This window comes from Toxotes jaculatrix, chromosome 16 (assembly GCF_017976425.1).
Source record: "Toxotes jaculatrix isolate fToxJac2 chromosome 16, fToxJac2.pri, whole genome shotgun sequence".
Taxonomy (NCBI): domain Eukaryota; kingdom Metazoa; phylum Chordata; class Actinopteri; family Toxotidae; genus Toxotes; species Toxotes jaculatrix.
The window spans coordinates 20,927,808-21,045,988 of record NC_054409.1 but is presented as its reverse complement, the minus strand read 5'-3'; the positions used below and the strand labels follow the sequence as shown (position 1 = coordinate 21,045,988).

General features: G+C 40.4%; 1 protein-coding gene across 4 annotated transcripts; it reads right to left on the bottom strand.

Annotated features, from left to right (window-relative positions):
- Positions 1 to 32,108: 32,108 nt before the first annotated feature.
- fibcd1b (fibrinogen C domain containing 1b) lies at positions 32,109 to 117,600 on the bottom strand. 4 transcript variants are annotated; one of them, XM_041059127.1, is made up of 8 exons: positions 117,502 to 117,600; positions 94,556 to 94,678; positions 89,846 to 90,325; positions 82,001 to 82,160; positions 75,588 to 75,724; positions 63,003 to 63,099; positions 35,028 to 35,207; positions 32,109 to 32,374 (listed from the first exon to the last, which is right to left on the bottom strand). In XM_041059127.1, the coding sequence occupies exons 1-8, from the start codon at positions 117,571 to 117,573 to the stop codon at positions 32,109 to 32,111; spliced, it is 1,515 nt and encodes a 504-aa protein (XP_040915061.1). In that variant the 5' UTR covers positions 117,574 to 117,600. The 4 variants fall into 4 exon arrangements, with proteins under 4 accessions (XP_040915061.1, XP_040915063.1, XP_040915062.1 ...); XM_041059129.1 differs by having other exon boundaries at positions 94,589 to 94,678; XM_041059128.1 differs by having other exon boundaries at positions 94,595 to 94,678.
- Between the last annotated feature and the right edge of the window lie 581 nt (positions 117,601 to 118,181).

Here is a 118,181-nt window from a genome sequence, read left to right as displayed (position 1 = left end):
ACATTTGCATTTTTCTGAGAGCAGAGAGGTAATGCTGCAAGAAAAAAAAAACAACTTATGTCACACATCAGCCAAAGACATAAATGAAAAAAAAAACAAAAAACAGGAGATACAAAAATATAATGAGAGAAAAATGATCTCAGTATGACAGGAGTCAACATGCACCGTTGAAGCATGAGGTGCACACTGACACACATTTGACCACTTTTATTCTTGCTCACATTTAAAATGTCCTCCAGGACAGAAACAATGGCAGATACAAATTCAGTTCGCTCTACAGGTATGCTGGGTCAAGTGCTGTTTTTATGATATGTTACAGTTGCTGTGTGGAGCCAAAAGGCACGGAAAATCAGTACAGGCTCCTGACATTGATACAGAGATACACTTGTAGAGTGTAATTCTTCTCTGCTCCCAACTGTGATATCCAGATCATAGAATTTCATTTAATAAATAAAAAGATATTAAGGTTAATGGTTAATTGAAACCAGAAATCCAAACTTTTGAACACTATCAGCAATCACTTGTTTCCTGTTTGCTATCAACCATGACATTTGGATTAAAGGATCGATCCAGCAATTTAGTGTTGAACCTCCATAAAGTTGAAGGATTTGTGAGACTGATTAAAAAACAGAGCAGCCACAATCTGTACAAAAGAGGCTGGGACAGCCTGACTTTTAGTTAAAGTGTCTACAATCAGTATTTTTATAATAACAATTTATCAAATGGCAATGTGAAAACAATGTGACAATGTGAGAGAAGTGACTCATAGTGAACCAACAGAAAATTATCACCCCTGATGCTGCAGCTTCCCTCAGCTTTATGGATCTGTGCAGTGATTTTCACTTCACTGTTTAGCTGTCTGCCCCGCAACTTGGCTGTTTTCAGTCACTCACTGCTCTCATTGCGTTGATTTCAGCTGTCACAGGCAGCTGTTTTCAGTGATGAAACTCTAAAAACCCACTGTACACTATATGTGCTCAGCAACAAACAGCAGAAATAGAGAAGTTATCAACTAGCTGGTGAACATAGTGGAGCATTTCCTAGCTAAAGAGCCAAATATTTCCCTCATTCCAGGTGCAAGAAATAGGGAAAAAAAAGCTACAAAGGGAGTGAACAGCGGAGTTCTGTTCATCTCGGGAACATGACTCCAAATACATTCAACTATTATGTAAATAAGCAACTCTTTACCAACAAGTTTACGGTATTAACTATCAACTTGTTTCTATTGCTTCCAAATGGCAAAAGAAAAAAATAAGTGGATCCTACATTTCACATAATACAATGGTATCTTTCAGTAGATCCTGTCCAGTGCCTGTCAGCTTAAAAACAAAAGAATGCAGGAGAAATCTCTGCGCAATTACATGAAACAAATCCAAACATTGTTGAGTGATACATTATTGCACCAGCCCCATGGTTCTTGTCTGCCATGGTTCTTGTCTGCCATCAGCGCTGATATTTGGATTAATACCATGGAACAATTTAGTTGTGTAAACTGGACAGATGAGACTGTGTTCACAATCTTTTTCAGCGTGGGTGAGCAAAACACTATTGATTTCTCCTCTGCAGGTGGATTAAGTATGCCTCTCTCTCTCGAGAGTGGTCCTGGGATGACTTCAGTGTAAATATGAAATACCTGTGTGTATGTGTGTGTGAGAGAGAGAGAGAGAGAGAGAGACAGAGACAGAGAGAGAGACAGACAGAGAGATAGATTGCTAGCTGGGAGTCTGGCAGTGACATTTGGCTGTTTTCTGTCTGACATTTCTTCAGTCAAACAAACAAGGCCCAATCTGTCAGAAGCTACAGTGCAGCATTTTCTGCTGATTTCTTTCTAACTTCCCCAATTCCTTTGTTTCTTTCTCCGCTGTCTTTCATCGTCTGATCTTGTACGTTTTCTACTTAACTGCATTCAAATTCCTTTCCATTCAAATTTCCATACACTTCTGAGTATTATAATTATATTCTGTAAATCCAAGGTTGGCATGTCATGTCATAGTTTGACAAAATCTAAGAACGTTGTGCAATGGGTCCGATTGATAGAGGATGGATAGGAGTTTATAATCTATACAGTACTGGTTCTGTGGCTTTGGCAACAGAAATATAGATCTGTTACAAAACATCTTTTCTTTCTTTTATGCCATACAGTTTGCATAGTGAGTAGTGGCAGTGCAGATAAGTTCTAGTTGTCGGCCTGTATTTTCCTGCCTCTCTAATGCTGTCTTATTACCAGCTCCCCATCCCAGAGGAAAAGACCCTTTTCTACCTGTGATCTCCCAGCGCTGACACTATCTGCACAGTGTCTCTGCTGATGCCATGCAAAATGACAGCCCCAAGTCCTCTGTTCCACTGCTAGATAACAGTGTAGGGGGCCCATAAAGCAGAAAATACCAAATCACATTCTGCTAATACCCTTAGTGGTGACAGCCTCCGTCTTAGTTCACTTGAAATCTGCTGCAGCAGAAATACCAAGGGTTGTCCTATTCTAGTGGCTCTGCAAGTTTGCTAGAAAAAACTCTTTTATGGAGTTTGCATAGAGATGAACAAAAAAAAAGAGAACAGCATCAAAGCCGAAACAAGATGCAAGAGGGTTGTATAGAAGGTGACAGTCATATCAAAGCAGTGGTTTTTGAATTTTGAGTTTTGAGTTTTTCTTTTTTTTACTAACTGAAGAAGTTTTGCTGTGAATGTATGGGTGAGTACGATCCAGATGCTCAGAAGAACTACAACTACACTGCCTGTTACAGTAGTTTGGGCATTTGATCGAGATGTCTACCAAATTCCTCCCCATGGCAGTACTCTGGGAACTTTCAACCTGGAGGAGACTCTTGGAGCAGACCCAACACATGTTGGAGTGATTGCAGATCCTTTTTTGGCCTTGGATCTTACAGGAAAAGGTGGGAAATGTAGATGGAGAGAAGGACGTCTGGTATCATTTGCTGCCACTGTGACCCAGAAAGAGTAAGCAGTGGAAAATGGATGGATGGCCATGGGGACACCATAGGCTTAAGCAATCCTCTCCAATCTTCCGCACATATCTGTGAGCTGATAATTTCCTATCTGCTTACTGAGCCAATCAGGATAATCTTGTGCTCTTCCTGCCCAAGCCTGGTCATTAAGGTTGACCCACAGTGGCAGTGTTTGATTTCAGTCATCAACAACAACACCAGCCGTCTGGCAGTGGCAAGATGCCAGCAGTGGTGGGATGACTTCCAGGAATCTCATGTGGTGTGCTGTACTCTGATGACAGTGAGGCCATGTGGTGGCAGCTCCACCAAGCGCTGCCCCTCTGCCCTTGTGAAAGTCCCATCAGTCCTCCTTTGCTGTCTGGAGGACAACAAGGATGCTCCTTTGGGTGGCCCTGTCTTCTTGGCTGACCTCAACTACTCTCCCTCCCATGAGGAAAGCCATCAACACTAGTAGGTGGACTGGATGAGCTATTACTTTTTCTAAACACGTGTTCCACTTCAGGACTTATAATAAAAAGAAGAATGAAACACTGTCAAACACAGTGATGGGTCCGGGCCTGGCCATTTTCAAGTGCACACCCCCATCTCTGGCTTTCTTGGCTGTTCCTTGCCATGCTAAGCCCTCAGTCTAAACATAGGATTGCCCGCTGTCGTTGCGATGGCAAAGCTTACATTTTGGCAGGCATGGACCATCCCCGTTGGCATCAACAGGCTAGATCAGTGGAATGTGAGCAGGACATATGTGCAGCATTGAATAGACTTGCCTTTGTTGGCTCACTGTCCTCCCACATTCTGCTTTGCAGGAAGGCTGGGTGGGGAGAGGAAATTTATTCCTGACTGTCTGGTGTTATGCTCAGGTCTCTCACCAGGTTCATGTTTAGGACTCAGAAGAGACCAGTGGGTGTGAGATTTATTGTGCAGGAGGCGCACAGAGCTGATGCTTTGAGATCTGCATGTGTTGGCTGTGCTGTCTCTCACCTTCTGCATTTTAGGTGGATTGGTTAGATGTGCCAACTCCATCCCAGGTGACCTGCTGTACAGTGATTACAGTCAGTGTAACACAGCACTGACTGCCAATGCATTCATCTTAAACAGATTGGACGGGGTAGGAAGTAACAGCTTATATGTCTTGATGGATACGATTTTTTCAAGTCAATCTCAATATTTACATGACATATTTATGCTGAAAGAGTTCATGGTCGCTGTAGTCACTCTAAGAAGAAGATGTTGGCCCTATTTCTCACAGCGTGGTGATGCTAGGTAGATTGGTACAAGGAAACTAATACAGTTCCCCTCAGCATCTGCTTTACTTTGTATTTGGTGATGACTGACAAATGCTTGCATACTAAAACACTAAACTGAGACAGTATACATAGTTTACAACATTTTAGCTGCTAAACATCAGCATGTTAGCACTGTCCCCATGAGCAGGTTAGCATTCTGTCTCACTCAAAGCACCACTCTGCAGAAGTACAGGGTCACACAGACACTAGCATGTTATCAAATTTACCAATCTTCTCCTGTTGTTTATGAAAAATAAACAATTGTTTTATGTATAAATATACACAAATTGCAGGAATGTTTTTAATGTTTTCTACTGAATTAACTGAATATCGTCTGACATACGGCAATTATCTGACTCTTCACAGCTGAGTTAATACATAGTTTAGTCAGAGTTTTTTCGTGCTGTTTAATGTGAGAATATCACGTTGTGTGACATTACCATGCTTTTCATGGACTTTCCTTTTTATCACTATTTCATTGGTGACACACCATTGAATATGTATGAATAGCTGCCCTGAAAAGAATGACTCACCGACAATAGACTGTAGATTACAGTCAGTCCCTCAACTGAGTGTGTGCGATGTGGATGTCAAAAAACACAAAGGGATGAAAAGGGAAAAAAAAAAACACATGTCAAAACCAACTACATGAACAAACAAACAAACAAGTGCGCACACAGACACAAACAACACCGCAAATGCTGTCATCTTCACACAAAGACACATTCTGCAGGCTGTTTGGTAGTCTGGTGCAAACCTCTCAAGACATTAATGAGTAAAATGTTAGCTCATGTTGGGTGGATGGATTTTCACACTAGGCATATTCTGCTAGAAAGGTTTCACACAGAGCCATTGTTTTATGATTCACACATATCAAAGGAATAGACACACATATACACGCACAGAAATAAACAGATTTAGGGAACACTTAACATCGTTGGAAGTCGCGTACTGCAGGCATGGGACTCTGTGTGTCTGCTGCTCTGTATTCAGCGGCTGCCTATGGTTTGGATATAACTCATTTCTGAAAGCAAAAGCCTGATACCCCACTGCGTCTCCTATTGGCTTACTTTTGTTTTTGTTTTTCAGCTGCTCTAATATTACCTTCCCCAGCTCACTCACTTGAGAACAATCTAGCTGAATTTACTGCAGCTGTAATGCCATTTTCCCCAGGAAAGGTGACCTCCACCCCAGGTGTGGTGAATCTGTCGCATCTCCCTGCCACCTCCATTCCTACTGCTAATGACAACAATACTTTGTTGTGCATCTTCATGCTTGTTGATGGCTTTCTGCAACCAAAGGTATATTTCAAGCTGAAACGTGTTAATGAGGGATATAAATATCTGGTTGTATGCTGTGGGTTTTGTGTGCATGCACACATGTGACGTCATATTTACTTTGCTTATACAAAGCTCAGCAAACACACATCCTACTTCCTTTCTACCAGTTAGCTTGTTCATATCAAGAGGGTGATAGTGCGTTAACAGAAGTGAGAAGCATTCTGCAAACACTGTCTGTTTATCTGGTGAATGGGGAAACTGTTGACGGTACAATCACAAAGCACGTGTAAAATTCACATTTTTTTTATGGGAAATAATACTTTCCATGTGAAATGTCCGGAACCCACATACATTTCATGTGTTTTTCACATGTGATATTACATGTGAAACTGACAAATATAGTGTCTTATTCATTGTGAAGACTATGCACAGGAACAGTTGTGTATATAATGCATAGACAGCAGAACCTGTGCCTTTAATACAACTTATACATAACACAACTAATATATATATACATATATGTGTGTGTGTGTAATGTGTTTTTATGTCTACCCCTTAGCAATCCACATCATAGTGAAAATACACTGTGCATTTTTAACGCCACTCACCTCGGTTAGATGAAGACCCAGTTTTTGTAGTAGTCACAGCAGCCATGCTGTTGTGCTCTGTCAGTTGCTAAATTAAACAGAGAGAGACAGAGATCATGAACATGAGCTTGAATGAGATGGAACGTGATTCTTAGGATGTGCGACTTGTCTGACCTCTGTCTTATGCTTTCGAACAAGATGTTTTCAACTGTGAGTTCAGCACGAGAGAATCTCTACATTTGGATCATGAAAAAAGCATACACCAATTGTGAGGAAGAGCGAACACCATCTGTGGTAAGATGACACTCTGGTCGGGTGTGTTTTAAGAAAACATGAACTTTTTGTGCTTTTTACCACAGCTCACAATGTCATACTGTTAGTGGACTAATGTGTATTGCCTTGCATACTGCCTTGCATTGGCTGTGGAAAACCTGAGCTCCAAGACACATAGTAAGATTTTTTTTTAAATTACAGGCACAGATTGGTTATACACACTACTTTTAGATACACTTTACATCTTGAAACACAGGGTCAGCATTAACATAGTGAATTCAGGATGAGAATACTGAACAGTAACTCCAACATTGTTGCAGACAACCAGTAATGTGCTGACTAAGGTAGAGAATACCAATGGAAATGCTCATGACTTGGAGCCTAGAGATCTATAATGACCCATGGTTACCATACATCTGATGTGAAAATGGCTGCAGGGCCATGCAATGTAAAACGGTCCACTCCATTAATATAACAGGAGCTGTAAAGCTGTCACTGCCACTCCATGCTCTTCCCACATAAAGCTGATTTGTGATGGCTCCAATCCGCCAGCCCTCAGTCTCCCTAATGATGGCGAGATCCATCACACTCATTTAATCAGAGCTGAAAGGAAAGCAAAGAAGATGGATGAGGCCATTGTGAGCCTCAAGAGGTACTTTATAAAGTCACTCTCGTACCCCATCCCACACTGCCCAAAATCTAGATGATAATATAATCAACAATTTAGTGCAGTTGAAGTTGTTCCCTTTTTTTTTTTTGTTAATCATCCGCTTGAACTGTTGACACTAATGAGAATGTAGCACAAACAACGTACGCTCCTGAATTGATGGTTCAATTTGATAGAATGTCCATTTGTCCAAGAGCAGTAAAGGCCATGGAAAAGACAATGGACAAAACCAAGGAGACAGAGGATGTGGCTGATGAACTAAGATCCAAACTTGACAAAATAAAGCCGTTCATCACCATCCTCCAAAATAAACCAACTGATCATTACAAAAACAATTCATATGAGTGTTTTCTGATCTGGCTCAGCTCATTGTCCTGGGAGCACCGTTTGTCAGTGCCTTCCAAAACCCATACGGACCTATGATGCTTACTGGCGGGATTCCTTAGTATTTCATGATTTGCCACCATTATGATTAAGGTTTGGTTCAGTTTTTGCAACTAAAATGTCTTGGTTATGGTTATGGAAATAAGGTGTAGTCAAAGTCAGATGTTATCTATTGCCCAGTATCCTTTCTCCTCCCTTTCAATGCTACAACAGTATGAGTCTACTTCTACCTTTGCCTCTCAGAGAGGCGACATTACTCACACAGCCACAAGTGGTTTTTATCCAGGAAAACTTTGAGAAATAGGCAATCTCAAGGTTTTCAACAAAAGATCAACTGAAAAGGACAGTTTTGATGGACAGACAAAGACACAAACAGACAAACAAAGAGAGGAGGAAGAAATCAAATAAAAAATCACCATCACCAGCAATCAGTCACTCACAGCTGATGCATAATGCATGTGTAGTGAGTAGTAGCTTCTTTCTGTGTGTACATTACCAAGAAAGTTGCTGTAATCAACATCTGTGTTCCTTCTTCACATCAAGTATGATAGCAGTATATGGCAATTGTGCAGGGCAGCTGAGTGCCAGCTCCATCTGTAGGAAAGCCTGTTCGTGACTGGACATGAATAATCTGTCCTGGGACCTGTCCTTGTATTCAGACACCCTGTGGTGAGGCAGAAGTGGAAGGAGGAGTGGAAGTAAAAAAGAAAATCAATCCCACAAAAACAACTGATAAAAGAAAAGGTGGATGAAATAAACTCTAAAATTAAAGGGTACATAGTGCAAGGTTTTGTGAGTCTTTCAGCGGCCCGTTTCTTTCCTCTCTTTCATGCACAGTCATGACTGTTTCAGAGGCTTTGAGGCAATTGGCCTTTTACCTGTTCATGAGTGCAGCCAATTCCACACCATCAGTGAAGCTTTGCTGTGTATGGACATTAAGTCTGCAATTCAGCATAAAGTTGACAATGTTATTCTTTTGCCTAAAGCTATTGAACCATATCCGTCTGTGCACAGCAAGCCACTAAACCATGTGCAGCTGTGTATGTGTGTATGTATACTTGGAGGTGAGTGGTGGGCCGTGGTTTGATATATTTGGAAAACAAACGAGTGGACAGAGGTGGGGGTGGACAGTGGGAAAACGCAGAGGTTTATATGGGTGTTGGAAGTGTGCAGGCAGCCAAACAAATAGCTGACTCTGTATTCCTACAGCCAAAATGAGGTTACTTCTCTGGTGAAGCTGCCCAATAAACTCTGCAATGAGGTTAGGGTCATAGCAAGACAGTTCTCACAGCTTATCACTTTATGTATGTGTAACCGCGTGTGTGTGCGCAAGCGAGTGCTTACAGAGTGTGTATAGGCCTGATGTAAGGATAAGAAGTGAGAAAAACAGAGAGCAAGGGGGGAGAGGAGAGGCAGAATATGAAAGAGGGGAAAAAAAGAGGAGACACACACACACAGTGAGAAGCCTACCTTCACTGTTTGAGAGAGCTTAGCCCAGTGGGACACCCCATGCCACCATATTAGATTTTCTGCCTTATTGCCTCAGCCAAACTCTCTCGCCTCAGGTCACTTTCCTGTATAAGGGGACGCACACTATTCCAATCCCCTCGAAACCTCCCAGATATGTTGATTCAAGGCCAGGGCTTTAATATCAGCCCCCTAACCTCTTAAGATCCACCCCAAGTTAATTCAATTCAAACAACATTAACAGTGAACATGTCAATATTGAAAATATTAACTTTGGTAATACATGTGGGTATATCCTATTTCAAGAGGCAGGGGTCCTGAGAGACAAGGAGGATTCATCTTAATAGGAAGCCGCATCAGCAGCTGCATCAGTACTCATTTAGTTAATAAATGATGAGGGGTGTGTTGTTGGAGAAGCTTACTTCACCCCTTTTTTATTCAGTCACGGGTGGATGAAGGCTATGCAAATGATGAGGGAGGGAAGCTGTAATCTGCAGCTGAGACTGATGAGATCGCACTGATTAAAAAAAAAAAACAAGTAGGCAAGTACTAAAAAAAAAATCAATATGAATACACAGAAAGAGCAACATTTTCTCTCAAACATCACTTTATCTCCATCTCACCTTTTTCTACTTCTCTGTCGGCCTAACCTCACATGATTAATGAAATGTAATTCATCTGCAGACACACACCCGCCTACAAATATAAACATGACACACCCAAACACTGCAACACCAACACTGGCACCCCTCATAGCTTTGCTATAGATTAGTAATGCGGATAAAAATGACAAATTGTGCTGCATCTAAATCTTTGAAGAAAACATCCCTTCACAGAAACACAATAAACTCAGAGGGATAAAGCATGCTCGTCATATACTCAAACTCCTTATGCAGCTAGCCTTCAACACCACTTTAACGGTCATTCAACAAACATGGTACACAGGAAATGATACACATGAACTCCTGACATTCAGCAGCATACTACAGATGGAAAGAGGGCTCTGCAGGTGATTGCTGAAGCTTTGAAATAAATGAGGGAATTATGTATACATACCATGTGAGTCATCCCTCATACGTATCCATGACATGGCTCAGCATGTGTTGGTGTGTAAGAGTCTTTGTAATCTCCCTCATGCAAATTCATATATTGAGCTGTGCCGACTAGTTTTTATTTTTCATGTCACATGGAGCTGATCCATGAATCAAGATTTGCAGAAGCCTCAGCCTCTTTACTGGGCCAACACGATTTGTCAGATTTGCTGCACTATACCATTCTCAAAAGAGGAATCATCTGCACCGCGTTTTATGTCTGTGTTTGAAGTCCATATGCCAAATGTGTACCTGAATGAACTCAAAAGAAGAAAAGGAGGGGTGTACTTAAAAATCCATTATTGTTCTGTCAAGTGCATTTTCTTTAAACATACAACTACAACAAGCTTTTCTAACAGCAGCACAGACAGTAAAGAACTAGCTGAACTCTGCATGGCATGATATGCAGAGAGGCTGAGAGGACAAAGGAGAAGTATGAAAGAGCGAAAGATGTTTCTGTGGCAAATTAAATAGAGATAAGTGCTCTCTCAAAAGAGAAAAAAGAGGTATTTGCCAGAAACTGTGAAGTCATTCCTGGGTCATGCAGAGAGAAGAAAAACAAGATGAGAGTGCTGTTGAAGCTGGTCAGCTCTATTATTATCAGCCCAGGGACCAGTGACAAGCTTTTCCCTCATAAATGGACAAACGGCGATCTCATCAGAATTCATAGAAGGAGTTTCCAGAAGAATGGCAGCTTTAATGACTTGAGATTCTTGTTTTAATGGAAAAAGACTAAATTATGTAATTTAATTCTCTCTGCTACATTTAGAGTCTACTGGCCTTAATCTTGGTGCAGCACAGAGAGCTGTCCAAGCTCTGTGGCACCAGTCAAGTCCCATCAGTCTTATGGTAGTTGTGATGTAGAAAAGTGCAATAAAATTTCTCTGCATCATCTGCAAAGGCAATAATATCTTTTAACATCCAAGGATTGTTTAATCGACCCTTGTCTCACATGCTGTAATGTTGCGCTATGAGTTTCCGTAGTCAAGTATTTAAACCAGGACGTTCAGAACCTCCTTTTTACAGGACAGACTTCCTTAAGATTTCTTCCAAAATAAGATGTGTCCTGACAACTCACTGTTACTCAAACACAAGCACCATACCAATACAAGATATAGCAATCTTTCAAAAATCAAATGGATATTGCTGTGTCTTCAATTACACACCATACATGTTGTTGTTCATTGATCAAACAGTAATTGACATATTTATTAGTTATCATGACATCATGAGACTTACTACACATCTAATAATTTTAAATAAAGACTAAACCAACAAAGAAGGAAGAAAAAAAAAATTATATCACACACTTGACTGTGCACCTATCTCCCTTGTGCCGTTTAACAAAACTGCAGCATGTGGGGATGTAGTTTCAAGAACAGCTCACTTTTCATCAGTCAGTTGGAGGATCTAAAATATTTTCAAAGAAAGGACCTCCCTACTGGATGCTCATGTGCAGCGTTGCTCCAAGCTCCTCTGGAAGCCTCATCGCTCCTCTGAACAAGAGTAAGCAAATTGAGATGTTCTTAATGATGGCAGACCTTGATCGAAGTCTGGGTCATTTACGGTGAAGATGTTGAGGATGTGAAAAACGCAAAATATGATGCAGCTACACGTCCATCGTGTCGATGTTCAGTCCTCCTTATGAAGTTCAAGAGCTGTCTTTATGAATATTTCTGGATCCATATTGCCAGTTCATGGGTTGAAAGTGAAGCAGAAATCAATAAGTCATCAAGCATATCCTCAACTCATAGAAGGCTAGTAATCTTATTTAGCATATTTTGCCCCCAAGCTAAAGAGGAAAATAACCATAGTGGACATTATCACCAAAAGGCCTCACATGGAGTGAACACAAGTAGGCATCAATGGATGGTCACATTTTCTCTGAACTCTGCGAGGTTAACAGCGACAACAGAGTCAGCATGATTCTGAATTTCATGGACATTAAATGCTGCGTCAGGCTGGAAAAACATTTCCGACGATAAAATGTTCAAAACATGGTTAAAGATAATGCTAAGAAGATTTATTGTACCCTGCAGAAAATGTGTATGCACTAAAACATCTATGGGACTTTAATTTCTAAGAACTCTTTTTTGTCTTCAGGTTTTTGTCATTTATGAGATTAAAAGTGTGTAATGCTGTATAAAGGAGATATATGAGTGTCACTATCCTCTTGTTTAGATTCTGCTGACTCCAGATATATGCAACACTTATGGGGGTATAGACTCAAGTGAAAAATGGGTCCATTGTGAGTTTTATAATGAGAAGGCCAATAAATACCTCTGGGCCCAAGAAAGCAGACCAGTAAAAAGGGGGAAGTTTCAATATCTTGTCAGCAATAGTTAGTAGGTAGCTAGTTAGTTGACCAAGAGAGACAACATCTTCTCAAATGTGTTACACGTTAGACTTCATGTGTAGTTAAGGGGAACTTCTTGGCTTGATGGCATTGTCTTAAGGATTTAAGCAAAAGAACGGCCAAAAATATTTGAATATAGTAAGACATTGCTAAAAGAGAAGAAATAAGAAATAGAATTACTACACATTCTGATTTTTTATGATGTTTAAACAGACTGTAAAACAACAGTTTTACAGTGGGACAAGCTCCAGTAAGTGCACTGCATTCATGAAACACAGAGCATCTTCATGCAATAAGATCTACAGCAACGTTTGGTCTGAATAATAATCACACTGCCGTATATGCACAAAACCTCCGCCTTGGCCTTTATGCTTTCCTTCCCAGACATGTCTAAACGCTCAGTTGTCTTTGTGAAGTTGACCATGCTATATGTGTAGAGTCAGGTGGAACTTGAAAAGTCAGGCCATGCATGCTGCTGTATTCACAAGGGAAGCTCACTATGCATGACTTTTGATAGGATATGACAGAACCTGGATGGCACAAAGATGAAAGTTTGTGCAGATACCTGCCTGAAAACACAAGCTGGAGGAATTAGACATTTTTCCTCCCCATCTCAGGGTACTTTATGTTCACCTTTTGCCTCACTGAATTTTTCTTACAAATCTTCCACTGCAACTACTGCAAGATGCTTAAAATCTAAACTACCAAGAGGTTTCCTGTCACCAAAAAGAGCCAGTGTCGCAAATATACATGATTGTCAGACTTATGCAGAATGTGCACTTCTTTGAATCAAGAGTCCTTAAACAGTTAAAGTCCATGTCCCACTTTACAGTTTTGAATGGTTATGTTCTGTTACCAGCTCATCAGCAGACACGGTCACATATTGCACATTGGAAGCTTCCTATTCAAAACGGCAATGACCAATTTTATCCTTATGCAACAGTCTCTTTGTCTACGCATACATGCACAGAGACATACACACAGAGCACTGACAGTACAAAGAGCAGCCATAGCTCTGACTAGAGTAAACGCTCTATAACTGCTTCTATCAAGGAGGCTGTTTTTTTCTTTTTGACTGTTAGCACGAAATTTAAAAAATCTACTTAACAGATGGTTATAGAAATTGTAATAGAGTGGAATTCTGCATAAACAAGTTGCATAATATTGAAGACAATAAAAACACAGTGATATAATTTCAAAAATGACTGCTGCAGAATCACTCAGTTATCACTTATTAGTTCATTTTGTATAATGCAATGACTGCAGTAGAGTAGATGTAATACTGTAATAGGTCTTGTGACAAAATGACCAAGATGTTGCAGCCAGGTTTTCCATCAAACAGTTGCCCTTTACTAAGTCTCTTACATGGTATAACTAGCAATCCTGCAGATGTTCATGGAATTTCAAATGGAAATGCCAACAACCTCTCACTTGTCTTTGGGCAGAGCTCGTTTTCCAGGATTTAGTTATTCTCCAGAAATTAGCATGATTATATATCATGCAGGTCCAGATGCAGATATAACCTTCTAAATATTTTATATTATTAATAACAGATTTCAAGGATTTTACAGCCTCAGCAGAACTACGTGCTCGTTTTTTTTGTTAGTAGTTAAATTAAATAAATGTTCTACTTTATTCCATTGTAATGGAATCTGTGGCAATATAAATTTTTTAACATTTTAGCCACTAAAAAAAGATTTGTCTCCGTACCTCTCCATTCCCTTGTCAGGGTCCTTGCTCCAGTGGCAGCAAACTAATGAAAACAGCTCAGGCATCCTTTCCCCAAGCCGTGTACTCCAAGTTTCTTCTAGGGGATCCTGAGGCATTCCCAGACCAGATGGAATACATAATCCCTCCTGAGTCTTCTGGGCTTCTTCCCAGTCAGACGTGCCCAGAATACCTCTGCAGGGAAGCTTCAGTGAGACATCTTAATCAGATGCCCCCACCACCTCAGCAGGCTCCATTCAACATAAAAGATCAACTGTTGCAAGAATAGGTTAGGAGCTTAGATAGGGTATCAGAGAATCTGAGCTCCCCAGCCTATCCCTGCAAAGAAAACTAATTTCAACTGCTTGTATCTGCAGTTTCATACTTGTGGTCACGACTCAACGCCTGTGACTGAAGGTGAGAGTTGCAGCGTAGATCAGCTGGTAAATCCTAAGCTTCACCTTCAGGCTCCAAGCAAGGCCTAAAGGTGAAGCCGGTACAGAAAAGGGAACTGAACACAGAGAGAAACAGGCAGAGAATTACTGAGGCAGATAAATGCATTCTGTACAAACAGAAAAAACAGAGGAAAAGTAAACATGTGCAGTAGCATGAAGGAGATGGCATTAATGTCCAATTTGCTACGAGCTGCAACACAGTTAAATATTACTCATAATCAATTAGGCATGAGGCTAATCTGCAGCACTAAATCTCAAATTCATTGTTTTATATAGAAGTGAACTTATAATGGTTGTGAGCATTAATGTGACCAGCCATGCTGAGCGGAGAGACATTTTACTTACCAAGCTGTGAATTAATTGAAGTGTTCGGAGAGCTGCCAAAGTCTCACATCTGAAAAACTTGAAGTCACATTGGCAACAAGGGGCAAAGAATAAAATGAACTTCTACATCTGTCATTAGCTGTGGCAACTGCCAGCAAAAAGGGTGTTTTTTCTTTTTACTTATGGCTTGCATGGTTTTAACAATATGTTAGATGATTCTTTAGCTAAGAAACAACAAATAGCACATCAAAAGCTGCGTAAATAAACAAAGGACAATTGTGTACATATCCTGAGTTATATCTGGTTTAAGTTGCAAAAATAGCTGCAAAGCTGACGTCCTACTGTCATAATTCTGTGTAGAAATAGCAGTATCAACCCCATGAAAATAGCACCTCAAAGTAAAAACTTTGTTACTGCAGTGTGACTTTTGGCTGCAGCGGAAATGATGGGTTCACAGCCACCGTGCCAGCGTTGCTGTTTTTGTTGGTGTCAGAGTGTGTTTACAAACGTGTGAAGGAGAAAAGGCTGTGAACAAGACACACAAAACACCACAACCACCAGCAGGGAGGACACCAGAAACCAACACAGAAACACTGTGGTACCCTATGTGGCTGGAGTGTCAGAGAAGCTCAGGAGGATTTTCTGGTACACCCCAAAGACAAAACTCCCAAAAACAAGCTATGTGATGTCGTCTATGCAGTCAAATGCAACAAGGAGTGTTCCGACCTATACATAGGGGAGACTAAACAGCCGCTCCACAAACACATGGCCTAGCATAGACGAGCTAACTTCTCCTGTCAAAACTCAGCCGTTCACCTGCATCTCAAGGAGAAAGGACATTTCTTTGAAGACAGTGATGTCCACATTTTGGACCGTGAACATAGATGGTTTGAAATAGGAGTTAAGGAACCCATCTATGTCAAAATAGAACATCCATCACTGAACAGAGGGGGTGGTCTAAGACACCTGCTGCCACCCACCTTTAACGCCTCTTTGTTCCTACGATCAGCTGAGGCACCCTCAGGTGCTAACGGTTCCATGTGAGCCTGCCCAGCAGACGCCACCCAAGGTGTGAACGTTCCACCAAAGTGGTTTCAATTGCTCCCAGAGGTACCACCCACAAGGTGGGATAGGGATGAGTTTAAATGCTTGGACTCTCTTACCAGTCTCCAGAACTGAAGGAGCTTCTCGGAGGAGAGGTGAAACGTCTCCAAGCTTCAAACAAGAAGTCCAGTTGCCTTCAGTCAACCCTTAGGAGAAGACACACAAAGTGAAATAACAGTACACAGAGGACCATTGTTCACAGGATATTACGAGGTTGGAGTGCACAGTAGGAAACGATTCTAAATATAACGAAAGGATACGCACATGATTTTTCACTTGAAAAACACAGACCATACCATGCATTCCATACATTCAACATGTATGGATGAAGTGAGGAAAGAATATTGTTTTGATGGCAAACCATTTGAGAGAGAGTTGAGGGTTACAGTGCGCTGTGTTTGTGAGGCTTGTAAAGCTGCATAGAGTTACAGTTTACTGTATGTCTGTGGTGTTTTCCCAGTACAGCTTCTTCCTTCTTTAAATCTGTCAAGAGTAAAACTGTGCCAGTATTTTGTTGAAAATATGACTTTCTGGAGCAAGCTGAGCATACAGATGGACAGATGGCAGAGAAGTGGATTATGATGTATTATACTTTGTGATTTTGATGCTTTTTTTCACTGTAAAAATGGTCACAATAGGAATCTGTGGTAATCGACATAAATTCGCAATACCTGCTGTGCTGCTTCAAAAAGAAAACTTCCAGATACAGTATGCTTTTTGATATGCCCCAGTGGACTGAATAATAACAGAGAGTCAATTGGGTCAACAGTGCTGCAAAGCTCAGTCCCCCAGCATGAAGATTTCAGTATTTCTTGCCTGAGCTCTCCCTGCATCTGCAGCTGAAAACAGAGGACATGGAGGCTTCGAATGTTTACATTAGCTTCTCACTTTTGTACGATAATGACTGCCAGCAAATGACTGCGCACACAAAAACAGTGGGTTTCAATCACGCTCGTGAAAATGTCTGCTTCAGAGATGCAGTTGTGTTTAGTAAATGAGATGATTAGCTCATCAGATCTACAGGGTTTGTCACATTTAGCAATTTCGGGAGTTTTATTTCAGTTGTTTATCAGCATGACAAGTTTCACAACATCAGAAATTGATTAAATGCCCTGTGTTTGAACATGAAAATTAGAAACTGGATCTGTTTTTCACCAGAACTTGCTTTACTTTCTACACAAGCTCTATCCTTGAGACTAGTTTAAAGCTACATTTACAGACATTGGTTGCTTTTGTGCTCTGTCATCCTTTCATCTGTGAAGAAACTTTTTTGAGATGATCTCAGTCTTTACATGTTTTCCAAAGTCAGTTCCACAGACATACTCTTTTAACCTCAGAGACATTTCCTGTTAGTTTGAGTTGCATTTATTTTGTCCTGATGTTGAAATTATCTGTACGTCTGACATGAAATTAAGCCTTATTTTATCTTTTGACTCATGTTTGTGTGTCTTTGCTTTTATCAGTGTTATTTTTGAGTTTACTGTTTATATTGCTTACAGTATAACATTTCCATCTTAGTGTCACACTGTTAGCACGGCTAAAATACATACTTTGGTGGACCAATCCATATTTTCAACCATATTAAATCTAAATTACAAATGGAAAATTAACCATAGCTCTTTTTAGAATAATTACTGATGCAAATGACCCTTATTAGTATCAAAATACATTGCAATAAGGTCACTCCATGCTAACACAACCAAACGAAGCATTTGCGATAGCATCTTCCATTTCAAGTGTGTCAATCCCCACAGACACCCAGAGGTGCTCTCATGATGCTCATGTGACTCATGTCAATATGTACACTCTGTCCTGTGCACAGTGCAAACAGAGACACACAGACTTGGCAATATAGAACTAGTTCATCCGTGTATCCCAAAGCGTAAGCGAGAACCCTTTGTGTAATTTCAATAAAAGCCTGTTAGCTGAAACCCCACTTTCCTCCGCCAACATCCTTCCATCAAAGGCTCTCATGGGGTCTGCTTAGTTACTAGCCGCTGCTCCATATTTGTGAGGTGTCACCAGTAATAAGCAGGTTCCAGGTTACCTCTGCCTGTGTCTGTCAGGCAGAATATTGGATCCACAGCTCCCACAAGGCCCCACTGGGACCTTCTACCTGCCAGCACCATCAATTAGCCTACCCTGCAATAACGTCACATGCCACAGGAACATGGGGACTTCTGGGTAGGAGCTTGGAGACACGACTCTCGGGCATTTGATATTTTCTCACATACTGTACCTCCTTAACAGAAGAAGGGGAGCTGCATTTCATTCTACAGAGGGGCGCATATGCTGGAGTATGGATGGATGGATTCAAGCATATAGGGACAATATATATATATATATTATTTTTTTACTTTGATTATTATTAATTATTAAGTCATGAGTATTTAATTATGTAGATAAGTTTTCAGGAGCTTTAACATCAGGGAGAAAATTAACTGTTCCTCAATAAAAGAGATTTACAGCTGCACTAATAACCACAAATGTCTGTAATTAATGACAGGATTTCTGACATTACACAGCAGCCTACTGATGATGTATTTTTCTGTTTAGTTGTAGCAGCTCAGCAGCTTTTGTTGCTGTGCCAAATTTCGCGTCACCTGCATCAACTTGAACTCTGCGTAACTCTCAGCTGTTTTAAGAAATGCTGAGATCTCTCCTCCAGCATTGCTCTGCTCTTCTCTGTCACTCTTCATGTCTGAGCACTCATTTGAAATGAATGACTATGGCTCAGTTTGTCTCTCCATGCCACTGCTGGGCTGAATGTTTAGTTATAGGGGTTGTCACTGTTGCTGCCAGCGCTGGACCCTCGAAAAGGTTCCCAGTTGGGCTTGCATGTCTGATGTCTGTTGTAAGCAGCAAGTGTCAGACACAGGCTGTCTCAGACTCTGTTGTTTGGAAGGTTCAGTTGGATGTTCAGCAACTAGGTCAAGACAGCTAGTTTTTTTTCAGCTGCAGGGACATCGAATAGACGCAGGTAAAATGCACTGATTTTAGAGAAAGCTCTCTCGTAACACAGCCATAAAGTACCTTATTTTTATTTGCTGCTTTTAGAAATTCTACAAAGATGCCATTTACACTGCTGTTAATGTGAAATGTGAGGCTTGAAACTTGAAGTAGGAAAAGCAGTTAAAAAGTTTGTAAGAATTCAAGAAGAGTTGAACTGAGGGCAACTGGACTTGGTTGTAGATATTAAAAAACTCGTTCAAGAGGTTTTCGTAGTTCTGCATCAAGACCACATGCATGAGCATCAAATATGTTAAACGCCTTTTATGCTGAAAGCCTGCTTAACTGATTAAAAACATAATGCTTTCCAAGAATCAAGGTCCATCTTTTTCTAAAATATTATGTGCCTTAGTTAATTCAAAATTAAATTACAAGTGTTTGATTTTTTTAAGAATTCCAATTAGCGCACAAAAAATTGTCAGTGCTGCTTTAACTCTCTCACAAGATGAAATACAGCGAGTCAGTAGAAAAATTCAGGGGTCACGCTTTCATGGTTCTGACTTATAAAGAAAGATGTCTGTCAGCGAGGCAGAATAAAACAGCCAGACTCACTGTTGCCTCAGTATTTCCTCACCCATTCCCGTTCTCACCTTAGATTATTATTCTAATCAAGGTACATGTCAAGAGCTGGCACCAGTCACGGTAAAGTACAATACAAAGTGTAATAAAATGTGTGTGGTTTCTCCCTGACATTACCAGTTTGATATGACACCCCCACAGAGATTGAGAAGAAAAGAGCTATTTTTTTTCTAAGAACCAAATTCATGGAAGTATCAGCACTGAAACTCTTCATGAGATAATAAGCTCAAAGGAACCAGCTGTGGTATAATGAAACATCTCTGCTGCAGCTCTCACTAAGAAACTTAATTTACTTCTTGTTTATAATATGTGAGAACTTAGAAATAGTTTGTGAAACATGTCGAGTAATTTTTTAACATTATGATTCATGAATATAAGTGGATGACAGGGCAAACATAAAGCAAAAAATCCCCATGTGTTGATAATGGAAAGAAGGTGGCAAAGAAGACTGAAGAGAGGTCCCTTTACAGATGTAATATTAAAAGAGCAAAGATACTCATATGGAAAAGTTTGAGTGTAGTGGACACATAGATTTGTAAAAGCAATGATGTTTTTCCTGTGACATGTGAGTCATGTGAATGTGAAGTGTTTGGCCAAGAGGTTAAATTTAACAAAGAGACACCCAAATTACTGATTAATAAAATCATATGGTATCAATGTGGACAATACAATTAAAAAAAAAAACCTAATTGCACCATGTACAATAATGCCATATTAATGCACATGAATGGAAACAACTTGTGGGAACTGTGGATATGATGTAAATACTTTAGATGCAATATAAGATGTAAAAAGCTTGTGTTGTGTGTTTGGGTGTTCTCTGAGGGATGGAGCAAACCTATGCTCATAGACTCAGAATAGTGTGTAGAAGGAAAAGAAAAGTACAGAAGGTGTTGTGCATGGATCGATGCACCAAGGACAGAGAAAGAGAAGATTAGAAATCGGTACATTTGCGGTGCTTATGCTATCGCAGATAAAGTCACAGTTGAAGCCCTTGTCATTATATGGAGGATTGAAAGCAACAGCGTACAACTACCAGTACAGTGTGGTGCAATGCATACAGTAATTAAAGTCACACTCCTCCCAGTCATCCAGTGGATGATTGCATACACTGTGTGCCTGAGAGATGGTTGTAAAAGTGTTATACTTTACTCTAGGGCTGAGACTTATTTTCATTATTGATTAAACTCCCAGTTATTTTATGGATGAATACATTACTGTTTGGTCTATCAAATATAGGAAAGATCACAGATGTAGAGAATAAGCTGATTTTGTCTGAAACATGTTGCAGATTAGTTTGCGGTTACCTTCAGTTCATGGTGGTTAAAATGAATTCCAATAGTGATGACGTTTTACAGCAGGTAAGAAAATTCTTAAACCACTCATACAGCACGATCTAGTACTCTGCCTTCCACCTGTCTGCTCAGTACATCCCACATTTATCCAAAAATATGGTTAAATAAACATTCTCCATTTGTAGCTCGTGTGTCAGACTGCCTATAGTGATGGTTTTGAAGGTATTGTTAGAGCGAAACAACCAAGCACCCATGACAATGGTGCTTAAATAAAAAGTCACAGAGAAAATGCTTTTTTGCAAACTTGCAGATTTTTTTTCCCTCGCCCGGAAACACAACAGTCACACCTCCTCAAGTTCATCATTACCTGTTCTACAAGTCACAAATTAAGAAACTCATACTCTCACATTTTTGCTACAGTTGCTGCTGTGAATCTGGTGCAAAACACATTCACACACTTTTATCAAAGAATGTGAAGTCAAAGACGAAATTTGCACATCTGCAAACCAGTATGTGAATTCCTGCAATGAGAGCTGCAGACCCGTAGAATAATTTCTCGCATTTTTTAAATCTAAAAATATCACAACCAGTAATCAGATGTGGGTGGACTGCTGAAGATCTGTACTCAAGTAAAAGTTAATTACTCCCTTAGAAATGCTTAAGGATTTGAGCTGTTGTGCACTGACATACTAGTTCAGTGCATTAATATTGGCCAAACACTGGCCAAATATGGCCAGGAGTTTAGACTATGTCCTCCATCACAGACTGACTGCTCTCCCATGGAGCTGTGGAGTCTGGGATGTGGTTGTGCAGCCACACCTCGGTGCAGCACGTTGCATTACAGAAAACTCCCTCTGACTCCTTGTCAACAGCAGTAGCTCATCCATCTTGTTGGATGGTGCTCTCACATTCCCCATGATGATAGAAGTGATAGCAGGTTTATATTTCCTTTTCCTTTTATGCCGTTTTATGCCTGCTCTGCACCCTGTCTCCAGCTCCGAAGCTCTCTCGGTACTTCTAGCCTCTAGCCCGTGTTTAAATAATGCTGCTTCTACCGGGGGCCGGTGTAAGTGTAATAAGGATCTAATTAAAACATACATATTCTTGATACCCCATGACACCACCGCATAATGTTACCGTCATTATTATAACAGAATGTTAGGGGGTTTTCAAGGTGGACGCTGCAGAGTTATATGAATGACTGGGGTTTGTATGTGAGAGATCTGTAGAGTGACTTAACTGATGATGAACGTGATATCCTGGTGTCAGCCATTCACTCCAGCAACCCACATGCTGGGCACTGAATGATGTTGGGACTGCTTTGGACACAGGGGCATCAAATGCAGCGAAGTTACTGTCATGACAACAGAGACGGAAGTAAAGTCAAAGTCCCACTCAACCTCAGATTATTCAAAGTTTAAAGGGTGCATGTCCAAAACATGAAAATATTTCCAGTTAGACAAGAGATGTACTTTAACATGCAACTGACCAAATCCCTTATGGACAGAGTGTTGGAAATTTGGAGCCAATTCATTTACAGCTGCCTTCTGATCTTCCGTGAGTGAAGTGTTTAATGCAGCATATTGGATTTGTCAGAAATGCTTAATGAATTGTGCAGGAATAAAACACACTGAACCCCTTTTATGTGATTCAGAAAAATAACATGAAAATTTGAAGCAGCTAAGACCAGCAAGACAAATGTGAAATGTCCTGGATCAAATTTAAAAACAGTGTGCAGAGATCATACAATGGAAACTCTGTCACTGATGGACTGCATTGCACTTCTCTGTACTTACCCATCTCATGGTCTCCCTGATGTCTGTGTCTGCCACGTCTTAAAGGGTGATGGTGGCTGTCTGGGGTGTATCGCCTAACAGCACACGAAGAACTGCTGGGCTAACACCTGTCAGACGAGGGCCACCATGAAGGATAGAATGGTCTGCCGTTCTCCCTAACATGATAAGCATCTCATTCTGTGCTCACACTTGGGAGGTGGAAAGGATTAGGTGGTCAGGTTGGCTCTCAAACTACACAGTGCTGCATGCATTTCCTAATAATCAAACCAGAGAGAAAGCACAAAGCAACTGTTAATGTTTTGAGGGCTTTTTTGGTTTTATTAGACAGTCAGTAAGGAATAAAAAACCACACACTTACCACATTATGGAAAACTCTGACAAATATGTGCAATAAGAAAAGTTTGCTTCTGTTTTTTTGTGACTATTGTTTTAGTGGTATACAATCCGGGATGAGTAAAGCAACAAATATCTTACAAAGACTAGTATTTAAAGTCTTGTCTTAATTCAACCTATAATGTGCTTCTGTAGAACTTTATTTACCTCAAATATTCCTTTATCTTTTGGACTATTCACATGGAAGACTTGTCGAGAGGACAACATCAGCTGTGAAGCTATGATGCAGCTTGTGCATTACCATACCTGCAAAGTGTTGATTCACAACATCTCCAACGGCCACATCTCCTGAAAGCACAAGTAATTACAGACGCACAAAGTCGAAAGAGTACATTAATATTCAGCACAGAAATGCACTGATTATTTTCTTCCATATTAATATAGGAGTAATAAGCTTCTCAAATCTTAAGAAGAGGGAAAAAGCAATGAATAAGTGACAAACACCTGGATGTGTACAGCTTATTTGTCTGTCAAGTTGCAGTACCCTGTAGTTTGGCTCAGAATGGTCTGGCCCGATCAATGTTGGGAGCCTGGGGAAATGAAAGGTGTACAAGGCTTTTTTTAAATGATTATTAAAAGTTATTATCATTTAATCTTACGTTAAGTGCACACATGATATGGTACTCACCTGCGAAGACCCACTCAGGACTGTCATTTTTCTGGAAGGCAACACAGAAGATAATATGATGAATCAATAATTTAGTATGAGGGTATTGCTGACTAGAAGGAGCTGACTGGATAACAAACTGAAACCTAACTAAGAAACGAACCAGCTGACCAGAACCTGCACATTTAAACTATAAAGATCTGTATAATGGTGGGTAATATCAGATGACTGTTCCTCTGCTGAGTCAGGAAGACGAAGATGGAACTTTTTTTTTTTTTTTTTGGGTAGTTCTCTTGTTCGGTCGCCAAAGGACGGGCGCCTAAAGGAGCTGCTTTGATTGGCCAAAAGCTCTCTGATCTCTGAAAAACGCTCGCCCCTGGCTCTGCAGGTTCACACATCAGTTTTGCTCCATATTTCACTGATATGTGGTGCAAAAGTGAGAGCGCAAGGAACTTGTTAGAGTGGTAGTGGCAGATTCAAGCAGTTGTAGTTACGGACTTGAGCTTGTGGTACAAAAATAATTAACATAGTGGTTTGCAGAAGTGCACATTTTGTCCATGACTTCACATTATTTAATACGGTTGTGTGAATGTGTTTTGCACCAGATTCACTGCAGCAACCGTGTGTAGAAAAATGTGGGAGTACGAGTTTCTTAATTTGTGATTTGTAGAATAGTATTTGTGCAGCTGCAGTGAGGAATCTGACAAGGTGTGACTATTGCGTTGTGTTTGTGGGAGAGAAAAAAAATCTACAAGTTTGCAACTCGTAAAGCAGTTTTCTCTGACTTCAAATTTACAAAGTTACATTAAAGAACAAAAAAAAGCTTTAATTGAGATTGTCATGCAAACTTATTCCATGGCTCAGGCTGCAGAAAACGCAGAAGCCTTTCAGGTTCTCACAAAAATACACGCAAACACACACAGAGCTTGCTCGGAAATTTGAAGTGCTCCATACGCTTTTAATTGTCGTTTGTCAAAAAAAATCAGCATGTTCCCTTTGCAAGGTCTTCTAAAAGCGCCAAGGCAGCCGTTGAATGGTCATTACTCATTGTGGCGGCAATTAGGTTACTGATCACACATGAAGGAAATAAGAAGAGTTGGCATAATTATCTGTCTACACAACATTGTGTTGAAAGCGTTCTGCAGCAAAACTGTAATTGCACCATACTGTGAGAAAAATAAAAGACCATTAGTTTAAAAGACAGCGTAACAGCAACAACATTTCTGATTTTAATACCTAAAACAGTCAAACTCTGAAGACAAAATAACCTTTCCATTTTTCTTAAACGTGTGTGTACATCTAGGATCCTCTTTCATGCGTATAGCCCTCCATATGGCTCCAGGTCAGCTACATCAAGGAATTTGAGAATCGTATGAAGAGAAGCCATGACTAAAGAAAGGACATACACAAGGAAAAAAAACATACTACAAGGAGCATAATAATTCTCTGCAAGTAAACCGAAAACATGTAAGCTGCAACCAACCACATGACATTATTGGCCACTTGCAGGCAAGGATTTGGAAGCAGCGAACAAGGCTGTGTAAAAATGAAGACAAGCGAGAGAGACCAGACTGCACATACTGCAGCAATCCAAAGTAAAGCCTTGTTTGGTCCTCACTACTTTCCCCTGTATAAGCACAGCAAATTTAATTTTGCTTGGAGGATACTGCCAGCCCCATTGTGTGAGATTCTGTTGGTCTGCACATGACATGACCCAAGGCGCGGACTCCGCTGTCCCACCATCCTATTGTTAAGTTCTGATGACCTGACAGGTTTATGTATTTCATGTAATTGAATCTGTAATAACTGTAAAGTATCTTGAGTATCACCTTCCTGTGTACACACGAGCACCAGATACAAAGGACCTTATATGTTTGGGGTTTTTTCCACTCTTCTCTTTTCTTACTTTCTAACATGCATGCTAATCGCTGCACCATTTGCAAACTGCAGGATCTTCTGTTTTGAGGGTGAACAAATCAAATGTATTTGCATTATTATACATAGATATACATGGATTATACACAGATATACATATACAGACTGTGATTAGGTTCAACGCAAAGCACCGTGTATTTAATGCAGTCAGAAACACACCAGTCAAAAGATAAAAACCTTTTACAGCAACAAATGGCCTCACAGTTCCATCCAACATTCATGCCTCTGCAGTAAGCTGCCCCCTGCATTCCCAGCAAGCATGCTGAAGCTATAGCCACACTGTAATGCAAATCCCTCCATGGGTGTTCACAGAGTGAAGCCAGGGCAACAACAGTACTATGTTATCGGTGTCAGAGCCACTAGATATACTATTTCAGATAAAGGGTGGGGGAGTTGGAAGTAAAGCTTTACCTTGCAGCAAAATGGGTACAGCAGTTCGTATAGCAACAATCAGTGTACGGCAAGTCATTTAAAAAGACTTTACTTTGTTGTGACAATGGATGGAGATTGTTGTGTGTAGCAATTTGCTGATAGATTAGCAAAGCATGGCATTTGTGCTCTGCCTTAACTAATACAATGCCCTGTTGCAGTCAGGTGTTCATGTGTTTAGTTTGTTTTCATGGCTCTGCAGTAATCTGTATGCTTACCCCTCTGCCATGCTGAAAAGAGAAGCAGGGAAGGAATGTTAATATCCCCAAACCAAGAACTGCGCGGTAAAGGTAGAGCAGGTGAGTCTATGGTATGAGGTGATGTTGCTAGCTTACTAGATTTAGATTAAACCATTGTTAGATGAAGATGTGACTGGACGTCAGTCAGGAGGCAGAAGCGAACTTGAACTGTACAGAAAGCAGTAGCCTCCTACTGGAGGAGGTCGGGAAACTGCAAAAGATAATATATTGCACTAAACAGTAACCTGATGTTGTATCATCCTTTCTCAATGGATTTCTGTATGAGCACTTAGAGTGGTATTTAAAACAACTTGACACTGCTCCACAAATATGCAAACGACATTTTTGCTGCCAGTTCTGCACTTTGAAGGGACTGAGTAGATGACACAGCCAGCACACACAGTGTCAAGACCAGACTTGAATGCCTTGTGCATCTAGTGGCTCTAAAGAGATAGGAACTCCGTCACAGACATCACTTGCTGCCTTTTGAACTGAAATGAAGCTAGATCACACGGCTGGCATCCCTCCTCTGCATTAGTCCTTCAGCACGCAACCTTCCTATCATGACTCACACTCTTTCAAGGCAATTAGCAGATGCACCATATTGGCCTAGCTTTTGGCCATGTGCAGCCACTTAACATTTGATCAGTGACAGGTTGCATTGTGTTGCAGGATTTCAAAACACCTGGGGATTGTAGGAAGGATGTTCAACATCAGGAATTATTTGAGTAACCCTGTTACGTTAGTGGTGCAGGGTAGTCTCTGTCATTCAGCTTATTATCAGCATGCTCTGAGAGGCTCAGCTCATGGCTGGGTTTTCTAACAGACAGACAGAACTGTATTTTATATGAAAGAAGATGAAACTGTTGATTCGTGCAGGTTGTTGGAGTTGCAACAAGTGATCTGTTTCAGCAGAGGAGGATACAGGATCTAATAACACAAGCAAAATATATAAAGCCATAGAAATATTGAAGTAAGATTAAACAGCTGTGGAATAAATAAAATTTCATACAGGTCAGCACGTAGCCAGGATTTCAGTGTTCTAGACATGAGGGTGGGAGAGAAATGGACTAACACTGCAGAATAAACTAATGGATACACATCACAGTGTACCATATTATAACAGTTAAAAGTAATGTTGTCAACGTGAATATTTGCTCTTATCACTATTTCTGTGGCATAGTAGGTATAGAATAGTATTTATTTACACAATATCATGATGTTTTATTGAGTCTGTCAAATGTTCTTTTCTACATTCTTCTTCCCAGCACTGCAGTAATAGTGTACAAATGCATTTGGCTTTATTGAACCAATCACTGCAGGGAATCCTGAAAAGACGGTCCATGCAATTAATACCCAACAGTTTATTTAATAATAACAAATTTATGAGCCAGCTGAGGCCCTGAAAGACAGATTTCAGCCCCAAGTTATCTGGCTTACCCGTTAATCTTGGAACTGGTACAGCCATTCATTTTATTGACAGCTTATTTGGATAGATCAATAATCAAATGACAAAAAATGTAGCTTTCACAAGTAGCACTTGCTGCCAACAAATCATCCCAAGCTACTCCTTCCCATGACCCGGTTTTTAAGCATAGATCCCCTTAGATTTGTGGAGGGCCAAAACCACGTATCCATGAAAATTTAGACGGTGCATGACTTTAGAGAAGGCTAATTAAAAGCTAATCAATTACCTCTATCTCCAGTTTTCTTGTTATTATCATTATTCAAATGTTTTAGCAATTTTAACGCATCAACTATGCAGTGTAACCTTGCTCTTGGTGATGACAGTTTCACACAGGAAGATAATACAAAATGATTTATCATTTAGCTTTCATTGGAATTTTGGGAGTTTTTTTTTTTTTTTTTGGCATAAACTGGAGAAAACTTTTTACAGTTCTGTGTATTACCCAGAGTTAAGGGGCACTGCATGTGGAAAGACATTTCAAAATGCAATGTTTTTAAATCTTTGGGTTCCACAAACACAATTCAGTTTATCTCTCTTGCATTGGGCTGGCAGCAGAAAAGTTAGAGATGTTATCTCACAATGTCAGCAAATAAAACTATCAGCACGGCCCCTAAAGACCTAAAGCATTTTTACATTCTGCCTGTGCTTAGGCTACTTTTCACACCAAGCGGTGTGTTTTATTGTTACTTCATTGTGCTCTATGTTCCAAAACATTAATAGGGTTTTCTTTTGACAGGTAAAATACTACTAAATGTCCATTGTTTGTTCAGCTTGATCAAATCAGCATTTTCAGATTAAAAACAAACTCACAAATACCAACTGCAGTGCCATAAACATGTGTGGATGAACTGGGAGGGGGAAAAAACTGGTACCTCAGGTTGTTCCCCATTTATAAAATGTGAATGTTTATTAAATGTTGACAATAACATTAAAACACATTATCAAGATTCAGCAAAACAATCTATAGTACTTCACCAAAAAGAAAAGAAAAAGAAAACAGTTAGTTCTGCGCTTGGACTGAAGGAATGGGAGGACTGAGGGCTGGGGAGCAGAGAGCGGGGACAGGAGTCGGGGAAAAAAGCAGACCAATAAAGAGACTGGAGCTGGAGAGAGAAGAGAGGAGAATTTAGGAGGGATGGAATGTGGGGGAATTGGCAGCAGAGGCTAAGGCAATTAAGGAGGTACACAGTAAGAAAGATAGAAGGTATCGGGAGCTAGGGGATCGATCAGGAGGGTGCTGATGCACTGTAATGAGCGGGATAACTGGGAATGATTTGGGCCTCTGATTTCACTCTTTTATCGTCTCTTCCGTTGGAAACTTAGCAAGCTGCAGCAGAGAGCGTGACTATCAAGGCATTCACTCAACAAAAACACAGAAAGGGGTGTGGCAAAATAATACTTCTTTCTACATTTAAATAACAAAGGGCAACATAGCATTAACATATACAATGAGCACAACGTTGTGTCAAGGTGAATAAAGATTTAGGGGGTGGGTTACTGGGGTTTTAGGGTACGAGCGCAGTTCAACACAGTACCAGAAGTTGGTGTCCACTCTAATGGGTTTCACAATCACAATAAGTAATAGTTCATTATAATTATGTAAATCTCTCTGTTATCAACACAAATAGCAGGGGAGGCAAGTTGTATTTAAGCATCACATTACTTCAAAATTCCACAGAGAGACACACTTGACCTCTTGCTCTCTTGTCTGGTTCATGCACACGGGCATGTTCAAACCAAAGCATGTGCATATATGTGTACACACAGAGACACTGTAGATGCACACGTGCACACGCATTCACATATACACACACATACGCAACCTCTCTGTGTACTACAGAGACACACGCACACACACATTTGCATACGTTCTCACACGCAGTCCAATTCCTTCAAACATGTCCAACTCATTTTAAATTTGCTGTGTCCTCTGACATTATCATACCTCATATTAAGTGCCATAGTAACATCAGCAAGTTTTTGTAACACGTGTCTGTGCTTTGATGTTGAAGAGAGGTTGCAGTAGTCCACCAAGACATGACGTCTAGCAGTATGTACACAGCCGGAGTGCCGCAGAAACACACACACCAACGGGAGATCCTACCGAGCACCGGTGATGACAGAAAAACTCACAGCTGTTCCAGTGTCAGAGGTATTCAGTGCAACATTGCTCAGTGCTACACGTTCACTGTCAGCTGGGGCGACACCCTTCAGCACACATTCAAAACTGTCTCCCAGTGCCACAGGACTTTCCAAAGCCAAGAAGTCAGAAAGATCATATATGTCCAGCAAGGCAGCCAATGTGCCAAGAGTTTCCAAATCTCTCCATTATTGTGCCTCCGTAAAAGATTTATATTTGTGCTGCAGAACTGAATGGGGCATGTGCTTGAGAGACAATCACGTTCCTCCTTTTCACTCGCATTCAACTTTCAGAGCAGCGCGGGCCGCTCCCACCTGTCGTTCAGGCAGAGGAAGGGGAAAAAGTTCTGTAAATACATCTTGTTTCACTTCTTTATGTTTTTTTAACCGGTGGATTTTGTTAAGTTCATGTGCTTCAGTTCTCTTTGTGTTTTAGCATAGTAAGAAAACAGATTCACATGCTCTAAAAGTCATACACACTGTACAATAAAATCTACAGATGTTTTTTTTTTAAAGCTTTTAGTACATCCAAAGAAACTCGATGAAACCGCAAAAGTTGATTCATCGATTGAAAAAAAGGGGAGAGAGACTGAAAAATTGGAATGGCACTATTTTCCGCCCACATGTTGCCTTTGTGTTTTTTTCTTCATAACATTTTTTCCTTTTCTTTCCTTCATTCTTTTTGCTTTTTTGTTTGTTTCTTTTTTTTTTTTTGCTTTAGGCAATTTTGTTTATGCCGTAACACACTGTAGTATTCCTACTCAAAAGAAAAAAGTGATTGAGAGCATCAATTCTTATTTTACAGCAACTATCTGTTCGCATGACATGTGAAACTGTGTCACACAAACAAATCCCATAATAATCGTGAGGAAAAAAAATTACCAAACAGAGGGCGAACCATAGAGGCGGGAATGGGGGTTGTTGGCAAAAATGTACCATCTTCTCAACAGGTCCACAAAAATAAGATCAGCGGGGCAAGTGTGAGACAGTCTTGTGATTTGCCACTCATTCTGTGGTCCCATGGCTCTCCTTTAAGTTGTTGTCAGTATCTTTTCCTTCCTGTTACATGTACATACGTTAGAGGCTTTGTTATTTCATGTTAAATAGTTAGATGGAGAGAGTGTAAGAACGCCAGCCGTGCATCATGTTTAGTTTGTTTCTGCTCAACACTGTAGTCAATCGAGACGCTCTACTGAACTCAGGACAGGAAATTGATAGTGTTAGAGAACTCTGTCTGTCTGTCTCTCTCCGTCGTAGACTCACACACACACTCACACATATGCACACACACACACGTACACACAAAAAGTGCTGGGTTACCATCTGTGAGTGCTGCATCAGTTGGCCAGTACTCAGCTGGCAGGCAGATCAGACAAAGTGCCCAATATGCTCCCTAATGGCCCAAGTCAGATGAATGAGATCCTCCACTGTCTCTTTCTTTTTGTCATTTCTCTTTTTCATCTGCACCTCCTCTTCTTCCACTTCCACTCTCCCCTTTGATTCACTCTGCCCCCCTTTCCTTCGACTAATTTAACCCTTGTCAAATTGTTTCCTCATTCTCTCTGTCTCTGTCTCCCTCTCATTATCTGAGGCCCTGCACTTCTTGCCACTACCCTGTTGGGTCTTATTCACACAGATCAAGGATGTAAATGTGACATAGTGTACCACTGCGCTGTCCCTTCTCACTGGGGAAACACTTGGCTTCCTTTGCAGAGGGGGAAAAAAACGACGATTTGTATCTCACATTTCACGTTTTGTCTTTTTCTACCATATTTGGAGCAACGCTCTCCATTCACAGAGTATGTGGCAATGGACAGTGAGTCTGAACAACAGTTTAAGTGCCATGTCAGAACAGCTGGGAGGTCGGAGTTGCATGCCAGGAGGAAATCACTGGTGTGCGATTCTGCAGGGGATGGTTGGACCACCATGTCGGACTGAGTAAAGCTAGCGCAGTGGACTGTGGGCTCAGGGCTCCGGTATGCTGTTTTTGTGAACTGAATAATCAAAAATAAGGGCATCACGAATACATTATTCTTAAAAGAAAGGGACCAAGGTAAGGATTATGGCAGCCGGCATGACTAGTAGCTGAGTGATGGAGGAAGAGGAGCAAAAAGGAAGAGAGACATCAGGAGGCAAACAGCAGAGTCAACTAAACTCAAAGAGGTATGTTTTAGTGAATAAACAATATCAAGACAAGTAATTCTGCCTAGCTGTCAGAAATTGTGGTTTGCAATGTTTCAAAAATTTCTTCTTTTTTTTTCCTTCTCTGCTGTCAGTTTCATTTATTTTCAGGGTCGCGGGTGGGCCGTATCTTCATCTCAGAGAACTTGAGTGAGTACTGCCAGCCAGTCCAGGAGGACCACTCGATGCCATCGGCATAGGAGGTGTGCTGACCGCGCAGGTACTGGCCGTTAAGGTTGGAGGTGTGGCAGTTGCGGTACCACCAGGCACCATGGTAGAAGGAGGCGCAGTTATTCTCTGAGTGGTCATTATCCCTGTCTTTTGTGGTGAACTTCATCCCATTGTGCTTCAGTAGAGAGTCACCTGGGTGGAAAAAGATTTGAAATGTCAGTACACACATAAAAAGTTGCAACAGATACGGGTTTATTTAAAAGATTTCTTGGCATATTGTCATTAAGATGAATGAACCAAATCAACTGGGATATTTAAGAAAAAAATGAATTTTTTAAGCAAGAGCTTTGCATCTTCCGTGTGTCTTTCACCAACATACTCTTGGATCTGATACCAGAAACCAGTAATTAGACATATCCACAAGCGATTAACTTCAAAATGGAATAAGCCCTTAATCACTTTTATAAACAAAAGGAGATGATAGAATAAAAAATAAAGCTCCACAGTTCTCCAGAGTGTTGCTTCTCATTATCTGAAGCAAGAGGTCAGGCGGCTTTGTAGCCAATTTATCAAAGGTGACCTTTTTATCTTCCTAACCCCTCCCGCCCACTCCGTGATTTGAGGAAAGACATATTTAACGGACTTGACCGATTTCATTCTTGCATCTTTTTGGTATTTTTGTATCTGGTACTGATTCAAAGTATGCATAACAGTTCTTCCTTTCTTTCCAGCAACCTGTGACTGTGAATATGACAGTGATGTAAGACCACTGCAGGAATGCGGCGCAGGCAAGTTGCATCATCCAAATGCCCTTAATCATGGTCTGCATGGTAAGACTAATCTGCACAATCAAACTGCGGAGCTGAAAAGATCTACTCACTAAATAAAGATTTCTCACCGGCAAATTTTTCTCATCGATAACCACTTTGCAAGCCACCGCTATAAGAGGCTCTAAGCAACATCCTAACACATACTACGGTAGACCTAAAGTTTTAAGCAAATGGATGTTCAGAGAGCTCATAATGTTCAATAAACTCTCCATACCTTCCCTTCAATCTGTCCTTTCCTTTCTTTCTAAAGCAGACTTCACACTGTGACCAGAAGTGGATAGAAGGATAAAGCTGAGAGCTCACCAGCCATCAGGTGATGGCTAACAGCTCGTCCGGGCATCAAACAGCCCTTAATTGCCCAGTATGTGGCCACCCAGCTCCTTACCCTCTCACTCTGTCCTACTCTGCTTTCCATTTGGCATTACCATGGAAACTAGTCAGCAGGAAAAATAATCTGACAGGCATGTCTGATGTTCATGTTGTGTGCTGCTCAACATTAGGAGAAAAAAGATAGTGGGGGAGAAAAAGGAAGAAAAAGAAACAGCTTAATGGGCTGAAGCTTATAGCAGGGGGAGGCACCAAATTACTGGCAGGTGGCAATCATGCATAGTGACAGTGAAACCATTAGGTGGTATGCTTCCCAGGAGAAAATGTTATGACAGAAATATCACAAAAATGGTGCATACTCATCGCTTTCCTGACAATAATCTGACTAAAAAATGATAATAACCTTTTAGTGAGCAAGTGATGAGTGAGAGGGGGCTGCTGCACTGACTCTCGACACTGAATGGTCATAGGCATCTCAAAAAAGAGGCAAAGAGACAGTGTTCTGACCTTTTGTACAGTTGTTAAAAATCATTGCTCAATTTACACTGATGATGGAGGAAACACTGTCATGCTTTTATACAAGGCACTGCCCCCTGGTGCCCCCTCGTGGAGCCTGCTCTGACAATGGGGTGATGTCCAGAGGATACAGAAAAGAAGAAAGTGGAGGGGGAAAAAAACTAAAATGAAACACTTAAAGGCTCATTTGCAAGCCACTGGATGTCACCTTGGTGGCTAGGGGCTGGCAGCCTCCTCTGATGCCCATTAAGATCCAGCTGCTCCCAGCCCAAATGAGCACCTGTCAGCTGATCGGAAAGCAGCCACAGCAGAGCAAAGTACTACTAATAATAATAACAGTAGCACTGCCTAGAGGGAAGCTGAGGTGAGAGCGCGAGCATCCTGAGAGAGTTTGAGTACCCTTAATTTGACTGGATTCAAATGTCTAACAAGCAGATTTGTTCAAGGTCAGCCCATGCTGAGGACAGGCCAGGAGCATTATTACAGGACTTTTTAGCAGACACCATATCTGGGCAAAAAGCTGCTAACACACACATTTTCCCATCCCCTCTGGTTTCCTTTCCTTCCTCTCTGTGCCACCTCTGTCCCTTAGATACCTCTATCCTCATTCTTATTTACCTCTTCCTCTCTTCTGTTACTCCCCTCCTCTCTCACACCTGTCCCCTTCATTCCTCCATCCTAGTTTCTTCCAGCCCTCCCTCCTTCTTCTCGTCTCTGCCCCGCTCCATCTCTCATATCTGTCCCCATTCTCTCTGTGTTCTCAGAGCAGAGCTCCCCAAAGGTTCTTTAAATTGCTTCTTCATTTCAACGGCAGATTTTTGTTTACGCTGCAGGTCAAGCAGTGCAATTAATTGGCAGTAATTTAATCAAGGTGACAGGTAGCTGGCTTGGATCTGATTGTTGGGGAGCAGAGACACAGACACTGGCAGCCCCTCTCTCTCTCTGTGTACCTGTCTGCATGGTTTAACAAGTAGACACACCTACTCCACCGTAAAAATGACATACTCTTATTTTACAAGAAGGCGGCATGTGCTTGAAGTTTAACCCACTGCTGTGACTTCTGTGTTCACAATTAGGTTAAATGAAAAAAATGTGTTAATGCAAAAATAGCACAAACTAATCACAGTATCAGCAAAGAAATTCTTGCAAGCAAAGTAGTTCACTGAGTATACCTGCATTGCCAGAATAGTCTCCCACAGTCAAAGGGTATCCATCATCATCGGGGTCCACTGAGAAGAGGCCCACTCCAAAGGTACCATACTGGGCAAAGGCAGTGCTATTTTCAAAGTCCTCCAAGTCGATACGTAGCTCATAGTTCCCTTGGATGGACAGGGCATGGATCTGCTTCAGCCCTGCAGGGAAAAAGAGCGAGACACAGACCAAAACAATCCATTACAAAGTACTGCCATTGTTCTCAGCAAACAATATAAAGCTATTTCAGAAGCCTCTCAACACCGTACATTTTCTGGAAATAAGATGTAATATGGTTTTTGTCCCATTTAGAGTCTCCCCTTGCATGTGTAGGGTTTCTTTCCAAAACAAGATTAGAGTTTCAAAAGTGTACAGAGTGTCTACTGCTCACAAAGCTGTTTGCAGTGAGGATGGAGGAGACCAGCTGAATCCACTGAATCAATATATGTGATTTTAAGTGAAGTAATGACCCAAACTATTAAGCGTCTTCCATACTGACGTGCAGCTGGAATCAGGAATCAACAGCTCGTTGTATCAATCAACTTACGGCAACAAATTTATAAAACATCTCGACTGACTTTACACTGCTAAATATGTGACTTCAACTAGAAAGTCTGAATTGTGGATTGCAGCAGGGTTTCACAGTCTCATCCGGTATGAGAGGGTATTTATACACTGTAAAAAATACATGTCTATATTAATTCCCCTTGCTGTGTCTGAACATCAAAGACAGTGACCTGACTCGGCGTAAAAGTTAATTTAGTTAGTTTAGTTAGTTTTAATATCGAAAAAAGTTCAACAGCAAGGTCAACAACATCTGTGGCCTCCTGATAACGACCATATACAGAATTTTAAAGTCGGTGCTCACACTACTCTCTCTCACCCTCGCTGCAGTGCTAATGTGATAACTTCAGTTCCATTCAGGTCAGCTCAGGAGAGAAAAAAAACTGATGTGCTCTGTTAGGGCATATTTACTAAACCGGTGAGGTAAAGACTGAATAGGCTAATTTAAGGTTCTGCTGGAGGAGGCGTTACCAAAAAAAGAGGTGAAACATGATTGGAGTCATTATAAGTGCAACTGCCTGAAAGCAATAAAAGCTAGATGCATATGATTCTGCCAAAGAGTTTTGCGGTTTTATGGGTAGGTAAAACTAATTTGTTCAAAAAAAAAAAAAAAAGGGTTCAGTTACTCGTCTATAAATCCCATTTAACTTGATAAATGAGACATACTTGCAGTTCCCATCCACCTGTCTAAACTATGTAAGATTCAAGTTTGTGATCACTTCATTGGATGCCCCGAACCGATATTTTAATTGTTGCTCAATCCTTCAGAGAGAGTGTGTAAGACAGAAAGTGCCACAAGGAAAGCGGGTTTCCATCCCTTCTTCCTTGCCTCCTCCTGCTCTATGTTTGCCCCTGCTGTGTTGGAGTGATGGTGCTTCCCAGGGCAAGTTTTCCTCTCCTGGGCTGATCAAAGCTACAAGAGGAATAATGTGTCAGGCAGAGAGGTGCAGGAGGAACTCAACCAGGGTCCCTTGAACACAAAATCCAAGGCAGGAAGACAAACAAAAGTGAACTCAGCCTGAAGACTCTGTTAACCAGCCTTGCTCCATGCTTACAAATGCACTCTATACATTTGCAGTGTTTGTTTGGGAAACAAAAAAGAAACAGCATTTGAAAGCATGCACTGATGGAGAAGCTTCAAAGGCTTCCTGGATTTAGAGCACGTAGACCAAGCTGTGGGCTGCAATTGCTGGCTGAAGGTTTGTTTTATTGTCTCTCCTGTTATGTGACTCAAAATCAGCATGAGAACAACTGCACCACAGGAAGGAATTTGTTTTTATGGACCTGAACACTGTCATTTTACCTCCTATGGCAATCATCACATTCACAAATGAAACTCATTCTCCTTTTTAAAGCTTATAAACCTCAAACTGACTTTGCCTAATTTGAATTCTGTCGTTGTCGAGAATTGCACTCTGAGAGCACCTTGTCTGAAGTTGAGGGCTAATTTGATGACAAACACAGCTGAAAGAACCCATTATTATTCAGAAACAGAAGCTTGCAGTCTGGGCCCAGGCACTTAGTTAGGATTTAATCTAGCCCAATGGGAGGTTGATCCCTCTCTTTTCATTTTCACAGTAGATCAGTGAACTCGAGGTAGATTCAGTCATTAATACATTCATAAGCAGGTAACTTAATGCGTGCCAGTTTCCAGTTAATTCTTGTACAAGAACATGAATACTCAAGTACATATGCAGGGAACAGACACGCAAAGAAATGCTCACAAAATGCACATTTTCAATACATTTTCAGCTGCATTCAGAGAAACAAAAATGGCTCACTTGCAGAAATAGTTTTTGTGTCATAGCCCTTTGAGAAAAAGTATCAATCCACACAAGCACCTAAGGGAAAAGTACCCTGGAGTGATTTGACAAACTTCAAAAGAAAGACTTGTTTTCTTTTTCAGAAAAAAAAAAGAAAAATATACCACATGCAATACAACTCTATTTAAAGACTCCGTGGCTTCAAACTGTATTTACATAACTTTAATTCACTCCCTAATTAAAGCCCCAGAGAATCTCGGCGAGACTCTAATTCAGAATAATTAAAGAGGAAGACAAGTGAAATAACAGTAGAGACTTCTTTGGTTAAAATCTAAATGCTCAGGTGTAACTTCCTGTTAATTAAATGCTATTGTTAGGTTATTTAAAAGGGATTCTAATACAAGGGAGAATTTTGAGGTGTTTTGCTTCAGTATTAACATACTGATTGCTCCACCGGGGAGAGACTCTTCCCTCTTCTCACTGATTTGCTATTAAACGGAAGCTTAGCAGAGAGTCAAAAAACTTCTGTCCTCCTACGCGCTTTAGATGGGCAATTAGGGTGTGCTTTCTTTACTACCTTTATTCTGACTAGCTTTATATTGAGGCCATGTTAAGGCCCATTGTGTTAAATTTCTGTTTGTTTTGATGTACTATGTACCTTGTTTTAGCACATTATTATTACTATTACCGTTAAAAATGTGCAGCTGAAATGCATATGTTTGCATTCATTTGTGTTGGGGTCGAGACTGAAGCTGCTTTCACACACGCACTGCAACCCTGAATATTTCTAGACATTACCCAGAGGAGCTGTATAAATGTCCAAATCCGTTGAACCGGACATTAAACTGACTTTACCCTGCCAGCTCCCTTGTACAGAGTCCATGTACTTTCCCATTGAGCCGATGTGTGAAAAGAACAGGTAATTGTCCAGAGAATTCACAGCGAGTGGACGTGTTGATGACATTTCTATCCTCCCTCCCACACGTGCTACCCAGGTGCCAGCCCTCGCCTAAACCAAATGGAGTATTTCCAGTAGGTGTTGAATGTGTCTCATGGACAATCATCCAGCCCTTATTCTCTGGACACTGTCTGGAGTTCATATGCAAACATGGCTTAAGGCTATGAATCTGCAGCTAAGCTAGTGCTTTGAGCTAAATGCTGACGTCAGCATTATAACACTCAGTTCAGCATTTTTGCATGCATCACGTGCTAATTAGCACTAAACCCAAAATACAACTGAGGCTAATGGAAATACTGGTTTTAACCTGATGATAGCGCCAGATGAAAGTCAGGGGCTCACCAAGGTTATTTCAGTTCTTTCTGCTGTGGACATTAATGTCTACCAGTTTCAATGGCAATCCGTCCCAACAGCTGTCAAGACATTTCACTCAAAACCACAGATGTCACCACCACATGGTGGTACTCGAGGAAAAGTCAGGGAAAGCCTGTACAACATTTTAAGAGAACCCAACCAACAGAGATATTTCTGGATCAAAATGGTGGACTGAGCTGACAGACATTGCCATCTCCAGAGCCATGCTGCTAATGTGGCTAAAAATGGCCATGCAACACATATTTGTTTCATGTCGCCAATATTTGTTTCAAGAGCCCAAGCTGCCTGTCTTCACAGTTTAAGCTGTTTTGCTCATAAAAAGGCAAAAGCTACAGACTTACAATACAGTATAGTATATAACAAATTATGAGAAACAAATTTTTTTGTTGGTGGTGTGATGAAATTCATGTTGAAGCGGAGGAAATAAGGAAATAATTAACTAATACTTTGACCAACAAATGACACTGCATACAAGGCGTGAAGCTGTCTCACAGACCTTGAGTCAAGGCTGGACTACAAAACCCAGGCCCTCAGGGGCCCTAGAGGCATCAGGTTGTCTCTGTACCAATTACATTGTGTGGCAATAACTGAAACAGTGAAGGCCCAAGTGGCTCCTGTATTTTTTTCCTACTATTGAGGTCTTGCTAAGGGTCCCACATTTTTGTATTAATGCTTATTAATATGTCAATATAAATATTTAATACTTACTACATATTCTTAAACTAATGTGTTTAGTCAAATTCCAACAAACTAATTATGCAACATACCTGGGGCAAGAATACCAATAGGTTTCTGTGAATCTGAGCAATTTGTGTTCGTGTGTGGGGCTTTAAAAGGGCCCACTGCTCATTGTTGTCCTGGCCCCCCCCTACTGGGCTAATCCAGAACTGTCCTGAGTTTAATTTTTCTTGAGCATACAATGAGTGCACATTTTTAGGCTCCTGATAGTGCTATCCAGCTATCCAGCACTTCAAACAACAAATTAAGAACAGGCTGCAATCTATTACAATACAATACAGATAAATCTCCATATGTCATCTCAGAAGGAGATAAGTAATACTGGCAAAATCAGCATCTCATTTTCAACAATCAATGTGTTTACTGATAAGGAATCTCATTACGAGTATACCTGATTAACAAGCACATTGATGGGACAAAAATCTTTAAGCATTCTTTGCCATTAAATCATCTGTGTCGCTACAGTCCCTGCTAACAACACAGCTGTGAGGCTAAAAAGTGCAGCGCGTGCCATGGTGTTAAAAATAGTACGTCCACGGAAAGCTGAACATTATCTTCATCATGTCCGTTCTTATGAATATTAGCATTTCAGGTGGATAAAAGACAAAGAGAATCCTCTTTGCTACACATGAAAAGCAGGCCAATATTAAATTTAGAACACAATAATACATGTGAGAGCAAACTGTTGGTTTTCTTTGGTAATAAATCTATGAAAAATGACAATAAGAATGATATATATCTGCAATTACCTCATTAAACTAGGTCATGGTAATCCATAACTCATTTTCACAGTTCTGAGGCCTATAGGAAAGAGAACAGATTTAGCTTGTTTAGAACATGAAGACAGTAATTTGTCATTTTTATCTTTTATTCATTCTGAGAGGGCATGTTGTGTTCTCCAGAATTAAAAAGAAACAAAGCTCAAGCCTTCCTGACATTGATTAAACCATTACCACCAGAGATTCCTGCTCCTTAAATGTGATTTTACAGCTAATGAGACTGACATCAATGACTTGATTAAAAATGTAGAAGACCTCTGTGAGATGTCTCTGTGATGCTGCTAAAAGGCCCAAATATTAATGATTTATTTGCTTTTATTTGAAAAGTATGTTGGGGAATGTATCGGATGCTTTTAGGGGATGGGTTGTAGTCCTCTGCTCACAGACTCAGCATAGCGCAGTACTACAGGGCATAAAGGAAAAGAATAAAAAACAGATCTCTAAACCCAACAGAGAAATTATTACACTTCTCTCTGCCGCTTGTGACATTTCTCAAAGTTAATTATTCATCATGCTTTTCTCCCTCTATTGCTGGGGGGCAGCTCCTGAGACTGTTTCAGCTGAAAAGGAGAAAAGGAGCAGCACTCTCCCATCTCCTCCTCCCTGCCTCCTCCCACCATAACTCTACCCCTTCCTCGTTTTGTCTTTCTTTTCCTCTTTTCTCTCATCCCTCCCTCTCATTTAATCTTGCTGTCAAGCTGTTTTACTCAACAGAGATTGTGGATGGGGAGGAGTTAGAACAGGGATGGGCTATTTCCGTAGCCACGGGGACAGTTGCTGTGCCCTTTGCCACTGGGTGCTGGGCTGTTTGAGCAGGTCTGTGAACACACGTCTGCTGAAAAGCTTGCTGTCGTCTGCTCTTAGGGAATAGAATAGGCTCGCTATCGCCGGCTCTCCTCTTGTCATCAAAAGATAGGAGCACAGGGAGAAAAACTGAGACAGGTGTGTGCTGAACTCTCTGGCTTGCTGCTCCCCCAGAGCCAACTGTGACATTTGGTGGGACAAAAAGCAAAAGAATTTTAAGATTAACTGTCACACCTCTGACGTGTCTATGCCTGTTTGCCTGCATTGCAAATTCTCATTCAAGATACTCACTTTTCCAGGAACTGTGTGTTATTTATGAGGAGGAAAATATTATATGTATAGTTTAATATGTATATGATATATATTGGGGGTTTTTTAAGCCCTTGTGTGGGACTTGGATTTTTAACATTGGCTATAGGGAGGAAAATACTGTTTTTGATATATGTTTTCTTCTGTACTGTATGCTTTGAAGTATAAGCTCCTGATTTCCCTTGTACAAATACACAGAACTTAGAAAGTGCAAGTCCTTTAATCATACCCACTCACTTCACACGATGAATGGTGACTGGCTAGATCAAATGAGATCTAGCCTGTTATGTGTGCTAACGTGGTCCCAGTTCTTTCACGAGGAACAGAAAAACAGTGTGGGAGCTGCAGTTGTTTCTTTTTTTTCCTTCTGGCTTCGCTGCACTCATGCACACACAAGTAACCTGCATTTGACTGATAGAACAAGTGCATAACAGGCTGATTCTGCTACATTAAAAATCATTTCAAGACTGAACAGAGAATATTCTTAAGCTGAATGAACATTTCAGCGGTACTATTTGTTAATCAGCAAACGCATGGTGCCGTTCCCCTGGCTGAGTCTAACTTGGGAATAATGATCTGGGGAATGTTTGTTCACTTTACCCACAGTATCCTCATTACTGCTCTCAGGAGTCACTTGTTTCATCTTTGAAGATAGATACATTTTGCAATACATTTTTAATACATATTGTTTTCTTTGAATCCTTATGGGTTTCTGAATAGACAAAAGCTCGCTGAGCCACATATTTCAGACCTCCAGCAATTTTACTGAATTAAATCCAGCGGCTTTAATAGGAGCTGTCTCACAGTGCCGCAGATGGAAGTGGTTCAGCATGACTGCAGGTGTGGAGATGTGCCTCTGTAGATGTGACCAACGGTGTTTAGGATGACAGTATGAAGAAGGAATTATACAACTAATCTGTTACTCTTTCATTTTCCAACCCCAATGCACACAGAGATGTTAATACTATAATCACAGTAGCATGATGTATCTGAATCAACTTCTAAGCTTGGGTTTCTGTTCATTATTATTTCATGGTCAAGGGTCATATTTAAGTGCCCAGTGTGTACAGGCAAAGCTACACAGGATCACAAAGGCAGACAGCACAGCTTTCTCTATGGCAATCAGATTGAATTATTAGGCGATTGAGAGAGGCAGCCACAAGAGAGAAAGTTATTATGGTGGTGTTCTGATGTAAGGTATAATTAAATGTTAATCCACCATGAAACATGGTGGACTCTACAACTCTGCACTCTAAAATTCTGCATCAGGGACAACTCAACTGCAATGAAATTGTTTTAAGTGGAGGGGAGTATTTTGGTGTTTCTTTTAACAGCTTAAAGCAACAAAATGCAATATTTCAGCAGCCTTTTGCATGAAGTGAGGATAAGTAAATCAGCAGGGGTTTGCAAGTGGTAGTGATCAATATCCGTTGCTCCTTTCTTACCTCATTGACTTTCAAGATTTCAGTCTAATTGCCGGGAATGCTTTACACTCCCAGACAGGTCTGATACACTTCCAAAATGGACGACCACCATCACCAACACTACAAGAGAACCCACCAGACAAAAACAGTACAAATTTTGGTACATCCTGTTTTACAAAACCATTCCCAAATCAGTGCCTCAGTATGTAATCCAAACCAATTACAATAATTATGACTATATATTAATGTATTGGACCATAGAATTTAATAACAGATATCTTCATTGGAAAATAAAACTTGGATTGTTAGGACATGGCTTATTACTAAAGCAGTGTGATGTCAGCCCACCTGTATTTTTCTTCAGTGGAGACTTTATGTTCCAAGCTTTTTCCATGAGCCTTTTTGACTCATTCAGCAGCTGAACACATTTGTGGCATTCTTTCTACAACGGAAATCAAATATTGTTCAGAAAGTTCATCCCAACACTGTTGTGAAAGTTTCAACAAATGTGTTACACTTGCAGGCTGCTTTGCTTTCACCTTCTGTCCAGTTCATCTCAGACGAGCTTGATGGGGTTTAAGTCTGGAGACTGTGCTGGTCTTCCATCATTTGAAGCCGCCGCCTGGTTCTTTTCTTCTAATGTTCTGGGTCGTTATCTTGTTGTAGGATGAACCCCTGACCAACCAGTCTGTCTTCCTTTGTTGCTTGCCTTTTTCTCTCCACTTTGACAGCAATATACAGAATGACTTCCTGCAGTACAGTACTGTCCTTATGATGCACCAGAGGGTGTAGTAACACAGTTTTATTCCCCAACACTGTCTTTGTACAGACAGTGGGTTTGTAAGTAATTAACAAAAGTTGGGGCACCCGAAGGAATTGTTTGAATTAACTTTCAAGGTTTAGCTTGCTTCCATTGCTGCAGGAAAGCTGTAAATTAACTTAATCTCTTAAAATGGCCTGTTTTCTATGAAATGTACTTTCAATTTCAGGTTTGGTGACCTAAACTTTTTTTCCCCTCTTGGGCAGTTTATCGTTTACCTTTCTTCTATTTGAGGTTATACAGTGGACTTGAGCTTCTCAAAGGTGCTATACGTACGTTTTCATTATCTCTACATAGCCAGCATTGGCTCTGACAGCTGCTGTACCAGTCTAAAAGAAACTTTTCAAGTTTAGCATCAAACTTCATTCCTTTACTTGTCAAGAGCTGTCTCCAGAGGTGGAAAGCAACTCCAATTTTAGCCCTGGTTAACTCTGGTGGTTGGCTCAAGTTAGCATGCTAAACAGCTAGCCCCGGGCCACGTCCTGTCTTGAAGTATTACTTTACAATGGTGAGTCACTGTAACGTCGAGCCTGCCCTCAGTTCAGAATGAGAGGATGAAGAAGTAACACTGCCCAGAGGGCATATTCTAACTGTTTGTCTTGTAAACGCAACAATGGCTGAAGCTCTAAGCAAGTGAACGTTATCACCATCACCACCACCAGCTCCCGGCAAGAAACCATGTTTGGTGGCAGAGAAAACTTACACATAGCACACAGAATTTCTTTTTTTTTTTTTTCAAAAAGGTTAAGCTACCCCACAGTCTTTCCCCGTAGCCCCTTACAAAATGCAGAATTAAATGTCATTCACTGCTCTGAAGTGTAGTCATAAACTATTGGCGAAGTGATCAGCTATTTAAAATGCAATACGTGTAAAATTTCAAGTCCCTGCAGCTATTTAGTTAGTTAATTACTTTCACATCAGTCAATCGGTTACTGTCAAACTCTGTCCTGTGGATTAGACAGAGCTGTGGGCTGTGGCTAACCATGCACTTAGACCAGCGCTGACTTAGTGGGTGTATAGCCGAGAAGCTGCTATCCCACTGGTCATTGCTGTCCATAGAACATAATATCTGAGGATATACATAAACCATAGCAAGTTATAGTACTCTTAATTTAGTGAGAATCTATAGATGTGTAAATGTTTTTGTCTTATCTTTACAAATGCTGAGGCATCTGTTACTACACCACTGCTCATTTTAAGCTGAACTCTGTTCGACTTTCTCCTGTTGCCAACTCACTGAAATCTTGCGCCAGCTGTCACTACCCTCTCTGTTGCGCCACATCTCCCAGTCCTCATCTGAAATGAATGAGTACCGGTCGCTTTGTCTCTTGTTGCTGCTGCCAGTGTGAGCTCACAGTAAGACACGGGGGGGAGCGACAAGTTTGCTCGTGTTGCTTATAATGTAGCTTGAACAATTTAATCTCATGTTTGTATGGTTCAGCTGCTGCCACTGAGCTTGATTTGGAGCTCCTTCCACGCAGACAGTCATCTGTTTTGAAAACCTCTCCATCTTCCCTGTTGCATTTTTTTCATTGGGATGATTATTAATGAGCAGCTATATTATTTTAATAGACAAGGAGAGGGAGGGCTTGGTGTGATGCACGACATGCAAAGCTAATTGGCAGGTCACAATGATGTATAGTTGAGATGAATCTTGATTAAAACTAATGTCACGTACTCTCCATTTAGCATTTCTCCCATATTTTAACCAAGCAGGCATAGCAATCAAGAATGCATCAAGAACACACTCACACAGACACACACACACACAAAAGGCCGTTTGTCATATATAAACCTACGGATTTACACTTAACTGAAGATATAAATAATATGTATTTCACTTCATCACTAACTTCCTCCATGTTTACTTCCTTCTCATCGTCTCAGTGTTTCACTGGTAAGATCCACATGGAATTTCCTCATGTATTGAGGTCCTGTTATAATATATTATGCATAAAACATTGCCTTTGCTCTAGGAATAATTCATGCAGACATAATTGAGCACAGAAGAGCAAGTCAAAATGTCTACTATGACTATGCAGTTGACAGTGATTACTGATGGTAATAATACTGCACATGCTGTTTGGATTCACATGTTGACAAATGTTTGGGTAAGTGAATGGTGCATTTGAAGGCATGAGTGTACAATCAATGGGGTACTCATACCTCAAAAAAAATCACTATAAAAGCTTCAATTTTTTTTTTCACATTTTCCCAGGTGCAAACATGTAATTGGCTGTTTTCTAATGATATTAGTCGGAGTGGGTGATTTTGAAAAGAGAGTCATTGAAACGTACACTGCATTTGTTGGCTATTGTGTTGTTTCAGAATTTGTTTAAATATTTTCAACAAGCATCGATTTCTCAGAGCACTTCACGAGTGCACCTTATCATTAGTGTCTTTTTGAGAGTATTTCAATGACGTGTCCAAGTGCGCTGAATTTCATCCTGTTCTACTTCAGATGGGCTTCAAAAACAGCAATGTGACAAACAGAAATCCTCCAAATTGCTGCTCAAGTCCAGCCACAGCCAAGCCAGCATGTTTGTTTAACCCACTTGAACTAGATTCATTTGTTAGTGATAAGAAGGGCAGGTAAGACACAGGTGACAGAACACATTTAAATCTCTGAAGTTGTGCAGATTTCAATGTTGGTTAGAATCACATAAAACTAATTTATCTGATGCTAGATAATTCAGATAGATGTCGGTATAGGATGTCAGGTTTGCTTTCAACTTCACGCCTTTGTGAAACCAAATGCTTCCAAATGCCATTCACCAGGCAAAATAAAGGAGGGGATTTTGCTCAAGTGGCAGGATTAGAGTCATAAAATCATGAGAGAGAAGAATGAGAGCCAACAACCCATCACATCTGATATCATCAGAAATTAACCTTTGGGGTGGAAAGACTGAGCCAAGAGTGGTGAAGGGAGATACAGGGGAAAAGCAGAGGAGAGAAAGAGAGACAGTTAGACAAATGCTGAGAGAGTTGGCAGGCCTGTAAGGCTGTAATTCTGGGAGAAGACCACATTAATATTTAGAGGTGCTCTCAGGTAAAACAAAATGAGCAGAGCAGCCCCACCTTTAAGGCAAGGACTGGCATAAAGATCCAGTGAGTATGCAGCAGTCTCACAGGCACAAAGCTTCAAGGTTTAGCAGTAGAAGACACAATTGTTTTAGAGGGTGAGTAGATTTGCATCAAAAAATGTCAATAATAACAGGCCACAGCACATACACTACATACAGCATAAGACTGGTACAGATCCCTCCACAGGTGGTTTTCACTGGTGCAAAATTTTGAACCTGATCTGAAACAGATCTGTGGAAGATCTACCTGAACACAACGTGCAGAAATACATTTTCAAAAAAAAATGTAAAAGAAAAAAGAAATATGGAGAGAACAACGATGTGCCATTAATTAACAAGCATCCGTTCTCAAAAAATTAATTTTTGGTCCAGACTGTAATACCTGGATGGATTGCCAGGAAATTTCATGTAGTCACTGATGGTCCCCAGAGGATAAATCCTACTGACCTTGGTGAGCCCTTGACTTTTACTCTAGCCCCGCCACAAGGTTGACATTTGTGGTTTGACAAATGTCTTGACAACTACTGAATGGATCGTCAGCTCCAGAACTAATCAGCTAATGACTTTCCTTTAGCTTGACTTCATAGTTGACACTGTCTTGTGGAAGATATTCACATTGGCCCTTTTCAATCATTATGATGTGCCACATGAACAGAGCTGATAGCGGATCCACTTGGATCCGCTATCAGCTCTGTTCATGTGGCACAGAGCTGATAGCGGATCCACTTGGATCCACTTGGGTATTTGACATTTTACCACACAGACGTGCAATAGAACTGCACCCAGCTCAGACCAGACTAGACTGAATAGAATTTGGTACTATGGCTGGGTCTTGTGAGAAATCACGATAACCCGTAAAGACCTCTACCACAGACTTCCTAATCTGCCCTGATGGGTTGAGTCCTCAGGGGGTAAAATGATAAAATGTGAAATGCATTAAAAGGAGTGCTGAGCAGCAAATCTAACCAAGCAGAGAGAATGTGTTAGATGAGGAAAAAAAAGACACTGACAGAGAAGGAAAACAGGGGGAGAGAGTCGACATGAAGCAAGGCATGATGAGCATGGAATGGAACACTAAGATGCCATGAGGACTTTGATCATGGGCACGTGACACCATTAAGGCTGGGCAAGGGCAATGTGATGGTCTTGCAAAGCCCATTCCTCTGATTCCAAGGTCAAAGTAATGAAGAGCTTGAGAAAAAGAGTGTCCAAAGGGGCCACACATCTTCAGACCCTCCAGTGCTATTTGTGAGTAATGAGGTTGCTAAGAGTTCGGTGCTAATTAAGTGACAGACATCATTATAATTTTATGATTTTTTTTTTATGTCATCACACTCTCCTCCAAATATTAATATTGTCAACAGAAAGGCTTTTTTTCTGGCCATTTAGAGTACTAGCCCTGATTGAAGGAAAGAAACAAGGCTGCAATAGAAGCCAGATGACAGTATTTAAACATAAGCAAAAATGGTTCTGCAAGAGTATGGCATACAAAAGTGCTAGGGGTGCATAAATGTTGCCAAGACCGTGCTCAAGAGTTGAATGAGGATAAAATGTCTATTGAGAGCTTCTCAAAGAGGCAATAACCCATACAAACAGCATAAAGGAGCACTGGGGTGTCAGACATATGTTTAATTCAGTGAGAGAGACATGCTTTCACAGTTACCATTGCCTTACCCTTATTTAGATCATCCTGCAGAAATGTGCGCATATCTTTGCTCAGAGGAGTCAAGGCAGCGTTAGAAATTATAAATAGTTAATCTATATGTTGTTGTGTTGTCTAATGTCTGACCAGGCATGAACAATGTGGTTCTGTTATGAACAAACCACTAAAAAAGTGTTATGTATTTTTTTAAATGAAAGTCATTACAACCCAGGCAAATGAAAAAAGGAATTATTACATTAAAAAAAATATAGAAATGGACTTATGTGGCAAGAAGCCGGGTTCTTGGTATAGTTTTCTGTCACTGTCATTAGCAGATCCATTCAATCATTCCTCAATCAAATTTTCAATCACCCCATCTGTGCTCATTCAACATTCCTGTATGAGAGGATTCTGCTCATAAATTTTTACATCTTCTGGAAAATAAAATCCCTTCCCTTTTTAAAGAGCCTTTTCTGCAGCATGAGCCAAACCAGACCTTGGTACCAGCACAAGTAGGGAGGTGGAGGAATATACCTGTAGGCTGGTGATGAGAGGCATCAAATAAAGTACCTGGGCCTTGTGGAGAGGGCTACGAATTGCTCTGGTCCTCATACATATCGAAATTACGGGCAGAATTGCTGCAAATTGCAGCTATCTCCACTCCAGCAGTGCAATCTAGTGCAGATGGAGTGTCTGCCAGGGTACAGCCGCACCAATCAGAGACAGCATACCTTCCTGAATAAAGCAGAGGCAGCACTGGAGGCTGAGGCATCATTGTGTCAGCATCAGGTCTGATTGGCAAAGACTCAGCTGGCTGGCTGACTGCATCCCTGGACAGCCAACATCAGTGTGTCGGACTCACTGAGGAGGAATCACACTCTTGAATAATTGATTGGATATGAATGCAGTATTGGAGGAGCTTTAACTGAAAACACTTACATGTGCTCTAAATAATAGATTGCAGGGGATTGTAGTTTATATTTCTCTTTGTCATGCGGGATATGGTATCATATCATATATTCCTGTATTTCCTGACAGCTGGGTTCCACGTTCATCTCAATCAGTTCCCTTGGTACGTTTTGACTGGCACTCTGTAGCCTGCCTTCGCACTTTCAAAGACATATTAAATGCATTTAATGCACATGTACATATGTACGCATACTTGAAATGCCATATACTATTGAAATTAACAGTCTTGTTGTTTCTTGTAGACTAGGAGATTTCTGGTGCCAGTAAAGAGTGTATGCACGTGTGGTCACATGTAATGCAAATTCTTGAAGAGAAATAAACAAAAAATGATTCTGAAAGGGAACATTTTGTTTCAAGGATATTAAAGTAAGTCAGTTCCATGAGCACATAGAACACACACAGCAAATGTGCTAGAATATGACAATGTAACGCACACACAGACCCGCACTGAAGTATACTTGTCACTGAACTCAGAGATGTCATTTATGTGCCTCTATGGGGCACAATATTGTACCTTTCCAAGGATTTTGCAAGTATACAGTGAATAGTCAGGGACCAATGTAATGCATAAGCTTCATAAAGCCCTTTTTATGTGGATCCAGTTATCATGGCAGCAATTATATGAAACACTCTTGCTGAAACGCTCTTAAAACTGTACACTGTGTCATAGTGAAGAATAAAACATAGTGTTAACAAACTGCTGTGGTTGTACCACCCCATGAAATGGTTTTCTCGTTTATAATTACCAGGGGGTACGACTGGAGGGAGGAAATCTGCAGGGTAGAAAGTCAACAGGCAGTATGAGCCACATGGGCACAATGTGTGGGCAGACACTGACTGTAAAGAGCGGCACAAGAAGCATAAAAAACAACTGTTTCCTGATGTTAGGGTCATCTCTAGGTATCTCCGAGCTTAAGAAACCATCCACAAAGAAAGATGATGACAGTGTTACTTGTAATATCTTAAAATGGTAATTTCAAATATGGAAACACCAGCAATATACTAAAAAACCTACATCTATTTTTTGGCCACACACCTATATGAGTCGAATGCATTGCAGTAACTGAGTGTGGATTGGAGGCTTCTCTGTGTGCAGCCGCCTAGCAATTGTCTACCCAGAGTCCTCATGTGAGGCATTTAGGGGACATCTGTAAATTGTAGCAACAGAAAATAACCTGGGATACACTCCCCCTCCCTAAAAACTACATGAGTCTGTGCAGGCACATCGGCCACACGTCACACCACCCAAAAACCACAAGTAAATTTTCAAGTTGTGGGAAACACTGTGTTCATTACTGAATGTAAATATTCTATGTTATAATAACATTAGCGCCATGCAGGAAAGTTTAACAGATTTTTTTCTTTAACTAAGAAAACCTAAATGAAAAAGAATGCTGTACAAAGATTCTCTCATTTCATGTACACCTGAGTCACATGAATGCCTATTTTCTACTCTTCTTCTACAGTGTAGAAAAAAAGCCTACTTTCTCCTGCAGAGGAAAATTTATCAGGAATTGTTAAGATCGACGTTGAATGAGACATGAAGCAATGAGATCAATAAGCAGAATTGATAAATTGTTGTTGACAATAAGCATAGTTTTGCTTTAGTTCAATATGTTGTGAAAGGCTCTACACATATGGAATTATAGTATTACTAAAAATGCATTATACTCAGTGACTGCAAGTTGTATTACAGAGACATTATAATTGTGGACTGAGGGAAACTACAATGAATACAGTATATTGTGGTCCTGTGGCTTAAGTGGCTTAAAAATGTTACTCAGGCAGTTCAGTCATTTAAAGTCAGTGTGGGGAGAAATGTGCTGGCCAACAACTGTAAAGAAGTGTAATAGACATTCCCTAAGTCAATGGTGCAATAAAATTATGCACTTATATCATAAATAAATAAATATATACAAATTTGAACCCTAAAACTGTAAAGAGTCTTAATTTTGAGTATGAATAAGTATGAAATGGCAGAATAAATGATGGTTGCTGTACTACGTCTTGACATCCTATTAAGAAATCAGCTAAAGAGATGCAGCTGGCAATATTCTCTACATCAAGCATAATGCTTCCAGTGCTTTGTAAATACAGAGGTGATATGATGATGTGAGTGGTTAATGAGTCGTAAAGGGTACCAGCTAACTACCTCATAGTTGTGTTAAAAAGGGCACACTGATGTGTTGTAGGATATATAAACTGACAACTTGTTTCTCTACTTTCTCTCGTCTGGGTGATCTAGTGTCACCTGTTGTAAACAGCTCACAGACTTAAATTTACTGTTTGCTTCCTCAAGCAGAGCAGAGCATCATAAGGACTAGTTCCACATCGCACAATAGACGACAAATGAGTTTGTGGAAATAATTCCAAATGGCCAGTAATTCTATAAATATTGTGAGAAGCAGACAGAATGGAGAGTTTTCACAGCAAAGTGATAGGAGCTTTTTAGAAACAATGGAAGCGACACACAGGGATGGATGGTGAGACCTGGTGGAATAATGAGGCTATTTATTCCGTCTAACGGGAACAGAGAGAGTTCAGGGGGAGACTGTGTAGAGCCTTCTGGAGAGTTTCTCTGAGCTGTGACCTTCCTGCAAGGTAGAAGCCTTTATTGACTCTACACCAGTTTCAAATCAGCCTCTTATACACATTGCGGCTGTGCATTTATAAAAGCTTGTGCTTACTTAGGCTTAGTGTTTTTTACATTTATGCACTTACATGTACATGTGCATCTAATACAATACTCCTAGCAAGAAAACCCATTCATACAGTGGTGTAAAAATATCAAATATAGCTTTCCTTAGCTTTTTCACTCCATGCTTCCATTTATGCATCTCCTCCTTCCTAACAGCCTACTGGATTTTCTCCCTCCTTAACCACTGCTCTCCCTTTCTTTTACTCCAGCGTGCACTGGCCTAATCTCCAACAAATCCTTGCTAACGTCGCTCATCTGTTTCCATTTCCAGCTACCTCACCAATTTTTCTGCGCTTATCATCTCTCAGTTTTTTTTCACCTGTCCTCTCTGTCAAAATCTCTTAATGTCTCAATATATATTTTCACAGAATACTGTATGGGCATGGACATTGGCAAGCTGTGCAACTGAATGCCTTGCCTTTTAATGAAGCAGAAGAATCACCTGCCTATTAAAGAGTGGAGTAATAAATCTCCCAAAGAACAATCGATCAGCATTCCATCCCCCTCTCTTCACTAACCTGTGAGTGGTGGAAGGTACTGACCCTTGACCTTGCTGCTGTCAGTGGTACTGCTGCCAAGCTGAGAGAAGAAGCAGCAACACACAATTGGAGTGTTTGGCAGATTTTTTTACGGATGAACCATTGACAGGGTCAAGGCACCTCTACAGCAACTGTTTTTGTTTTTTTACTCATCTGTCTCCCTGAACAGATATGCTTTCAGAGTAATCAGTGCTGCAGTGTATCCTGGATGTTCCTGCGGGTTTGTGACGCAACTCCATCTTAGACTTAAGCAAAGCAAAGGTGGAAAAGAAAAGGAGAGGTTTATGAATAGTCCCCATGCATGAGTATGACTGAATGTTTATTCAAAACCCTTGTCCCTTCTCTTCATGGTCATGCCGACCTTCCCTGACTTATCTGAATTGCACAAAACTAAGAGTCCACAGACAAAATAATAGAAAAGAAAAAAAAAACACACACAAAGCAAGGCAAAATGGGCCGTCATTCTCACAGGAATTGTGATGTTCTTTGATTTGTGTTCTCTTTTGTAGATACAGTCCTCTTTAGGTTTTCTACTGCTTGACAAGAATATAAATAAAAGCCTCAGGATGCTGCATAAGCTGTGGAGGATAAATGTGCACAAGGATGTGTTTGTGCATGGGTCCGTGGGAAAGAAAAAGATTAGGAGGAATGAAATGATAAAAAATAGAAATAGTTGCTTAAGGTAAAGAGTGACTTGGTACAATGTGGCTGCATTGCTACATGTTTTAAATGTTCTCAAATGCTGGTGGCCATCATATCTATAAATGCCCTGTTCTGTTTAGGTGGTACATGTCCATAAGAGCACTTTATAAGAGAGAACATGGCTGTACACCATGCACTGCGGCAAAGGTCAAGCAAGCATCAACCACCTTGAAACTGATGGCTCAGAGTTTCTAACAATGGAAGGTAAATCACTGCTTTATTATGAACTTTTTTTCTTTTTTTTCGTGTGTGTGTGCAGTGGTTCATGAAGTTTAACAACAGTAGGTTGTAACCCTTCAATGCCCTGCTCTTATTTTTCTCGTAGGACACCACCTACTCAACAGAATTACATCATAATCAAGTGTGGCTTTACATATCACATCCATACACAGAACATTATTTGATCAAAGTGAATACGTACTCTCTTTAAACATTTTTGGCCCGGTCACATATATTCTTTCAGTGTATATGTTTCAGTGTATATTTCCTAGTGTATATGTGTTCTAGTGTGTGTGTGCGTGTGTCTAGATAGTGTGTTCTCTCCAGACTGAAGATGAATGGGCTCCCCTGCTGCATTTAGCTTCTCTGCTTCTCTAAGCTCTGAGTAGTTCTACAGGCTGGGAGCTAATTGCCACAGTCTGTGCTGTTTCACATTGATCTGAGAAACATGGCTAGGTCTGCTGCCACATAGAAGAGATGAAGATAGTAGGGGTAGCAGAGAAATGAAGTAAAAAACTATAGAAAACAATTGCTTGGCAATTTGTATACCTATTGGTTTACCGTGTGTGATCGCAGATGGGCGTGGGTGCGTTTCTCACTGTATGCTTTAGAGTCTTCTCCTTCATTGTTACTCAGGGGGCATCCCTTACAAGAAAGATGTGGCTACATTTTTTTATATTGAAAACGTTGCTTTAACATTTTTCTGAGTCACTATACACCGTTTTCTCTCCTCAGTCTTTTCAGGCTGCCTTTTTCGTGTGAAGTGGCCCTCATTCGCTAAGGACTGACGCAGAGAGCCAAGCTTGTGAAAAGTCCATCTCCAAATTATAGTCATCCCCCCGCCTGGCTCCCATCTGCACCCTCACTTTCACATGAACACACACAAACACGCAAATGTTGTATTCTTTGTGGCTCACCTCCCTATAATCACATGAGCTTACAACACTTGGGGCAGGCTAAGAGTGCAATTGTAGCACTTGCATATGCCCCACTTGTTAAAGGTGAGCAGTATGTAAAGTAGTTAACACTGCTATTTTCTGCAGAATTTTGCACAATTTTAGTGACAGGCAGGAGAAGAGACTGTACAGGGGGAAAATAAAGGTTGGCTTTTTCTATTTCATCTCAGTGGCAGCTGTAAGTGTATCTTTAATGAGCCAGTCAGCCGAGGAATGTTAAATCACAACAAGGCACTCTTCAGATAGAGGACAACTTCCAGGCAAAGCAGTCAAGACACATGGGTCTTATTACACTGTTTCCCCTCTCGCACTGCTGGGGACCATCACAAAAATATGAGGATATGACATGCTCTGGGCATCCTCAGTGAAAAGAGAATCACTAAATACTTGAAGGGAAAAATGGTTCTCTCGTATGTTATTTGGTGATGCTGAAATTTAATAAGAGGAAAAAATGTCAGTTCTTTTGCCTATTAGGCTATCACTATTCTGTTGCTGAATATATATGCTAATGACCAAAAAGAATCAGAATATGTTTATTGATCAAGTAAACACAGATCACCTGTAGCATTAAAACCGGTAACAGGTTTTAATGTTGCGGTTGATGGATGTACCCTGCATGGACATTATAATATTTACTGTATATAGGTAAAGCACACTGTAAACACAGGATTCTGGCCTTGTTGCTAACTGCATATAAAGGAAGCACCATAGTGCATGAAGGTCTGTTTAAATAAATAATAATGTGTATTAATATATAACCCTACAGCTTATAACAGTGGCATACAGCTACACAGCAAGTTGAATGTTATGTACAGGGGAGATAGCATTATAGTTACTTGGCAGATATTGTTTTGAGACATCATGTGGCTGAGTTATCTGTTCATTACTGTGGTGGCATGTGGGAAGAAACTGTTTCTGTGCCTGCTTGTTTTTGGTGCACAGTGTACTGAATTAGAGGGCTGCTACAGAAATCCAGGCAGATACGTTTACCCAGTCATCATCAGCTGACGAACGTTCAAATATGAAAATATGAGAGCCTCAAAATTAAGTTTAGTTTCAGTTTGTTTTTTTCTGTTCTTTGCCTAAACTCACTCTTCCTCTCTCTATTTGTACACTAGTAGTGAGGTTGGATACATTCATTTTATTTAAACACCAAATTTTGCAAAAAAAATAAAATACTGCAATCTGTGAGCCAAATCTGGTGTAAAACAATAACATTACCACTGCTGCTCTGAAGTCTGATGTTACAGCGTCTGGTTGGTTTGCATCTCTTGCTATGGTAAATGACATGAACTGTCAAAGAAACAAGGACACAATTCGTAATATTTTCATCCACTCCTCCCACTGCCTTAGGCTGAAGTTGTGTTTTTCTTTTTTTAAAGGAATTTAATAAGGCTTATTTTCAGTTCACGTCTGCTACAGCTGGCTTATTAAACAGTTGAGTAACTGTATTAGCATTTATGTTTTAGATTAAAACAATCCATAAGGGCTACACGTGTCTTATTTTCTCTGCAGGATGGGGCAGACAGATTTTCACCAGAAAACTGCATGGTGGGTGACAGTGATCAGAATCGCCACAGGATACAAGGTAGTACTGGCCTGGCACATCTGTGGGAATAATGGCTGGAAATCCTGCTGGAGAAGGTGAATGTGGGATTGTATAAATAGCCCCATGCAGGCCTTTCAAATGAAGCACCTGCCAGAAGGGAGGAGTTAAATAATTCTAGGCCAAGGTTGAAGGGGTCTGCAACCATGGTTGCTGACTCAGGTGGTGTATAAGTCCTGGAGGGTAGTCAGGTTGGTGCCAGTGATCTTTCTGTTGTAGTCTGTTCGTGCCCTGTTTTTTGGCTAAACTGAATCAAACTCATACATGGAGAAAACACACCTCAACCATAAGTGTGTAGAATTTAAGTTGAACTTCCTCTGCTGGCACAGGAAGAACACCCTGTGCTGGGCATTTGTTTGTTTTTTTCTTTTTTTTTTTTTTTTACAAAGCTTGGTCTGAAACTGAAAGTTTCAATGGCATCCACAGTGCTGTTGAGTTGGTGAAAGAGGTAGTATAGGGAGCTGAGTCTCAGATAAGACAAGTGTCCCCAGAGGTGCAGTCATGTGTGTAGAAGGAAAAGAGCAGTGAGAGGTGTACACATCCCTGAGGAATACCACAACTAAATGCAAGATCCCCCAGCAACTCCTGCTGCTTTCTGTCTTTCAGGAAGTTGGTGAACCACGGGTAGAGTTGGAAGACTGTATGTGAGCTGATTGAGAGAGTTTTGAGCAGAGGAGCTCCAGGACAAGAACAAGCATCCTTACATGCAGTAACTCTCCAGGCAGTAAAAGTGTTGGAGGATAGAGTGCAGTGCCATAATGACTGTTTCATTAAACCAACATGTTTGCCCAGTAGGCAAACTGCAGGGGATCCAGCGGGGGAGCTATGATGGGCTTTTGGTGGGCTGACTCTAGTTTTTCAAAGTTGTTTTGTGACCGCAGATGTGAAGACAGTGGGTTTGCAGTCGCCATGGTACAAGATTTAAGGAGGAACAGGAACAATGTTTATGGAGCATTTGAGCTTCACTCAGACTGAATGATATGCTGAAGATCTGTAAGAAGACAGGAGCCAGTTGGTCACCACAGGCCTTCAGGCAGAATTGTGAGACACCATCTGGGCCTGGGCTTTCCTGGTCTTTTGTCTCGCAAAGAATCTCAAGACATCCTCTTCAATGATGCAGCACACAGGTTGAAGGAAAATCAGTTCAAACTGTAAACTGAGTAGTAAGTGACTCAGAACCATGGAGGATGCTTTGTTTTCTTAGGCGTTCAGCGTAGCTTCTTCTGTCTGCTCTAATTTCTTTTCAGCTGCTCTAGATCTTATCCTTGGCCTGATGACACTGCCTGACTTTGGCTGTAAAATTGTTTTAAATGCTGTAACTCTAAACTCTACCCTGCTGTAATTGGTTGTTTCAATGCTCTGGACATGATATCAAGATAACTAGAACGGTCAGCTACACAGAAGTCCCTTACATGGCTAACTTGCCAGTTTTTTCGGTCTTTGGCTTAACTGAAAAAGCTTGACAGGTCAGTTTCTTCCTCCTGCAGCGTGTCGCTCGGTGTTGCTGAGCGTTGTTGCGGGACTTGGGTTCTGTCCAATCACAAACACAAAGTGTTGTCCCACCTTTTATGTAATCTGTTGTTGTGTTGTGACCCTCAGGGCCACTGCACACATGTTCTTCATCTGCTCTGACATCTCACAAAGTTAGTGTCAGTAAGCTCAATCAGATCAGGCCCATCTTCCCACAGAGTTTACCACAGGCTTTGTGGATTTTAGTTTCTACTTCTTTTAAGTTGGGAGAAGATGAGTGATCAGGAGGGTTCAAAAACTGCATGCGGGATGGAGCGGTAAGCATCCTTTTTATACCGTGTGACTGTGACTGTGTTTCTGTTCCCAGTGGGATACTTAATATACCGTCTGTATTTGTGCAGTTCATTGCTGAGGTTTGCTCTTTTAAAATCCCCCAGAATAATGAGAAGAGAGTCTGGGTGTTCTTGCTCCATACTGGTTATCTGGTCAGCCAAGCGCTGCAGCGCCTTGCTCACACAGGCTTGAGGCGGGATGTAAACACTGGCTAGAATAAAGGAGGGAAACTCCTGTGGCGAATAAAACGGCTCACTGTTTATGAAAAGAGCTTGGAGGTGAGGGCAACTGTTTTTCTTTAACATTGTGACATTAATACGCCAACCTTCACTGATACAAAAGCAGATTCTGTCTCCTCTAATTTCCCTGATACACCAGCTCCAATACGCAGCCCACTCCTTAGAGTAGAAAGCCAGGCAGATATAGTATAATGTCCACAGTGGATTCACCTCCCCAAGTTTAGGTGAGTTAACGTAACAGAGAGTGAGGAGTTCTTGTTGGTTCTGTCGAAGAGTGTGTCTGTTTTATTGCCCAGAGAGCAAAGACTCATCAGGTATATACTCATGAGCAGACTCTGAAACTCCCACGGTTGGAGTTTCAGCAGTACTTGCATAGTACTAGCACATTTTCCCTGCTGCTTCTAATCCAGAGGACTGCTGCTCCTCAAACTAGAGAGTCCACAAAACGCCCTGTGTGTGACAAATACAGTGCCAAAATAGTAATAAGGGATCAACAGGGTTTGTTTGTTTTTTTTCTTTTGTTTTTTTTTTTTTTTGCTTAAATGCTTCAAAAATTGAACTGTACTGCCTGTCGTTTATTTCGCTTCAAGGGATTTCTAAATGATGACCTTGGAAATGTAACAATTGTGATTTGAGAGTAGGACTTAAAACTTTTACTTTTAAGTTTTTTCTGTTAGATTACTCATGTAATTCTGGTAGTTGCAGTGATTCCACATGTCGTAATAAACCACTGCACTACACTGATATTGATTACAGAGAGAGGTTGTCCATGGCAAAATGACAGCAAAATGAAAAAGATTTAAGAAAACTGAATGAAAAGAGAGGGTGACAAACTTTCTTTCTATTGTAAATAAATAAATGGATGACAGAAATCCAATTCAGCATTTGGCCTGACAAGGCATTGACTAAGCTATTTATGCTCCACTGATTAATAAAATTGAGTCCTGCTAAGGAATGTTAAGTGTTTCTGTTGGTCTTCCTAAAGAAAAGGTAAACCAAAACAAACATTTTGCTTATGTCAACCAGGATTCAGTACACAGGTAATACTGACTTAACTTTCTAAAATTATTAAATTTATTAAATTAAATTTTGAATTATTAAACAAATCAGTTTAGATGTTGAAAGGATATGTGAATGTAATTTCACACATACTTCTCCGGGGGGGTTTCTTACAATTATACTTTCATAGGCTTGACAGTGTGAGCTAAATTATATGAGAATAAATTATAGCTGTAGTTTATAGACGTGAAGCCAGGAGAGGACATGAATATGACAATAGACAATTTGTCTATCTCTTTTTTACTTGATTTAAGTGCTGCTTTCAACACTACAGACCACGTTATATTAATGTAATAGGCCATCTAGAAAACTAGGTTAGTCTCTTTGGGACAACATTAAACAGTTTCAGGACCTATATTACAGGTAGACAAGTCTACATCAGCCTCGGAGACCAGGTGTCTAATAGATTTGATGGTGACAATGGAACTGCCTTGACCCAGTTTTATGCTCTTTATACATGCTCCTTTGGGGGAGATTATTCAGCAACATGTTAGTCTTTACAGTTATACAGACAGCATGCAATAGATATATCTTTCTGTTGAGCCATAGGACCCACATTATACTTCCTATTTGCTTGCTTGACATAAACTGCACCCCAGTAAATGCAGATGTGTGATGCTTGCTGCCCTTCAGTTTAAAAAGGAAAAGAAAAGAAAGGCACCAAAATCAAAGACTCATGCTTTACAGAAAGCAAGAAACCTACCACACATAAAAAGAAACTGAATATGCAGACCTGACTCTACTATAAAACTATACCTTCATCACAACACATTAACTTCAGATTGCCTAAAATCAGAGTGGTGCACTTGTACTTTTGCCATAATTAGATGTGGAATTAATCCCTTTCCAAGTGAGAAAGACTGCTGCCGTTACTCTCAATAGAATTGACAGACCAATTAAAATCCATGGACACTTCAACTAATTAACACCTAAGCTGCCAAACTGCCAAAATAAAAAGATGTCTTTATTGATTTTCCCAGAACTGGCCCCTTTTCTGGTGCTAAATTGAGTTTAGATCATCAGCCTCATGCGTGTGGTACCAAATGGGCTAGAATTTTCCCCTGTTTTTGATTGTGCCATCCTGCACACACATCTCTCAGGAAATGTTAATTTCAGTGAAGATGGACACTTTCAAAACAAATCACAGAAGACGGGATCTGCTAACTTTCTCTCATAATTTTTTGATCGTGACTAACATTGTCGCTATCATCATACCATCAGAAGTTCAATACATGTAATAAAAATCCTAAAATGAAATCAAAATTGAATGGCATGTTAAGACAATGAGAAATGTACAGCTCTTCAGAGGTGGGGGATGGCATTAGCGAGCGAATATTGGTCTAGAGGAGGTAGCCGCAATGAATTTCTTTTCAGGCTCCAGGCATGCAAGAATCCATTTTTCATTTTTGCCCTGAGGGTAATCGATGATGGGGGTAACGAGACAACAGCACACCCTGAATGAGCAAGGGTACTCTGAAAGGTTCAAAGTAGCCTGCTAGCTCATTCAAATTCATTCTGCTAAATCCAGGGCTTTCCATATTCCCACCATGTTCCTACAGCGTACCATAGGGAGATCTAGCTGGAACTCTAACCACGTTTTTTATTATGGGCTGCACTCTGTAATGGCCTCAGGTCAGCAAAGAGACCTAGATCTACATTTATTCACCTAAACTCTGAAACGCTATACAGTATACACACACTTTCCTACGTCTAGCAAGGACACAGGATTGATGGAGGTGATGGAGCACCCAAAACCACGTAGACCCAGCTAATATTATGCCATCACAGAGCAGCAGTCCCAAATGCTTCAGACCTGCTATTCTGGACCTGCAATCCAACGTATTTGCATACCGTGAATTATTGATTACTGAGGCTCATGCCTGATGAACAAGTGCCAGAACTAGCTTAATGCCATTCCCTGATAATACTGGAGATATTTAGCATCAGAAATAAATTATGCATTTCTATTAGTTTGTTATTTTATTGTTATTTATTTATTCTATTATTATTTCTGCTGCAGATTAGTGTGATATGCTATTTTATCAATTACTTCATTGTGACTGCTACAGGCGTAAAATACTAGTTCAACTGAAGTTAAGCTGTACCACTCATTGCCTTCAGGTGGCTCAAGTATTAAAACTGCATTTTTTTTAACTTTCCTTTCCTGTCGGTGGCTCAGATTAAACTCTGTAGAGGTGGTACTTGTAGGATCGGCAGCATTTGTTTGTTTGTTTGTGAGAGCATCGCCATCTAAAAATCATGTTCTTACAATTCAGTTTCAAGTTTCCTTCATTTGAAATTTATAACATTGCCTAAATGAAACTGTTTCTTGGTTTGATTCCAATAAAAGTGATAAACAGAGATGACACACAAAATTTGGCAAACTCTTCACCATGTGCCGTCATTATCATACAATATTAAGCATGTGTGAAAGCTGAGCTGCCCACAAATGCTGTCCACAGTATTGCTCCAGAAGTATGTGTGCTTTAATCCAGAGTGCTGATGGGAGAGTATCTCAGCTGTGGTATGGCACGTCCATGACCTTGACCGTGACCAAGTGTGTGTTTTTACAGAAATAGACATCTTCAAGCTCCACTTACTCCACCAGTGTGAGCCTGAGCGAACCGTGATGAGAGGTTTTAAAGATACACCCAGATTTACCATGGTGAGAGCTCATTAACACTGCTGCCTGATTCAAATTTACGCAGCAACGTTTCTGCAAAAGCTTAGCTTTTTTGGGGGGGTGTTTTTGTGTATTTTTGTGTAAGCACACCAGAACTGGTGATCAGGAATACACTCAAAAAAAAAAAAAAATTGAAACAGCTTATTACCCTTGTATTTTCCCCATGACTGCTAATTGCACTTTCCTGATAAAATGACAGGTATATGAAGTTAAGCTATGTGTCATTTGTCATATCTAATTCAATTAAAACATCACGAATATGTTGTGGATGTCCTCACTGCCACTCTGTTCACAAAAGCATACAGTACTTCACAACAGCAGGAGCTAACTTACAGCCACAAGGACGACTACGATGGTGCTGAGGAGTATCCCCCCAAAAAGAAATATTTTGGTACATTTAATGAGAAGTGGTGTGGAGACGAGGAACTTGGCTTTGAAAAAGTTGATAATTTCACAGTCGAATTCATTCTTTTGCTGGCATTCTTTTCCTGTCAAATTTGAGGGGAGCCATGGACTAATGTGTCATGCTGCCAGCAAGAAATACAAGGATTTGGACAAGCACACAGAAGAATACAAATTTTAAGCAGAAGGCAAGCGTGAAAAAGCTGTAAGGTTAAAAAAAAAAAAGGAATTTACACTGTTGATGTGAGTGTCATGTGAAAAATAAAAATATTGTAATTGAATTGCTAGTCTTTTGGCTTGTGTTGTGATTTGTGGCGCTGAACAAACAGCTCTTGTAAAGTGCACTTTATAAACATCTTTTAATTTGCTGCAATATTATCTGTCGCTGTTACTGAAATGGTTTTCACTGACACAGAACTACATCTATTACTGAATGCTTGATGATATGAAGGGCCAACAACGTCTAATCTCTCTCTGTTGGCCTCTCTTTGGTTGTCTCTTTATCTTGATCCATCACTCACTGTGACTAGCTATTTCACTCACTGTGAATGAGTTTCTGTCTTCTTTCTGCTTTGGGTTTGAGTGCTGCACTTGTGATTTCAAGCCGCCCTGGCTGTCATTATGTTGCTGATGAAGCAATAGATTTATTAAAAGTCTCACCATCAAGACATAAAGATACAGCTAGTTGACCAAGGAGAGTGTGTAAATGTACTTTCCAGGGTTTAGCTTGGCATGATATTGCAGGCAATGCAATACTCTTGCACATGAGTCATACATTGCCCAAAACACACAGTCACACTCACACACACCTGAGCCACTTACCAAGCCAGTGTTCACCGGTGATCTTGCCAAATCCCTCACGATAGGACTCCCATCCTCTGAAGAAGTTGACCGAGCCATCCTCCCTGCGCTGGATCACCTACACAGCCAAGACAGCAAGGAAAGAGGTCAGGGGTCAGATGAGACTCATCTCACACAGAGTGTTTCATCCTCCTCTGCGATGAGTCATTCGAAGTCCCACTGTTGGTCGCTGAGCTCATCTAGAACTAAACTAGATGAACTCATAAATGCTTGCTCTTTCACCAATGAATAATGCAGATGCTCTTCCCACTAAAAAGGCAATTTGTCGGAAGCTAATAAAAGGAATCCATTAAATCTTGACTGACTTTGAATCAAATTGCCATGGAATCTGCATACTTAATTGAAATCCCAGAAAAGAGATGATATTCATAAAACAATAATCCTAAATACACATAGAGAGAGGGAATCATGAATCATGAAATTCTATAAAGCAATGGTGTGTTGAGAAATTATAGCAGCTCTTTCAGTATGAGAAGCAGAGGAAATATTAGCGAACAACAGATATTTAACAATTTAGCTCAGCTATGTATGCGCGCATGTGTGAGGGTGCTGCATCTGTATCACCCAATGAAATACTTTATCCATTAAAAATGCTGACATGCCAAGTGTCAGGCTGAGGATGAAGGGAAATTGGAAATAAGCTCCTGAAGAGGAAATGCATGCAGATGGAAAATAGTCCAGTACTTGCTGTTGGAAGGCTGCGCTAATGTTGAAATGACAAAGGAAATTCCCTGAGACGGTTTATGTTCAGCGTGACTAATCCCCTAACATACCATAAGGTACCAGATGGCACCAACAGCCATATTTTTCTTTTAACATCAGCACAGACAAATAACAAAATCCCGCAGAGCAATGGCAAAATCTTTACCCTCATCATTCTGATCCCCCAAACTGTCTTCATCATGATCATCTTAATCATCACTTATCCACACCATCTAATGATGGTGTGGATAAGTGATGATGGTGAGCGTGCTGAAACTTACATAAAGAAACAAAGGGATTTGTATCATCTGTTGCATAAGACTCTAAAAGGCTTTGCTCCAGTTGCAGTGCATTAGACCATCAGACTAATGTCCCAGCTATTTGTAAAGAACATCAGTGATTATATTTCGTAACTTTCTTTACATTGACCGTTCTGCAGAATTTCACTCCTTCCCTTAAATCTGAATCTGAGGTGAAACTCACAAGTATGATGACTGACTGTTATTATGGGTAATAATTTACTGTAGTCCTGTGTTAGGCATTTACAAATTATTTTACATATTCTGTCTCATTAGAAACCACTATGTTCCACTTTGACATTTGATACTGCAGCACATAGATACAGAAATATTCTTTCTGTATCTACATTGTAGGTAGATGGGTATGTATCATTGCAACAGATTTCAATGTTAATGTATGGTAAACAGAGTATATAAATATTGTCATCATTATTCATACAAGGGAACGGAGTGTGACTACAGAACAGCTTAACACACGGCTGGAGTAGTGGCAACTACACTGTAATTAAGTTAATAAAACAGAACTTGTAATGTATACTTATACTGTCTTGTGTCAGGTATAGCTTAATGCAAATACTGACAGGGTATGACAGCTGAATACAGTCTTATGCAGTCTTTTTCTGTGATATTCTTGATGCAGGCATTATAATTTTGACATTGATTTTTGTCATATACGGCTCAGACATCTCAGTTGAGTGGTGAGACATTAGAACGTTATTGCTTTAATACTTCATAGACTGTTTCTCATCTCATCTTTCTGTGTTTTCGGTGTTTTAAGCAGTGACTGGATGATTTTACATTTTCGGACTACATTTAATTGCCTTGCTTACAAACATTTTACTCTGTTAATTTACTTACTGTGAAAACATAGTGACATCAATGAAATCTTTTCATGGTGAAATTATTAAATGATGTTACATATAACTCACCAAGGCCAATAAGCTGTTAATAAGGCTTTTACAGCAATGAACGCAATGATGTCCTGATTAAACTACTCAAAAGACCTTGGGAAAAGGCTGTGGCATTTGACAGTGCAAACAATGCACCGTTATCATGTTACTGATATGCCAGTAGGGTACTTAAGAACCATGAGGGAGTCTGCCCCTGTTGCAGGTGGTGTTTTATGCTCATTTCCTGGGCTTACCTCAAGATTTGCGCAAAAAAATACAACTCTGTGGTAAAGACACTGCAGTAAAGTATGACTGTCTTGAATTTAGGAACCATCTAAGTTGAAAATTCTCCTTGAAATGATGACCTTCCAGCCTTCTTATCTTCCTCCCTCATTCCTCTTACCCCTCCTTGTCCCTATTCAAATTAGCTGAAATAGAGAAGACTGAAAATTGATAAGGCTACGCCACAAGAAAACTTTAGGGGGGAAAAAATAATTAATTTACAAGAAAGACAGTCAAAGAGATGTTTCAGACTACTATGAGTCTTTATGAAAAGATTTTAGACAATGATAACTCAAGCCTCAAATTCATATTCAAATCAAATAGAGCCACCTGACATATGACAAAGATCTCTGATAGACTGAAGATGGAAAAAGTAGAGGATGGAAAAACTAGAGGAAGAATAGCAGTCTACTTTCATACAAGTATTATATCTATAGCCTTTATTTTGTTAGCTCACTTATTTAAGGTAAACAATCAGCCTTGAGGCTGGCTTTTTTGTCTTAGCTTACCTTCCTCACCAGCATTACATTTTAGAGCATCTGTTCTGACAGAAAACCTGAGCCACTGATGCACCAGCAGTAGATAAGTACTACTGTGAAGCACTGCAGCAGTGAGAAACTGGCCAGTGGTCACACGAGGCAGTATGCTACAGAAGCAGGTTAACCAGCAAGCAGTTCAGATTAGGGTTAACACTCTTGTCTTGCTGCCTATGCCTCCTCCCATGTCTAGCATCCTTGTAAGACTGGAGAGCCCCCCTGAGGTTTAATTGCATGTTGACCCTGAAGGTCAGAACCTGTGTGTGTGTGTGTGTGTGTGTGTGTGCGTGCGTGTGTGCGTGTGTGCGTGTGTGTGTGTGTCCCCTGGCAATCATTTTCTTTCACAAGGGAAAGGAAGTGATCAAAATGGGTGTGTGGAAGGAAGCATGGGATTTTGGGAGTGAGTGAGTGAGCATGCTATTAGTGCGACAATACATACAGTATGTGTGACTGGGTGTTTGCATGCATGGACAGGATGTGCAGCAGTGTAGACATCTATGATCTGCATGTGTACATATGCTTGCATGGTTAAAAATACTTGTATATATGTGATGTATGGAAAGCCAAAAGGGTCAGAGTAGTTTTGCGTGTGCTTTTCTGAACATGTTCAACAAATGTGTTTGTTTTACATATTTTTGAGCATGCACAATTTCCTCTGTTCAATATGTGTGTATGTATGTGTGTGAGAGAGAGTATGTAATTGTATGTCTGTACTGTACTTGGGTTTATATAAGTGTGTGGGTGAAAATGTAAATGTTAAAGTTTGTGGTTATCAAAAAAAAAGTTAAGAAATATGCAGCCAAGAAGAAAATAAAACACTGTTGATGCAACAAAACAACAGAAAAGTCAAATGTCTAGTGCAGAGTGTATCTGACTACAAATGTACACACATGAGCTTTTACAGTTGCACATGTTCATACTGGGGCTCAAACGCTTCGGATTTATTGAGACTTGGCTGCTGTGTGACCACACCACACTCCCACACAAAGACACAAACACAGTTTCCACTGGGACGCAGCCTAAGATCCCAGCTGACAAATCCTTACACACAATGTCTAGCTAGAGGGCAGAGCCTGACATCAAAGTTGTTTCTGTCAAGGTCAGAAGCTGACAGACTTGTTCTATTTGGGTGTGGGGCAGGTGATGCTCCAGCCATACATATACTGAGAACTGCAGTTGTGAGACAGCAGCCATTTTATTGAAAGGGTTGAGCAAGGCCTCGGTGTTTAGTTACATAAAGCACAGAATGATCCAAAAACTGGGCGACAAAATCTATAATGACTACATCCTGTGTTCATATCGGTACACCAGCAGCGAACATAATAATCATTGCTAATGGAACCAGTGCGGCGACATGTATCGGGTTCTAAATGTTGTAAATGTTGTTTTAAAAATGTTTGACCTACTTCATTATGTACGGTGCATCTTTTTTTTTTTTTCTCCTGGGGACAAAATAACAGAGAACAACCTAACAATATACTTTAACACACTAGAATTTATTATTTAGTATATATATATAATACGATGCATCATTAATTATTAATAGAATCAGCACCTCTCCTCACACAACCTGAACAAAAATGCATCATTGAATCAACTTTTTCACAAAAGGTTTTATTTATTGCTATTGTATTTCAAAATATGTTTTTCTATGTTCACCATCTGTACAGTAAAAAAAAAAAAAAATGGTTCTGGGGCAGTTTTTCTTTCAACTTCCTCTCATCTTGTAGCTCTCGCACCCTCCATCAGTCTTTCTCCATATTGCAGTGTTTTTACTTTATCCCTTTTCCTTGCAGCTCTTAGGTAATTAATTCTTTATACAAGCTGTTCTACATGCTCCACAAAGCCTAAACAACCCATCTCTCAGAGGAAACTTTTTCAGAATTACCTCTATTTCTGCAGCAGCATATATTTACTGTAAGAAAACGAACCATAAAGTAAATCGTCAATATAGGGAATTTGTTTAATTGCAGTAGCTCACAATATGTGTTGTTAGTTAGTGAAGAAATCTGTCTGGACGAAGCAGCTGGCAAGCCACAAATGACTAAATACATGTCCTATATTCTCGCCTTCTGTTTATCTTTTAGTTCATTAGTTTCATTTTCTTTATCTAAACATTTAAGCTTGTGCACAAATATTATACAGAGTACACATTATACTTGTTTTTGTTCTATGACAGTGTTAAAGAGATGCACCAAATTAACTCCACTCATAAAACTATAATTTTAACATTTTTAATAGCATATACTTTTTTGGACCTGAAAGTTGCCAAGTTATATAGCAAAAGTTGAAAGGAAAACAACTCTCTTTCTCCTCACATTTCTCTCTACATCAGCCTTTTTATATTGATGCATGGTAACATGGAACAGCACAAAGGCAGACAGACCATACAGATGAAGTAAAGTACCTCTGAAGGGGGCAGTGGTTCCTCTAACATGTTTTGTCAGAGTGTCTGTGTCAGCAAGGCCCCATAAACTAAATATTGACAGTTAAAAGTCTCTTGTACTCTTTCTCCCCAGTCACGGGAACTCTGAGACAGTTCTCCAGAAACGTGGGACCTTTGTTCCAGTACTGCAACCCCACTGCAACTTGTCAAAGAGAGAAAAAAAAGGAAAGAAAAGAAAAAAATCTTTGCTTACAAAAAAATAAAATGCATTCCATGCAAATGAGATTACTCTTAATACAGAAGGTATCCACCTGCAAATGATAAATGTTGAATGTGACTAATAGTTAAACCATTTTAGCCAACAAATGTGTAAGTTAAGTAAAATGGCCAACTAGTTTTAACAAGAAAATCTCCAATCTTTAATGACCATCTCACCCAACACTTGCTAAAGGGCTATTGCATTGGCGTGATCACATTAAGCTCCCTGTAATCTCTGCAGTAGATGAAGGCTACTTAACAAGCTGCCTTAAGCTCTTCAGCAGGCTTTCTGTCAACTACTGGGAGCCCACAGCGTGCACAGACGGACACCCTGACTGACAAACCAGAACACTGGGAAGAATCAACACAAGCACTCCAAAGCTGATTGGGGCAGATTTACAGTCTGGCATATGACTGGGTGGAAAATAGGAAATCTGCCAATAGCTTGTTAGCTCCTGGCATGTACACACTGTGAGCACACTATGTTTATATGTTTGGTGCTTTGGCAGCAGATGTCACTTCGTACCGCTGCTCTATACTGACTAACTGAAGATAATTGGTAACATCTTCAGAGACTGATTAATACATCCGCCATAAAAGACAAACTGAATTCCACAGAGAAAAGTATTAAAATACAGAAATAAACATATATGTACAGTAAATGGAAGTACTGTACGCCACGAAGAAATACAGAGTAGAAAAATAAAAAAAGAAAAAAGAAAGAAAGAAATGAAACAAGCTTCAATATTATCAGCTCCAAAGGCTGCCTCACATCTTCTTTTGTAGATTTAAGACAGATCAGAACAGACTGGCAGAGGAATTGCTAGCAATTCGATTACGTTGTTAAAAATATTGATGATATGGTGACAAATTCAACAATGTCTGATGAGAGCCCTCGTAAATCCACAGTAGTCTGCAGAATTTCTGTCTTCAAAGAGGACTCCTAACATCTGTTGGTGAATGTTTTATAATCCTATCAGAAAGACAGATGTGATCTGAACACAGCAGCAGCAAACAAGAACAGAAGGAGAAACACAATCATCCACAAACACTCTTTCTCTCTCCCTCACTCTCTCACACACAAATGCAAATACAATTTCTGCATTTACATGTTCTTAAGTAAAAAGATTATTCCTGGCTTTCAGCAGTAACCTGATTTTTGAAACATCATATAAACAAGAAACCTGTTTTTCCTTATTGGTTTAAAGGATTAAAGAAAAAAAAAATACAGGTTAACACAGGTAGATTTCTACTGAGGCTTTTTAAATATTTTTATATTCTGTGCATGGGTGTGACAAAGACCCAAAGCAGGGAAGGAGCTATGCTCGTCATGCTGCTATAGTGTGGCAGGATAAAAGGAAGAATCACAACTAATCACACTGACTGGTAACCACTAAACAATTCTAGTTCCGCTATTGAGTAAGTTTATTGTGAAATTTAAGAAAACAGGACTAAGAGTTTACAGCTACGCTAGTGACTGTGAGACTGTACAGTTTCTACATAGCAGCTCTTTGCTTACGTGGCTAAGAAATGAAAAAAAAATGTAAATTGAAAACCAAAACATGCCTGTACTGGTTCAAAAATACAGTAGGGAGCAGATCTTAAATCTGATTACTTAGCAGCTGCATGTAAAATGGGGTTTAGGATTAATCTTACTCTTCCAGCAGACATATTGTATTGTAAAGTAACATGTTTCTTTTGCATGTTAACAGTGAATCAGACTGCTAAAGCTTTTAGTTGGAAAAAAAAACATCCACCAGCAGAGATATTGCTGGTAGTCCCATTTGTGTGTCTGCTCATGTAGCAGAGAGGAAATGTAAAATCAGTGAATGTTCCTGCAGCAGCCCTCACACAGCTGTCTGACCTTTCCTCACATAACCTGCACCCAGCCCTGGCTAATGGCGCTAATATCCTAAAGGACATGTCTGACACTACCTGTGATAATGCTACCAGTGAACAGCTCATGCTCTCTTTCAGCAACGCAATAAACTGCCTCCTCATTCCAGCTAATGAGGGCACAAATAGACGTCAGCGTCCTTCTCCAGAAAAGTAAACAATAAAAAGAAAATTAAATAAACATTCGAGTAAACTCTGTCTGATACACTGAATCTAAACATTAGGAGAACAATTATATTTTGAACAAAAGTTAGATTCTCTGAAGTTTTCCTACCTTACAAAGCATTTACACGTAAGATGTTTTTGCAGTTGTGTTAAGACACAACTGCAAAAACATCCATCCTGGATTTTCTTTTTTTCCCCAAACCAATAAACTAACAGAGATGAAATATTGAAGAAGCTCTGAGCCAGATAGAAATACTGAAAAGCTTATACCGTACACTCTGAAATGCTCAAAAGGCACTCCAAGCCTCTAAAGGGGTGATACAACATGCACACAATCGTACATTCAATCTCAAACTTTTACATTTCAGTTCTTAGCTGAATTGAATATTTGAGAGTGATTGCGGTACTTCTGATAAAAGCACCATTTGATAATGCAACCGCACACTGCACTCTGATATATGTACTCTCATTCATTATTTATGCCATGGTCATTTTTAGTCCCTTCCTTTTAACAAATAAAATAGTAATAATAGAAGACATTACCCTAAGCCACAAGGCTGTATTTAAATGGCATTTGAAATCTCCCTTTGCTGAAACGGGTAGACCGTATGCCCAAAGGATTATTTTATCTGAGTGAGGGGCACGTATGTGTGTGTGTGTGTGTGTCTGTGTATACACAGCAATATCTCTGCTGTTGGATAAATGTATATTTTATATATATATATAGATCCAATATATATTTTAGTATGCTTGTGTGTGACTGAGTGGATCTGTAAGTACATATGAACACACATTTACTCAATGTAGACATGCACTCTGCCTCTTTGATTATTTGTAGAGGTTATTTTGCACCATCAAACTCATTCTGTAGAGGTAGGCAGAGTGTGTGGTATATGTGCGTTTGTACATGTGATAAAGGGGCTTGAACTGTAACAGTAAGTTTAAAAAACATACAGTCCCCATATGTGATAATATGTATTGTCTGTGTTCATTCAATGTTCATTTCCAAACACCTCATTTTTTGCATTATCACTGTATCCATACAGCTGGGAAACTATACAGGATATACACATAAATGTGGATTCATCCCTCCGCTCCATTACACCTCAATGCTACTTCAACCATAAATTTTCTGCCTCTTTCTCCCTCTTCATGAAAGATCCTGACAGGTTATTACTTAAATCATTCAGCAACAGCTACTGATAAGCCAGGATCATAATTTATGCAGAAACATGACAATGTATAGTTGGATGACTGGGTGAAAAAGCTCCTAGGCTCTATTATTTAGTGTATAGTGTTATGCAGAGATTACCTGATTTTTAAAGCTGATTTCTCATTTAATAAGTTAGAAACTGTGGTATTTGTGGGTGGCTGTGCTGGGTTGGTTTAGACTGTTTGATTGTGCATCATGTGGAGCATTATGGAAAATGGTTTCTTTGATCATACAAAAGCTGTTGCCTTTTGCAATAGCTAACGGCCTCTGGTGGATTTTTTTGTGGCATTTTCTTAGAACCTAAACCTTGGTGGGCGTCCTGACAATAAACCCTGTGTGTTTACCTACACATTAACATGCCCACATGCAAAACAAATCCTTTGTGAGCTGATCAGAGTGAATTTGGAAACTGAATATGATGAGATGTAGATATATGAAGAGACACATGAACAAATATCATCCTAAAGGTCATCACTGACTGATGCCACAGTTCTGCTGATTGACATCTAAATCTAGACTCTCATCCTGTCACCAGTACTTAAGACAGCTGCATTAAACCTAAAGGCTTCCTTTTTACTGCAAATACAGTAGAACAGAAACATCTGATGGCAGGCTATATCTGAATTAAGGCATTGCAGAGTATGGAACAAAATCATTGTTTCTCCTTCTGGCAATGGCAGTTTTATTTATATAGCACATTTCATTACATTTAAACTCAATGTGCTTTACTCTGAAAGACAAAATACCCCCAAAAAATGGTGTAAACATGAGAAAATAGGTCATGTAGGCAACGTGAATATAAGAATATAAGCATGAGTAAAATGCAGAAACTAAATCAATGAAGCACACACCCAACATACATCAACATACCACTCAGCAATAAAAACCTAAAAACATCAACACAACCAAGCAGAAACCACAGTAGCATCTCAGTATTCAGCTGTAAAATGTGTCTGCACATTGAGAAATTAATGTCATCAATACAGATTACTAGTTTGTTAACAGAACTGAGATCGTGATGGGAAAGTAAAATGTACAGCTGTGTGTCATCGGCATATGAATGATAGATGGTATATAAATGGTATATATTATGTTTCTTTATGATAAAAAAGTGGGAGCATGGATAGGCTGAAGAGCCGTTGCCCAAGTACTGACCCTTTAAAAATACCTATTGCAACATGCATGTCCTATTGTGTTGTCTTTATCTGTATGTCTCACTTTCTCTTACTCTCTCTGTCTCTCTCCACATCAGATTCTTACGTTTTCATCATTTGCTCTCTTTTCTTTGTCTCTCCTGAATCCTGCTCACCCCTCTGTTCCCTCCCTCTTCTAAGTAACCTGCTCATCTCTCAGTCTGTCTGCAGCAATATCGGCAATAGTGCTACGGAATGTCAGAGTATGCTAATGAGGTGGCAGCATATGGCTCATACCTTATTTAAGCTCAGCCATCAGACAGACAGTGAGCCACTCAACTCACCAAGCATCCCGTCTCCCTACATGCCTCTGTTGGATCACAGCATGCTGATCTCTTAATGAGGCTCAAGCGTTATCACAATCAGCTCAACACACCTGGCAGGATCAGTAACTGCTACATTATCACTTCAATCTGAGCTTCTATGTAAATCCTTTTATAGGACAATATGCAAAGAGCAGTGACTTAACACTGGTGCATTGTATGAAAAGGGGTGTAAACCCTGATATGAAAGCATATGCACTCATACGCGCAAGCTACATCTGTGTAGGTGCACACACTTTGGCACAAACATTAATTCATGCATAGAGAGACATGCACACACATAGGCATTTACCCACTGACAGGCTGGTATGTAGCTCTATTCCATCATGCTGTGGTAAGCACTCTGTCACTCTGACAGTCTCGCTTTATTTGATGATAGGAGGGTACGACCTTGCCTATCTCACACAGTTAGTCACCGATTTACAAGTGCACACACATACACACACAATTCACTGTCATGCCAGTGTCACAGTGACTGGGGCTGAAGTTTCATATATGATTTGTAGTGGAAGTGCAATATAAACTCAGCTAAACTGGATAGTCACACCATTCTACCTAAAGCTGCATTTTGCTGTTCTTCTTCTTATAATCATTATTAAGCTTGACAATGAATGTAATTATAGTAGAAATATTAATGGTAGCACTAGTGTTAACAGCTCAGTCCAATAGAAATCACAGAGAAATACATTTGCAGCCAAAGATTGTTAGTGAATCTGTTTACAGGTTTGAGAAATCATTCTCATCATTCAACACGCATGCAAACAGATTTTATCACTAGATGCAGTAAATTTATTTGTCCCCTTAAAGCATGTGGAACATTTTTATGCAGCCTGAACTTTGCATGACATGAAAGAGACCAAAACAAAACACTTCATTGTACAAATTTTGCAAATCAGTCCCTGAATAGTTTTTGAGATTCCGAAACCAGGCCATGGACGGTTTACTAAGATGTGTCATAACCTGTAAAAAATTGTTGAGAGAGTTGTGATGGATTCGTGTTGCTGATATTTCAAACTCTTTAAGTGTTACAAGGCCTTAGTTTTCTATTAAGAACCGCTCTGCTTTCCCCGAGGAGCTATAGTACACTTCAGAACAAAGGGAAACAAATGGCTCTAACTAGTAAGATGCTGCGTGAGCGCACACAGTAAAATACATCTAAACCACACTTCCAAATATAACTTCAAACAGCTCTGTGTCAATGTTTGTTCACCTCGCTGTCTCTCATTCCCAAAAGACATAGTACTTCCAGTATACAGTCTCACTTAAACAACTATGTTTACTTTAGCAAGGCCAGACAACTCACAAGTGTTTGATCTAACGCACTCTTTGAGAAACTCTAAATATCTTTCTCCATGTTCCATCTATGCGTTTCCTTCTTTTCAAGAATACAAAATCCTCTAACAATATTACTGTACAATGACGATTCACAAAACCATAACATAAACAGGTCAGACAATTGTCATCTATAATCGCAATGTTTTTTTGTTTTTTTTTTTGTGAGTTTGAAGCACATTAAATTGCACAACAAAAATGTAAGCTGCAGTATTTTTATGAGCTGGCTGTTCATTTTGTCTTGCCTATACTGTACTGTTACTTTATATCCCATCTTTATGGTATTTTATCAGGTAAGACATCTCAGCATCAGCAGATATCTTACATTTACATATTTTAGTTATGCCATCAGTTGTCACAGTAACAGCTTACACTAGCTTTTTAATCTCTACCCCTGCTATTATGGCTCCATCTACTTAGCCTAGTAAACAAAAAGTGTCACCATGATTCATCGGATATATTTCAGTTCTGTTGTGTCTCTCAGTGCTCTGTTTTAGTGGCTTTCTTCGTCTCGCTCCCTGCTTCATTCATCTTCCTTTCAGCACTCTTACCTGTTGACATTCTCACTTCAAGTATGACTAATTAGTATTCTGTTTTCAAAATTAAAAAAAAAAAACAAAGCATAAAAAATGATGGACTTGTTTTCAAACAGGTCCTCTTGAAACTTCTTAGGATCTGTTTGCTCTTCTGTGATAAAACTTTGATAAGACCTTTTCTTGATTGATACACAAGATTCTTAAGGTAGCACAACTGAAACCACTGGTAGTGTGTGGGAGAACAGTATGGAACCACATTTGCAGGATGACCCCTGCAACCGATACTGCAGTTAGAAAAATTTGTGCTCAGTAAATTATTCTTATTTTGGGGACATTCAGTAAATAAATGCAGGTTTGTAAAAGCAGACAAAGTGAACAGGTCTTCCATTTCTCTGTTTCATTTTCATCTTAAATACCAGGATTATAATTATAACCCTGGTAAAAATGTAGTGACTGAGTGAACATATTTTAGTTGGATACACATACAGCTTAAGAGCTTTGTGTGTGCGTGTGTGTGCGTTTTCCTCTGACTCACTGTCCAGCCTCCTCCATCTGTGGTCATGTCACAGTAGACCTGGAAGCCTGCAGGGTGGTGAACAGGAAACACAGAGTAGATGCCATCCTCTCTCTGACCACTGGCGTACAGATCACCGCAGTCACGGGGACGCGAGCCTAGGGAGAGGTGAAAGTAGGGAGACATGAAATAAATTAGGTCCAATATGGCTTGCAAAGGCAAAGAGTGCTTGGAGCGGTAAAGTGAAATCAGTAATAAAGAGAAGATGAGGAAAACATGAGATAACACTTGTCACTCCCTGTCTTCTGTCTACAGCCAGATACTATAGAGGGATATAAGTACATTAAACTTGAAGGTGGTCCTGTGTTGTGAAGTCACCCTGTCAAAATGAAACCTCAAAGTGTTTGCTTACTCAATTTTCTGAACTGTTTTCCAAAAGGATGGCTCTTGTAAAGGATAGAATGGCTGTGTTAAGAGGGAAGACACAAAAAAAGATAGACGATGAGACGGATGGGCGGGTGATAGATGACACAGTGGGAAAACAAAGTCGAAGTGCGGCAAAGATAAAACCACAAAAAAAGATCGAATGCAAGTAGGTCAGAATAAAGACAGAAAGGCACAAGGGTGACACGCAGACACGATGCCACAGAGAAGAAGCAGATATATAGCACAGAGGCACAGATTTGAGATAACACAAGTTGTGGGAGAAAGGAGAAAACAGAAGACGTATGGAAGTCAGAGAAGAACAAGTATGACTTAGAGAGGAGATATATACATTTGAGTGATACAACACAGACATAGATGTAGAAAGTCTGGAACGAGTATATAAAAGAGAGACAGAGATAAAATTCAAGAAGAGTTGGTGCATAGGAGAAGTGACAGAGACAGGGAACTTGTAAGCTACAGCAGAGCAGAACAGTAGCCCCCTTGTCTGTGACTGAGAAACCCATCTTACACAAGGGATACAAAATCTATTCCCCAGGAAGCAGCAGAGGAACTCTGTGATGAGGACAGTGTCATAGATTATGCATGCCAGCCTTCACCGGGTCAAACTCCTGAATTTAAAACAGCCAGGAGAGTTCTTGAAAAGGCCATACAAGGTTTTTTTTTTTTTTTATAGTCCCTACACGATATGGAATGTTTGGTCCCCCCGAAGCTTTTCCATTTCTCTGTGTAAGCCTCGACTAATAAGCTCCGACTTTCATCATCATCACACATAAATGGTAGCACTTCCCCAGCTCTTCTTTTCATTACAGGAAACTGAAGCTGTCCAGGTTCCATGGGACATTAAAAAAAAAGACACTATCATAATTATTTAAGAATTTGGTCCTGTATAACAAAGGCTTTCAAAGTTTTTCATTTCAACAATGCCTTGCAGGAGAGAAATTCTTCTTCCATGGACCCCCCCTTATGATCGTACTGTTACTCCACGTCCATTTTAGCCTGGCTGGATTGCACACATATTAAGAATTTTGATCTTCCGTTGTTTGGTAATTCCTCCACACTGGGTACCATTCCATTTCACCAAGCAGACTTCAGAGCTGAACATGTATACTAGCTTTCTAATTGACACGATGTGTCACAAAAAGTTTCCAGTCATGGCCACAGCCACTTCTTCATATTACTTGCATCATTTTTGTTGTCAGTTTGCCAGTCAGTAATTAGTCCAGTCATTTCAGGGACTGCTATTTCTTCCAGCCCTGCAGTAGGTGTTAGTTCTCAGTGTTGTCAGTGTTTCCCACCTTCAGCCATCACCTGATTCCCCCACCTCACCTGTGCACCAGGCAGCTCTGCAGCAAATACAATACCGACCACTTTGCCTTAGTTATTTGCCAGAATGTCTGTGGTGCATTTTGCTTTATTATCCAATCTACCCGTTGCCTGTTTCTGCATGCAAAGGCCATTTGGTCCCATTTACATCTGGTTTTAACATGTGATCTGCATCTGGATACATTATCAGGATCATAACATCTGAGCCATGTGCTTCTGCAGTAAGTCTTCACTTTTTGCAAAAGAAGACCTGCTAGCTACCCCGGCTATTTGTACCTTTAACTTTCAGAAGTAGATTTAGGTGGCCTTTTTGAACTTGGTGCTTTGAACTAACTTTCTAAAGAATCTGGTCATGCTGTGTGGAATGCGTTAAGTCTGGCTCAGATCTAGTCACAACACAAGCCATACTACCTTCAGATGTGGCCTGGTTCTGATCACAGAGATTTCTGTGTACAGTTGCACCTGGCATTAACAAGTGTTTTTCTTATCAACATACTGGACAGATAGCAGGCTAATGCCTGGTATGCATGGGGTGTTTGCCTGCCTGTCTGTTTTGGACAATTACTAACACAATAAACGTTGTTTTAACTGAACCTGCCTGCTTCTGAGTCCCTTCCTTACAACACTGAGCCTTTATTTTCGCACCTGTAGATATGCACTTATTTGCGACAGAGTACAGTTCTATTATTGAATAGTCCCCCTGGCTGTGCGTCCACAGGTCCCAGTTTTAAAATAACTTCTCTTTGATAATCTTAGCACTTCTTACACTCTGAAGTTCCCTAAAATACTAAAACAGGACAATGCTGTTGATATTCTAGGTTTTTCTTACCATCGACAAATCAAAACACCAAAACATATATGCAGAAGTTTCTGGTTCTCAGAAATATATTTTATTAAAAGGCTGAAAATGTTCCTAAAACAGGTGGGCACTGTCACTCAAAAAGGACTACAATAGTGCATTTGTTGGGGACTATTTTCAGCCGCAGATTGGGTGCACTATAGAGCACTTAGAGCAGCAGGATGTGGCAGTGACTCAGAAGACAGTCATTGTTTATAACGGAACATGACACCCATTGCGATGCTGTTTTTTTATGAGTTTTTTTTTTTTTTTTTTTTAATACCTAGATGGAGACATATATATAAAGATCTATGGCAATGAGTAATAAGGTAAAGTATATCAGGCACAGTAGAAACTGGATTCATTTAAATGCACCCTGTTCGCCTAGCTTCAGCTAACACTGTTCATTTAGTGGCAAACCATGAATACATGTCCTGTATCTAACTTTTATTTATGCTTTAACTTTCTTTCTTTTGTTTTAAAGTGCATCGCTTATAAAACGGAATAACTTATATGGCAGTGAAATTAATAATGATAAAGAAATCTAATCTAAGTGTCAGACCAGTTTTTATAATATATGCTAACTGCCGACACAAGATATGAACTTTGACTCCTGAAATCCTTTCAGTGGTAGACTCCTATAGTTGTTTCAGTCGAACAAACAGACAGTCAAAGATACTGCCCCATACTACAACACATTTGCACCAGCTATACAGAGACACAGACATAAAAAACTGAACTGAAAAGGAGCTGTTGTGTATGTGTGCAAAGAGTTGTTACTTATTTGGGCCATATGTCAGAATGAATAAGAATCAATACAGAATCAGAAATGGGTGCATATGTGTTACTGACATGTCAGAACATGTAACGTCAAATGGGCATTTTAGAGACGATGTGTATGTTCTACATCATGTGTGATCAGCACTGATGTTTTGATTGTTTTTCTAGCTGTTCTCTGGTTCAGTGTAGATGAAGGCTGTGCTCCACAGAAACACTGACTGATTGCCGCTGGGTGTTTTCTTGTAGTTTCTCTTGACTGTGGCTCTGAGGAGCAAAAAGAGGTGGAAACCTGCACAGAAATGCTTTTCAAGAAGGAGGTGGTGGACTTAATGTAGAGTGTGTATTCTTATTACACACTATTTGGTGATACATTTTTATAAATGTATTATTATATCATACAGAGACCATATGTAAAAGCATAAATGAATCCTGCACAGTAAACCCTGGGCAGGGAATATGTGAAGCTCTGGCTGATTAGTCAGAATGTTGTACAGCTTTAACCCAACACTTACGTAGCTTTAGGACAGCTATGATTGAAATAGGTCAATGTGAAGCACTGTGTGGATATTGTGAATAATTACATGAAACATACCACAATAATAAATCAAATAACAGAGACGTATACCCTGAAGATAGAGCCATGGTCATTGCAAAGTAGTTATAATAGCCTAATTGGGAACTAATTTGCTTAAATATTTATTTTAATTAACTAACTCCCAGCTCTATAGAAAACACAAAAGCTACAAACTGAGCTACAAAAGGGCGAATGCTTTGCAAAGAGTAAGTATTGCTGTGTATGACTAAGCTGTTAATGCCTCCTCCCTGTGCCTGTATAGAGCTCAGGACAGTGTAATGACAGGTCAGGTGAGGTGTTCCATTTTGAATGGAATTTTCAAAAATATTAGTCAAAGGTAAGGCCTTGAATGCTTGACAGATTCAGCACCATGGGAGGCACTGCCAGTAAGACCAAATGGTCAATTTGGTTTCAAATTAAGTGCTTCTCCCTGAGTGTTGCCTTCCCTTGCAGGCAACATACAGAAATATATACAGTATATCATTCTCTAGAGTGCTCACATATAGAAAGATGAAGTAAACAAGTATATAATTATTCTCTCATGTCCATGTTACAAAGAATAGTAAATTCAAGCCATTAGAATGAGGTGTATCCCACGTTCCAGTGTTCTGTCATTGAATAGCTTTGTACGACGGCTAAATAAAAAGTTCTGCATATTTCAATAACCCATTTTCCCCAAAAACACAGAAGTTTTTTTTTTTTTTTTAAATCTCAATAATTTAGTTACATTTTTGTTTTATACTGTGCGAGTTAAACACATTGGACCTCTTTCCCACATAAAAAAATGCTGCAAATGGAGGAGCTGCTCATGTAGGAAAAATATTAATAATGAGCTGTAATCCCTTCCAGATATAGCTGACTGAACCAGACACCTGTTTCCACCAGGTTCCATATGAAATAATGAGAACAGGAGAAGCCTATGAGCAATACTCTTATCATCGTTACAACCTTGTACTGGATGCTGAGTTAGACGTGGTACATAGGAATGGAGCTTAAAAATACATGACGATCATACATAAGTATTCCTTATTATGGACACTTCAATCTTACGCGATAAATATTACCTTCTGAGGCTTATAATGTTAATTCTCTGTTAAGATTTTTTTCAGACCAAAAAGGGGAACAACAGAGTTTCTGTCTCTGTCGTCATTACCATTACTACAGAGCCAGGAAACACCAAATTAAAGACAGAAGAAATAATTTCACAGCTGGACTATAGTACCTACTGTGATATAACACTTCTGTTTAGATCTAAGGATATTTTTTTTCTATTGGTTGATTTATTATTTATTGCCACTCAGAATTCTCATATGTTTCAGGTAAGTGAGTAAAGGCAGAAAACTTCTGGAAGGTAGTATGACGTACAAAGCTGCAAACAGATGATTTATCCACCAACGTTCAGCACCACGGACAGAGATTAAACCAGTCTATCCACACTGTCCTACAAAAACCTCATATCTCCAAAATCACAACTCTTCATGAGTTAAGAAAAAACAGCCCTGTTTTTTCAATCTGAAATTATGTGTATTGTCACGCGTCTGGAAACCAGTAGATCCGCTGATGTTTAGAACTGAAGACGGGCAGAGGAGGGCAAGAGTAGAGTTACTCCGAAAAAAGACAGACGCATATTCGAGCTTTCAGTTTTACTTTCAAACCATGTCAGGAGAAGGTAGAAATTTTAGAAAACAACAGCTGAAAGGTAGCAGGTGTGCCAGCTAATTGCTCAATTGCACCAATTAGGCTGATGACGCCACCGGCCTCAACTGTTTGCAAGGTAGGATATTAATAAAACACCATACGTCATGTAAAAAACTTCAGTTTCTTAAAGTGTAAGTGAGTCAGAAAGCTTGACAATATACCTCTACTATTATGTCACATTCCAAGTACATTATTATGCCCTCATGTTTGCAAATATATAAACCTAAACGTGAACAGACTCTCAGACTCTGTTATTGTATACTGTATGCTATACATGAATGGCCTTCACTCTGTGCTCCTTGGCTAAGGCAAATCCTACAGGGGAATGCCACTGGGTATACTATGCCCGGTTAAAAGCCTTCCAATGGGATGATGCCTCAGGCCCTTCTCTGCCTCTCAGCAACACAGCCCAGTGGATATGCAAGTCATTTTTCGTGTACAGTAAAAAAATTCCAAGGCCACTGGATAATGTGGATGGGATGTAGCCCAGGGAGGCGTACTGATACCACCAAGAGAGGCTGGGTTGGATGGATATGTGGTAAGATGGATGACTTTTACAGGATTGTGGTGTTGGGTTAACAGACCAAGGGATCACAATATGGAGCAGAATACAGTGGCAGAAGGTCAAACATACTGGTAACCAGTGATGTATGAATTACACACAGAGAGACAGAGGGACGTGAATGTCAGACAGACAAATCTACAGAGAAAGAAGACAGAATCCAGTCTTTTCAGACAGGTACATATAGTCAAGCCACGGCTCATTTCTCTTACCATTGGAGCAGCCCTTGAAACGGGCCCCTCTGACTGGTGCCCTCTGCAAGTCGGCCTTGACGCGTGCCTTCAGGCCCACGTTCTCCTTCTGCATGGCATTAAGAGCATCACTCACTGAGTTCACTACCTTCACCATGTTGATCTGGCTGTCTGACAGCAGCTGCAACACATACACAGTGGGAGAAAAGAATATATATTTAGTTATTACAGTTAATAACAGTGTAATTATACCTGCTGTTCCTTGTCTTTTAATTGAAAAATGGAAAACTGTGCATACTTTTCATTTCCTCTGAATATTTCTCAAAATGTAGCAAGGATTTTTAAAACCTTCCAGCTGAAAATGACCTATTAGACATGTAAAGCTTTCTTAAAGTCATGATTTCTTAAAGCTCTCAAAATGTTCATCATATCAAACCCACTTTTGATACCTTTAACAGCTAGCATTTATTCTGCTATAGCCATTAAACTGAACTGTCAGAGGCAGGGTCCGCCATTCCTGCACTGGATTCAAATGGTATTTCAAAGGAGACACATTTGTCAATTTGTCAAGTAATGACGTAGATCTGAGGAACAGAACAGCCCGTACCAGGCATGTTGAAAAGGAAGCATATTTGCGTAAGTACAAGTATAGCTACAGTGACATCAGGGAGACATCCATTTTTCATCATGGCTGAACAACGGGGGAAATACATGAATTGCTCATCTTCCTCTGTTGTATTTCTGACTGAGTGTGTTTTCTGCCCACAGTGATCGATGAACACATCATTTTGAATGGATCACTGGGACTTGCATTATTCGAACATTCTTGGCGTGCCCACCAGTAACCACGTGTGTTGCAAAATCAACCCGAACTAATATCCTAAGGAATATCTTTGAAGATTCTGAGTAGATCATCAGAAGGTTACCATCCGAAATTTTACAATATAGAGATAATCTCTGTGACGTTAGAACACACCGGATTAATTCAATCTGTTTCAAAGTGCCCGTGTTTTCTTTGCATGTATCTTCTAGATTCAATACCATGTTGAAGGCTTGGTGATGCAGACTTTTTAGCAGCAAACTCAGGTGTCAGAGCAGCCTTGAACACACAAGCAAGGACAATTTTCAAAGCAGTCTCAACTGCATGACCATGTGACGTTAAAATAAAAAAAAAAAGCTGGAAAAGTATATTCAAAGTTGAAACCAAAGGCTACTCTACTCTGTAATATATGTATATTATACTCATTTTGTAGTTAATGGGTTACAACATACACTATATAACCACTTATAGATTATAGTCCTTTAGGGACCTTCAGAAACACACAAGTGCAAAGACTGCCCTGTGCAGCAGAGACACCACATGGTACCCCATCCCATAATGCACCCTGGCAAATGCTGTGAAATACACAGAGCCCTATGGGAAGGCTGGTGATGAATGTGTGTGCTAAGACTAGCAGAGAGCGGGGTAACCTCTCTGATCTGCTATGGTCACTTGGTTTCCTGCAGCCCTTCACGTGCCGTTCTTTGCAGAAAGGTCGTTTTCATACACTGCCCTAGTTGGCCGACTCCTATGCACAGCCAGGTGTTAGAGCCCATATATGTACACACACTGTACTTTTGAAGGCATGAGAAATATTGGTTTTCCTTATACTCACATATAAACACAAACTGTCTCACTCCCCTACTTTCGTTTTCTTTCACTCACTCTCATACGCATGCGCACTCACAAACACACAAAGACCTGCCGTGTTCAAAGTCATGTACAGTATAAGGGGTTCAGAGTCTTCTATCAAGTGTACGTCTGTGCAGCTACATTCAGGTGTCAAAACTGCACTAGACAGAAACCCCAGTGGCCTTTCTCAGGTTCAATAAGTATGCAACACATATCTGAGGCACAGAAAGCTGCACTGCATTCACATTACATGGACACTGGAGCTTTGACCCATACACTCAGGCACAAACAACAATACACATTTCTGTACAAAGAAAACCACACGCATACATACACATCAGGAATGACCCGTTGTGCACAGCAGCTAAGCTGGATACAGCAAAGAAAACTGTGTTTTCTGCTTGGTGAATGTATCATTGACAGCAGCTTTCTTGTGTATGCGTGGAGCAGTACGGCAAACGTTCTTACAGACTTTAAAAGGTTTTAATATTCCTAAATAGATGAGTTTGCCTCTTAGTGCTGTGTACTTTCTTGTGTGCAAATTTAACATTATTTCTGGCGTTGTAATTTATTTGGTAAGTACACACTGTATGCTTGTTTGTGTGTGTGTGTTCAAAGGGAGAGACTAAAGCAGAGGAGAGTCTGCAGTCTTAATGCTAAGCCTTGACTGACACATCATTTAAGATCATGATGTAATTGGCTCTCATTAGGCAGCCTTTGAATTGGCTCACAAAATCAGTTACACCACAAGACTTAATGCAAGGAGCCATGTTTTTGCGAGTCAAGGTTTAAAATCCCGGCAAATTTGGATGTTGTTTAACAGATCTGTGGCGGACTCGTGAAAGGTCCCTCTTTAACCTCAACATGATTTGCACATTTAAAATGCAGCGCACCTGCACTCCAAAAACAAGTTTTTTTTGTTGTTGTTACCGTAGTTTAAATGCAGTTTGTCTTGATGTTTTGTGTCTAAGCGTAACTGCACTACACATGGCTGAATAGTTTTACTGAAGCACACAAGGTGTGCTTTTTGTTGGCCTAAATCAGATGTTAAAGACATGTTCCCTATGGGGTAAACACAGAACACAGAGGCGCTGCAAGGCTGGAACTGGTAAGTAAGTAAAAAGTCATTCAGTCACCATCTGCTTAACGACATCTTCACCTCACAGACTAAGGCTGTCCAGTCAACTGGAGCCTGGAGGAGCAAAAAGTGAGAAGAGCCATAAAATCACAAAGTCACCCTCTTATTCCTCTTGACTTGTGCAGCCCTCACTGAAACTGTGTTGAAAATAATTAATTTTTTTCTCAAGGACATTTGTAGTATTCCATGACCTCACTTATAAATCCAAGTAACCAACAGGTTTGAAATGTAATGAGAAAAACTTCAATCTACTGCACTTTGCTGGACCTCTACCAATCACTGCTTGGAAAGGACTAGTTTATGCAAAATAATACTCAGCAGCTATGTTCATAATTGATTTATTGGTTCAGTCGAGCTAAATGCATTGACTGTTAACCCCATCCTTTCTCTTTGTGCTGCACTGTGCCAGCCACGTAGCTACCAGCCACCTCTCTGCTCAGATACCTCCTCATCCCGCATTTTAGAGCACCCCGCCATCTTTTTCATCTGTCGGCAGCTGTGATGCAGATGCACATCTTCATCTCCTCCGACTCCTCCTCAAGAGCCTCTGGGTGGCTAATTGTTTTCCCTGCGTGTTGTTTCTCTGATACCGATAAGCTACAACTGAATGGGGCCCAAAGAAAAATGCTGGAAACACCATTCTGGATTAACAGGACAAAAAGACTGTATATTCACCCTTGTTTTACTGTCTCTGTGGGGGACACTCATTGACATAAAGCATTCCCTCGCTCCTTACCTTAAACCATCACAACTAAATACTTAACCTTTTCCCTAACACTAATCTTAACCTAATTGTAACCTTTACCCTAAAACCAAGTCTTAAAACTCAAGAAGCAGTCTCTACCTCTGGGGACCTCAATTTTTATTCCAACAGTGACTCAGAGTCTCCATGGGTTAGTGTGTATTCAGGTTTAAGTCCCCACTGGGATGTAAAAACAAGCCCACATGCACACACAGACTCACAAGGTGAAAACAATGTCAGCCCCGGTGTCGATGCCGGTGATAAAAGATTAACCTGATGATGGACAGGACCTGCACGCATATAGGGAATGTTTTCAAAGCAAATCTGATTCATATCGTACAGAGAGTCTCTCATCTTTGATCAGGCTTTTGCCCATGCATGATTTAGTGTAGGGGTGCGGGCAAAGAGTCCAGCTGTGAAATTAAATCATTATTAATGAAATAAAGTGGTGGAATGAACCTTTAGTGTTTCTGCGCACTTATTGACCTTGGCTCACTTGAGCATTAATCCCTCACATATGCATCAATATGTACCATATTCCATTTCACACTCACAATTTGTTGTCACAGTTTACACATATATGTGTTGAATACACATCTTTGCTTAATTGAATTAAGAATTAATTTTTTATGTGACTTTTATTATTATCCACTCTGGTTGAGGTTTTGAAGTTACTTGCATCACATCTCTAGCTAAAAAAAAGCAACAAGCACTCTGTGAATTTTAGTTTCTCAAGTACTCAAAGGACTTTGTGTTAACCAGAATGAACATCTCGAGGCAACAGGATTTTCTGTTCAACAGTAGCAGAGCTTTGCCGCTAGATCCTTAGCAGAGGTTGTGGGTGTTGCATGTCCAAAACATTAATATTCCACAGGCACATAATTCAGTTAAACTGTGACCCGCGGTTCAAGGAAATCAGTAAGTCATGATCTTCCTCGAAGCCTATACCTTCTTGAAATCTTTTTGCAGTCAGACACTGTACAAAACCGAATGTCAAGCCAGTTGAATATGTGAACTAAATTTTATGTCAATTGGACTCTACCCCTTCCAATTTTTTAATGACAGAGTGCATGAGTGCAGGTCACCAAACTCCAGCTCACCCCGCTAGTGGGCATTATACATCATTACCTACATTGCCTATGCACAGGACTGAAAGTGCTGGCTGGAACAAATATATATATATAAAAACAACTTTTATTGTAGCAAAAGTTTGCAGTTGCCACTGAAGAGACCTTTAACAGAACACCACTTAATAAGATCTGAAGCTTGACACTGTGAGGATGTTAGGCTTCAAGTACTTTGAGTCTTGGGTAATTAGGATTTGGTGTTGAAAATTTTGATTGAATTTACATAAACTGTGATCCTGACCTGATGCTCCTTTTGTAAATATAGCGACAGTTCTGTTACTCTCAACAGGAAGCAAGGCAAACAGCACACGCTTCATTTTTTAAGACTTATAAAACTACCGTGTGTCACTGAGGGAAGGTAAATGCCAGTTCGTTATTGCTTTGTAAGATGGTGACGGGTCTCACTGTCCGTGTTCTTGCTGGGTTAGTTATCTACAGGTGAAGGCTCCTGAGAGGTGATTTGTGTGTATCTGTGTGGAGTTGTAGTTCTTTTATTTGATTTTTTTAGAATTTTTTTTTATTTGACTCAGCTTATTTTTAAATGTAAATGCTTTTGTGACAATATTCAATCTGGCTCATGACACCCTCATAGCACCGAGACCGCACTAATGAAGGCATTAAGTGACATTTGTCTGAATGCTGTTTCAGGAACAGTATCAGGCCCTCGGGTTGCATCTCGAAATCATAGGCTATGTCGCTGCCATTGGTGTTCATGAATCTGTGGAGATCAAGTCATGCAGAGTCCCTTGGGGGTCAATTCATGGGCCTCTAATTTTCTGAGGTATCTGAGGGAGGAGCAAAGATGCTGATATGCTGGGACACATTAGGCATAATAACCAATTAAAATAATACACAGTGCAGACTACAGTAACAAGAATATGAACTGACGCACTGGCAAAAAAAAAAAAGAAAAAGGAAAATAAAGCCAAAGTCACAATAACAATTATTCACTTTATTCACTTTAAGCACTGACTTAATATGAACATGTCAGTGTTTGTATTGATATGTACACTGTTCAGAATGACAATAAGATGGACTCGGGTAAGAACAAAATTGAGGCCAAACTATCTAGTCTGTCATACTTTGGGTCTCCAATAAAGGAAGGAAGTGGAATAAAGAGTAACATTGCCAGTATTATAGAAGAGATCTGATTTAGTGCTAACACTGGCATCATGCCTCACCTTGTCTGTCAATCTGAAACCTGACCATCAGCTAAATGTATTGATATATTTCACTATTTTACTTGTCTTTCCCAGCACTGTGATTTATTTGAATGCAAATGCGTATGCTTTGGTGTACCCTTCTATTTGAGGCTGCAAGCTGTAAAAAAAAAAAAAAAAAATTATATGTCGGTTTTTGAAAAATCAAAATGGATTGCTCATAAAGCCAGTGCAATCAGATATCAGATTCTTCTGCTACCCACCTCAGGGGCATGTGGAAGGGTTTCTGTCTATGTGGCAGGGTGAAACTGTTCTTCAGGGGGCTGCAGTGCACACAGAGCCATTATTAACACTGGCACAGTCAGCTCTGTGTCATCGTATAAATCAGAAGTCCTGGCCACAGGTGGCCCATAGATCACACAGTCACACCATGGTGTCAGGCAGAAACGGCGGATGTGCACACCACATGCCTTGCCTCCAAACAGAAAATCAATCACCTGGAGCTTCTGGGCTGCCAGTGCCAACCTCCACTTAGCCTCAGTGCCCACTGCATGATGCCACCTACACCACATTAACAACCGTAAAGGGACTGGCCCTCTTTCTGCTTCCATTGTGCTACCAATCAGCACCCGCGGTTTCTTATCCCACAGAGGCAGAACAGACCAATGCAGTGAGTTTTTGAGTGATTTCTAAACAATGTTGAACCCCGAGCTAAAGAGGTCTGGCTTAAAGAAAGGATTGGCAGGAGCGGAATGCATTCAGTTGTTTGAGCTGTATGGCTGGCAGCTATGAAATCTATTTGCTGCAGAATAGAGAGACTGTGCCTGATGGGCCAAAATTAAGAGCATGTAGTGTAAAGATTTTCCACGCACATTTAGGAAATGTACCGTCAATAAATCAATGTGGACAGTGTGAAACTAAAGGGGGTCTAATTATGTTTTCATCTAATGCGAAGTCTGTCTTACACATCTAGGGAAACATTATGTTATCTTACTGAATTAATGTGCAAGTTGTTCCGTTTCCTGAATCATGATGGGCATTTCTTCCCCTGTGACCTCATCTTCAAACACTAGACTGAGTGAGTTACTGTATACCCAGTGGAACACGAGCCCTATTTGCGCTTTAATCTAGCCGTTACTGAGCGTGTACCCTGTAAAGAGAAATTAACATGGTCGAGTTGGCATTGGATTAGTGAATGAGGATGTTCTGACTGTGCAGTCAGGAAAAGGAAGGGACAAAATAACACCAATTGAGAGAAAAACTCTCACGTCCAATGAGCTGTCACACATCTTAAGTTGGTTTCACAATCAATACATATTGATAGGTGCTTCGCAATCCAGTCCTCCAGCACCTCTGTGCGGTACTTAAAGTCATGAATTCAGTAGTGAGTCTTGCACACTGGATTCAGTTCATCTGTTTTTACTGCTCAACCAATCAACAACCAATTAAATTCTGCCATAAAAGAGAAAGGAACAGACAGGAAAACAACCTGTTACATTAGTTTTTACCAACAAAAAATTATTTTCACTCAAAAATATCAGACTAGCAATTACGTATTATATTACACCACTGTGTAAGTAATAAAGAGAAAGGAGGCTAAAAAACATGTCTGTAAATTCCATCCAAATGAATTTACTAGTGATTTTTTGCCTTTGGCATTGTGCTTGTACATATCAGCTGGAATTACTTTGGCTGCTTCGAGATGAAACCAGAGTGAAGTAGTGTGTTAGATCAGTTTCACCAACACTGGTGAATAAAATTCAGAGGCTGTTGGGTAGTTTCTCATGATAATATTTATGTGATAAAATACATGTTATCATGTTGATCTCAGTCTTTGTGACTGTTTTCAAATAAACTGTAAGGACAGATACTGCTGGAATTCCATTATCAACATTTTTCTTGTGTTATATTGTGTCTCAGTAATGAATCTGACTCAGACGTGTGGTATATTCTGTGTAACATTACAATAATGTTGAGTGAATCTCTCTCACTGGCATTTATACTGTTTGTGAGTGTAATTTTCTCACCTGTATGAGGCGTGCCTGCTCAGTCTGCAGTGTGTTAAGGTCTTGCCCCAGGCTTCCTTGACCCCTGCGTAAGGATTCATAGTCCATTTTCAGTTGCCCTGCATGGGCTGACAGCTTGGCCACCTCCTCAGCCAGACTGACAAGCAGAGCCCGATCCTGGCCTTTCACTGACTTCAGGTCAGAGTCGTGGTCGGTTAGCGAGTGGAGCAGTGAGGTCTGCACGCCCTCCAGGCGCAAAAAGTTACTGTTATAGTCGGGACAGTTGGGGTCGATGAAGATGTTGATGCGAGAGCCGTCGCCCCTCTCAACAGTGACCAGGGCATTAGCTTCATCCTGATTGGTAGAGATGTGGGGAAGGCCATCAGACATAGGTGGGGCCTGGTAGTGATTCATAAAAAGGATGGTGCCGGTTACAGTGACAGCCAGCAATACAGCCACAAAGAGCAGGATAGTGCAGAGCAGGTAGCTGCAGCTCATCCTCTGTGAGTAGGAAGGAAGGAAGGGAGGAGGAAAGGAGAAAGGAAACAAGGAAAGAAAGCAGGAAGGAAGAGAAAAAGTAGATGTTAGGATCACAATTGCTGCAACATAAATAATTATAGCATAACACCTGCCTCATTCAAAAAGAAATGACTTTCATCCATCACTGGGGATATTTTGAATGCCAGATGCTCAGTGCTCAGTGATATAACCATATTCCCATCTGTCAAAATGTAGTTCTGAATGATTTATGTAGCAACAGAATGTAGATTCCTTTAAGGGCCAGTCCTCTTGAATCTCAAATTTCTCTAAAACTAAAGAGAAACCAGAGAATTTCTGTCCAAACACCCTGTGTGTCATTAGACAAGCAGTGGCGAGGCAGATAGAGGATGCAACCTTGAGACACTTCTGGGAAACACACAGTCAAGGCACAAATGTTCTGTCTTTCTCAGACAGGAACGAAAACAATAAGTAAAGAAAGTAAAACACAAGTGACTTTGACAGCCAATAAGATGTAAATGAATGAACAGAGAGTAGAATCCTCTTAGACCTCTACCAGTAACACAGTCTCCATTAACCGGACCATAAAAGGCCTGTATTATGGCCCTTTATGATCCAGTCCCATTTTTCCACTCAGGCCAAGAGAGCTAGCGATGGATAAGAGAGAGCAATATGGCCCACCTATGCATGATTAACACTGCAGAGCTCCCCCTTATCGTCCTCCAAATGAATCAGCAGCTGATCTGTTTCTGATTTTATTTCTACACTGGAGGATGTTCTCTCTACAAGAATGTGTGGGCAGGTGTGTGTGTGTGTTATCTGTTTGTATGTGGAAGTGTGAGTGAGAGTAAGCTCATTAATATGTAAATTGGCTGTACAAGCACAGTGAGGCACACTAATAGACAGCTAATGGTCTGCTTTACGAGAAAGGTTTATGGTTTCTTTAATGTGGGGAAAATCAATTGTGTTGTGCAGGAAATACTCCTATCCACTGTGTTTACCCACAGTCTTTGGGTAGAAGACATAAAATAGTTGTAACTGCCCAAACAGCTTGTCTGTGTGGGGGCTGTATCTGTGGTGAGGTATCTGTGGGATCCACCATGCGGGACTCACATGAGCTCCCACTTTTTAGCCCACATAGTGCTGGTCTGCTGACAGAAAAGGTGTCCTGTCTGAGACCCGAGGATGATTCTTCACATGGGCCTCAGTTGTAGCCCCGCTTAGTCTAATCATAAGCACCATTAAATACACACAAAAAAAGGGGTTCATGTGAAGCCTGGGGTTGGTTTTCTCACATTAGCCTTATTTGTACCCCACTGACTTCATTCACAACCCGCATGGGCAGACGCATATGAGGCCTAGAGCCAGTGAGCAAATCGTGCTGAGCTTGGTGAATCCCTGATGGATGCCTGTGCTTTTTCTGAGCAATATGTTCACCAAAAAAATAAATAAATAAAAAAATTAGACTTTAGCAGCGACTTCAAAAATCTAACCCGTGACACAAGCAACACATCAACGTGGGCCTTCTTGTAGGATCCACTGAATACATTGATTAAATTCATGCATTATTGTTTTTCCGCGACATCCAGCTTCAATGTGGTGCTATTTTTCTGGACACCGCTGGCATGTACGCAAGCACTGTCACTGAAAACTGGCCCTAGGCTCTGTTTGTCCAAATGGGTTGGAAACTGTGCACGCACACAGAGACTAGATCCACTACATGTTCGCATGCCACTACAATTTCCAATGCATATGCACAAGCACACACACACATAATTTGAACACAACTCTTTCTGCCAAATACTTGCAACACACAGGCAAGCAAATTCACATATTGCACATGAAAAAACTGGAGCACTGCTTTGTCAGAACCTTCCCCCTCCTCCCTGTTTTCTCCCCCAAATACATCATCACAGAAAAGAGCTTCAGGGGAGTATTGCCGCACATAACACTTTTTGTCTCCTTGCTCTAACTCACAACATGTAGACCCTGGCTGCACTATGAAATCTCTCCTTGCATGTCAAACAGTGTTTTTAGTTTTTCTTTCCTCCTGTGTATGTGAATGCAGGTGCAGCTGAGTGATTGTGACTCTGTGACTGGGCTTGGCTATACGTGTGCGTGTGTGCGTGTGTGTGTGTGTGCATGTGTGTGTGTGTGTGTGTGTGTGTGTGCGGCATGGTGTCTGTGCTCTGCATAATGTGTATAATGGCCTCACTCTGCAGAATGGCAGCAATGTAACATTAGAACACTGAGCTCTATCGCCAGCGGGGCCAAGACATCAGTGGAAGCCATCATCGCCACGGCACTACATTCACTGATAGCATACTGATTGTTAACTTAACATGGAGAAGATATACGATGGCCCCATTATGATGAGAGCGAGACACACACACACAGAGCTAAGAGACATCCACTCACTTTAAAATACACATACAAGAGTAACATATGTATTTTATCATGAAATTTATCACATTTCCACTGTAATGGACACAAAATGATGTCCACGGATGTTAACCTTTTATTCCTCAAGGTTTAAAGCAGTTTCTCATTGTTTAACGAACAAATTTGTCCCAATTCAGTCAAAACTCAGATCAGTTAAGGTAACATATTGATTGTGGCACCTTGGTGAGACAGGGCAAAAAGCATGCAGCTGACGATTATACTGTTATTTATAGGTACCTTTCCATCACTTGGGTTACAAATTGTACTTGTGATGGTGCAACAGGTAGTGGCACAAAAACTGGTCTCATAATGTGTTTTAATGTGTTTTAAAAAAGGTAGTAGCCCAGTGACAATGCTTTGTGCTCCACGAAAAATTCGATTCGTCTGTTTCTTTTTTCTGAGGTCAGACTGACATAAAGTCAGTGAGAATGAAATGAAGAAATAAAAAGTCAGTGTGATAATTAGGATTGGAGTTTTTGATGCTGCCTCATTTGCCTTACAACCTGGTTCATGTCCCAATGGTACACACAATCTCTCAACTCAGTTCAAGAGTTGTAGTAGGGTAATGACACTGAGAATAGGATGCAAGCAGCCTCTTAACACAGTTTTTTTTTTTTTTTTTTTTTTTTATACAAGTCTCTCAATCTCGCAGCAGGAGCCCACTCTGTAATTAGTGGCTGACTTTTAGATCCTCTCTTGTTTCTACTCATACCACACTACGGGATTTGAGAGGACAACAGGGGAATTCTGATGGAGAGATAGAAAAGGGAGAGAATGAGAGAGAATTCCTCTCTATGGAAATGATGTTGTCCTCCCACGCAAGAGCACTGGCAGACAGTTCTTGGACAAAAGGCTTTGTCTGCTCATTAGATAAACAGGAAACCAATGAGGAGTCTTGCAAGCTGTCTCTCTCTCTCCCTCTCAAACACAAGTAAACACACACGTCTACGGACACAAACTGATATACACACAGGAAGACATTCAAGTTGATGCTACCCAACTAATGCGCACAAAACAGACATCTTCTAATGCTGAACTGGCACATATATGAACGGCAAGCCTGATTCACAAACTCACAATTTCAAAAAGATGGAATTTCTCCAATTCCACCTCCATTTCATTCACCTGGAGCTTGAATATCACTTTCACATCAGTATTCAGTACATGGCTTCTTCCCAAATTCTGCCATGTACTCAAGCTCCTTTTCCTGGTGCAGCCACGATCACTCTGTTCAAAGAATCTGCAGGCCCTAATCCCACCTAATTCTTCTGTGTTTGGGTCCTTGAGCTGAGGTTGTGCCATCACTGCTGCTCGGTGGCAAAATGTAATGTGTAATATGTAATAATCCTTCACACTGCCATCACCAAAGGAGCGAGAAAGAGGATTGTGATGAAAATCGTCATGAGAGATACCTAATCCTCTCTGCAGGTGAGCAAGTCACTATTCATAGTGTGCCCCTGTTTTCACTGAAAGGAAGGTGGTGGAATATATAGACAAGAGGACATTTAGAGGATTTAATGACGGGATTTAACATACAAAACACCACATTTTATCAGTTTTAATCATTTCCATCCATCCAACCAGTCATCAATTTCGGTCCAATTTAATATTTGGTATTCTAAGTCGGAAAAAAAGATATGCTTACAATAAAATAAATGATGTAATACAGTATATTTCTTTTCCAATTAAACTTTTTTTTGGTTTCAACAATATGACACATTCATTGCAATGCAGCCCCTAGAGTAAATAAAAATAAATCAGGTTTTGATATGTGCATGCATGCATACTTGCCTGTGTGCTCATGTTAATGTTGTGGTGACAGGCCCTTACCTTGGCCGGGGTCTCCCTGGCAGTTTCTGAGTCTGACCAGCGATGTTTGAGCTGGGAGGAGCTGGGTACACACTCACAGAATGTCTGCATGGGACAAACAGACAGGGCCACCAGTGTTGGCGTTTGTTCAAGTCACATGTGCAATCAAGCATGCAAGCACATGCGCACAAACACACACACACGCACATGCATGCACAAATACACACGGAGAGACACAGGTTTTGGGACAGTATTTAAATATCTGAAAAAGCGCATCACATTTACCCTCAAATGTAATATAAAATCAGTGTTAACAGATAAATGGCGCTGGCTCTGATAAACTACAACTACCTACACACATATCCGAACAATGACATAGACAGATCTGAACAGGCATCTGTGCATCTCAAAGGTATCACAGAATTCAATAGCTTCTGACAGGGTCAATGCGTCTTCCCAGAGAAAGCTTTGCAAATCCTCAGTGCACAGTTTCCTTCAACTCCAAAAAAAAAAGGAATGGAGTATTTCAATGAATGCGAGTGGGTTCAGCATGCGTGTAGAAGAGAGCATTCTTAAATGCAGGTAAATGTGGGTGTTTGTATGCAATTTCTGAATGTTACGTGTTTCAGTATACAGCATATGCTTCTTTGTGCCTGTATGTGCATTTGTCTGGGAGTACTTCGAGCAGCTGCATAGATAAAAGCAGAGTAATTATGAAAGTGGGGGCTTTCTAACTGCTCTGGGAGAGCACGTCATTCCGTGACCTTAAACACTGCTGCTCCCACTGTGGAATTGCTCAATTAGCCTGGGACAATAACACCAACACAAAAGCGCACACACGTGGGCAAATATACACACACACAACTGCCTACTTAAGAATGGATGCAGCAAACATTAGCAATTAATGTATCAGAATATGTTTTCTATCCGGGCATGTAGTCAAAGCCTGTGTGTAAGCGAATGTACGTGACTGAGACTAAATAAGATCTTTGTATTTGTTACATGACATGTATGTTTTTTTGTTCTTGTTTTTTTAGCAGAGGCTGAAATTGGTTTGAAGTTCCTTAGAGCTGTAAAGTTAAGGCATGTTTATGTTTCTGCAAGGGACTGATGCAGAGCCCACGCAAGTGGCTTAAGCCATTGTAAGAATTTGTGTTTGTGAACTGGTGCGTCTACAACACTCAGCAATTACACCTCCAAAATGCTAGTTGGCTGTGGGGTGTCTATGCCACTGTGTTGAGTTTCTTTGTGTACTTCAAACAATGGCAACTGAAACTAAGCCGCTCATGTTGGACTTAGAACCAAGATGTGTTGAACAACAGTTACTTTTACTGAAATTACTGCGACAGGGAAAAAAGACGTTGGAGGAGATGGTGGGTGCGACCATTCAACTGCCCGAGGCAGTGGGAGTTAAGCACAGAGTTTTCTGTGCTTTTCTGGCCACTGAGAGACATGCTGCCAAGTGGACTTATCACAGCCTTTGCGGTCTGCGTCGCCACGACATGTACACTGTCACATTGTCACAATCATTTCATGAGAAGAGGTAAAATAAATTTTCATTTGATTTCGTGTTTAAATCAAATAAAATGTTGGAAATTATATATAATATATAATATCATAATATAGTGTTTAGATGAGTGTGTGCATATATGCATTTGTGCTACAGTGACTGTCTTTGTGTCTGTTTTGTCAGTTGTCAGTGAGTGTGAATTGCGGTGTATGCGGCTCACATCGTCATTGTTATGATGGCTGACCAACAGTTCACCTCCTTGCTTTAAGCATTCATTCTCTTCCAAAGTGTAAGACAGCAGGAGAGGAAAAGAAGCAGGCAAAGGGGGGCTTGGGAGAGGTATGCTGAATTCTAATGAGCAGCCTTAGGGTCAGCGATAGAAATCTATGTCTGTTATGCCTAAAACATTGCAGCTGTGCTTTCAGTACACAGAGGAGCTACAGAACTACCATTACTATATAAACACAGACTCCACAGTGATGCAGATAAACAAACTAACAAGTCTGCTACACAGTAAAGTAAATTGGAGTATTTAGGTGTTAAAAACCCACTAATAAAAATAGGCGCCTCCATTTTATACTGTTGCAGAAGTTCACAGGTGTGCTTGTGCACCAATGCAGACATGGAGCCAAAGGCATATCTGCCTGCTTAGCTGCAGGAGGGCAAAGAGACAGAAAAACATGCAGACTCACACATGAGCACATGCACACAGAACAAAGGTTGTGTGTTGCAGCTGCAACCCACTCAGATCACTGACACGCTGCCTTCCCATTACACTGAGCAGCACGTATCAGAGCTTTAGTTTGTTCATCCTCCTGCCTGCTAATGCTCACATTGGGGTTCTTTGCTGCCTGTGCACACAAACATGCACTCACACACTCACAGTGACACACCAGTATCTGTGGGGCTTCTTTTTGGCAGTAGTCCCGGTGTGGGCATGACTGCTTGGCAGTGTTTGTCTAGTCCTAATCTGGCTCCACAAGCTCCACCAGCAGAGAGGATTTACACTTAATAGAATATTTGGGCTTTTTATTGGTTGGACCTTACCCGCAGAATCCTATCTGATGAGCCACGTCTTAGAAGACAGGAAGGGCTCAGACTTATCCTGGGTGTGACTGAATGTCTACGTGCGCTCTTTTTGAATGAGTGTACCTACGTGTTTGCATGCATGCAAGTGTGGACATAAATCTTCAAGGCAGGAATCCCAGCACTATCTAAGAATGTTTGGATTGTTTGAATGTGTTGTTCTTGGAATATATTTGCTCACTTTGCTGAATACCTTTATGCGTAGATGTGTGTGCGTGTGTGTGTGACAGAGACTCTTGCAAGGTGTGTTTAAGCCTACTGCTCACTAAGCCGATGGAGTGGAAGAGGCTTTGCACATATTCACTTGTGGGCTTACTAATCATTTAACGGGACTTGCAGACTGCTAAATGAGGGGACAGAGACTGACAGCATGATGAAAAAAGGGAGTAAAAAAGGGGGGAAAGGGAAACAGAATTTAAAAAAGCACAAGGACATTTCGCTAAGTGTGTATTGTCTGTAGACACTGCTATGCTTTCTAAAAGCCACTAGGAAACAGAGGGGTTAACAGTGAGTAAATGGGTTTAGAGATGAACTCTCCAACATGTCATGTCATTACAGTACTGGGATAACTTTTTTCAGTAACAAGTAGTGTAAGGGATTAACATATGAATTTCATTAATTACAATACAGTTGTTAATCTAAGTTTTGTAGGAAACACAGTCATTGTCTGGATTACTTTCAATAGATTGTTTTTTCTGTAAATGAATGAAGCACTACATTTATTAACTGCAGTGAAGTCGCCAGGTGGTGGATCAGAGCGGATGGCAGGCGTACAAAGCACACGACTGTCACACCACAGGCCGGGGTTTGCATCCAGAGTCACATCTGTGGTTAGGTTTAGGCAGCAAAATCACTTTGGTTAAGGTTAGGGAAAGGCTGTGCTTATGGATGTGGAAATGTCACAGTTTTATTAGGGCTGGGCACAAAAACTACTCAGCTACTACTACTACTATTTGTGGGCTGGTTTGAAGTAAGGACTTCTTTAAGGTTAGAGGACCTTCATCGTCATGGTTACAATAGAAAACACGCAGTTACGGTTGTGGAACAGTACACAACACAGGTTAAAAGAAACAATGCTGAGTGGATATGGTTTGAAAGAAAATAAATAATAGTGTTAAACCGATGAAACAGACCACAATAGGACCAAGCGGTTTAGACAAAGTAATATCACAACCTTCACCACCTCCCTCACAAAACAAAATGGAATTCAACAGTGACAAATAGAAGAATGTTGCATGGACTGGATATGATGAGAGAGATGTTTGCTTTGCCAGCAATCTATATTCTGTTGTGTGGAGCACAGAGATTTGGGTCTGGTTATTTCAGAGGATGCTGCCATTGTGGATGCGATGAGCACCATATCAGCTCCTACAGACTTCAAAGGGACTATTCCCTGTACAGCTGATGGCTGTAGACAGTGCTGGACACTTTTTTTTGGATTATTGGCCACTGGCACACAAATAATGCTTATACAGTTTGGAAGGCGGGACACTGCTGTGATTTGGTAACAATACTAAGTACATGAGACAATATGAAACATCCAAAAATGGCAGATCCATCACTGGTCTATTTTCCATGCGTTCTGTTCAAATTGTATTTACTTTTTTTGCTTTTTGACAGCGTGAATAAGCAGGGAATAGCTGTGCATGAGTGTTTTTATGAGGCTTTTTTTTTATTTCTACATTCAGAGGATTTCTTCTCCTTTAGCAATCACTTGCATCTGCTCAGAGATTAGCTATTTCAGAGGTGTAAACAAAATATCTGTCAGCACACCTTATCAAGACTGCCCTCTGGCCAAAAGAAAATAAACAAACACATCTAAAGATGACACAGTTAGAACAGGCAGTTCGTTAAAAAACCTAAACTGGAGAGTAATTCACGAAGTGAGTTAACACTTGCCAAACTAAAGGGTACTGTTGTTTTGAATAGAGGATTCTGGAGTGGTTTTTAAATTGGTTAACAATTTAAAAACCAAGAGATTTACAGGAGCTGGATTTATATTATGTCCTCGACTCCATTGGCCCAAGCAGGCCAAGAAAAATTATCATGGTTTTTGAAGTTAGCACACAACAAAAAAAACTGTGTAAATTCACAGAATACAATGAACTGCATCAGCTAAAATGTGTGCATGCAAACAGTAAGAGAAATGTTCTTCACCTTCAAAATAAGACAGCATGCAGAGAAAGAGGAGGGACGAGAGGCCTGCGGGAGACCAGGGAGATGAGTTCAATCCTAAGAGACAAATCACCCGCTCTACCCTCCACTGCTTGTCCTTGGAGCTCACACTGCAATCGGCCACACACAGGGAGTGAGTCTGTCACCCACTGTCCCTGAGACGCACACACGCACTGGAATGCAAAAACACATCACCGCAGCCGCTATTATAAAGCACACAATCACTGTGAGGTCAGAATGGCTGCTTTGTGAGCGTGAAGTGAAACGGCAAGATTGAAAGAGGGCTTTCAATTTCATATGGGTGTTATGGCGTACATTGTTACCTCTCTTTTCTCACGACGCAGATGATTTAAGACTGCTCTTGCTTACGCTCCCTTATCTAATAATGTTAATTTATTAGAACCTAGCTATGACTGGGCACATGTAGACATTTAAAAGCTCAACCACATGTCCATCTCCATATTTCTACTAATTGTTACTACTTGTTTTTCCATGTTCTTTGACTACTTCTTCCTCAGTTATTGAGCCTGCCATTTGTAGATGGAGGATCTCTATTTGAATTTCCTGTCCAATGGAGTTTTTTTTTAAACCATATTTTCTTATTCCTCTCATTTTCTTGTGGAGTTTTTCACTTGGCTTCATATAGAGCCAGAGCTAAATCAGGAACTGTTGCTGTTGAGGACTGGGGACACTGAATGCGATATTAGGCTATACAAATAAACCTGACTTATCTTGACTTGAAATTAAACTTTCATGTGCAAGATGCGAGCCAAGTAAGGATTTGAGTATGAGTGTGCATACATCTCAAAAAACAAAAAACTCAGCCACATCAGCACACACACACATACAGTACACATTCAGCTGGGATTTATTCTAATGGGGGCTTATAAATGCAAAAGCAGCACTTCGGTAACAGTAAAAACATTCTTATTGCACCACGAGAGTCCTCCAGAACAGAATGGCCACCTTGCTGATGCTGCTTCAACACCCATAACAGAGATGTCTTTGTTAAATGAACATAGTCATTCTTACATGAAATAGCAAGGAGGTAATTATGATGCTATTCACTTTTCCTTTGTCAGGAATAATCAAAATGATTCTCATCATCACATCTTAACTTCATAGGCTTACATCTGCTTCATACGTCTTTCCAGTCTCCACTTAAATTTCCCTTTTTGAAACTGCAGGCCACTTACAGCCCTGATTGCAGTTGCAAGCACACTTAAGTGCACTAGCAAAATCATGCAAGCACAAGATCAAGACATACCTAGACACACAAACACGTTCACACACACACACCTTTATGTGGTGCACGCACAGGCGTGCACACACACACAGACATGCCATTAAAAGACAAGATGGATCTCCATGCTGCAGCCTTGCAATTTTAATAGCAGCGTGATAAGAAGGCAGACACTTCTTCTAACACACAGAAATGAAGAGCCGTCTCTCCTTAATGTATACATTTGCATACGTTGCTATGTGAAAGCTATACAGGTGCTCATAAATAATACAGGCATGCTATGGATACTGGTGTCTACATTTCATGGTACAGCTACCTTGCAAAATGACTTATGGTTGGAGCTCCAGTAGCATATCATGGCAGCCTCACGCGTGCATGTACAAGTGTGCGTCTCTATCTGTCTGTCTCTTTGTGTCCATCTATCTTTTTGTGTATGTCTGTGTCTGTGACTGGATGCAGGCAATACCCTACATCTTGACAGTTTGACCTTGGTAAAGAGATCAGATTTTGATGCCAATGGTGCGAGACAAATGTGATGTTTGCTCCTTTACTCACACTGTTTGTGAATATGTGTGCATCTGTATGAGTGTGTGTGTGTGTGCGCGCGTGTGTGCAGTACTTCATTTATGTGAAAAACTGCATGTATTCGTATCGGTGTGTGTGTGTGTGCGCGCGCACATGTGTAGCACTGCGTGACCAAAGGATGTGTTGGTTGAGTGCTATCGGGTGGTAAGTGCTGCGTGTTCACTCTCTCCCCGAGGGGAGGTCGTGCTGTTGTGGATACTGGCCCTCTAAGGTCATGGGTTTCTATATAAACTCAACTTTCCTACCATAGACTCAAGTTGTGCTAACACACAACAAACAAACAAACAAACAAAGGGTTCCCTTAACCTATCAAGTGCAATATCTCACCTCTCTATGCCGATCTATCCGCTCTGTCCTTAAAAGTGACGTTGACAGTTTCTGACTTGAGTCTAGTTAGCAGATACAAAGGTACCCAGCATGCCAACAGTAGAGCGCTATTGCTGTAGTGGCAGTGCTCATAAATACCAAAGCAATTTTCACAAAACAGCCGTCAGTATAATGGAGTTATTCTAAATTTCCACACAAAATAACCTTTCCCTTGCAATGGTCAGTGAGTGCAGCAGATACTGTAAAATGGGGATATGCGTGCATCATGAAGGAGCCTCTTGATGCAGAGTGTGGGGGGTTTGGTCACTGCTTTTTCAAAAGACCAAAAGTAAGTAAGTAAAAGAGCAGAAAAAAAGAGTGCAACAATTCTCCCTAACTGCCAGATAACAAGTTTACATTGTAAAGTCGTGACCTAGAAATAAAGTAAAGAAAGAGATAATGGCATCATGCATAAGACACTGCTACCACCACTATAATAAATAGATGAAAGAAAGCTGCACGCATCCATGTGCTGCTCTCCATTTCAGGAGGAAAGCAATGGAAAGCCACTTTAGTGGAAACTATGAATGTCAAAAAGAGTGTGAAATTAAGTAGCAGGCAGATACACATACTAGAAGCATGTGCCATGTAGCTGTACTTTTTCTTTTCTTTTCTTTCATAAAAACTGACAAAAACTGTTAATCATCTAAGCCCTTCTGTTTGAAGAAACTCAACTAAGCTTTTCACAAACTACATGAAGGCACATCCAATGAATGCACTTGCCAGGTTTTGTGTCATCCTGACCTGTGGTTCATGAGATTATTTTCCCCCTTTTTTATGCAGTTGCACAGAAACTGAATTTAATGAGTGCTCTTGGGAAAAATCATATGCATATACAGGAAAAGATACATGCAGTCTTCACATTTCCTTAGTGTCGGTTGAGGCAATACTGTGCAATATTATCCAGAAATTGTGCTGCAACTTAACACTTCATACACTAAAATTCTTAACTTTCAAATAACTGGAGGAGATATTGTAGCACATTTTGAAAAGCTGTTGCATTAACAGTTGCTGAAAGCAGAGCTAATGCAACCCAAATTGTAGCCTAGCATGAAGCGCTGTGCTATACTTAAGAGTATTGTTCAAATAAAAAAAAAAGAACCGTGGCAGCTTTAGCTGGTGAAATACAAGAGAAGTGTAGAAGAGAGATGTAAAATTGATGTACACTTTATTCTGAAAAGCTATGATCTAAAGTCAACAGTCTGAATCCTTGGGACTCAGGAGCCGGCAAATACGAGAGCAGAAGCAGTGGCTTGCTCCCTGGTTGTCTGTAAAAGAAACTGCCACAACTGACATTTTTTTTTTTTTTCCATGAAGGCAGTAAGGCAGTGTCAAAGAAAATGTTATCCAAGTGAACACTCTGAAGAAGGCAAGGACTAAATCAAAGTAGAGTGACTGCATAAATAGACAAGTTGAGTGTGGTAAGCAGGTGCTAAATATCAGTCACGCTCTGGAGGTAACAGACAAGCTATTCACTATGTTTACCCAAATGGAACAATATAATTACTCAAACTCAGTTCACGTCTGACAGGTTTTTCATACCAACTTGCCACAATGTGTAGGTTCATAAGTTAGAGGGTAAAAGTAAGAATTTTTTTCTCTGTTTAGACGAGCAGCTGAGCAAAAGGAGTCTTAATGTGAGTTCCTACAGAGATCACACAATTCTAGAGTCAAGATGGTAACAGATCTCATTTGGGTGGATTCATAGAGTTGAGTAAAGTTGCAAATGGGAAATCAGCGTGCTATCAAACTATCAAACTCAGTGCACAAAACAGCATTAGCTTCATTTTGACTAATTAATCAACCCACTGCCCCAAAGCACATGTAAATGCTTCCAGTCTACAGATTTGTCACAAAGCAACTGTAAGAGATAATGGCAGACATGTTTATATGGTAGGTCCTTCCTGAAAATGTGGAAACCTTAAAACGAAAGACACACAAGAACTTAATTAATGCAGTCCTCTGCTGACAATTCCTCTGGAGTTACGAGATTAAACCACTTCATTAGTGTCTAGAGAGACAACAGACAAGAGATGAGAAAGGCAGAGCTTGGGGAGGGAGGACTGGGGAGACAGAGTAAAAGCCTGCTTTGTTAGTGCTCGAAAGAGACACTTTCAAGGCAGTAATTATGACGCAGAAATAATGTAATTATTTTTCCAGAATGCCAGAGGGCTCCAAGTGTCTCCTAATAGTGATGGGTGACAATCTAATAGACCACAGATATAAGTAGTGCATGGGGCTTAATTGGTGTTTAAATTTAAGTGGTTTGTCTGAACACACCAGGCTCGTGTCGGAAGTGCCTGCACCCTGTGATCCTGCCTGGCAGGATGTGACAAATTTGATCAGAGAAAAGCAGTGTCACTGTGCATTTCACACAATCTGACAGCTTGCAGTAATAAGCCTGAGGTATCGTGAGTGTTTTAAAAAAAAAATAAATAAATTGCTTAAGCTGGTGTCTCGTTTTGCACTTCCGCAGGGTTCCTCAAACTGTTTCATACCAAATCCACAATTAGATGAAGAGATTCAGTCTGAACAAAGATTGCTGTGGGTGACTTGAGGATGGTTTACTGAAGACTGCTCCATGTGGCTCTACTACGAAGATGAGTAAGAAGTAAGAAAGAAAGTGAGAAGTACAAGAAGCAAAAATCACAGCTAATATTACTCAGATAAATAAGTTTTCCAATTTAATTAACCTTGATTTTGAAAGTTGATATTGGCCTTTCTGCTTTGCAGGGCAGTAAACATCATAGAGGGGTATGTCACTCCAAATGACTTCTCACATGAGCCACAGTGACAGAATAAATGATCCACTATAATGGATAAACCACTTTGCACCTTGTTGCTGGCTGCTTTTCCCAGGGTACTAGTGTGAACACGGCTTTATGGGAAATGAAGCATTCTCTGTATAACTCCTGCGGGAGAGCTGCAGAGATGAGTTAAAATGTCTGGACTCCTAATGGAAGATTTGGTTGTGAGAACAAACCACACAATTTTTCCTTTTTTTTTTTTTGTCTGCGCTTCTGTCAGCTCACATTTGCGCACTCTCCTCACACAGTCATTTCCTTTCCTTGCTGCTCAAAAAGTCGATTTGAGAAACTTAGTATTCTGATTGAAATCATAAATCCATTTTATTCATTTCCAGATTTTCATTTTGTAAGGTCTATCATTGGGGGAAAAAAAAATGCTACTGAAAGCTCAGTACACGCTGTATGCAAAGACATTTAGAGTAAACCAACTGCAACACAGTGATGTAGCTAGTAGCATCAGATCTCTAAGAATATCTGCTAAGAAGCAGAGTGAAGGTTGTGTGTCTGTAGCTCGTGACAGATGTGATAAGCAAGCTGGACTTTATTCTAATAAACAGTGTAGGGGGTTACGTTCGCCACCACCCCAATACTCTGATCAGCATTTGACCCATGACCCGGCTCACAGCCAACTTCTAATTGTGACAAGGCGCATATGGCAGATAATTATTCTGAATAATCTGTTGCCGTGGTGATGCCTGACCCTGATGGCCATTGATGCACCCTCTTCATGTCCAGCTCTGTGGTTGGAGGCAGTTTCGCCTCTTTGCCCTCTTAAAGTGCTGGGGATTAGAGATGTACATTATCACTTTAATCTCCTCTTTAACCCCTTCAATCTGCCTCGCAGCCCCCGCAGAGAGTGGGCCACAGCCACTCTGCTGAGCGGCATATGGCCGTGGAAAGACGTATGTTTTCCTGCTCGTGTATTTTATGAAAGCATAATATAAAAATAAGATTTCATTCTCTCCAAAATGCTGTCCTATCTCAGTAATCCACTTCAATCCTCATCTCCATCAGCCCCCTTTGGTGTCTCTAAATGTATGCCCATGATATAAGTACACCAAGCTACTATTGAGCTCCTACTTACTCTCTCCCCCTCCGACAGTCATCTTTTCCAAAACGGATAAACAAGCCTTTCACTCTGTGGATGTATAAAATAGGAAACAAAATTTAGTGCTGAGGCATCCCTCCAGATATCGCCCCTGAGCTGTGTGAGCATGAAATATGAAATTGCTCTGAATCATAATTGAGTGGCAACAGCAAGATAATTTGTTTTGAGTTTTAAAAAATGCTGAGACTGAAAGTGACTCAAATCAGTAACAACAGTCAAAAAGACATTACAAAATGCATTTGGCACAAATTACCACTTTAATATGGTAATAATTTTGTTTAGAAAATAGCAAACGTTTTTTAAAAAGATGACACATTTTAACAATGATACTCATGAACCGGGGCCACATTTGAAAAAATGCCAAGAGTTGAGTCAAGTCAAAGTTTTAAGTAGATTATGACACACAGGTGACTCACACATTTTAAAAAAACAAGTAATATCAGCAGACGCATCAACACACAAGATGGGGAAGTTGGGTTTAAAAAAAACCTGCACTGCAGTTGCTTATAACTTTGCCAGGTTACTTTACTGATGGTGTTGGGTGGGAAGCTAAGCCACCACCATCTCTGTGACCCCTGACCCATCACGCTACAGGCTGACAGCAGCTGCCATGCCCTACATACTGGAAAACCACAGCACACAGCAAATACAAAATATAAAATACATTATCATCATTTTCTCTGCCTGGATGGCTGATGACAGAGCGTTGACCCCAAGGTGACCATCAGCCTATCAAAACAAAGGTCAGCAGACCAAGACCCCTCCTCTTTGCTTGCTCCTCCCCCTCACCTTTCACCCCAAGCCTGTCATTGTCCTTTCATCCTTCTCTCTTTACATCTACTCCCCTTGACCACCCTGCCCCACAGTGCTAAAGAGTTTCTCCCTTCATCTTCAACACATTTGCAATAAATCAATGTGAGCTGAGGGGCTGTAGAAATAGTGTGAGTCTGATTGATTTCTTATGTTAGCACATTATGGAAGCCTGTGAGGAACCTGCCAGATTCCATTCCCCACAGTGAGAGAGGCTGAGAGAGAGAGAGCATAAGTTTAACATGTGGGGAGGCTTAAAGAAAGACACTGGATGAACCAAAACAAGCTAAAGAACAATGTGTCAGCGATTATGTGACAGTTTTTGATCCCATCTAGTCACAAATTCAGTCTTATTAAAAAAAAAAAAACTGAGACAACCTCAGTTTCTCTCCATGTTTCTCACAGCCCTACTTCCCTCCAAAATCTCTGGACTTTTGTCTACTTTTTTTCTTTTTTTTCAAATAAGTTCTCTCACACTCTCTGTAGTCCATCCCCATTTCTTGCAAACTTCATCTATTAGTCATTGCATCTGTAAGGAAGATTTGACTAAAGGTGGCAGACAAATGGCTGAGACACTGTACAGTGCTGACAGGCTCTATAAGGGCTTTTACAATACCAAACTATCTTAGGCTGGAACTACAAGTACCCGATTATCTGACAACTTAGCCTAAAAATGTCCATTTAAGATTTACAATGCCAGGCAAACATGAAAGTGAGGTATAGTCTATCATGTAAAAAGGAAAAGGAACCCTTTTGAGGGCTTATTTTAACTCCTGCTTTCAGTGTGCATTTATTGTCCACATTTTACATAAAATCTGACCCACCAAAAAAGATTCACAAGAATGCAAAGATGGGCAATAGATAAGAGATAATACATTATAATAATAGATGATAGTGCATCTAACAGCATAAATTAATACTAGCAATGAATGGGAATTCCCATTGACATAGTGTGCTATGATTTTTTAATCTTCCCATGATTGAGGGTAAACTGTATTTATAATTCCTGACACTAGGATTAATTCTATAATACTGCCATGCTACTGTAAACCCCCCAACCCCAAGTCCATTTCTAGACTCCTTATCAAATCTGATACCTTCAACAAGTTTGTGCAAAAAAAGAATATATGAGTGAACAGGAAATAATGGAACTAGACAGACAGTACTTGGAGAACTCAAAATGAGAATGTTTGGGATTGAGATATTTGTGTCTTCAATTACTGGCCAATTTTTCTAAAGGTCATGGAGATTTGAGCTTCTGTTTTCGACCGTCTTAAATTTATTGTATTGTACTGTACTGTACGGATCCAATTACAGCACTAGCCACTGAACACTGCAGTGTTTGGGTAGCATGCTGGCCAAGTCATTGGATAAAATAACAGAACACCTGCAATCACATTCAACAGCAGAACAACTAAAGCCAAACACTAACATTACAAGCCTGGCAGCTATTCACACTGTTTACTGCACTGACATGTTTAATGCAATGGGATTAGAGTGATTAATACTGTCATTGTGTCTACCACCTGCATCAACTTTGAGCTAAGTCAGATAAAATGTCAGTAAGAAGAACGGTGCTGGCACCCCACTAAAAGACTCTAAGCTGCTCATTGAAAATTTTAAATCTCTGTCACAGCAGGACTTTGTGTTCAATGCTAATTAGCAAATGTTGGCATGCTAACACACTTAACTTACCCACTAAACATTAGCATTGTCATAGTACACAGTATTAGGAAGATTAGAGGAAAGTACTTAGCAACAGATTCTGATTTAGAGCCACAGATGTGAAATATATCTATTAAGTTAAACTGTTGCCTGTATATTTTCCTCCATTTACAGCCTCCTCCAATACTTTTTGCCTGACATTTTCAACTATCTCTCCCACAGTTTAAATGTGTTTAAATGTTTTACTGTGGCTGCTTTTTCTGTAATGTACCACATTAACTGATGAGTATGTGTGAGCATGCGTGTCTGGTTTTCTGTGTCTGCTTGCACAGGAGTGTCTGTATGTGCGAGTGTTTGTTTCTCTGAGGAATATGTCCTGTTCTCCATGCTGCCAAGTTCCACAGCATCAGCAGAAACTAGTGGTCCGCAGTACTCTACATTTCCATATCCAATCTCATTCAGTCTTAGGTATTGCAGAGAGGTGCAGAATTTCACCAGAGGAAACAAGACAAACCAGATATAGTAAATATGAGCTTGTGCAGCCATAGCAGAAGCTCAGAAACTGCCCTGAAATGAGATGCAAGTTGAAACGTGCAGAAAATATAATGTTTTCTTTTTCCGCTAATGAAAAACACAAGCCAGATGGTGTACAGCAGAGGCACTTCCAACAGTTTTGATAAGTTGGATTTTTTTTTTTTAATGGGTCAAGAACAATAAAATGTTTCTTCCCAAAGATATGAATTCCAGCTATGTGAGCTAGGGAGGGGATTTTTTTTCCACATCAATCCTTCTCCTACATTTTTTGATTGATTTAATGTTTGAATCATTTAAAGGGAGGGTTTTGGAATAACAACAAGCCATGGGAGTGAGCCTTACAATTCCTCATTTATTCAAATGTGCCACTTTCCCCCAGCACATCTGAATAATGGCACACAGTCTGCCAGATTGAATTTTGGATGATGAATAAATAATGGATGTTGGTGGATAAGTCTGTTAATATATTAGCCATGAGTTTGTCATAACTGTTTAATAGGATAGCTGCAATAAATATATCTCTGCATCTCTTTGTGGCTCTCTCTCTGTCTAGTTGAGAATATTTTCTGTTTCTCCTCATTCTGCTGATCACAAAAACCTTAATTTTTGTTTTAGCTGAGTGAACATACTGCATTTGTGATTTTTGCATGAATTACACTAAAGATATGCTGAACATTATTTTTAGGCTATATTTAAAATGGAGATAATTTAAGAATTGGTTCAGGGCTCGGCTTGTTGAATGTGACATACATGTCCCCAAGCCCGAAAACATATCTGTGAAAATGACCCAGTCACTGGGTTTTTCTGACACGTTTCACTGAATGTGGCATCGAGAAGCAATGCGGTCATTTAATTTTCACAGATTCACCAATCAAGGCTACTTCTTAACAGGGACAACAAGGCTTCCTCAGCCTTCATCCTTCTAGTCAATTAATGTTGCTATTAACCTTGAGACACCTGATGTTGCCTGGTCTATAATGATGCTATTATGTTTCCTCTGTTAGTTTAAGCAAGTCATTAGCAGGTAAATATATGAGGCCAGTTTTCAGCTGAAATGACTCCATTTGGCTCAGAGAAGAACCAATAATGTGATTTTGGAGACACCGCCGAGTATGAGAGAGTACGAGAGCAACATGGCTCAATCACAGGCACTTTAACACCTAGATAAAAAGGCCCTCTGTGCGCTAGCTGTGGAACAGATGCCACACACTAGCATCACTATTTTAACAATCAGCTGCGGCTTGCTGCCAGGCATTCTCCGTATTCCAGCAGTTTTCAGTGTGATTGTGCACTTAACTGGTTTGAGTTCAAACTGCATTCTCTTCCTTCCCCCTCTGTCCTGTAATTTTCTTCTGCTCCAGATCCAGTGGCTAGAGTAGATTGATTGCTTGATTAAACTTCTCCATTTATCATAAATTATTCACTGGATTTTCAGAGTCTAATTAATTCCCTTATTATTTACTGTTCAGTCTGCATTCTTAGTCAGACATGTAACCCATCACAAAAGGGAACTGTGCCTGTGTGTGTACGTGATTTGTTGTGCTTTGTGCACTTGTAGGCATACGGATTTGTGAACGTTGATTAATGATGTGACCAAGAAATGAACAGAAAAAAAAAATCCATTATGTCGTGGGAAGTACGTTCCCTTAAAGCAGGACCATAATCTCACATCTCTGATCAAGACTCTAGTGTCCCATGAACTGAGCTCTTTAACGTTTAGATTGAAATCGCCAGGAGGAAATTGGACACTTCTCACTGGAGATATGGAGATAGTGCTCAATCAGTCAGTGGAATGGGTCTGGCTAGTTGTCCATCAAGATGACTGAACTCTGTAACACATGTCTCTCTCATCCCTCACTCCACCACTCTACCTCATTTCCACCCCACTCTTTTCTGTAGCTCTGCACACCTCTCATCCGCCTCTCACAGGTGATTTCCAATGCATTTTTAATGATGATTTAGCAGGTAAGTGAAAGATAAATTGCAGAATGGTGATATTACAGTCTTCCAAAATAAAATTGTGGGGGGAATATACACATTTATCTTTTCTTTGAGTGTTTTTTTTTAAGGACCTCTTCCTGAACAGATACGGCACACACACACACACACAGTGCATGGCTGACTCCTGCAGATGGAAATCTAATGCCTTAGCCTGCCTAGTCTCCCTCTCTCGCTCACACTTTTAGCTCTTCTACTGTGAAACCCTGCCCATCAGGTCAGCATGCTGACACATCTGTCAATACATGCTCTGAGAGGTAGACTATAACCTTGCCCTGCGGTGCCTTCCTAATGTTCCCTACTCAGCTTTACTTTCTTCACATTCATTCAAAGACACAGACACAGAAGGAAACCAACAGTGTGACCATGTACATTATGATCACCCACACATACGTGGATGTGTAGGTACATGTGTGAATACATATAGTACATTCTCACACACCAAAACGCACTATACCTAAAGCGTATAGTGCACAAAATCAACACAATTACCAAGAATCATGAATCAATTAGTTACAATTACTTTCTATTGCAGCTGTTGTTTCGGATGAGAGTGAGCCCTTGGTGATGCTTTGGGGCTTCCGTGACGAGGCTTGTAAATGATCCAAGAGTTGACTGTGGAAAAAGACTGCCTTTCCTCCAACAGCAATGCGCGGTATATCTGACAGCAATCCTTTGTTGGAGGTATGTGGGATTTTGAGCAGCTGGAATATATCTGCGTCATCCTGTGAAGGTACATGTGCCCCCAGCTAGCCTGCTGTCTGCTCAACACCGATCTGGGACCTACAGTGATTCATACTTTCCAACCCTTCTGTGTCCTTTCTACTCTACACTGGGTTACTCTTTTGTTTCTCTACTCTGGCTCTTATTTTTACTCTTTTGGTTTTTTCTACGCCTGTTTTCATTCTTCGTTCTTGTCCTTCCTTGCCTCTGCCTCGGTTTTTCTCTCAAGGCCTCCTGGCCACCTTGCAGCAGCAGAAATCTGATATTGAAATATCCTGTCCCTTCAAGTTAGCAAGAGATATAGAATAGGAGAAAATTAGAAAAAGACATAGAAGAGAGTGGGGGTCAGACAAAAAAAAGGCAGATAGAGGATGAGCAAGGCCAAAAGAACATGGGACAGCTGCTGTCTGTTATAAGCTCCACATGTCACCAGGCTACTGTACATGCACGTTAAACAAAATGGCTCCATCGTTCTGCAGCAGAAAACCTAAACAAAATAACATGCTGCTCCATTAAGGTACTAAATCACTTTCTATGTAAAAGCACTCTTCACTTACGTAACGACTTGACAGTAATGGCTCGTTACCGCTTTGATCCACCAACACACACACTCCTCTCACACATTCATACCTTCATTCTAACAATAGGCCTACACTTCTGCGAACCACTTAGGTTTTGATCCCACAATTCAACACTACTAAAGCAATGGGTTTCAACTGTACAAAGCCTATACAGTATATAGATGTGTCCAAAGCTTAAAAAAAAAATGCTATTGATAAGAAAGATGAAAAGAAGAGAGGCAAGTAGATAAGCATCTGTGTGTGAGACATGCCCACTGAAGATGAACAACACAGTGAAACATTAAGGCTGAAATTCATTATAGTGCATGCCAATATAAAGGCAGTGCTGTTATGAAGAGCAGTAACAAAGTAAAATCAATGACACGGAGGGATTGGGTTTTTTTTTCTTGATAAGCTGAATAACTCTCCCTCTATTTCCACCCCCATATGCTTGTTTAAAAGGAACACAGGATAGAAGCACATGATCACACAAGCAAGGAATGTACAGACCCACACAAATATAGCAGGCCCACTTTATATATACTTAACAGCTGCTAAACACATACTGTAGCTAAAGCAAAGACTGGCATGCCTTAATTTGGTCAGTCTCTCCTCTGAGAGAACTGACTGCGATCTATGTATAGCTGGATGGATAAATAAAACACACACTACGTACACACACATAAACGAACACAAAAATCTTGCACTTCTGTCACACAGTCACATTATGGGCATTAAAAACATCTCGCACTGTGAGTCCTCTTGTGAGAATTTACATCTGTACAGACAAAGGCGCCCACACATAAACTGTGAAAGATACAGCGCATAGGGAAGTGAAAAAGTGATTTTCACATGCTGAAGTTGTCTTAGTTCAGAACGTGAACATGTCAATTCATCTGCCAGCTGCATGTTCAAGTATGTGCTCTGGCAAATGGATGAAGCATCTCTGGGGCTAAAACTTTTTCTGGTGGGTGTTTCCTTGATGCCATCCAGAGCGGGACAGGAGAGACAGAATCTTAAGTTGTTAGAGCTGCTCTGCTGCCATAGAAGGACCCCCCACAGGGAAATCACGGGCCCAGTGAACCAGGGAACTCTCTATGCTCTGCTCTGCTTCAGTCCACACCACCTCCTATACCTCCGGCCAGCTCAGCAGGTTCATTAGTTCGACAAGGGTATCCACAAAACTAGACAGCTCACGTCTCACACATACAGTACACACAGTCACAGTCTTCACCTATCAACACACTTTTATACTCTGACTGTAGCCATTTCAGATGTTAGCAGTAGCTAGAAGTAGGAAAGATTACATGTACATGCTTGCCAAGTCTAAATTCTAATAAATATATACCTAACACACATCAGTGTATAGTCAAATAAATGCAAGATTATTCATTTGGCTGAAGAATTAATCAAAATCACAATTTGAAAGGTTGCAATTTTCAAATCACAAGATCTGCCATGTTAATTATATCTTACATTACAGTGTCTTAATAAGATGCAGCAAGTTTTAAAGTTTAAGCTGGCAGCTGTTTATTTCATCAGCTATTATGATAACTGCAGATTTAGTCAGTCATAGTGAATTAACATTAATTGTTTGCATAAGCAAAACAGGAAAAAAGAAACAATGGCTGTTGTCTGGTCAATATGATCACTCTCCGCATGCCAGTGTCTATAAATGTGCACACAGCCAAATATAGTTCTAAAGAAGAAGAAACAATAGTCTGTATAATTTCTGATCTTTGAACACATTAAGAAAGACCTGTGTATTTTATTGATCATTAAAAAAACACTACAACACATGTGAACCTCTAGGATTTGGAGCTGTGAAGCAGAGCTGAAGCATTTTGCGTATCATCAGTCTGATATGAAACACAATTGGTTGCAAATTACCAGCAGTTATTGCCTTCATTACTGGACAACTATAAAGCTGATACCAATAAATATAAATCCACTCTGAATGTCATGGTTACATCTGAATACTACTGAGCAACGTCAAGCACACCACTAATGTAATATCTTATTTAATAAGAGCTTGTTTGCCTACTTCTCTATGGAACTAGAATTACCAGCTGGCAGTTTTACACCTCCAGCAACCAGTCAAGTTGTAGCTTACATCCATGTCTGTCCAAACTCTTTACCTTTGACCACCAAATTCTAACCAGTTCATCCTTGAGTCCAAGTGGATGTTTGTGTCAGATGTAATGAAATTACCTCCAGGCATTCCTCATATGTCACAAGAATGATATGAACATGAGGTCACAGTGGCCTTGACCTTTGATCCATGTGCACATTTGTGCCAATTTTGAAGAAATTCCCTCCTGGCATTCCTGAGATATCCCATTCACAAGAAAGGGACAGACAGATGGACAAATCAGAACTGAATGCATCAATTTACTTTTCTTACTGAAAACACTTAGGAGGTCCTCAACAACAAACAACTGCATTAAGCAGTACGTTTGTAATTATGCTTGGTACAATTAATTGTATAAACCGCAATTAGATACTTTCCATAAATTGTTCAGCCTTAATTATAAGATATGCTGAAATATTTGTACATGAAGGATGATCAAGCCCTCTAGGTCCTGCCTGAGCCCCAGTTACCACGTGGGACTGAGCTGCATTAAGGTGAGTTAGCGCAGATTGATCAATCCTGACAGAGGTGTTAGTGTGTGTGTACCATGGCTGTCATACAAGCCTGATATAATTTCTGACTTGGGTCGCTGCCGAGTGTGTTGTTGATAGATGTGGTCCTACAGTGTGCGAGCTGTCAAGGCAAACCTTCCTCCTTTTTACAGCCCTGCGTCTGATATTTTGGAGATCCATAAACAGCCTAACTATAGTTAGGTGATTTGATTGTGTGGTTTTGACGTGTTTGTGTTGGTCCATGGTTCTAATGTGAAGCTTGGAGTATAAAAATCCCATAGACTGTCTATAAAATATATAGCTCTTTAGTTCAGTGTGTATGTGTGTACAGCTGAGTGTGAGCTAGCAGCTGTATTCCATAGCATTCTACTCATACACACAGAGTCCTTTCAGTGCTTTGGAAAGTTTGGAGTTCTCAGAGTGTTATTGATTACCTCCAACCCGAGTGGGCAACCCCACTGGGTCTAACTGACTTCTCGGCTAAACTATGTGTGGATATATGTGAATGCATGAACCATATGTGGTGAAGAGGAGAATGATATAGACACATATACTGTAAAGATGTAAAGATGTTCCATGGGAACAAACATAGCAAACTATCTACAATCTACCTGGAAACCCACCCCTAACAAAAAAATAAATAAATAAAAATAAAAATCAGTAGTGGTGTTTTTCCAACACAATATTTCACCCCTTGTTCTTTGAGTCAAATGAAGCATTTTACATGTTTTTATATCCTTAATTTTAATTATCCTCACATTGCTGAGGAAATAATGGTGAATAGCATCCTTGGTTTCTCTGCTCATGGTAGCCATTTTGTTTCTTTCAGGTGTCTCATTTTTATACATACAAATTAAGCCTAAATCTGACCATGTCACCTCAGTCTCTGTTGCCTGTATTCCAGCGAATTAGATTCCAAGGCCGACTTTAATTTGCACTTGAATCTCCATTTTACTCTAACCGGACTCCATCTGTTATAAAAGGGCGCAGGTGACAGCACACCTACAGCAACAAATCAAATATGCAGAGTTACCAGACAAATAGTGGGGCATGTTTTGTAATATCAAAACAAACAGAGACCACAAGAGATCTCTATTACCCAATCCCTCCCCACTGGGTCTGAAATGACTGTGTCAATAGCGCAAGGCTGGAGATAAAGGTTCAGTGTTACTGCTCAAGATTACAGAGAGAGACAGGCTGACACACAAAGACAGAAAGAGTATTTATGTGTGTCTGTGTGTGATAGCAAAATAACAAGTGCAGGAGAAGGAGACAGATAGATGTAGAGAGGAGAGGGACAGATAGCAGCATTAGCCATCCCCATTTCCCACAGCCTCTCATCTCATCCAACATCCCCTGATGCTGTCTGATCCGGAGTGAGTGTTGGGGTTATGGGACATATTTTGCCTTTTCATCCTCCAGACTTACCACTCAGCACATTAGAGCTGCATTTAGTCAGATTTTCTTTCCTCAAGAACACAGACATGAAAAAAAAAACATCTAAATGAATCTCATCAGATGTCATTTTCCCTGCACAGATTTTTTCCTGGCCAGTTTAGTGATCAGAGGCAGAGATTTGGTTGTAACAGGACATATAATCACCAAATTAAAACCCAGGGCAGATGTATTTGCTATTCACATGACCTTTAAGTGATTATAAAAGAGGCAAAGCAGCTGGTGGGAAGTAGGAAAATGTTGTATGTGGTAAAATATAAAGGTTACATGAAAATCAGCCAACTGTAAGGAATGAAAAATTAACTGCAGCCTTGTATTAATTGATACTAGTGTAATCATACATTATGGAGGACTAAAACACAGGCCCAGTTCAAAGAGCCACCATAGAAATAATTCACACTAAGCCATGAAATCAACAGAAGCACAAGGAAGGAAGCCACATATCTTCTGACACCTGTCAGGCTTTGTAAATTACAAGAAATGTGCCACAAGCTTGTTTACTTCTGACAAACGCCTGCTGAATGACACAATCCACAAACTCGCATTTAGTTCAGTCAAAGAAAATTTTTCATTAGTTTGGAGTGAGGTGGTTTGATGAAAAACATTTAGAGGTGGATGAGACAGCTGTCTAAGCAAAGTGATCGTTATTGATCAAAATTATAACTCATTAGGCGATTTATATTCTCTACTGTTGCCTTCTTCATAGCTGCTCATTCATTTGGAGGAAAAAGCAAACTAATATTAAAAAGTACCAAAAACTTAAGGGTGTGATATTTCTGATATTCTTTACTTTTCTTCAGTGCTCAAATATTTTTGCACTGGCTCTGAGGAAGTTTTCACGTCAGCACCTTTAGATTATTTGCCAGTGATGTCGCATAAAAACAAGCCTACATCCGTCCTCAGTCTCATCAGGCGATGAGAAAGGTAAATCATGCTGCGTGTTTCCAAAGGCGCCAAGCTTTAACGGTGCCCCGAAATCCGATTCCCTGTTCCAGAAGAGCCATTTCCCTCATGGGCTGTCAATAACCCTCTACTGACCTTGTGAAAACACATTGACAATTCCCCAAAGTGAGCTTGCCTGGCTGCAACACAACGCACGTCCGCTCCTGTCTCAATTCATCCGAGCGGGAGACAGCCTAAAGAGCTCTGGAGTGTTAATAGCTATTGGAAGATGTCTGTGTGCCACGTTTCAACACCTCAAACACAAACGCGATTTTCATTAAATCATATTCAATTAAGCACAATCAAGGTTTACACGAGGCTGAAATGTGAGAATGTTAGGGGAAGATGCAGCCAAGATGCGCAAACATCTATCGGCCTATTCACACTCATACTAATCTCCTGTCGTGATTTCAGCTTTATTCTGCTCAGTTCGACTAATTGTTTTCCAGGAATTCTAACTACTACAGTTAAGCGTTTTCTGACGTTAACAGAAGTAACCACGGAGACTGTGTCATCTGCGGGTGGGTCCCGACTATTTGACAGCAACAGAAGTGCCAGAGCCCCGGGAATCAGGAAAAGCTCATCTGCAGCTGTACTGTCTATACAGTGCAGAGATTCGCCCGAGAGCCACATCACCAAACTAAGCGTGGTAACACTGCACCAACATATGCACCACTCCTCATGAACCCACAGCACAACTGTTTACGTGTGAACATACCTGGTTTTTATGCCGAGTCCCATCTTCGAGTTCAGAAGAGCTGTTCATGATTCCCCATCGGTCATTTACCATCCTACGGAGAATCTGCGCATCCGATCCGCCTGTTTGTTCCAGGCAAGAGAGTATAAACCCGCGCTTTTTAAGTCTTTATTAGTGATTTTGCCTACTCCACTGAAAAAAAATTGGGCTCTCGGCGTGAAAAAAGAAGGGAGGCACAACTACTTCTGCGGCTCAGCAACCGCACGCACCGCACAAATTACGCACCAAAATGGAACTTAAATTCCTCCCGAGAGTCTCCTGATTATTTTGCCGTTATTCCAATTAAAAGAATAAAAGGAGTGTTCACAGGCTCCAGGGTTTGTAACCTCACTCACAAACACATCAAAATTACACTGGACTTGAAAAAAAAAGACTGCAAAATGATTCCGAAAGCACCGGGCGCAGTCCCTTTACTCCACAAAAAAGAAATCGACAAAATCTTCTTTGGCTCAGATTGCAAAGTGCAACCCGTCCACTCCCGTTTCCAGGATAGTTTGAGACGCCAGGTCAGCTCAGACTGCGACCAGGTATGACTGAACAGGTAAAGACAGGATGGGATAGGGTCGCAGAGCTGCCACGTCCTTTTTTCTCGTTTATTCAGCGATATGACTCCGACACCGACCCCAGGGGGATGGACAGAG

What these genes read in the sequence shown, in the direction of transcription:
- fibcd1b (XM_041059127.1), bottom strand. Translation starts at nt 117,573, where the DNA reads ATGGTAAATGACCGATGGGGAATCATGAACAGCTCTTCTGAACTCGAA. An exon ending in AGCAGGCACGCCTCATACAG is followed by an intron (nt 82,161 to 89,845) that starts GTGAGAAAATTA and finishes TATGTGTTGCAG; the next exon opens with CTGCTGTCAGACAGCCAGAT. An exon ending in TTTCAAGGGCTGCTCCAATG is followed by an intron (nt 75,725 to 82,000) that starts GTAAGAGAAATG and finishes ACCTCTCCCTAG; the next exon opens with GCTCGCGTCCCCGTGACTGC.